At 36.4% G+C, this 144,179-nt stretch overlaps 2 protein-coding genes across 2 annotated transcripts; both read right to left on the reverse strand.

Annotated features, from left to right (window-relative positions):
• Positions 1-15,612: 15,612 nt before the first annotated feature.
• Positions 15,613-67,974, reverse strand: SCFD1 (sec1 family domain containing 1). Its single transcript, XM_050336779.1, has 25 exons — positions 67,924-67,974; positions 62,246-62,316; positions 61,316-61,404; positions 60,243-60,333; positions 59,308-59,430; positions 57,825-57,912; positions 56,190-56,279; positions 55,645-55,700; positions 54,584-54,669; positions 52,743-52,842; positions 49,397-49,536; positions 48,559-48,649; positions 48,130-48,203; positions 46,450-46,531; positions 38,812-38,908; positions 34,914-34,984; positions 33,948-34,027; positions 33,333-33,395; positions 32,254-32,329; positions 30,043-30,096; positions 25,380-25,432; positions 22,989-23,022; positions 21,965-22,030; positions 17,913-17,981; positions 15,613-16,975 (listed from the first exon to the last, which is right to left on the reverse strand). Exons 1-25 carry the CDS (start codon positions 67,952-67,954, stop codon positions 16,952-16,954), a joined length of 1,899 nt encoding a protein of 632 aa, XP_050192736.1. The 5' UTR covers positions 67,955-67,974; the 3' UTR covers positions 15,613-16,951.
• Positions 67,975-68,603: 629 nt separating this feature from the next.
• Positions 68,604-92,486, reverse strand: G2E3 (G2/M-phase specific E3 ubiquitin protein ligase). Its single transcript, XM_050336778.1, has 16 exons — positions 92,418-92,486; positions 89,768-89,823; positions 88,124-88,221; positions 86,065-86,166; positions 85,027-85,151; positions 83,364-83,529; positions 82,568-82,674; positions 81,435-81,551; positions 79,897-80,021; positions 79,659-79,791; positions 78,888-79,013; positions 77,151-77,461; positions 76,295-76,476; positions 75,966-76,138; positions 73,442-73,641; positions 68,604-72,880 (listed from the first exon to the last, which is right to left on the reverse strand). Exons 2-16 carry the CDS (start codon positions 89,802-89,804, stop codon positions 72,648-72,650), a joined length of 2,235 nt encoding a protein of 744 aa, XP_050192735.1. The 5' UTR covers positions 89,805-89,823; positions 92,418-92,486; the 3' UTR covers positions 68,604-72,647.
• Positions 92,487-144,179: the final 51,693 nt, after the last annotated feature.

A 144,179-nucleotide genomic window follows, 5' to 3' on the forward strand; every position in this document is an offset into this window, starting at 1 on the left:
ACCCATAAAACCCACATTTCTCCCTTCTCTGGGGATAATTGCTCCACCAACTGTAATGTACTTCTGGTGATATCCACCTGAATGAGAGTTCTGGTGGGAGCTAGTCAGGTATCGGCAGAGCTGGAATACCAGAGTTTGCTTGGATGGGTTGGAGATAAGGAGGACAGGGAGAGGCATGTAGGAGTAAGCAGAAAAATGACATCTGCATCATGTGGTAAATACATGATCCAGCTGAAACAAGTCAGCTTTACCTTGAACTTCCAGCTGCTTTTCAACTTGTATCATCAACTTTTGTCACCAAATTTCATGCTGTCAGCCAAAATACTAATGAGCCACACACTTCCATAGAGCTTCCTATTTGAAAGTGCTTATATTGAAACATTACAAAGACTGTATTTTAACAGGATTAATTTTTTGTGCAAGTCAATCAAAGGCATGTTTGTTTGATTTTTCATGAGATCAGTCTGGCATATACTATGACATTGTTAGTTATATGTTGCATTTCACTTCAATTACATCCTTCATCAAACTATTTAAATAACATATTTAATAGAGTTAATTGTTCTCTTTGAGTGAAAAAGATAAGAACATATTATGAATCTAAGACTAGTGGGACTGAGGGAGAGGAAAAAATGAAAATTACAGTTTTCAGAGGGCTAAATCCAAGCCAAAGTCCTTTCAGATCTTTGGCTCTGAGAGTTGTCTTCTGGAGAGGTCTCTGGAGTACTCTGTCACCAGATCTACTCTAGTTACTGTGGAGGTAGCCCTGAAGTCTGCTGGGTTTGGGTATGTGCTCTGAAGAATGTGCCAGTTTCTGAGGTAAGTGATTTGGATTAGCTTGTACCCTTCTCGGAAAGCCTGTTAGTGCTGATGGAAGCTCTCCGCAGTGCACAAGCAGTCCCACAGCTCCATTTTAACAGCAAAGCCTTGTTTGGCACTGGCTTCCCTGCCTCTTCTGTACCCTGTGACCAAACCAGCGAGGCATTAGGGATTTAGCCTCAGAGTTTACCAGGTTCTCCTTTGCATTTGCTGCATCCTGCAGTTGTTGCAGCTGGTTACTAGGGTGTGAATGGTGTGGGAACATCCCTCATAGCTGTTGACACCCTATAGAGCAAAGGACCCTATAGAGCAAAGTGATTGATGGCCAGGAGTGCAGGATCATTAGTCTCCCCTTAACCCTAGACAGTGAAGGCAGATATCCTTGCCCTGCATAAATCAGCTCAGCTCTGGCTTTTATTCCAGAAAGCTTGATTTACAGGGTCAAAGTCCTCACTGTCACCTCGTATCTGTCACTGTAGAAGAGGGAGACTAGAGAATCAGTGTAGAGTGTGGCAAAGGGTAAATCCTTTGTAGGGCCTGGAAGTGCACAGCTTTGATTGTTTTGCTGTTAAATCAGACAGAAGAAAAGCTACAAAAAAACTAGAGGAAAAAGAACAACGCTTTGCAGGGTGCATTGAAGAATATCAGCAATAGGCTTTATCTGGAAAGAGGAGCAGTGTGGAAACATGAGATTTTCCTGTGTACTTACAGACATACATACATACATGCATACATATATGTATACACACACCAATACAATCCTCTGACAACACTGGAAGTGTTGTCATGTAAATCCCCTTTTCCTCTAGTATCTTCCCCGATATGTTCATCAACCTCATAACTAGCTCATGAAAGAAATTTAGGATGAAAGAAAATAAATTTGTGTAAGTAAAATTATTTTTTCATATTCTGCCTTTAATATCTCTCATAATGGCAAGTAGCTTCACCAACTGTGGCTGCAGTGTTCAGTGTGTTATTAAAAATTTACTGTCACTGCTATACTCACTAAGCTTCAACAGAAAACAGAGCATTTTAGGATGTGGATAACTCCAAATCCATGATCAGCCAGAAAAAAATTGGACTTTTAAAACCAACCATGTTTCAGGAAGAATACAAATAGTCCTCTATCCTTATTTCACTGAACTGTTTATTTATTTATTTGATATTTGTCTCATTTCTCAGTGACTGATTTTTTTCAAATTCATTCAAGATTATTATTGTTATTAAATTACTAATAAACTTGATCCTATTCAAGCAAGTTGTGAAGAATACTTCCCACCTGACAGTCTCAATATTAACTCATCCACCAACAAGTTCTGAGCAAAATTCCTTCCTTTACTGTGATAAATATCTACTCAGTATTTCCAGCTGAAATTCAGGAATGCTACCTGGTTGGCCCAACATCTAGTAACAAGTTTTTTCCCCCAGACTTAGTTCTTTAAAGACTTTTGCTTTATTTTAAGCATGAGTTAAGTTTAACACCTCTTTGTCAGGTGTTATGGAGAGGATCTTTCCTGATGCCCATTAATGAAACAATTAAATTTGTTCCTTAGTGCCCAGATATTTTGTTCTCCATATGAGTTTCTTCTCAGATTTGTTCTGCCCACTGAATTTTACCTTTCCTTTTGTGTCACCTCTGAGTTATTTGTTCTCTACTTTGGACTTAATATTCCTTGCCACAAGGATAGGCCTCTGGAAGAGAAAGTGATCAATTTCCTTGCCTGAAATGTGAGGTTCTTTCTTTTCTCCCCTTTTCCCAGCCTGAATTTCCTGCAAAATCAAACTCTTGGCTAATGAGAGGGAGAGAATACCTGATTCTTGTAATATTTCTACTTGCGTACCTGTTAGGAAATGAATGTTCTCTCTCCTGTGGTTTGGGGTAGTAGGTAGGTATCAAAAATTTCTGTGGAAAGTGTATTATGCTTATAAATAAATTTGCTTTTGTTTTTCTTCCACATTCACTTTTTCTTAACATTTCACTTTTCAGAGACTGACCTTACTTCAATGTTTAAAAATGGTTTTCACTTTTCATATTCACTGACCAAAATAATTAATCCAGCACATTTGTAATCTTCCACTAACGTTCCATTTATTTTATTTTATTTCATCTTATTTTATGAAGACTGAGACAAACTAGAAAAGGCGTTTGGGAACTTTTACTTCTTCAGAAAATAAGATTAACTCACTGCTTGAACACTTTCTGAACTGTTTGGCTCATTGTACCTCCAAAATAGCTTGATATAGGATTTCCAGATGAGTACGTTGGCCTAATCTGTTAGCATTGGCAACTGTCAGTAGTGTTGAGTGGACTCTCTTTTCACTGATAATGGTTAAGCTGTTGTGACTAAAATTACTTTGTTGCTATAACAGTTTCCACATACATAAAAGGCTCTGATAGGCTCATAAATAAAGCCTGTGGTAGTACAGGAATCTGACACACAGTTCTGTGGCACTATTTAGAAAGTCTGGAAATTCTGTAGAAACGTCAAATAATTTTGTTCCTGTGTGTTATTTTTAATTATTAACTTTTAGTCTAGACTGTGAACCTTTTATCTTCTGATTTAGAATTTGTGAATATTACCCTTACTTTAAATTAAGGCCAGGATTGCTCGAGGTTCGGCAAGAAATGGTAGGGGTGGTGTCTGTAATTTCTTCATTATTGGTGGAAATAATTAAACTGACCATCAAAGGTTTTAATAGGTGCAGCAACTGATGCACTTCTGTAGTTTATGGCTGACTAAATGGCTGAACATAGTGGCTTTCCTGCATGTCATCTTGCTGCAGTGCATGCATGGTGCTTGCCAAAGAGGCTGCTGGAAGTGGAATTTCCTCAGGAGCATGGACACCACAAAGGCATATGCAGCTGGACAACGTCCCATTTATGTCAGGACTGCTTCACCCCTCAGACAGGAACTATAGAAAACTCTCTTTCTCCTGTGACTTTCATTGTGGTTGTAGCTTGTGGGATTTTAAATAGATTTAGCTCAGCTGATTTTTCTGAAATGTTTGGACTTTTTACAAGAAACATGATGCATTCAAAAGCTCCTGGCATTAACTTAGGACTTCAGATAAACTGAGTGTCTTCAGAGGTAATGCTACAGCTTCTGGACAGTTGTCTTTTCTTAAGGGCACTGCTTGAACATGACACAGCTTTGTGAGTTCAATCTCTGAATGAAAGTGCTCTTTTCCAAGTGTGTGCTGTGGATGGAAATAGTTCAACAATAAATATTGCTGGCCACAATCAATTTTTTTCATAAACACATATCTGCATTTTAAATTATAACATATGTATTTTAACATTTTACTGCTGCTGGTGCTGGAGAGAGATTTCAAGTTATGCTGATTTCGTCCTGTAAAAGCATTGATGGTGGAGCAGCATTAGGACAAGGTTTTTTGAGCAAGGGTTTTTCAGGCAGTGATGGGCAAGAACAGCTCTGGAAATAGTTCAGTCATATTTATGTGAAAGTTACCGGTCAGGCACAGAGGTTTGGTAGCAATACACTTATGGTGGGCTCTGAGAGCAAAAGAAAGTGCTTTGCCACCCACAAATCTGCTTAAGATGTGGGTATGACTTCAACACTGACTGCCTACAGCCTGAGCACTGCAGACAGGCTCTGTGGCACTCCTGGGCCTTTTGTCACATAGGAAGAACTAATGAGATTGGGGAAATTATTGAATTTCTTACTACTTAAACAGCAGTTCATTTATTCAAATTTCTAGAAGGGTAGGTTCATGCTGAGCAACTTTGCTTAATTTTTTCATTATGAATAGCGCCATTGCTTCAGTGAAGGCCCATTTCAATATGAGAGCTGTTTAAGGTCAAATGTGGTTTATAGCATCATTATTCACTTCATGTGCACGTTCTTTGGGAAGTGCATTCAGATACCTGATTGCTGAAAAAATATTTTTGCAAAGCAAAAGCTCTTTGTCTACGTGCTAGAAATACTAGTTTTGAATTCAAGTTAAATACATTATTTTACTAAGGCTGTAGAACGATGTATGAAAAACAGATAAGATTAGTACTTTTTGTGCACTTTGATTTAATAAAGGCCATTTTCCTTTTGGAGGTACCTTTCTTGGCCTCCCACTGCTATTCCTCAAACAAAATTCTTAAGCTACACATAGCTTACCAGCTTAAGCACACTTTAAAAAATGGTAATTTAAAATCCCTGTATAGCCAAAATAGCTCTGTTCCGGAACGACTCACAGCATGGTCTTTAAAACAGAACACCCAGCTACTAAACTGTTCTGTGTCACCTCAAAACATCTGCTGGAAAACAAGGCTATAATAGATACATTGTTCTCAGACGCTTTTTTCTTTTTTTGTTAAGTCCTGTTAAGTAGCCAGTATTTCATTTCAGTAGAATAGGGCCCTTTTCTCTTGCAGTAGGAAAAACTTTCCTCCTACAAGGATAATTCTGTATGTGTGCGTGCCTGTACTTTCTTTTACGTCTTTTCTTTTAGGGACTCCAGTTAAGAGCTATTCGAACTTAAATGGGGGCTGGTTTACCCCTCTCAGCTGTTCCTTTCCTATTGTGCATATGAGTCCATACTCCTTTCCCATTCCTTCAGATGTACCAATGCTCTTGCCCCACTGTCTACAAAAGGACAGTGTTCACACGGGTGGCTGTTGTGCATTTTCCCTTTGCTCTTTGTACCATCATGCTAAATGTCTGCTGTTCGCTAGGTTCTGTTCTGCATGCACAGCCCTCAAAAAAAGTGCCATGCATTTTTCCTGCCAACATAACCTCTTCTGTGGTCCATGGAGCAACACCACCATCCTGCAGAGATGACCAGATCAATTGGGTATTTACACTATGGCATTGGCTTCCATCCACAATTTGCCTGCCCTCTCTCATTAAAAGCAGCGTGTGAAACAAGATGAAGTATGACAATTGTATGAAGTATGCTCAAAGGAATATTTGTAGTTGCTTTTAGGTCTACAGGTCTAGAAATTTAGAAGATAAAACCAGAAACTAAAGGTAGCTTTGAGACTCAGAGAGCTCGTAACCCGAGAGGACCCTTTGGAGGTAGTATGCCGAGAAGGAATCTCCTGAGGCCTTCCTTTTTATTCATCCTTTGATCAAGAGTGTTTGCCTCTGAAATGGCAAAGTTTAAAGACTATCTACAAAAGCGTCCGCTATGAGCCAGCCCCTGAGAAATGACTGTATCTGTAGGCAAACTGGAAATAACATTTCCGCTGCCAGATGAACTTTCAGACAGTTACATTTTGATCACAGTGGGGAAAGGAAAAAGGAACACTGAGTTATGAAAAACACTTTTATTAAAATAATAAAAAAAATCTATTTCAAGTTAATTGCATTCCATTTTAAGTATGGCTCATAATACCCACCTAACAGTCAGGTTTTAAGTAAATAGCAAGCAAAATAACTTGTTGTAATCTGAATAGTAATAATTTTATTTTAATTCACGTCATCATATCAACTCTTTTCCCACTTCAAAACAACTGACTACTGACTTCTTAAATTTAGGCATGTGGATCTTTCAAACATCTAATGCAATAAAAGCACTTGCATAAGGAAGGCAACACATTATTCTAATTATAACTCTGATATGGACAATGTTAAGATTCCTAAAACCATGTTTTGTGTTTATTAATGAAATTTGTGTGTGCAAATATATATTGCAGGTCTGTCATTGTAGTACATAAAGTACTGATGTTTCTTATGAAGTCTGATGAACAAAAGAACAGACAAAACAGTGTAAGATACTGCAGGTAGATATTCCTTGACTGTTGGTCTTTCATTACTTTTAAAGAATTAGCTCCTCACAGAGTTGCATGTCATGTAGGTACTTGTTGGAGTACCAGTCTCTCCAAAAGACTTGGGAACCTGACTGTGTGCATTGCAAGGCAGTCCACTGGCAAAATTCATGTTTTCTTATGCTTCGTTTCAAAACAGCTGCAGTGGTATTTGGAGCAAAAGATGACTTTAGTTTATAGCCAGCTTTTGTCTAATATGTGGGCCTGGTTAAGATATTCCTTTCCAATCTAGGCTTTCCAATACAACAATAGCATCAGCCTAATGTTTTTAATCTTTTTTTGTATACCCACAAAGTTTTATATAGTGGAACTGTAGCTGTGGCACCAAACAATGTGCAAGATCTCAGAGCCACCTAGAGTCACTCCAACTGCATTTTCTTTTTAATTATAGCTTCAGCTGGGAAGAAATCTGCAAATACTCTATGTATAGGTGGCATTCATATTTTCCTTATATTTCATACTGTGCCTAAATAAATGTGAATTTATTCACTAGTTCCTTGGTAGCTGATTCTTCTAGTAAAGAATGCCAGTGTGTACCCACTCTTACTCCTGGCTTAGCAGGGTGTCATTTCTGGATAGTGCAGTCTTCCCCCTGATTCTGTTTGGTGATGGATGTTACCAACCATATGTGGTCACTTGGGGTTCATGGGTTAGTTCTCTGTTCTTCTGGCCATCCTCCTGTGGAGGAGAGAGAAGGGAGAGAGATGGTTCCTGTCCTTGGACAACCCCCCTGGGATGGAGCCCACTTTATTGCTGGGTCCCCTATTCATGACTACTGTGGGAAGAGCATGGGAGCCTGTGTAGTGTCTCTGTAGGTTTGCTGACTGATAGCATTACTTTCTCTCCTTGACTTTCATTTTGGGGGAGAATCTCCCTCTTGGATTTGTGCTGGAGTCTTTTTACGATCCCTCCCACTCCACACACTGCTGCCTGAGTGATCTCTACACCTTGATGCCTTGGGAAGGGCCATGTTCTTCTTTTCCTTTTTAGAAGACAGGCTGAAACCCCTTCAGTTACCAATCCTCATCACACAGAACAAAGTGCATTTAATATTTGACTCTTCCAGAGCTTTCTGTAAACCAAGTAACATGGTTCCAAGCCCTGCCAGATGCATGAACCCTTCCTCATGCTTTTGTCATCCCAATCCTTCTGATCTGGGTCTTCTGCTGAAAGAAGGAAGGTGGCTTATCTGAATGTGCCTCCCAGAGTCCCTCCTGGCCCCCCTTGACTACAGCTGACTTCTCCCCCCGGCAGCTGAGCTCTCTGTGCTGTCTGGCTTAGCCACAGCACCACAGTTCCCAACACAGCTTCTGGTGCCGTGGCTGTGCTGAAGTCTGAGCATCCATGGAGCCCATGTCACACATGCCCTGGCTGTCATAGGCTGCGATTCCAGCCATGCTGGGCCGGGGCTTCCAGCTCAGGCAGCTGTGAGGTTGCAGATCCAGCCAATATTGTTGTCCAATAAGCAAGGGAAATGACGACGGTAAGCAAGTGGCATCTGCAAATTGCAATCAGTCCTGCCATCCCTCTCCAGTTTTATATCCACTGTGAGGAGGGAAAAAACCCAAAACCATATTTATGGTAAACCTGATTGAGAATTTGAACTTGGACACAGTGGCAGCTCACTTACAGACTTCTTCAGGATGCAGCTGCAGAAGTGGAAATCTTCTTACATCTAAGAGCACTAGGCATCTTAAAAATTGGAATTTTTTGCATAGAAGGGGTAAATTTTGGGGAACTGGTAAAAACACGTGAACAAATGGAATCCCTTTAATGTAATAATTTTAAGCAAAAGGAAGGAGGAGACTAGAGTAAAATTGCTTTTCAGTGAATACCCTTTGAGGTCACTTTTCTATCGTCATTGTGGGAAACATAAATATATGTGTATGAACAGCATCAAAATGTGACATAACAACTAAATGATAGAGACATTTGCTCCTAATTTCTTACTGGGAAAATTCTGAAAGAATGCAATCCAGATATCATCCTTTCTGTATCTAAGCCAGAGCTGCATTTATTTTCTTAGCACTGTTTTCGTTCCCAAAATGAGTGTTTATTAGAAACAGGTAACAGAAATCAAGGTCATCTTGTGCCAAAGGATTCTTCTAAATGTGATGTGTTTTTGCTTCAGGAACTTTAGCTGTACAAATATTTCTGTGGGTTTGGGAAGGGAACTAGCTGTTTCCTTTGGGGTATCAATACGCACATTTTGGGACTAAATCCTTGTCTCTGCTGGGATACTGGGTCCTGGCTGGGATACAGGTGAGCTTGGCACTTGATGCCCAGATCCTGACCAGAGATTGCACACAGGGAGGCCGGGCGAGGAGAATAGCAGAACAAATTACTAATGACACCTAAATGAGGAAAAAGAATTTGGAAAACATCATGGATTTGCTGTTCATGATTTGACTGCCACAATTATAAAACATCAGTTTTCATCACGTTTTCACTGTTTGACTAAGCTGGATCCTATCCTAAAGTATAGGGACTGTGCTTTTGATCATTGATATTGCAGTGGATTGAGAGGGAGAGATAAGAAAAAGAACATGAATTCTAACTAATAAATGACAGATATTATCATTAAAAAACCTAATTAAAATTAATTAAAAATTAAGGGTGACCTCTTTTAGGTTCACTTGTTTTCATGTTGGGCCCTGAGCCTGCACAAATTCAACTTTTCCAGTGAGGAGTGAGTGTGGCGCCCACTCTCCCCCCTGAGAGTCCTGTGCTGGCAACAACAGTGCTGTTCCTTGTCCCATGCAAGGCAAGGGTAACAGACCGGATTCCTCCCCTGAGGAGAAACACAGTCTCCAGAAACATCAGAAAGCCTGTGATGTGGACAGTGAAGACTTTCCCAGTGAACAATTTCCCAGTAAGAGTTGCAGAACATCCTGCAGCATAATGTGGGGGTCTACAAAGCATGTTTGTCTTCTTTGACATTTACTCCTGGGTATTTCCAGTTGCTTATTTTTTTTCCTCCCTCTTCTCCTTCAGACTACCACCTATCCCTCATATGATAGAGGTGACTTCCAGCCTGACAGAGATATAAAACCCACACAAGGTAGATTTATATAGTTACCTTCCCTGTGGAGTAGTGTTTACCTTCACATTGTTTGTTCATGGTTTGACTGCCACGATTATGACATTAGTTTTCATCAGGTTTTCACTGACTGTTTGACTAAGCTGGATCCTATCCTAAAGTATAGGGACTGTCCTTTTGATCATTGATACTGCAGTGGATTGCGAGAGAGAGATAAGAAAAAGGCAGAACATGAATTCTAACTAATAAATGACAGATATTATAATTAAAAAACCTAATTAAAATTTAATTAAAAATTAAGGGTGACCTCTTTTAGGTTCACCTGTTTTCATGCTGGAGGCCCTGAGCCTGCACAAATTCAACTTTTCCAGTGAGGAGTGAGTGTGGCGCCCACTCTCCCCCCTGAGAGTCCTGTGCTGGCAACAACAGTGCTGTTCCTTGTCCCATGCAAGGCAAGGGTAACAGACCGGATTCCTCCCCTGAGGAGAAACGGAGTCTCCAGAAACATCAGAAAGCCTGTGATATGGACAGTGAAGACTTTCCCAGTGAACAATTTCCCAGTAAGAGTTGCAGAACATCCTGCAGCATAATGTGGGGGTCTACAAAGCATGTTTGTCTTCTTTGGCATTTACTCCTGGGTATTTCCAGTTGCTTATTTTTTTTCCTCCCTCTTCTCCTTCAGACTACCACCTATCCCTCATATGATAGAGGTGACTTCCAGCCTGACAGAGATATAAAACCCACACAAGGTAGATTTATATAGTTACCTTCCCTGTGGAGTAGTGTTTACCTTCACATTGTTTGTTCATGGTTTGACTGCCACAATTATAAAACATCAGTTTTCATCACGTTTTCACTGTTTGACTAAGCTGGATCCTATCCTAAAGTATAGGGATTGGGCTTTTGATCATTGATATTGCAGTGGATTGAGAGGGAGAGATAAGAAAAAGAACATGAATTCTAACTAATAAATGACAGATATTATCATTAAAAAACCTAATTAAAATTAATTAAAAATTAAGGGTGACCTCTTTTAGGTTCACTTGTTTTCATGTTGGGCCCTGAGCCTGCACAAATTCAACTTTTCCACTGAGGAGTGAGTGTGGCGCCCACTCTCCCCCCTGAGAGTCCTGTGCTGGCAACAACAGTGCTGTTCCTTGTCCCATGCAAGGCAAGGGTAACAGACCGGATTCCTCCCCTGAGGAGAAACACAGTCTCCAGAAACATCAGAAAGCCTGTGATGTGGACAGTGAAGACTTTCCCAGTGAACAATTTCCCAGTAAGAGTTGCAGAACATCCTGCAGCATAATGTGGGGGTCTACAAAGCATGTTTGTCTTCTTTGGCATTTACTCCTGGGTATTTCCAGTTGCTTATTTTTTTTCCTCCCTCTTCTCCTTCAGACTACCACCTATCCCTCATATGATAGAGGTGACTTCCAGCCTGACAGAGATATAAAACCCACACAAGGTAGATTTATATAGTTACCTTCCCTGTGGAGTAGTGTTTACCTTCACATTGTTTGTTCATGGTTTGACTGCCACGATTATGACATTAGTTTTCATCAGGTTTTCACTGACTGTTTGACTAAGCTGGATCCTATCCTAAAGTATAGGGACTGTCCTTTTGATCATTGATACTGCAGTGGATTGCGAGAGAGAGATAAGAAAAAGGCAGAACATGAATTCTAACTAATAAATGACAGATATTATAATTAAAAAACCTAATTAAAATTTAATTAAAAATTAAGGGTGACCTCTTTTAGGTTCACCTGTTTTCATGCTGGAGGCCCTGAGCCTGCACAAATTCAACTTTTCCAGTGAGGAGTGAATGTGGCATCAACTCTCCTCCCTGAGAGTCCTGCACTGGTAACAACACACAACCACAGAAGACAGATTTATATAGTTACCTGCTCTGTGGAATAGTGTTTACCTTCACATTATTTGCTTTCAAAGAGCATGGCCACAGTGAGGGAAGGCTGGCTAGCCAAAGCTTTTTTCACTGTAAAGAAAATAATACCCTCAGTACTGCAGTTGGACAGACCATGATATTTAGGAGTAGGTATCTTTCCCTGTGAGTTACCAATTCAAACTGTATCTGAATGAGACCCATGACTGATTGATTAGTTATCTATGGGAAATGGACTGATGTTCCAATTCAAGGGTGAATTCACATTCCAGCTGGAGCTTAGTTTAGTTGTCAACAATCCCCGGAAAATGGCATATAGAAACACATACAGAGAGGGTTTATTTCAGTGCTAGCAAAACTGGCAATACAATTGGCTTTGCTATTGTACAAGCTCTACATAAAAAAATTGTGTGGTTGGCTGTGAAACATTTTGTCTCATAATCCACCATCTTGGCTGGTATCTCTCCCTCATATGATTTTGTGACCTGATCTGATAGTCTTTGTTAGGGACACGTAACAGAGAACATCGCTGCTTAAAAGAATGAACAAATCAAGTAGGAAGACACCAATCATATGGCATTTATAAATGGAAGAAAATGTTGCCCTTACTCAATCTATTTCACACGATATATATTTGTGGTCTAGAAAAAGTGTACAAACAGTTATTTGCACTTGAAACACAAAAATTGTATGTGTTGATTTATGGTTTAAAAAGTCTTTTGAGAGGCATGTATCAGATTAAATGTAATGAACATTTCAGAACAGACCTCCCAATGCCATTTGGCAACTTATACAAGGCGTTGCAATTATTTTCTAGGTTTAGAGATGCAGTAAGAACCCAAAAAACTTTGCCATTGTAGCTGAATGTACAAATGGTCTTAGCTCATTTCAGGGAGTAAATTTAACAGCTCAATTAAGTCTAACACAAAAAAAAATATTGAGCTGACCTGTGTAATTTTAGTTTCCAAAATGAAGTAGGAATAATCCTATTATTTGTTAAAACTGTATAGTCACTATGATTTCTAAATCTCTGAATGTTTGTATGTAGAGAAGATATTACAAATTCATGTGGATGAGGGAGAAAATGGTGGGGGAATGGTTTTAGCTATAGGAAACACTATGGAGAACTGTATTCATATCAGGTTGTGGATTTAGGAATGTGGAAGGTTGCACATATCACATCTATGGAGAACTGTATTCATATGCTATTAGGATTAAAACCAAAACAAACCCCCCCAGCAAATACAGAAAGAAACCACACCACACCCCTCTCTACACACCTCTCTGGGACTTAATTTTTATCCATGTTAATTTTCACCCATTTATTTTCATGATACATGCATAATACAAGAAAGAATTCAGAGCACTAAATGATAGTTTTATTGCATGTCCATGCTGAGATGTTAAAGAACAATTTTCTGTAAAAGCATTATGCATATGATCTACCTTTCTTACTTTGCCAGAAATAGGACTGCACACACATGAGACTGGAGTAGGACTTGGTATGGATAGTTCTGAGACTTTTGGGCATGTGTTTGCTTTCACAGGATAAAGATCATTCCTCCATTACCAATTTGAGAAAGTCAACCTACGCAATCATGAGAAGCAGTCGGAATAAGTTAATATAACCTTTTAAAAATGTAAAATTTATTCCTGCTTGGTTTACAGAAGGGGAAAGACACTGGCAGGTAAAGAGAAAGCTACAAAGTTTATAATTTAAAATTCCTGTGGCATTTTAACTACCTAACTGTAGAAAAAAAAAATTATGATGTATCGGTAGATTAAATATTCAGATTTTTGTATGCTGTTGAAGGAGGGCATGTGTGCTTGCAGTGACATGTGACCACATTAAGAAGCAGAATATATCTGAATGTTGCTAAAAACAATTGAGACTGTTGCACAGAATAGGGTTACTAAACCACTTCCAAATAAAACAGAAGTGGGTTAAATCATCTACTGATTCACAGCAAGAAAATTATTAACATCTCTGATCTCTGAAGTTACATAGAAATCATCAACACTGTGGCTAACTTTTTTGTACCATCAGAACACTGGCCAGGCTTAACTTTCTCTGATCCAGAGCCATCTGTCAGCAATGAGTCACAACAAACGAACCATCCAAACAAAGAGAGTGAGTGGTCTCTCCACTGTCAGTAAACAAGGGATAACGAGGTTGTTCCAGCCCAACATCTTTTATTTCAGATCTGAAGAATGTAGCTGTGATAATTTTGAAGTAAATTCCTATGTACCTATTTATAAACCTTTTACATCTTAAACTTCTTAGGATTGCTCCAGCCAACACACTGGATTAACCACTAAGCAATTTTGGAGTGTATCATTTAAGCAAAAAGAGAAGTGCTGCACTTTCTTCAATCTAGTCCTGGAGCTCTCTGTGTGCAGCAGTGTTGGCTCAGTAACTGTGACTGACAGCAGTGTTCCTACTCTCTACTACTTTACATTCCATTCAGACTGATGTAAATGCCATCAATCTTAGCAGAATCTCCTTCTAACATAAGAATTATTTGTATCTCATTTCTATCAGAGAACGTTATACAAGTAAGGGCATTTAACACAGATGGTGGTCTCCAGAGGCTTCTTTAACTCATTCTGATTGTTTCATTTTTTTAATTGTTACTTTTTTTTAGAAGTGTTTAATTCTGAAAAACAGAGGCACTAAATTCATCAGTAAATCAAAAAATATCAATCCAAATATTCTAAAACCTTCAAATTAAAGCAAGAAACCAAATGAAGGGTTATAATTTCAAAATGTGGATTAATTTTGAAGTACCTGCAATGATTTTTAAGATCTTTCTATACTTCCTGAAATATAGATGTGCCAATTTCCTACAGCTGAAGACCAGACTTCTAATTTTCTTCCTGAGAACAGGTTTAGCACTTTGAAAGTCAGCCTCGTGCTGTTTTTACTTACCTACATGGGAAGGCAGATGCCAATGAAGAATTGCCTGTCCTGAGACGTGGAAGTTGGAACTGCTGTGCCGGAAGGTGGCGCTGGCGCTGGCCCTCTCAGACGCTTGTTAACAGAAAAGGAGCTAGAAAAGTTCCAAACCTCCCCGTCCTCTACGCAGCTGCTCAACGTATTTATTAGCAGCATGAATGCTGCTGCTATTATTTTATTTAAAAGACCCACTGAGCCACGGACAACCTCTCCTTTCAGCACAGGCCTTTGAGGATATGAAGGGCACGGTGACTGGCTATAAATTGAACAAACTTACCAAAGAAACAGCTTGCTTTTAACATTGTTTGCCTCTGGATTAACCATAGAGACTTCTTGTACAACCTTCCACATTCTCTACATCCACAAGAGGTACTCGGGGAAAAAGAGCCACATAACAAGCACCAGCACACCATAACTCAAACTGTGTCAGCAGGGAAGAGGCATGATGTAGGTAATACCCCTACAGAGACAGAGCTGTAAAGCCCTACCTTATTGGTAGCAAAGAGCTTTAGCACTACTACTACAACAAAACCAGAGTTTAGAGAGGAAGAAGAATGTTTGAAGTACAAAAATGGTATTTATTAATTTTTCCTTTAAAAACCCAAACCTCCAATTGTCCAGTGCAGACGTGAAGACCCAGCCATAAAGCTGGGCAAAAATGAAACATTTCTCCAGAGGCAGTGTAAAGACTGAAAACTGAGATTTTCTGAATGTAGCCACTGAGGTAATTTCTGGTATCTTTACACAGTTTACTGAAGGAATGAATTCTGTAAGCTGTGATTGAGGAGTGCTCCTGGTTTAAGTGAGCGGTGCCACGATCTGGACAAAAAGCAATTGGCAGGTTTTTGATAAAACGGTTCTCAGCTGCAAGGTTAAAACTCTGCATAGGAAGCACAGTTGAGAAGGGATTATTTCAAGAGCCCAGAATGAACTCCCACAGGAAGCAATAAACACCCTAAATGTAATTTTCTTTTCTAAACACACTTTGACCTTTTTTTTTACTAACAAATATAGTATATGCTTAGGGAATTAGAACAACAAGCTGCATTTGACAGTGAATCCTTGCTTACTGAAGTCTGGGAGAGTGCTCACATGCAACAACTACAATAAACAACATAATAAATATATTTATTGACCTGGCAAAGTTAGAAATTTATACTAGTAGCATGGAGTAGCTTACAATGCTCAGGTGAGATAATTAAATAACATTATTACTTTTTGATAACATGGTCCAGATTATGCATATTTTTCTTGTGATACTTTCAAGGAATAGATCAACTGCATTTCTTGTATAAATGTTATGAAAAACAATCTAGCTGGGGAAAAGGTATTGTGTTTAGTTAAAAATCAACGTTCAACATAGAAGAATGGTGTAAAAAACACTGCTGAAGAATTTACAGTAAACCAGTAATTCTTATGATTTCACAGTTTGTTGTTCCACAAGAAGTGCTTTCTTTGTGCTTTTTGTGTGTGTTAAGCCTCATTTTGAAGGCATATTATTACTTCACCTGTAGCAGTGCTGATTCCAGAAAGGCCATTTCTAGAGGCAGAGACTTACATCTATAAAAAAAATTTTGTTACCTTCTTTCAATTCCTCTATGCACTCTCCAGAGCTATCATTACTGGCAAAACATAATTATATAACGAGATTCTTTGAACTACTAAACTGCCTCTGCCTAATGGAATTGTTAAAAACTGTATTTTAAATATGTGCTTATAAAACAGTTAAGAACTGTTTTGTGAGTATGATTTGGTTTCTTCCCAAACATAACAGTCAAAGCAGTTACAATAAAAAGTGCAGAAAAAATTAAAGATTTAAGTTCTACAGTTTGAAACTGTGACTGTGTAGACAAGCAATTTTCTCTCAAGAGAAAAGCTAAATTACTGCACCAGAAACTTGTATTGAAGGTATCTTCAAGTACATCTTTTGACTACTAAGCAAAGACTGCACAAATCTAAGTATAATGACTTTGGATAAAATAAAAGGGTAAGAACTAGAAGTAGTTCTCTAGCACTAAGGCTGTTTGTTTGTGGCCCTAAAAGGTAGTTCTGTCCTTTTCAATTTTATCAAATAAAGATATTCTGGCTTTCAAGAAGAACATATCGAAGGACAGACTTGACCTTTTCTTGAAACTGTTGCCCATTTACTGTATCAGAAACTTATATATAAGAACTTGAAAATGCCATGCTTTTCAGCCATCTCTGTCATAAACCATAGTGAATACTGCATTTAAAATTTAATCATGTAAAAGTGACCCCCACCAAAAATATAGCAGGTTTTAAGGTTTATTTCTGAAATAATACACCATATTAATTACACATTTTTTTAAAAGTTATCATATTAGTGAAACAGGTTTAAGTTTTAATATAATGACAAAACTAAAGATATGAAGATATCTGAATATGGTAACAATTCTGTTGTCACATTGCCATCCAGGTGTTTCAGTCTTATTTCTGGCCAAGCTGGGACAGCTAAACATGAAGAGACAGAAAATCATTAGGTTGCTAACCTTAATCTTTCAGTCAAACTAATATCCAGTTCATATAGTAAATATTTCTGTCCTATAAGCTTTGTTTGTGTCTGACAACCAAAAGTATGCTGTTAATAGAATATTTAATGCATTCCCTCAAAGAAGAGGATCTGAGCTTCAAATCTTCAGATCTGAATAAATCTCAGAGGTAAAAATACAGTGTATAAATCTCACAGTCAAAACAACAAAAATGCTAATTAAGCTGAATGAGGAGTTAAAAGCTGGTAAGTACCATTTGTCTCCTTCAAGTGCAACAAAAAATAATTTAGTTTTTTTATATGTAGTTTTGAATAACAACTTATCTCATCTTAGGACATAAAACCATAGCTGGTGATAGATACTGAAGGGTTCCTATTTGCTGACTACCATGAATAATTTTTTTTTTTGGTATTATAATGGAATGAGGCATAGAGAAGTAATGGTGATGATGACGTTTAAAAACAATAAAATACAGATTTTAGTATAGGTATGGACAACTAGCTTAAGCTAGGCCAGCATTTATATATATACACACACATATTTATAAACCAGGGCAAATGTTAAACTGTTGCAAGAATAGCCTGGAAAGACATGTTATTTGTGAATGTATCAAGAAATAATACAATTTTTTTCACTAGGATTTATAAAAAGGCAATTATGAACTTGTTCACCTGCATTACCTGTGAATTCACATGCAAAATATAGCCTTCAAAAGCTAATTAAAAATAATGGCTTCAAACCCCCACTTCAAGCAAACAAAAATGGTTAACAAGGACATGTATTAATCCTTCACAAATTAGTTTTTTTTGGTACAAATCCATGGAGAGATGTAGAGTTATATAAGTCAATACACAGTTAAAGAAGGAATAAATATTACAGAGGTTATCAAAGTTATCTACCTGTTTTATAAACTGTGTAGCATTAAAAAGTTCACTGCAGCCATACAGGACATGTTTGCCTTGTTTACCCTAAAAAAGAAAAATACATAAGAAATAAAGTGTTTAACAGAGAGCAGAAGTGGCTTAAACTAATTATATACTCAAAGAACTCAGTAAAATCTTGATGATGTTGAAGTCTTACACTTCTGGGTGGAAAAAGGATAGTTGCTTCACTGCAAGTAAAAACCCTGTAAATAAACTGAAGTGCAAAATAAGGGACCAGAGGCAGAAAGTGGAAAAATGGGACATCTTATACATTTAAACTCACTAGAATGCAAAGCTCTCTGATGTATCTAAGAACAGCTTAGGGAAGCTAACAACCTTACATGAGCAAAGCCTTACTCCCTAAAATAACTGGGTGATTCTCTAAGAATAGTGCCAACATATTTACTCCTTCTTCTGGGTTAAAGCCTGAAAACTTCAACCTGTAATTTATTCCATATGACGATGATATTAAAAACAGCACTTTTTTTTGTTTTACAGGGATTCTGAAACAAAATGTTTTGTTGATTTCACTCAGATGCATAATAAACTTAGTTTGCAGTTCAGCAGTATTTGCTTGATATAGTAAGGCTACTATAAAGTGCTATGTTAGCATTTGGGAAGTGAAAATTAGTTTAAGTTATACATAGTTTCAGACTGAGTTTACTTCCAGTGTTGGGCAATAATCCCCTGGGTTTTCAAAGTTCTAGCACAGGCTTGAGAAATCTGTTTCACTGTTAAATTATTTTGCCTTTTTCCATATTAGTTAGGTAAAATTTACCTATTAAAGAGCAAAATAGGAATATAAGCCTTCACAAAATGATTCACATAAACTGCTAATTGTGTCATTTCAGCAGAAAGTACCAGAAGCAGATTTAAACAGTCCTTAGCTGGTGGGGATGCTATTGGGGAGATGGTAATCCTGGTTCAAGTTCTCATCCTTATTGAGTGTTTTGTAGTAATAAGCTATTCTTGTTGCTGAGCAAGATCTTGAGCTTTCATCTTCGGACGTTTCAGGCCATTCTTTCAAATCTTGATATCTGTGTTCTAAACTCTTCTAGTATTTTGAAAGATTCCCCTTTCCATACTGTGATTGAGCAGCATTTGCTTCTGCCTCGTACTAAAATTTTAAACTATACAAATAACTGTGAAATGAGACTGTTACCTTCCAGACAGCTCTAAGAAACATGAATGTACACTTCCAGTTCGTCACAGATGTTCCTCTAAAAGTGTAATTTTAAATATGTGTATGTAATTCATGTTCACTTCTTAGTTTATTCAAACAAAGAACTATATCTGCAAATAATGACTGGAGCCAAGTTGAAACTGCTTAGTATCTAAAAAAACCCCAAACCTCAGTACTCTTCAAAGTCCAGTACTTTTTAATGACTGAAAAACTATGATTGATTTAAATGTTCTTGTGATTGGAACAGATTAACAAGTAGTTTTCTAACCATCTACAAAAGGAAATCAAAGGATATGCTACATTCTTTTGTACAAAGCAGTATGCTAGGCTGCTCTTGGAGGCTCCCTATGGATTGCAATTCTGGTGACACAGTTTCAGCATGTTGAACTGATCTTGGCCAATATATCCATTTTAAGGCACAATCTGCCTTAATGACATTATAAATATTTGCTTTTTGATGTTGTGAGATAGTCCATTCTAGCAATGAACTGCAAATAATTGGATTTGAGTGTTCCTCTTAATTCTTCTACAAAAAACCCCTCAGAATGTCAAAGCTGAATGAACATTGCTTCCTGTTTTAGAAAGTTTTAAAATACTTTCTCTGTGCTTTCAGATGCAAACTGGCAAAACAGATAGTGCTTAGAAAAATAAAGCAGTGAATAAAATCTCTGTGGTATCTGCTTGCAAGAACATGTTGATTTTTCTCAAGCAAGAGATGTTGACTTTTCTCTTTTTTTTATTCTGGGGGAAGACTGATTGAATATGAGAATAATTAATAAGCTACATACATCTGTCTTAACTATAGATGCTGGAAGTGTGCCATATGGAAAAGCAAATTTTACTGAATAAGCCTGTAAGAGTCACCTATGAGAGGCACACAGTCTCTAGGTGGTGGGAGGTAGAATTAAGGTTTTCATTAACCTTGTCTTCTGAAGAGCAAACAGCTAAGAGGAATAAAGGTGAAGGAGTCTTTCCCCTTGGGAGGTCATTTCCCACTGCTCACGGTACACTGTCTGACTGGAGAAACATACAGCACCCTTCAGCTGTGACAACTGCTCACAGGTTCCAGGAGAAGAAAAAGTATGTTCAACTTTTGACTCTCCATAAGATCTAATTAACATTACCATTCATGTAGTTTTCAGTTCCTTCTGTACTCTCCCTCTGTTTATCAAATGACCTCCTGTTTGCCCTCTTATTTCTCAGAAACTTCAGCTTCCTGTCACTTCATATGAAGTGCCGAGTGCTTAACCTGTCACCTTACAAATGCCCTGTATATACAAACCTCAGTTCTGTCAGTGTGCTGCTACATTCAGAGAAGAGTATTAGCCTCTAGGGAATTCAGAGATTTATTTAGTAGGAAGTAACAAATATACACCACAAATACACATGTTGCTGGGCATCTTTTGAATTGGTATTGTACCTGAAGTGGCCTTGGGTAAACTAAGGAGCAAGCTAAATGTTTGACAATGCACTCTGCTACAGGCAGATGCCTCACTGAATTAGTTATCAAGGATGGTGGTAAGTGCTAAGCAGAATCTAAATGACTTATTTAATTTACATTCCTCTTCTATCCTTTCCCCTCTCCAGACCACCTTTGTTCCAAAATGGCTGCCTGTTAGAGGGAAAAAATCAGCACACATGTTCTGACTTTTCATTCTTCATGATCTACCTGGACATAAAGCCCTCATGTGCTTGTTTTTTGGAAGAAGTGTTTTTCAGTGATTAGTGCTTCATATTTATTTTGTGTGAAAAGCCTCAATCCAGTCTACCACAGGACAGGACAACTGTACCATGAACAAGGTTAGGATCAGGAAGAAGAATGGTATGCTGCTGCTCTTTAATAATTTTTTACTTTCTTTAAAATTTTACTAAGATTCCTTTTGTATTTTTTTTATTCTTGGAAGGTGCTGGAATACCATCTCTGCTGCCCAGGAACAGTAATGATTTAGTTACTTTTCTCCATCCCCTGATTTTGTGTTCTGCTAGACTAGCCATCTGAAACCAGAGAAACCAGATCCGTTACACAGTTGGTTATGTATTTTCTTCTTTGTGCGTATGTTTTCTTTCTGCATATCCTATGATTTCTACACAGAATTAAATGATGCAGTGTAACAAGAATGAGCTTCCATTAACTCAGCAGTGAAAACTTCTAAATGTGGGTAACTAATAAATGCTTAGATATTGATGCCAATTTGATATTTGCTTTGACAGATAGCACAGTATTTGAACTATGTTGGCTTTTGAAACCCTTTACACTCATGGAAGATTGTCATAAGATACTTGTTATCTGCAGGTTGTATTTTGAACTGACTCCACATTCCTAAGCTGCATACAAAAAAAGCACTGTGGTATCTCTTTTGCAATATTTATGAAAACGAAAGAATTCTGAGCAGTTCCTTACTTTCAAGGTTATGATACACTACAGCTGCTTTATTTAAGAAGAGCAAATGAAAACTAGTAACAGGACTCTAAAACAGTATGAACAGCCAAACTGATAGCATTTGATGTATCAGTACAGAAGACAGGTTAATTCACTTAGCTACATCTGCTACAGTTTTCAACCATGCTCATGCATATGAAGACAAAATAAAGAAGAATGCATATTATTTACTCAATTCTAAAGTGCAACATAAGCAAAATACCAGAAACAGGTCTTTCTTGGTCTGAATTAGTAATCCACAATTTCTACTGCTTTCTTACATAATTTTTTCCCAGACTCTGTATAGAATAAGGATGTTAAGGCTAATTTCATAGACTTGATCTTCCAAATACTAAATATTACAGAAAAGCTGCTATGACTGGTCTATCAGTAAGTTATACACTACAACCAAAGAAGTACACGTACCTTTATGTAGTCAATAAGATTTTGATACTCAATATAGTTTCCTCCTCCAACTATAAACACTATGGCCTAAAAGGCAACACACACATTATCAAAGTATGCATTGAAATTCTCATAATTTCAGTAGTAAAACAGCACATCTTTAAATCCAAAACAGAAATAACCACAATCTTCTATTAAGAAATACTTGATACACATGCTGTTTCAACACATTACTTTTTTTGTTCTTTCCCTCCCCACTTACTACTGGTAATAATCTATAATATTACAGGTAAAGGCCATCAGTATTTTCTAGGTTGTGCTTAAAAGAGAACAATTAATGACTAGAAAAAGGAGACTTAATAGTTGTATTATTGTTATTATTACTGATATTTTTGCTATGACCATCTGTTAGCCATACATATGATACCACATGGTATTTCTTTTGTCTTGGAGGATAATTAGAATATTCAGGAGAAATCTGAGACATTTGTATGTCTTTGACAAGGCAAAGATTTTGCTTATGAAACTTGGTAGTAAGATTCCTACTATTTGCAAATATTTATGTTGAAAAATACTGATAGTTACAGGCATTTGTATGAAATGACAACATTAATGATTTTGCCTTTTTCCTTTAATTGCAGAGACTGTTTGCGATAGTCATGTACATCAGTGTTCAACACTGCTGTTTAAGGCTGGACAGAGGATTAAATCTAGAGAGCATTCTCAAGATTTGATATAAAAATGGGGGTTTAAATTGCTCAGTACTCAATTAGGATATTAGTAAGTCCTTGTATTACCTTCAGAAGAATTTGCTAGATTTTTTTTTCTCCAGTATTAGTTCATGCTTACACAGTTCTTTGAAGATGAAAAACCTTCTTCACAATAACAGCTAATTATAATTAATACTAGATATAATTAGTTTTAAGTGCCTTTTTTTTTCAAACAAGACCTCTCATTTTCTTAATCATGATTAGCAAAAATGACTGGTGTTTCAGGATTTATTTTTAACACATGTACACTGAAAAATAATTCTTATGTGACTTACCTCCTGGAATGGATTTTTATTTCTTGGAACTGAGCTATAAAAAAACCACACAGAAACATACAGCTCAAATTTTATTAGACATGAATATAAATATGCAAAATAAGTAATGTACACATCATGTTTATGAAATACTATATAATATTAGACAAAAGTATAAAATAGAACAATAATTACCATTGTGCATTCATCCTCCAAGTATTTTATGTAAATTATTTGTTATAGAAAATCATTCATTCTACAGGACTGAATACACGAGTAAATACTTTTACTTCGTCATTTTTAAGGTTGCTGTTTGAATCATAAGCTTTATGACAACAGCAAGTCAGTTTGCAGTGGCTGCATACAGCTTCAAAATCTCAAAAACTACTATAGGCAGGAGGTATGTAGGATTAAAATTATCTAGGGAGGAAAAGGTAAATTACAAGTTGGGTGGTTCAGATTCTTCCTCTCCATTTGAATTCACAGGCAGGTAGCATGGACAGAGGGAGAAACCTTGCACCTTCAAGAGGAAGGGGAAAGTGAAGAAAAGGCTATGAAGGGTCAGTCTGCCCTCCTGCCCTTTGCTCACACACTACCACTACCTTCCTACCTGCAGCCCCAGGTAGTCAAATACATCCTATGTTCTAACACAGATTAAAAGCATTACATTTTCCCTTTCAACTTACCTCTTCTCTTATTCCAAGAAGTTTTTTCAGAGTGACCAGCAAAAATTGACTCAACACAGATTATTCCAGTGTACCAGAAAAACGGGTTTTAAAAGGGAATGGCTATGTCTAATATATTGCTTTGTCTGTCATGAATACATGCAGACTTCCCATAAGTAGAAGTGTTACCCCAATGTTGTCTTTTAAACATGATATAGCAAATCCACAAACATTTTGTGTCATCCTTTCAGAGGACAAGGCCTGTTTATATTTGACATAAGCTTTACACAGGATATAAAGATATCCTTTAAGACTGACTTGAAGTAATGCAGTTTCTACTCTATTTAAAACATAATAGATAACAATGCCAATATTTTTTAAAATAGGACTAGATTAGAAAATAAAATTAGTCACTTCTTAACACTGTCCCATTAATTATAATATTTGACATCAGTATTTTAAACAAGTAATATTTTGTCAAGCCAGCTAACCTATGTTTTTTATCATCTACATAAATATTTGAAGGGAGAATTAGATAAACCCCTATATGGCTGTATTAAGAGTTTTGCTGTCATGCTCAAATATGATTTAAGGAATATAACTTAAGTTTACATACAAAACTCAAAAAAACCCCAAACCAGAAATTAAAAGCTTTTCCCTGTGATGACTATTATAGCTCCACAGACTGGCACGTTTATGAACTGCTGTAAATGCTTATTTCTACGCTGTTTAAAGCAACATAAGAACTATACAGAGTGGGTAAAAAAGCATATTTACATGAGAAAAACTCTTTGGCTTTAGTGAAACAAATCTTTGCACTTTTGCACAGAATCCACCAGAAATGCTACAAAAGTATTACAAAACAATGGAAGTTAAAATTAAAACATAAAATACTAGCAATTTTCTTCTCCGATGCTTTCAAAATCTGCTCATCTTTGAAATTATATAATCTCCAATACTTTGCAGTAAAACTTGCGTATTATCTTAAATTTATTTCTTATTACTTTCCATGTTTCAAGAACAGATGCTTCATGCAAGCAACTAAAACCAAGCCTGGACCTATTTTATCCACAATTGTCCTGTAATAAACTCCTGCAACTAAATGAGCTAATGATTGTTTTCTCATAGGTTTGATGAAAATTATTTTTAGAAGGTATATTAAAGTATCTTATCTGTTTCTTGGATATTAGAGTAGGCGAGACCATTACACAGCTACTGGTCAAAGTTATAATGCAAAAGATAAAAACTGATAAACTTCTAGTGTAATTCCTCTTCCTCTCTTTTATTTTTGGTAAAATAAACTACATCCAAATCTCCCTTCATATGCACGTGAACACAAAACGTGCACTTATCAACACAAAAGCAAATGCAGTCAACTTTCAGTGTGGTTTTTTTTTTTTTTTTCAAACAGTGGAAAGCCACAAAGTTTCAGAGAACCAAGCAGCACAACTATGAAGAACTCTAACATTTATTATTACTAAATACAAGTACAAATTCCCATGACTGAACTGATGTACATGTTAGCAGCATGTTCAGTCACTGGAACAAAGATTTTTTTTTGCAGTGTTACAAGATTTATCTGGTTGATCCAAGTTCCCATTGTGAATTCCTTCAACACCAACTGTCTTGACTTAGAATCAATGACTAAAATTAATTACTTGTAGTCAGCAAGTAAATAAAACCAGGTTTCTTAAATTAGCCTTTTTACAGGGTACAAAGAAAGAAGCAAAACTCATAGTAAACTCACCTGTCACTGCCTCGTAGCATCTTGGGGTCAAAATACCGGTAGTCATCTGTCTCCTATTAAAAAGTATGTTTTTATCTCAAAAGATTGGCATTTTGGCTTGTATCTATTATGTTAAACATAGTTCAAACCAACATAATTTCCCATCACATAATTCAAAATTAATTGTGGTGTCCACTAATATTTACAAAGTTCGGATGTAACTGAACCAGCACAGAATAAATAGCAGTGAGAAGCTGTAAGGGTACTATTAAGCTTTTTATTTCTGGTTCATCTAAAATTGACTATCACACACTTTCCAAAAAATACACTGGTTGCATAATAAATCCCAACAGAAAGGCAGTATGCAGAAAGAAAAATTACTGTGTTACCAGCTTTAGAGGAACACCACACGGTTAGTTATAAATGCTAAAATTTTCCAGCTTACAGAGATCTTCTATTGTTTTAACATTATAAAACAAAACACTTCTGTGGCAATGAATGCTAAATACAAGACAGATTCTGCTACTGTTATGTAACTTATCCTTCTCATTTCATGATTTATGACTACTATTAAACCAAAATTAAGCTCTTGAAGAAGAAATGAGTTCCACAAGCATTTGAAAAGTCTGTCTAAACTATAAAAAAAAATTTTTTCTTCACACAAAACACTGAGGCACTTCCAGTATTTTTATTGGCAACAAGCAGGATTTTTGCCAATTATAACGGATGAAAAACAAAACTTCTTAGTAACTCCTTTTGACATCCCCTTGGCTTTCTGTTGTTTCTATACTACATTTTCATCCAGGTACTCTGTGGATAAACTGTATGCAGAACTACAGTTGAGTTCACCTGGGTGCATACATGCAAAGACCTCTGTTTTGATGATTCGGTACTACAGAAATAATATTTTTTGAGTATCAGACAGATTATCTGGGAAATTTATTAGAGCTCACAAAGCATAACTACCTCTAATAGTAAAAAATATTTAATATACACATGGTTACACACACACAAAATAAATCTATTTTATATTAGGAACTTTTATGTAGTTACATAATACTCCTTATCCTGAAGTTTGGCTTTTAAAAAAAATTAATTTAGGTCTAATTTCACACTGAACCTCTGTAAAATGCTTTTATATGCTCCACTGGGAATTTCAACTACATTTGTAGTCTTCCAGTATTCATGATTTTGGCAGATTTGTACATAAAGGTGATATAGTGACTTTAAAGTAATGAGAGAGCTGGGAATGGACAGAGATTGATAGACTAAAACTGAGAGATATGGGAGAAACGTTTACCAGGGATAAAGAACTGCACTTTCTCTGCTTGTTAGAATGAATTACAGATTAATGCCAGAACTAAAAATCAGAGTTAATACACATATTACAAACGTTTACTCCTGAATGTGTTACTCCTGTGTCTGTTCACTGCGGGCTTGTATAAGTAGACACATGAAAAGCGGTTAAGAAATCTAAATGTTATAAGTTATGTTGTTGTTGTTTAAATACCCCATTCCTGCTGCAATCAGTTCTGAGGGTGCAGGGAAAAGAAACTCTGCTCGATTTTACGTGCTTTAAGAAACAGCTAGCCTGCCAATAAAAACAACTGTATAGCTGTTCCTTACACACAACTGAATTTGTGACTTCCCGAAACAATTCAAGAAGAAAATGCATACTTTTGACAGTATAAACTTAATTTTCAAGATTTCAAATTAAAATGGAAAAAATCCCATGGAAGTGTCATTAACTTTCAGTATGTATTTGTTTTTCTGCAGAATCTAAGATGACTAATTTGGATTAAGGAAACTCTCTATTTTTAGAATTTTTCTTTGTAATGCATGAAAGGTAATCCTACATCCTAAATCTGAAAGATATCATATACACTGAAAGGGATGGTGTTAACCAAAATACAGTTTCATTAATATATATCACAAATAAGATGTATCTACCTCTTAAGTCAATACAATTGTACATACTGTATTCACAGAAGCTTAACTCCTTTGTAAAGCTTTACTTATGAAAGACTGGCCTAACTCAATAATCAAACCATTCTGTAAAAGGCACTTAAAAGAACCTCCATAATTCTATAGTAAATACGGGTCATTTTCATACCTATAGGTTAAAATTTGTGTATACTTGACAAAAAGATTTTTTTTTTGTTCTAGGAAGATTTAAGGTTTAAATCAATCTCTATTTAGGGACACCAAAACAAAGCAAGTATGTTAGCAGATTTATGAACAGAACATTCCTTTGTGACAACATAATCTTAAAAGCAATTCCTTAAAAACCTGCTTTGACCAATAAATATTATTATTTTAAAAAATCCCAAGTAATGGATTACTTTAAGGTCATCAAGGAATGCTTCTGAATAAGTATTTCAAGAAAAATTGTAACTATAGTTAATCTAGACAAATTAAAAAAATTACAAGATGATATTATTGCCCATAAGAACTGTTCCAGCTGTTACTGCTTCTGAAAAACTTGGAAAGCACAGGTATAGACTCATTTGTCCTTGCTGGTAAGCTTGTCCTTATGAGACAAAAGAAACAGCAGGGACAAGTAACATACAGTGATTTACAGACAACCTTACAGAGTTTTGCATAGGGTATCATTCTAAATAGGTTTAAGATTTCAACTGACAATAATATTTGTGAATGTTTATGGTACAAGTTGTACACTTTATCTATTTATTGTTGCAATTCATATCTAGAAATTAATTTAAATTATTTACGTTCATTGTAATAATTGTTTGACTTTTCAATAATATGCTCTAATCTTGCATTACACCTTTTATTCATAAACTAATCACCGTGGTTAATAAGATCTATAATGGAGATTTTTTTCTGTGTTGTAAAAATATTAAATCACGAGGGTTTTTTCCCCCCTCCCTTTGTATTTTGCCTGCACTGCAACAGTTTTCTATTCTGGGGAATAGAAGAGGACTCCAAACATCAGAAGATAAGCACAGAAGAAGCCACAATGGTGTACATCTACACATTGACCTTTTCCAGATACAATTTCACTTCTGTTGATGGTACAGCAAATCTAAATATATTCCACAATGACTCTCTGGCTTGCTTCTGTTAGCTGAAATTTACTCCAAAACTTGCTGTCAATTTTCCTGCAGGTTAGGAGAATCATTCTTTAGGGCTTGCCTGGTCTCCTATGACTTGAAAAGTAGGACTCCCTGTTTCAGGCCATGAATATCAGTCTCTGACATGCCAGTGGAACATGAAGCTGCTGATTGACAGACTGACTCAATGGCTGCTTTTTTAATTCAGAAGATCAATATTTTTTCCAAATCATCAAAGCGGTGCTGGCTGTGTGGCAATAACAGTTCAGAACCCCCACTCCATATGATTGCAAATTTTTCCAGATCAACTCCTAAACTTGTAGCCTAATAAAGCTAGTGTTTATTTTGAAAAAAAATTGTTTTATTTTTCACCTACTTGTAAGTTACCTGCAGTTTTAATTTCAGCTTTCTGTGGTAAGTGTTCTGGGTGACATCTACTGGTTGACTACCTAAAATTAGGCCTGTACATGTTTTCCAACTCTTGCAAATAGGAATAAGAATCCACAGACACTGAAAACAGTATCAGTTCCTTTGTTTGTTAAGAGATAGCAAATTATCAGCCAAGAATCATGACACGCATCATCAATGAAGTACAGTTTAAGAAAATAAAGGATTAACTGCATATTGATAACGTTCATATTTTACCATTATTTGTCTCCCTTTACATGTAGTTAATACCTGAAGGAGAAAGTGGACTAAGAATGTTTTAAATCTACTAACAAATGTGAGATACTATAATTATGCAATTATAATATAGAGATATAATACATATATAAATATAATGTCTGATTCTTATGTCATTAAAAGAGGAAGATTGATATAATGTGGGAAACATATTAAAGCTTTCTAAATGACTTTTAACAAATGATTTTTTCAGGACAAGTATGTGAACAGGTTGATCATACGTAAGATTTCTGCAGGAACTAAGTACATGGAAAGAAAAATGACTGCTTTGATTATATACTAGGCATAAACAGACACAGGGCTATTTTTAGTTGTAAATTCTAGCAAATGCCTTGATTATCTAGCTAATACATAAGTATTTCAGAAGTTTGTAACATGAATTTCAAACAGTCTGACTAAATTTTCACAGAAACGAGCCAAAAAGAGGACTTTTCTGACAACAACCATCTCTGTTTGCAAACAGAACAACTGAATCAGCAGTAAAATGTTTTCTGCTACACAGCAGAGCTTAAAGATGTGGGAAATGAAATTTTCTCTAATATACCTCTCTGTAACTACTTTACTTATGAAACTGTGCTCTTTTAAAAAAAATCACCTTGATGCAAAGAAAATTTCAACCCACAGCTTAACGCAGAAATTTAGGAGCAACAGAAGCTCAGTACAGCAGAAGAGTAATAGAAGCTCAGACTAGAAAAAACCTCAAAAATACTAGCTCCAATGAGACACAATGAATTGTCATTGTTTAGAAACTATTTTAATAAAAAAAGTCTTAGTAAATAGTTATGAAAAAGGTTCTATTCTTGAAACACAGCATGATTGGATTTAACTACATTATCATGAAAAATATTAGCCCCAGCATATTATATATCACTGCCTCAAGATTTCATTTGTTCCACCTCTCTCCGTGTGAACGCAGTTGTACTCACAGGGTTTGACTTCATCTCCATAAGACTGTCCAAAATGCGCGTGACTGGCAGATTCTGTCAAACATAATGTGAAGTTAATGGAATGCTGAAATGCTTACTAAGAACAATTTGCAGGCACACTATTATTTATGGAAGAGTTTACAGAGCATTTGAAATACCAATTTAAACATTTCTCCTCTTATATTTTGTAAAGGTTAAGCTTATTTATCATCACCTAAATTACTTTTCTGTATAGAAAATGCAAACATCTGAGGGGCATCTAACCAGGGCCTGAACATAAAGCGCAAAAACATGTGAAGATGGGAACAGAACTTTAGGCATAAGCAAAATATGCAGACGTGACCACACATGAATTCTTATTAAAAAAATTCTTTGCAGTTAAGGAAAGAATTTTAAAGCTGAAGATGATAATTAAGGGTGTGATTCTAAGCAAGAACTAATGTTGTCAAAGAAATGGGTAAAAAGAGCAACCCTGGCAACAAATGTTTGGATGAACTGTAAAGGAATAAACTGAGCCGAGATTCAGGATTACTGTTCTGTATTTAAGATGGGAAATTTTAGCTTAGACAGAAGATCTGAAGTATTAAATAGTCAAACTACTTCAGTTATAGTAAACTGAGGGTGAGTTTACGTAGCAACAGAATTGGAAATGTGTCTTGTTGACCGAATATATCAAGAGGACATTCCAAAGGACGATCTACATATTACCCTGAAATGCTTCATAAAAAACCAATGTAAATCCCTGAATGACTGAAGGAGAATAAAGTTAACTTTAATAGAAATAACACAAACTTACATTAGGCTTAAAAATATGAGAGGAACAGCATTTTGTTTTGCTACTCTAAAATACCTGGAGAAAGAATTAAAAGCCAGAAAAGGCATATCCTGAAAACATTGGTAAATTGACTTCTTGCTCACTCAGAACTCAAAACAATGCAAGTCATTTTGTCAAGAATAATACTAACTCTTTAAAGCCATACATTTAAAGAAGTGACAAAATGTTAAATAAAAGAAGAACAGGAAGTCTCCTTTAGAATATAATTATTTTTTATTATTACAAGTAACAGTTTATCTGAAGAGTTCTCTATAAAATATAACTTACAAGCAAGCTGCATATTTAAAAGTTTCCTCAGTCACGTTTTGTGCTATACTAGTGATTTGTAACTTGTGATGCAATTTATCGTATCTAGTCACAGTTAAATTCCTGCAGAATTAACTTCATTGAATAACCTACAAAAGCAAGATCCCATTTTTACGAGATAGCTGATAACTTTCATGCATAAATAATGTGTTTAAGAGGGTGAATAAACAAACAATGGCAATGATAAGATCAAGTAAGTCAAAAAGATAACCATTTAGTTAAGATTTCATATTATTTAGTTCTGATATGCTGTATTTCTAAAGTAAATTCTGATTCTTCAACTAAGAATTTGATGAATGATCTTTTTCTTAGAAATCTTAATGTCAAAATATTACAGAATTAAGATTATAAATTCTAAATATTGATTTACTGGCATCTGATGAAAGTATATATGGGGAAAAATAATGTGTCCTCTACAGGGAAGCAGGCTTCTGGGAATCACAATTCAAAACTTCAGCTACAAGTTATACAACCAGTTTCTTTGTTGTTGTTGTTGTCGTTTGTTTTCTTTTGGGGGGTGTACATTGAAATTCGCATGCAAGTTATGCTCAGAAATATTTTATAAAGCTAAGTGAATATTTGACAGTGGCCATGTCATTACAAACACACTTTGATTTTCAGGCACGTTACAAGATTATGGTTGCTGTACATTACTTATGTGGGAAAACTAGAAAGGCTTGAGCTGTAACTGAACAGAGAATTAACACTTTTCAGCCTTTCAATCACTCTGGAATAGATTCACTTAATGCATACTGTTCTAAGTAAAGACATATATTTTTTTGTTTATGAAGGTCTAATCTATTTTGAGTATTCCACAGCTGCCCTTAATGCTGAAATCAGTCTTAATTGCACATACTGGAATCTAATTCCTTATAAAGAGGTATTCAAAGAAAATGTGAACATTATTTGTTACTTATCTAAAACCAGGAAGTTACAAAGTGATAGATCTATCCATCAGCAGAGATTTATGTTTACTTTTTTACTGTACAATGGATTTTATTAATATGATAGAGATACCAAAATACATAATACTCATGTAACAGACTTTTAAATTGTTTTTTTAAACTTACTTGTTGCTTCAGTACCAAATTCTTCACTCCTTCCATTACAAACTGTGATCCTGTATTCATAACACGTGAAAACAGACTGAAGAAACCAAAATAAAGATGATGTGTAAGAGCTTTTTAAAATTTTTATTCTTAAGCTTTATACTGAAATCCAATTTCCATTAACATTGATGGGACTTAAGTATCAAGTAATTTAATTTTTCATAAAATATATTCTTCATACCACACGGCAAGCAAGTATATGGGAATACACCTATAATCAGACAGTTAGATCCTTGCCTATTGATAGGAGTCTTGACCTCTAGTCTTTAACCCACTGAACAGTTTATTTTACAATTTCAGCAAGCATTTGAGTGTTCCTTTCAAGTGGGTGCCCTAATCAGAGTTAAAAGAGTCTTAATCAGAGTTAACAGAGATGCTGAGCACCTCCAACAACTTTTTCCAAGTGAAACAGCACCGGAGTTCTCTCTAACCATAATGCGCCACAGATTCCTTATGACAGTGACAGTGCATTCCTGAAAGTGATGTTGGCAGGAGGATTCAAATCCTCTCAAACATAGAAAAACCCAAGTCCTATACCCTGTATGGGATATATGCATCCTTAGCACAAATAACTACACCTTTCAACAAGCAGACAGACACCCTGTCCATGACATTTTAATGAAAGAGCGGTGTGTTCTTGCATCCCTGACAGTCCAAGACCAAGGGAGAGCTGATTTTGAATATATAGGGTTGTTCTTATCTTCTACCATTGATTATGTAAGGGTTAAAATGATGGCTGTCACAGATCCAGTTCCTGGTGCTGAATTCTACTCCTATGAGAATGAATTTAATGTGTAACTGAAGATAGCACAGTATTAAGATACTTTGTGGATTTAGTCACAGATCCTTTTACTTTCCTCTGTGTGTTTCCTATGCACTGTTAAGGGAACATGAGTGCTTGTAATTGTCTGTAACTTAAAACTTTTACACATAGAGAGATACTTTGTTCTGAGCTGTGTATAGTACTAATCACACTTCCAGTACTACTAAAATAATGTAAAAGAACTCAAAGGCTTACAGAAGATTAATCAAAAGCGTACCCCAATGGTTTAGGTGTCGTGTTTCCGTAGCTGGTTGGAGCTGAAGCCATCTTAGTGAAAGCCCTGTGAAAGCAGTAAGAGAAATCAAATATCTATCTCATGGCACACAGGGCTGTAGAATATTCCCCTCTAGTCATCTGAAAGTGAAAAAACTTCTCCATCTCAAACTCTTTTGGGAAGTAACTATTTATTATATGCATTCCTCTTGTCTACAAATTAAATAAGAATTAGATTTGATACTTAAAAGACAAACACTTTATTTTGCTACCATGTAAAACTAGAGTAACTGATAGGCAGCATCACCCTTTGGTATGAACAAAAAAACCTTCTGGAGTCTGAATTAGCACAACTTTTCATTTAATTCAGTAAGTTGTTTCTGTCCTGGATCATTAAGGGCACTACTATGTGTTATTGTTCAGTAGTGTTCTGGCATTACTGGAGTTTAGTCTTAAAATACGATTTGCCTGTATTACCATAACAGTAAAAAATTATACCAGAATGAATGTTTAAGGACAATTTATGATGTATGAGAAGTAACACAATTCTTGAATATAATGCTGGGTTCTGTAAAATGACCCAGTTAGCTTCATATAGGAGAAAAAGGAAAATACTTACTTCCACTGTTTTATGTAGCTCAAAGGAGCGAGATTACAACCTGCATCCATCAATGCTTTTTTATACTGCTCCAAATCAATCTGCAATTATGAAGTTGAGAATTACATGAGGTTGAAGCTACTCTTACATCCATATCTAAATATTAAGCAAGCAGTGCTAAGTTATAGCATTAACCAAAGCTAAAAACTAATTATGAATCTTAATTCTGTTAAGTACCAAGTATGAAAATATAACTTAAAATAAAATTTGCCAAGAGCAGCTCTCATTGAACTTAAGAGTATTTGTGGAATTAAATCCTGTGCACTTTCAGATATGGGAACAGTCTTTATATCAGTATTTTTTAAAAAAACCTGACAGAATGTTGGTTTCTGTAGAATGTCACAATGGCAGATAATAAATGAAGAGGAGTTAATATACATTTATAAGAACACTTTCTATTTGCCTAACCAAACATTCTCCCATCACATAGTATTTCTACAGTGCAAGAAGATTTTTCCTTGAAATTAATAATCCTAAATTCAAAAGAAATATTAAGAAATTGTTTCCTGAATTATTCAGATACTGGCACAAGATGTATTTCTCCTTTATTCATCTGCTAGTCAACTGACTCAATTATTCTTTAATATACAAAGATAGAGTGAAAAGAGACATATTGCTTTATCTACTTCTACTGAGCAGTGGAGCAGAATAATAGCATGCTAGGATGAGTCTTGTAGTAACTCTAATCTAAGTATTTCAGAAAAATATTCCTGCTTACTAGCCATTCATATCCTTTGAAATGGTGGCTAAAGCTTTGTGAGCAGATTTCCTTGTAACACTACAAAAGTTAATTAAAATTTTAATATTTCCTGGGCATTTCATACTTCTCTTTAAAAAGAAGCAGAAATATCTACTTACTGCTGAAACAACATAGAAAAATCCAGTGTGGTAGAATATGGTGTTGGAAGCTGTAAAGAACGTACATACCTCTGAAGGTGCCTGAGCTGAGCTTATGTAATAGATGAGAAATAACCGCATTTTATCTTCTGGGGTTCCCGCTGCAGTAAAAAAAATTTATAAAAAACTACAATTATAACTATGCTGCTACATTAATTGCTCTTCAGTAACCATATATATGTACATGCAGACCTTTAGTTACGACAATAATTGTTATATCTATAACCAGGGGCTTGTTCAATGTATAGAACTGTTAGAACGACATATAGCAACGTTATTACAGGCGTTATTATTATTGGGTTAGATGTACTCATTCTTTCTGAAAGTTTTACACTTTTCCCTTTTGCTTGCAGTGAATACTATTCTTCAAATAACTTAATAAATAAGTTATGTAGTGGAATTATTACTTGTTTCATGTGGAGATTGCAAGCATTAGCTAGGAGTAGGTCCATGAAAAAGTAGACTAAAGAAAATCATAAAAGTAAAAGCCACAGCACATTTTTTACCTCTACAACTTGTTTACACAGCTCTATGGTTGACTGTACCGAAATACTTGAGATTTGCAAAAGCACTTTCATGAACTTTTGGTCAGGAAAAAAATGCCTGAACTTCCAACTTCCCTTCAGAAAGGATTTCACCTCCTGAATCATGTCACACCATCTGTCGGAGAAAAACACTTCCCATTCATAGGAAGCATTATTAATATGACAATCAAAATTTGCCTCTCCAGATCAAAATGATGATGTGGCCATGACTTCAACTATAACCTACTCCAGCAGATTTTGAACACCATCTTTTATTTTGGTGATAATCACCAATAGAAGAGAATCACTGTTAATAAAGACTATAGTTTCAAATGAAGATTTCAGAAGTACAACTTCTCAAAACAAACATTTCAAACTAAAATTCATTTAAAAAGTCTGATATCTTTAGTACAATATAAGAATGCACTTATGTTTGGTTAAGAAAACAGACTTTTTTTCTGTTTTGTTTTTGTTATTTTTTCTTTTCCTTTTTCTGTTTTGTTTGTTTGTTTTGGGTGTTTTTCTCCTGTTATGGAATGTGGATCATGTCAGCAGGAGATCATCTAATCTAATCTGCAACTTTTGTTTATAAGGGAGCATATATTTAGTTTGGCAGAAGTTAAGAGTAAGTGCCGTCAGAATGAACATTTATGACTTGGTACAATCTTCTCTGGAAAGTAGATTTTACTAACCTTTACCAAATACCAGTAAGTCAAAAGATCATGAACTGAAGAAATTTTGTTTCCTAAACCAAAAGGCAGCTTTCAAGGAAGACATCCACATTCACTTAAACATTCTAAATATACAGTGGAACTGAATTTGGTTTTTGTAACTGACTTGGAACCTTGGATTCCAGCATGCCTCTTTTGTGGCTTGTTTCAGTACTTTGCTCACCACTAAGTTTCAGTTTCAACTGGATTAGGCTGGCATGCAATAGTGTTTCCTCTCCAGGCCTGTCTACTGTGCCTACAATGCTCCTAGAAAGTTTGTGGCCACAGGAGTGCAAGTGGTCTCACTCACATACGAGTCTAAGTGATATTTTATCTTACTAAATAATAATTAAAAAAAAAGTGACTGCATTGTGTATACTTTACTAAACCGCAGGAAAACCACCCTTGCTTAGAAGAAGTACTTTACTCTTGATATACTACTGATGTAATCATAGTAAACTTTACGCTTAAGCTTTAAGTCTTAAGCTGTAAGACTCAGGTCAGCTGCCTGTAAAATATTCACTACTTTTTTTCTAGGCTGTGGTCTGTGACAGCACAGAGAGCCAAATGGCTAAACAGTCTGAAGAAAACTTAACTTAGCAAATGCAGAACAGACTGATTGTATTTTCCACTCAAAAACCAGCAGGCAGCCTTTAGCGCTAGTGATCAATTACTAGCAAAGAAAATCCAGTAGCTCCCACTTTATCACTCCAGGATACAGTAATACTCACTGAACTGGGAGGCAACTAATAGCCCAGAGTGGCAGATTAGTCCACGAATGTTAAGTGAGCACATCTCAGTACTTTTGTAAAGAGCTCTGCAGATATCATAGTCCACAAGACAAGTATCTCCACAAATAATGCAAACAAACAGTTCACTGCTAGAAGCACCAGAAGACTTGATGTATTATTCCTTCAAAATGTTTTGAGGTAGTATTTCTCAGTGAATCACACAACAGAAGCCTGGACAGTTTTACAATAAGCATGCCTGAGAATAATCACTGTGATTTCACTTAAATCCCTTTGTTACATAAACTTATCTTAAAACTAGGCAACGGATATAAAATGCTAACATACTACCATGAAAACCTGAATACTTAGCTTATGAACTAGAACTCTAGCTCGTAAATGTTATCTTTCTCTTGTGTAAAACCCAGGAACCTTGCTAATGGGAATGTTGATATGATACATCAGGCTTGGAAAACAATTTGCTTTATACTGCAATCTAAAAAGGCATAGAAAATGTGGATTCATGTAAAAAATAATTGATCCAGTAGGACATAAAAGCAAGCATAAAAATTTCTGTTTCCATATCTAAGTTTATGCAAACATAAAAGCTGAATCAAAATAGTACATGAAAAGTTAATTCTTAACGTTGAAAAGGACTAGTTTGTATTGTTGCTTAATAAAAGTACAGATTATACATTTTCTTATTAGCTTCATATTAAAAACTAATGTATGTACTGAATTACAGATTGATGTTTGACATTAGATTTTCTGAAAATTTTTTCATTTCTAGACTTGATCCAATACAAGTTCTGTAAATTTTTAGCTCAAGACTTCTACCTATCTTCTACTGCCTTTGATTATATAGCACAGACACTACTTTTTACTTTGTAGAAAGTCAGCAGGACGTATATATAACTCTTTCTATAATAATGCATCATTATACAAACTCCAAGCAGACATAAAGTCCAGTAGGCAGCTAAAAGGCTACACACATAAGCATGCAATAACAAAGCATTTTCTAAAGAGTATACTGGGAAAAGTGCAGGAACCTTGGGTCTCCAAGTACTTGAGGTCTGCCAATATACTTTGCCAATATGCTGACAGGTCAGTGATTCTAATTTAAGTTTTACAGTCTTGGTCTGCAGATTATTTTGTTCCATCCAATTAATATTCGATTATAATGAAATCCATCAGAAAGTTGTGACATACCTCAGGTTTTAAGAGACTGAAATAAGAGTTGATGCTACGATACTATGAAAAGCTGAGAACTCATTTGGATCTCAACCTTTCACAGACAGACCTTAATGACTCCTGCTAATCGAGAATCTGAGTAACCTCAGTGTACAATGCTCTGTTGTGTATGAACCACATCTGAAACAGAAGCTGGGATGCATTGCTCTTAGACAATGAAAACAGATATGCCACAGCTGGGTCAATGCATGCAAAATTTCAGGTGAGTCTCAGTGAACTGGTCAATTTACATCTAGCATCCCTTCTCTTCACCTTCTCCCTCTCTCTTTTTCCTCACACAAGCAAAAGCTACCTATATTCCAGCCCCTTGATCTAACCAAATTCTATGAAATGCCATTTTTTGTCCTGTTTGTGAGGTATATATACAAAACATGCAGTGGGATTTTAAGGGATCAGTACTCTTCAGACAACAGAATTTCCATGCTACACTAATAAATACTGGAAAAGCACAAAAATTAAAATATTTTGACCTTCGGAAACAAGGAGCTGGGAAAGGATTTTACTGGAGCTGCAACTGTTACTAATATTTTGGATTGTACTCAACTGAAATCCTAAACTCTCTAGACTGCTGCTGAAGATCAATCAAAAGCTGGTTTCTTTACAAGTCTTGCACAGGTTGCACATAAGCTCCCTACCAACCCTGAAGTCCAAGCAGGTACAGATTTATTGTGTATCTTAACAAATTTTATACAAAGTTCAGATTTAAAGTACTCACCATCTGGGTCAGAAATCATGTCCAGAAGAGATTTATCCAGGGTAGATTTGCTCATTATTTTCTCCTCATATTCAAAATACACATCCAGCTTTCGACTCTGTTTAGGAGTAAGTGTTAGGGTTAACATCTCAATGCTGTGAAAGAATATTTATTTCCTCTTTTAAAGGGTATGTACCAAGATTGTTTTAAAAATTTTATTTTAAAATAAATTATCAGTAAAAGTATAATCCTTGCATTGTGATATGCTTCTATTAGCTCTCAGGATGTTGATGTACATGTAATTTTATTATACTAAAAGTGAAAATGCAAGTTAAGAAAGGGATATCCAATGTGAATATTGAACCAGAAGAGAAGATTTGTTTTCAACTATGGTTTTGCCATAGCTGAAAACTACATGCCATCATACACAGAGCTATGTTGTAAAAGGAAAAAAATAATGGCCAAGTGACTAGTATGTCAGATTTATGCTGAACTTCCCATCTCTCAGTCAAGAAGATAATTATTCAATGCAGATAAGTGGGGAAAATTCCTTTATATATTAAGGCATTATCCCAGAGAAAGCTGGCAATTGCCAACTTGGGCTGGTAATGGAATACTATGTCAGATCAAAGACTTACAATAACTCCTTCACACCAAAGATAGGTAAGTTTATTATTAGGTTATCTTGCCAACACTGGAAAACAAGTCTCTCATTGCACAATCACATATAGGTGTTGTGAAAATCCTCTTTTAGGGAGGGTGGCACAGGGACTGCATAAAACTATGGAGGCAAAAGTTTTGTGGAATACATCACATGGCCATGCAACGAATGACTGCATAGCAGCACATCTGCACAAACAAACAAGCTTTGCACTTCTTGATCATGGATTTACAATCTAAAAGGAGAAAAATGCAATCCAACACTTATTTTAAAAATTACAATGCAAATCATTATGTGTGTCTGAATATTAACACGTAGCATCAAAACAAATGTTACAACTACTCAGCTTACAAAACCTTAATATCTGGTAACTAACTAAATCCTGGTGTTTGGACATATTCAGCTATGTACTGGCTCAAAAAGGAAACTGTCAGAATAGATCTCCATCTTAATGCCTTGGAAGTGTTTCAGTTCCACAGCATACCCATTGGGAGACTGAAATGATATTGCCAGAGTGAGGCAAGAGTCACCCCTGCTTTTCTTGGGTTAAGTGATTCAGGGAATTTTGCCTGATAATGCCGAAGCATGCAAAACTGCTATGGGACCTTCTACCCAGTGCAGCAGTTGTTGTTAACAACAGCAATATAAAAACTTCAGAAGTCTGTTTTTCACATGTTGCTGAATTTAATTAGAATTATTCCTGAGATCACAAATAGCAAACTGGAATTTCTAAAAAGTTATTTCCCCACCCTTCAAAAAAAAGGTACTTCTCTAACCTAAGGATATTAAGATATTTCACCTTCTGAGTACTCTAAGGAGCTGGAGTGGATAAATAAAAGAATATTTTTGCATTGAATGCATTTGGCAATCAGCCTATGATGCAGGTGATACAACATTTCCGTTTCTCAGTCACCATTTACTGAAGCCCTTAACAAGAACAATTACTCGCAAAACAGCAACTTAGTTTAAACCTTTTGTGGAAACTTGTAATTACAGCTTATAAAGTAAATTACCTTGAAGAGTGCTCAAAAAATGACCCTTTGCTACTTTTAGGGGCAGAAGACAGTCTTCTTTTGATTGTCATAGAGACTGTAACTACATAGAAGGTGCATGAACTGAAAAAAAAAAGAGAGCTAGAGCTTCTTTTAAGGTACATGTTGAGCTTATGTTAAAAGAGCAGTTTGCCAAAGTTACTGTGATTATCAGTTGTTACGTTACACTAGTTTAAAGTCTGAATAGAACTGAACTACCAGCCTTTTTCCAAGTCCTAAATTCAGATGCAATTTGGTATCTGGCACATCAGCCGTGTTCTGAGACTTCAATTCTACAGCATCTTGGACAGAATCTGCATTATTGTTTCCCATAATCTCTCTAGAGACATAAAACAATTGCAAAGAAACTACTACAATTTTTCTAGTCTTTCCATTACATTCACTTACTTTTTGTGTTTTAACTACATTTGTATCTCCTTATGTGAAGCTAAATTTAATGTTTTTAAGTTTAAAATGTTTTTCCCAGACAAAAGGTATCCAATAAACAAAGGATTGTCTTGAAATGTGGAAACTTAATCTTGCTAAGATAAATATATTATTGTTGAATTTGGCCATGCCCATATTATCTTAGCTGGTCGTCTGCTTCAGATAAGTTTATTTAGATGGCATGTAAAAATGTACAACATAAAAAGATTCACTACTTCTCTGTATTTGTTTACAGATCAACATTTAAATAAAATTAGGTAATTCAAACATGGATTACTTTGAATTGTAAGAACAGATTCACAATTGTTAACTTACTTGGAGCACAAACTAGGTAAAATTCTTCTCAGTCATGTGCAACTTTATGACTGTTTGACTAAGACTGCCGAACAAAACAGATTAACAGCAGCAAAGAAAATTCAATGGTTGCATATATGTGCAATATATAGTATACTTTGATTCTAAATTGAAACACTCACTCTCTTAAAAAATTTTTCACAATTAGTTTTGAAATGTGAACTTTGCATTCTTTGGGGAAAAAACCCAAACAAACTGAAAATCCTAAAACTTCAGGTCCACATTTTTTTTCTATCCACAATAGGGACATCAGAGATAAGCAGCATTTTTGAGGCTCTTTTTGATGCGATGGAACAGAGATGGATCATTACGATATGTCTAATCAGTTGCTTCTTCACTAGATAACTAATGAAAGTTACTAGCAAAGATGCTAATTAGGGTAGTATTTTTTTTATACTGGTTTGCCAGGAATTAGATGGACACCTAATCAAATTTTATATGGATTACTGAATAGCCTTAAACACTACTAGTTACCTTTTGATAGATATCCCAGACATGCCACATCAACGAGACAGTTACTTCTCGAAGAGCCAACTTGTCTAGGAAGTACTGGTAAGAAGCAGATGTCCCATTTAATTTAAGTAAATGCAATTTTGCTCACTCAATGGCAAACTCACAGACGTGCCAAGAGGAAAAGCTGGGGAATAGGAGCTAAACAACCCTGCAAATTCAATAAAAAAACACAGCAAAGGAGAGGTTTTTATGGGTGCTAAACTGGCAAGCAAGGTGAAGAAAATCAATGATAATAAAAAATAATAAAATAAAGATGCATTTACATTTACAGTTATTCCTTTTCTGTCTCCTGCTCTTGATCTCTTACCATGACATCTTGTTCCATACCAGTCTCATTCAAGAGACCTTTCTGGCTGCCAATTCAGGGACACGATCTGTATTGCAGTTAAAGTGCCAGACTTTAGCTTGCTTTTTTTAAAATGTATTTGTGAAAGCTTTCAACTTCTCATCTTTAGAAACAGGCTGTTCATAAACCAAAACGTATTTTAGGGAAAATTACTGAAGCACATGGGAAAGTTTACTCGAGTGCTGTACTCCAAAACGAACAAAAAATTCCCTCTTTTTTAAGCAAAGAAGTAGAAGCAGGACCCATTGAAATATCTTAGGGAGTCATTTTTGTAAGGACTTGTTGGAAGCTCTCCTATCCTCTTTACAGTACAAAAGTTCTTAATTTTAGGGACAAAGAGAGAGAACATGCAGAAGAAGAGAGAAGAAATTAAGAAACTACTTGAGGAATTTCTCAAAGATGCTGACAGAAAACAACCAGAAATAACTGCCCCAGAACAAGTGAGGCTGGTCAGGTAATTATAGTGTGCTCCTATTAAGAGGAAGAGAAACTCTGGAAGAAGGCTCGAAGCGGTAATCATAGCCAGTTCTCCTTCACTGAACTGCACAGAATGATCATGGAAAGGTCATCGTAACTGAACGCAGAAAAAGCTGTTTTTACTGGAAAATTACTGAATTATCAGTTCTGAATGAGAGAAAACTATCATGGACCACTGTAACATATATTTCATGAACGCGTATCGTTTCTCTTCACTGAACAATGAACAATGTTCACGTTACTGAACAACGTTAGTGAATGAATGCAGCCCACAGAGGACCATGGGAGTGAGAACATACTGGGTCTGGCTGGGATGGTGTTCATTTCCCCACAGCAGCCCTCACAGGGCTGTGCTTTGCATTGGTAGCTAGAAGGGTGTTGATAACACATCGGTGTTTGGGCTTCTGCTGAGTGGTGCTGGCAAAAGCATCAGCACTATCTCTCAATATTCCTTCCCCCATTGACAGCAAGATCTTGGGAGGGGACACAAGTAGGCACAGCTGATCCAAACTAACCGAAGGGATATTCCATACCATATGATGTCAGCTCAGATACAAAAGCTAAGAAAAGGAGGGTGAAGGGGGGCATTCATTGTTTACAATGTTTGTCTGCTGAGCAACTGCTACGTGTGCTGAAGCACTGCTTCTGGGGAAGTGGCCAGACATCACTGCTGACAGCAAGTAGAGAATAAACCTTGTTACTTTCCTCTTTGCTTGTGTGCGTGCAAACTTTCACTTTTACTTTATTACAATGCCTTACCTCAGCCCACAGGTCATTTTCCACCCTGTCCAGCTGGGAAGGGAAGAAATAAGAGCAGCTTGGTGGGCACCTGGCATCCAGCCAAGGTCAACCCACTACACATGGTATAAGACAAAAATATAACCTTATTCAAAATACAGCAGTTCAAGTAGTGGGATTCCTTTATAAAATAAGAATTTGAAAATCCAAAAGGCTATTGTCAATCCCAATAAAGGAGTCAATTTCCTGCATAATTTTTTTCATGTATCTCTGCTTTTGTTTGATCTCAAGGTCTGATACTTTGAGTGACTCCATTAGCAGATGAAAAAAAATATGTAGGAATTAAAATAAAAAATAATTCAAACAAATGTAAGTAATTTATAACAGATAATAATTCATGTAAAAATCTGCCACATAAATTCACATATTTCTAGCTAGAGGTTACCTAATCTATCCCCTCTCCAACTAATCATTTGAGGAAAATGTTTGTGTACACCTTTTTGTATGTCATGATTAAACATACTTCAGTAATCTGAGTATTCAAATTACAATGGCATGCAAAGATAAGCACTACTTGAAACTCTAAAGCAGCTAGGTATTCATAATTCTAGCCCTAAATCTGTTATCTGTTGGGACTGTCCTTCAGTCACCAGCTTCAGCAGAGAAAAAACCCATCAACACAAAACAAGGATGCATTTGTTCTAAGCACTGACAACAAATATTTGATGGTTCACTTAGTGAAAAAGTGATGTATACTTTCCATTATTTCACTAAACATTTAAGCCAGAAAACTGCCAGGGCCCCTAAGTATGTGATTAATTTCTGGTTTCCTCTTTTTGTGTCTTAGAAAATGATCCAACAGAATGTAGAAAGCAGCTGTAAACTGAACATTAAAATATGACAAGAAAGACTAAATTCACTTAGTATATCTAAAATAGGTCTCATAGTACTCTTTGCATTGATCCTCATATATGCAGTGAAGAAAAATGCTCAAATCATTAATATAGCAAAAACCCACAATGGACAATGCCTATAGTCTATTTTAAAGTATGAATGCACTCCCAGATTATTTTAGAAGAGAAACCATAGTAACCTGAAGAAGAGTATGGTGCCTCACTAGCTCCTCATGACTTCAGCACTTGCAAAGAAAATTCTCTCTTATCCTGATCTGGTTTAATTATTTAACTGTACATAAAACCTATTAACCATAACTTCAAGGTGCCATGGGAATTTCTTTTAAAAGTACTGGCTGAGACAATGTCCTTTTTGACAGTATTTTTGAGGAATCCATTAGGTAGCATAACACCCTGCATATTAAAATGCCACAGCTCAAGACAGAAAGGTACTTCTTCTAACACCAGAGGGTGAAAAAAGAGGAGAAAATGGTCATGAGAAAGCAGTTGGAATACACTTGACATTCATTCAGTGAAAAGGCTTTAGTGTAGGCAAATGTCAACAGGAAAAAAACATATGCTTCTACATTAATTTAAGACAGTTTCCTAAGTATCTGGAGATGAACTGATACTTTCTAAATCAAAAGATGATAGAGATGTACATATTAATGTATTGAAGAAACTGCATGGTCATTTGTTTCATAATCTTCTTTGACATGTATACAAAAACAAGGTAAGGAGCCTGAGCACCTGCAGTTCCAGAATTAAGAATCATGGAGAAACAGATGACCAATCCTACAGAACTCTCTAATAGCAGGCTCTCTGTCAGAGCAGCGAGCCAAAGGGCTAGTTGAGTGCTGTAGTGCTCTGTAGAAGGACCCAAAGTTAATTCCCTCCACCGCTAGTTAACCAAAAGTGTGCTGCTATCACCTAATAGAGGATGAACAAGTGCATCTGATTTCAAGTCTGTTGTCAACAGGACACTGGTGATCAAAACTGATGTTACTGCCATCCTACATCTTGCTCTGAAATGTGGTTTCCTTCCAACAAATAATATATAAAACCCTGCTGGTGTAGGCCTGCCATTACCACATCAGTATCTTCTTAGAAAAGTGAATTTACATCAAGATGTCAAAATACTGACATTGTTGACTTCTACTTTCTCAAGGGTATTAATGTACTGCTTTAAAATTGTCAGATATGAAAATTGACAAGCCTAATACTACAAAAGCCCCTACAGTAATAAGCTAAATATAGAGACACACTAATATCTCTTCCCCAACTTTAAAAATATGTAAAATTAATCTATTCTTTAAGTTTCAGAATGAATCCTTTGTTTATATATTGTACTTAAAAAATTCAGTAGTAATAACTGAAGACTTTACAAATGTTAAAGCTAGCTTAAAAACACATTGCCTTCCAAGAATTTTAAACAGCTTGGGGTAAAATTTTCTAACCATTGATTTTCAGTGAAACTTGGTGCATGAACCACTTGCCAAAACAGAATTTCAGTTCAGTGTTTCTGAAAGCCACACCTATAATTTCTGTTCTCATACTGTGAAAACAGATCCATTTTCCAAGTTATCCTGGCAGTAACCATGTTCTTCCCTTGATACTAAACACTCTGTGAGGTCTCTGACACAAGAGCAGCATACTTAAACAGGAAAGAGAACAAGCATCCTTCTGAAGTGCTTATATTATGCACAAGACATCTAATACAGACCCTGCTGGAAAGACCACTTCAGTAACTTGTGTCATTATTGCCACACCTCTGGGTATCATTTTCGTTGGTGAGCAGTCAACAATGCCCTTCTGATAAACACATAAAGAGCAGAAAATTGCTTAGACTGAAGTCATGACTTGCCATGACACATCTCTAAATAAACAAAACACTTCCATCATAAACTTATTTTAGAAAGATTTCAACCCACAATAGCAGTTGTGGCCACCATTAAAAAAAGACTGAGAGGATACTATTAAATTCTGATAAGAAAAGAATGGGTATGTCTTCGCTTTCCACGCAGAGGCATTCAAAATTCATTCTCTGTCACCCTTCAACAACTAAGTAATGTTACACAGGGATTTCCGAAAAGGTAGCACAATTGAGAAGACTCACTTTCTTATCTTCACCAGCTCAAATATATTCCTCCAGTTAAGGAGCAGTACTAACAGAAAACTGAAATTGGAGAGCAATCATACCTTTATGTGCTCCAAAACAGCTGTTGCAACATTTGTATGAAGATCAATGAGCCTCTTCTTTTCCAGAAGTTCTGGAAGAGAGCTGAAGAGATTAAATACAAACTAACCTGCTCATTTGCACTATTAGTTGAATTGTGTATTGTATACAGTAGGTACAAAAAAATAATATAGAATCATAGAACTTTCTGGGTTGGAAGGAACCTCTAAAGACTATTAAAATCTAAAATTATATAATAGGATTTGGACTAAGAAATTACAAAGTAATTTGTAATCATTACATATGTAATGATTCTCATAACCATAACAGAATAACATAAAGACATTAGTCACACATAATGTAGTAAACCAGGTTTTTGACCTCGACTAGCAAAAAATATACATAAAGGGTACTCCAATATTTCCATTAAAAGCTTGTGACCAACAACAGATATGTGCCCTGCTAACCTAAAAAAATAATCACCTACATTTAGCTCATTTCTGGTACATATAAAGTGTCAGTATCTGCCAAATAATAATACCTGTAAAAAAATCAAATAATTATAAAATTATATTAAATAATAACATCTGTCAAGTAAATAAAGAACCTCTAGATGTCCCAAAATTTGTCACAGGTGCTTCTGCATAGAACATAATTCTCTATGCAGGATTTGTGATTAAAATATTTTCTTTTGTGAAACGGGAAACAGAATGGTTAAATTTACTTTGCAGAAAAATTATTACTTAAGGTGTTATGATCTACAGGATTTTCACTGCTGGTACTTGGCAATCATGTTTATAAAAGGCTGCTTGGGATCTATACATTTTCACATCCCAAAGCACTCAGGACACCCAGTGTCTTACTCAGTTTATAGAGAGCATGTAAATACCTGCTTGCTTTTTGTAAACTGTCTGATCCATCACTCATCCTTTGTAATTCCAATCAAATTCTAATTAGGCATAGCATACAAAACAATTTTTGAAACTCACTAAGAGACAACTAACTCATGCAGGCACACTGGATTTCACAGTACACTGGGCATATCACCCCATCTATCCTCACAATAATTATTGTTTCTTCTCCCTTCTGATTGGGTCTTAGTGAAAGTCAGCAAACTAAACATCTTCCTTCTCCAAGGCATCAGTGGAATGAAAAACAAATTTACAACGAGAAACAAGTCTAAATCTCAGAGTTTCACTGTCATCCATGGTGGCTAGGTCTCCAAAAGTCTCTCCAAAAGGAGAGTAAACTTCTCATGCAGAGTTGGTAATAACTACAATCTTGTGAACAGTAACTACATGAATCAAAATGTAATTAATTACACACTGTGCAAAGTAAGCAGACACTTCAAGAAGTGGATTTAACTAACAATTTTCTTAATGAAGGAATGCAGAGGTCTTTTTTTTGGTGGAAGAGTGCAAGCAAATCTGTGATGCACTTAGATTACTCAGCTTTGCTGAGGAAACACTCCCAAGGTCATGTGTAGATGGCTCATACATATTGTGGAAGTTACACGTGCAAGCACTGGTTTACGATATTGCATTTAACTTTATCAGGAATTATAAAACATTTCAACTACACTATTGAGCTGAATAGCCTACATTTAAAGCTATTTATTTCAAAGAATGTTAAAAGTTCAATGACAGAAAAAATCAGAAATAGTTCCCAGTTAATTAAACAATAATGCATTATTGATCACTTACCTGACAGCTGAAGTTAGCTTAGCTGTATTATCTGAAAGCATACTTATTGCTCCTTCATCCTCCCCTTCTATACCCTGGGTTTTGAATAAGGGTTTGGAAAGAGGAATAAAACCAGTCATAGTAAGTACAAATGCATACACATGCATTATATACAGTCAATATATTTAGAATCTATTTTCTCTCAATGGGATTAATGTCTGAATAGTGTTTTTCAGTTAGTATGGAAATTATATAACTACAACAGCATTAAACACAAGAAACTGAGCCTTCTCATGAAATATGCTACTTCTAGTCCGACTTTTAAGATTGTATTATGTCTAAAATTCAGTATGCACTGACAACTTTTGTGTGTGGGATGACAGGGTGTGCCAAGCATCTATACAAGTCCTATAGAGCTTTACATAAAGCACATATAGGTGATAAACTTACCATGATACTTTTAAGTCTTTTGACTTCATCTTCTTGGGCTCTGTAAGATTCCAGTTCCTGCTGAACAGACTCGGCTACTTCTGGAAAAGGACTAATGCAATACTCTGCATTAGGCTCAGTTAAATAACAAATTGAAACACTAGAACCATTAGAACCTTTTTGGAAATAACAATACACAAATCACGCACCAGTATCAAATAAGTGAAAATGACACCTCACTCTAGGTTTACTTAAACTTTATTCACCGCTTTTGATAATTTTATGTAATTTTGGTAAGAACATTTTCAAGCTCTGTAATAAAAAGCTAATATACGATTAATAGAGGCAACAAATATTGACAATGATGTGGTTGGTTGACCCTGGTTCGAGCAGGTTGGGTCAAGCCCCTCCTCTCAGCAGGACTGGGTGGGCAGAAAATAAGATGGAAAAAACCCCAAACTCATGGGTCAAGATACAGGCAGTTGAAAAAATTCAAAGCTTGTGTGTGAAAGCAAAGGAAAACAAGATTTTGTTCTCTACTTTCCACTAGCAGTGATGTCTGGCCACTTCCCAGGATGTTGGAGCGACAGCCTTGATGCAGTGCCAGCGCTGCTCAGAAGTAGCCAAAACACTGGTGTGTTACCAACACCTTTCTAGCTACCGATGCAAAGCTCAGCACTGTAAAGACTGCTGTGGGGAAATGAACTGCATCTCAGCCAGACCCAATACACCTTAAAAAACGCCTCCAAACTTATAAAATATTTTCAAATAAGCTGAAAAACAGAACTATCATAATATCAAGAAGACTTAGAATTTGTTTTGACTAAATTAGTATAAACTGTGTACCTGCACAGCTTACCTGCCCTTATGCTTTTGCCAGAATTTATCAGATGCAGTTAAATCATAGGACTTCTTATTTTTTTTCTTAGGTCTAGCACCTGCTGGAGAACTTTCCATTCCTGTTGATTCTTCCAAGTTAACTCTATTCAAATGGAAATCCTAAAATAAAGAAGAATATTATGTAAGTATTTGACAATTTTTAATTATTTATTTAGTCTTTTATACTCAACCAATATCTTCTAAAATATTTCCCCCAAAAAAAATTAACACAGCTATTTAGTAGAACTTCATAAGAGAGCAGAAAACAGTTTACTAGCTAATTAGATAATAACAACAGCAATATAAGAACTCCAAAATTATTCACAGTTACTTAAAAATACACCAAACAAGCAACAAATATTAAGCAAAGACATTTGATTGTCTCATATGTGAGCAGTCTTCTGACACTGAACTTCAAACAGTTTTCTGCACAGAAAACACGTTATTTAGCAAAAATTGTGCTCTAATAACCATCCAAAACTAAAGCATAAAAGTGCCCGTGTTGCAGACAAAAAGTGTTTCTAAGGCTGAAGTTCACCTACACATTGATAACAAATGTATCAAAGCTTTCAAGAAGTTCAGGACAACAGCAACAGGATTATTCACTGTGAAGACTCTTTAGCTACACATTCACAGTCTTTCCCAATTTTTTTTAAACACTAGTGAAATAGTGAATGCATGATAAAGCAAAAGTTTGCAACAAAGCTGGTGTTTCTCCATGTAGCTTTTCTTCTTCCACAGATGCATGAACATAAAAATTTCAAAAGTGTCATTTGCTTGGCAAAAAATAATAAAGAGAATCAAATCTTAAGCTATACAGAATCTGTCATGAACCTTTTAGAACAGATATTTTTTCCAGAAATAAACCCCACTTTATTATGTTCATTAAAGTTTACAGAAACAGATCACTGTAAGTGAAACTGTCAAATAAAATTTTAAAATTTTTCTAGTTATCCCTTGGCAAGGACTTAAAATTAAATACTACAAACGATCCATGTCAGAATAGAAATAAAACTAGCTAGAAGTAAAACTCTAGTAGAAGTAGCTCAAATAAAACACATGCAGTCAATGAGCACAAACCTCATCTTACAAGATGTGTTTAATGTTTCAGCAAAGAAGAGCATTTTTCAAGTACATATATTCAATAAAAACTTGAAGGGAAAAAAATTTACTTGATTGCAAATTTTGCTGTAATTTTTAATGAAGATCTATGTTTTGGCTCAATTTAACTCACCAGTGACCTGAGTTTTCAAGTTAGTTTTGGCATTTACAAGGAGTTTTCCAAAATAATTCTTATTGATTAGCATTCCTCTGTTTAACCCCCCATTTTGTCCTTATAAGGCTTTCTATTCATCCCTCCCATTTTTCTGTATCCACTCTTGAAAGGTTTTTTTAGTTAGAACAGGAATATCTTCTCATAAGTCTGTTTATGTGTAGAAACACCAGGTTTAAAAACTAAATAGATGCAGCACTCTTTGTGCTGTCCCTAACTTTGTGCCTGGGTTAAAATACGTTTCAACATTGCACAGAATTCCTGGTCTATTTTAACTGAGACCTTAAGTGAAAAACAATTTGTTTGAAAGTATAGCTTACATAATCAGCATTTTGGTAACATTTTCACAGTTAAAATTCATGGCCTCTTAAAAGGTTACTGCAGTTATTTCTTGAAATATTATGCTCAGTGCATGAAGAGCCTGGCAAGCCTGCCTTTAAGCTGAACAATTTGACTGGTTTTGAAATTAAACTTTTGCCCTTGCCATGGAATCACAGACAACTTGGTTACAATTTCACTAAACAAATTCATAATCCTATCCACTCAGTTAAAAATAAGATGCAACATTTAACAAGTTGTTCCAGAGAAACTACTGAAGCCTGATGCAGTACAGACAAATATCCAACAATCCTCAAATCATTCTTCTGCTGTGATGATTGATACCCCAGCATATTTGTAGTACTAGTCCTCAGTTTCCAGTACATGATCACTCTGCACCTTGAGGCACTGAAGTCCTATCCCAACACATGCTTGAGGCCACCCAACACTACCTTCTCTACATGGCAGATGAGCTGGAGTCAAACAGATGGAGCTTCACATACTTTTACTATTGAGTAAGTGAGTGTTTGCTGATAAAGTGATTAACAGGTGACAAAGTGAAGTTAGCACAGACCTTGTGGAATTGTGTTTACACCTGTAAAAATTGTTATTCGGGTTTCCATACCCTACTCCTTACTACTTTTAAAAGAAACCTGTAGAAATTCAGAACTTCTACCTACAAGTCTCTAGCCAGTTACTGGAGAAAACTCAGTGCAAACTATTCTTTTCACATATGCCTTTCCTAAAAAAGCTAGGCCAAAAATTCTCTATCTTTAAAAAGCACCCTTTCAGTTAAGAGGAAGGCACTTGTCAGAAGGAATTAATCATATAAAATAGAATTTACAAGTGTCCTAAAACATCCCATTAGTGCTGAAATATTTTCTTTGTAGCAATGCAAGTTTCTGGACAGGACTCTGTTTATAACCACACAGTTCTGTGGGATGATTGGGGTACCAAATACCTTTCACATGACAAGTTCACAATCAACTCTGTATACAAACACGTATGTGCATGTGCATATTTCATGTATTCCTCTAACAGTCTCAAAAATAAACCCCAAATACTTCTCAAAGCCAGATATTGAAATGATTTTCATGAGTAACTCTCATTATGAAAAAGCCTCCAGATACTAATTACATTTATTATTTCTTATTTACTCCATACCTATACAAAAATGCATAAATCTTATGTAAGCAGTATTAGCTTTCATTCAAGTACATTTCTACTATTGGTATTACAAAATAAACTTGAGGAAATAAAGGTAGTTTAAGGCTATATGAATTTCAAAAAAATGATTTAAAAAATCTGTTTGAGATTCCTCCAGTAGGATTATATACCACTTGGTATCTCTGTATTGAACACCTACACCACCTTGTGGACAAAACCAGGAAAATGTGTTTTTAGAAATCGAACCTAAAACCAAAATTTGTTTAAAAACACATTAAAAGTATTTATTTTTTCGAAATTGTATTACACTTGAAGGAGTTTGGATATTACATCACATAAAGATCATGAACTACTACAGAAAAAGCCAGGATTGATGAATTAACTATCTTTTGAAGATATCAAGATTTCAACTTTTTAAATATTTTAGAAATTATTGCTAAGTAAACCTTTTAGAGAAAATCTTCCAAATAAAACAGACAATTCAGATTTTGGATTAAGAGAGAAAGTGGTATTAACAACAAACTGAATGAAAAAATAGTTTTGGTAACAAAATCAGATTTATCCTTACCAGAACATCATGCACTAAAGCTTGGTATGTCCAAGTATGATGTAGAGGAGTTGCTAAATCTATGTTTCTGTCAACAAGGACTAATAGGGGCCTTTGGAAGCTGAAAAGATGACACTGTGTTAGTACTTCTTTAAACATGATTAAAACACCCAAGTAACATCCTGAGTGATATCAGCCACCTTCTACATCATATTTCACATTAAAAGCAGAACTGCCTACTGCTGAGCTCCTCTAGCCTTCCCCAAAGTCACTGGGGCTGATCACTGCCAGAAATTCCAGGAATCAAATCTGAGTAATGATAAAAAGATTATTTTATTTTGTACTATTTTATATTACCAATATATAAATATTGAACAGAAGTCAAAACACTGAACAGCAACTAGCTTTTTAGGTATTAACTAATACATCTTTGTGTGGATACAGATTTGAGTTCCAAACAACTGCCTGAGTGGGTAATATTCGACCTTAAACTCCATTATGAACCTCAAATATCAAATCTCCCTTCCAAGAGTGTTTAATTTCATTTTTCTCTTTGCTTGGATACAAAGTCTGTGAAAAAAAAATTTATGAACTTCTGAGATGCACTGTGGTAATTCTATTAATACTCAATTTTATGATAAAAGAATGCATTACTGCCTAAAGGTCTTGGGTTATGGCTACATGAAAAATCTATAGCAAAGACAGGAAGACTGTGAACTGACAGAAAATTATTACCACCATTTCCCTTAAGCACATTATCCCAACAGTAAACATGCCAGCTGAAGTGTATTTGCACATAGTAAAAGCATGCTCTGGATTTCCTTGCAGTAAGTATTTTCACTTCAATATATAATCCCAAGAACCTTAGTCACCTTAATGATTCTGAAAAGCAAACTAAAGGTCTGAAGCCATTTAACTGGTTAAAGTTTCCAATGTTTCCCTTTCCTTGCATTTTAATTTTGAGGGTAATGATGCTATACTATTAGAAAAACAACTAATGCCACTGAAGGAAAAGCAGTTCCCACGAAATTGAGGGAACTGGTATTTCACAACTATTCTCCCTCCTTTCAGTCTCATTCCATTTTGCCACTTTTGATTTTTTTGGTGCTGTTTATCCAAAATCTGCTCTTAATTTGATATAAAAGACTGTTTTATATCCAGTTAGGAGATTTTAACAGTTTTCTTCAGCTACAGTCTTACCAATACATGTCTCACCTTTTCATGTACAGAATAAATTCCCATAATATACTTTCCTAAGGCAGCCTGTGGAATATTCAACTACCTGGGGACAACAGTACGGAGGGATGCTACTGAGAACACATTATCAGATGTACGCAAGCATCCACAAAGGATTCAAATGGCCATGACTTAACAGACCTTAACCATCTAATTAGTGGTAGTCCTGAAGCGGTTCTCCTCTGGTATATATAGGGATCAGCTGAGAAACACTTGCTTTTGACATAACTACAACTGGTAACAGTGTGCACAAATAAGAAAATGGATCTTCCTTTCTTTTAATGGACTAAAGGTTGCTAACAGGTATGTTCAGACATTCAATTGCATATCATAGTCCTGTAAACAGTGTATTTGCATGAGCTTGGTTTAGAGGGTGAACAAAATTAACTGGTTCATTATACTATTTTCGACTTACTGCCCTAGGACTGTTACACTTAGCTACAAAGTTTTAAAATGGGTTATGCTAACAGACTGGAAAACTCCCTTAAGAGTATATAAGTTGTTTTAATATTGAAACAAATTCTTGTAAATACAGTTTTCAGTACAGTGGTGACTTATCCTAATGAGATATTTCAGATAACAGAAATATGAAAAATAAAAATACATAGTTATTACTAACACAATACCTGAACTGCCCGGCTCCAAGTGCGTCACCTGTAAAAAGACTGTTTCTGGCATCTCTTAGATTCTCTCTGAGCTTCTTATCCAGTTTCTGAGGAGGGGAAAAAACAAAACCACTTTTAACAAAACAGTGGTTTCCTAACCTCTTCATATGATCAACATTAAAAGATTTATTGTGCTGTTTTTGTAGTTTATAAAAGATTTAGCTGCAGGAAGACTAGGTCCACTGCACAAGGGAAAGAAAGAAATCTTAATTCTATTTTCTCCCTCCAGCATTTATATCTATACCCAGGACTACACTGAAGATATTTCCTTTATGTCCACTAATCTCCTCCCAGACAACCAGCAAAACTACCTTTCCCTAAACATGCAAACAGAAAATGACAGTAGGAGGCACCAAGAGGCAGAAGTAGCAAATTGGGCTGTCAGACACTGCCACAGAAGTGTTTCATAAAAATGACATTATCCTCAATACAAATGCATGCGCACTGAATGCTTAGGTTTAATCAGTATTATGGCTTCAGTGACAAAGAAGATGTGAAGAAGATGGAAGAAATGAAGCACAGTGACCCCTAATGAAGATAGTGCTGTATATATTGCTCATTGTGATTTAGTTTGGTCATTTCATACCTATTTGATGATCAAGTTCAATGTCAGCTTAGTTCGATTTAGTAAAAATGTCTTTTACTTATGGGATTTTCCAGTAAGATAGATAAAAATTTCTTACTAAGACACACAGAAAAACACAAGGCCAGACAGCTACTTTTTAAACTGTGTAGATGTATCTTATTCATAATGTCAGAAAATTGTGATAAATTCTAGATTAGGTTTAATTATTTACATTTAAGTTTCTAATCATCTCATTCCATAGCATCCCAATTTCTACAGAAGAGTTCCATGGAATTGAAATCAGAAAGGAAAACGGATATACCTCCCTTCCAGTTTTATTTCCTTCATAAGGAAAAGGATACAATAACACCAGATCTCTGTCTAATATTGAGAAAACTAAACACGGTGTTAGGAAAGTTTTAAAACAATGATAGGTGTTTAGAAAAACAGTTCTTACCACTGCCACCATTTCAGCTGCAGTTCCTCTTGAGCATCTGATTATAGGAATAGCGCCTAATAAAAGATATATTGACTTCTACATGCATTATAATTTTCAGATTATAAATCAGTATACTTTTCATAAAATTAATGTACCTTCCTCTTCCTTGAGTATTTCAGTTAGATTTTTGCAGGGTTTGTGTGAGTTTTTTTCTTCTATTTCTTTGAGTCTGGTTTCTTTTGAGAGCTACAAATTCAAATTCAAAGCACTACTATCTTCATTGCAAACTAGGATTTTGAAAAAACAGTAATTCCAGATCTTTGCATCTCAGTATTCTTCTCCCACTGATACTGAAGACTAAGACTCAACTCCCATGAAGTCCAGCCTTTACTGGACTTTGCAGTGATATAAAGCAATAATCTGAGCAAGGCCATTATGCCACCCAGTGAACTATTGAGATTTTTGTCACAGATTTAATTCTGCCTTTAATTTTCTATATTAAATCACTAAACTTCTAGTTGTCTCACTGAACATGGAAAACATGCTAGAATTTGGAAACTTACCAAGTGTAACAAAAAAACAGAAGAGACTATCAACAATAGTGTCCATTATCGTTTCCATTTCTGTGTCTGTTATATCTGGTCGGTTAATGGCTAAAATAGCATGGAGAAGAGTTAAGAATACGGTTAAGCAAGGTTATGCTGCTTTCATACTGAGAAAACAATCCTTTTCTTACCGAAGAGCTTTTAATAGTCAACAGCTTTTGTTGCAGAAGAGATTGAATCATGAAATGTCCCTCTTAGCACATATACTAGTTTTTGCTCCCTTTTTTTTGAGAAAAAAATTGGGAGAAAATTATTGCTTACTGTCTGAGGTCAAACACTACATCCCTGTTTGCTTTATTTTACCTTTAAAGTTTCTCACATAATTGCCTGTATTTTCCTCTTTCTTAAAAAATGAATTTCAAAGCTCTAAACATTAATAAGCTTTCCATCCTACATTTATGCATGGCCAGCCATAACCATTCTCTAACTTTAAAAGTGCTTTCTTCCCCCCAGCTTTTCTCCTCTAAGAACTTAAAGGAGATGGATTATATTGGCAATTTCTATCAGCAACTATACTTAGCAAGGCGAAGTTTTGACTTTGGCTGTTAGGATGACAGCAGCAATAGAAGTTTCAAGTTTCTGAAATATCAGCACCAAGAAAGGTAGACTGTTCCCAGCATCTGTATTTTTCTGTGATGACAAAGCTTTGAAATTAATGAGGCCTATCATTCTGTAGTTACCTCCAATCAATGGTCTCCCAGCTTACAGAGGGGAAATAACCTTACTTTTACTTTGCCAGTTCTTTTCCAGTTCTAAAAAATACTCATTTATGATGGTCCAGTAATCTTGCATACTGTCAGTGCCTTATATGCATTTCATGAGCACATTTGTTTCTTGTACCATAGCAGTCAATGCAGATATTCAATATTACTGCTTGTTAAGTCAACCTTTGAGAAACTCCATTAATAACCTTTCAGTAAAATGTTCTATCATGTTTTCTATATGTTCCTCTCTCTCCACTGTAGCAAGCTTAGGAGGAATGCATTTATTACAGAGAGGTAAACTTAGGTCTCCTACATTTTGTTGTTGTTTTACAAAATTCAACTTAATGGTAAAGAAGCATTTGAACAGCGTAAAATAGGATGACTCAAACATTGACTTTATTCTTATATTACCCATTTACTCTCCTTCTACACAGTCATAGAAAAACAGAACCACAGAGAGCCTGAGGGTTTATCTACTTAGTCCTCTTGCCCAAATATGAGTTAAACCCATGCAATTTCTGTCTCTAAACTAATTCAGAAAGATTCCCAGTCATGAAAATACTGTAACATTCATAGGTAATCTATGCTAATATTTCACTACCTTTAATGTTAGAAAGTGCTCCTAATATAAGACCAGAAATTTTCTTATTGCATTTTAAGCTCATTGCTTCCTGTCTATTACTAAACAGAGAGAATTTTTTGTGTCTTTTCTGTCTACGAAAGCCTTTCACATAATTGCTTCTTTCATGACTTTACACATCTAACAGATTATCCTGAATTCTGAGCAGATCAAAGCAAAATAAAATCACTGCTGGTTATTAGCTACAACTTCTAAAGTAAATTTCAAATTCAGACATTCTGGTTAAATTTTTACATAAATTTTACTTACCACGATATGAAACAAGTTCTTTGTTTTGGTTACACAATACAAACATGTCATCTTCTAAAGTAATAAAATTAAGATACTGATCAAACACCTAGAAATTAAGGAATAGTGGTCAGAATAGTCCAGAGCGAAGCATAAAAAACCCCATATATGATTTACTGCTACCTAATTTTGAACATTTTACAATAATGCCTATTAAAAGAAAGAAATGCAAGATATAATTTATTAATTAAAAAGTCTGTGAAAAGATTGAGTGATTAAATAAAAAATGGCTAGTCTTCGCGAGCGAAGATCCGGGGAAGGTCTTTCCACCTTCCAGCCTGTGCATTGGATTTTTTAGGTGAGACACAGTGTGCGCGGAACTGAGCCCACCCTTTAATCCTAAGGTTCATCTGCCGGGGCCAAGCGAGCTTGGACGGTGGCAGCAAGGTCCTTAGGACGTAGATGGATTACCTTTACAGGGTTAACGAGCTCCATCTGCCCGGGAGTGTCCCTGACTGGGAATCAAACCCAGGTCTTGGCGGTGACAGCGCCGCGCCCTTACCACTAGACCACCAGGGGCTCCGAGTGATTAATACAAAATATTAGAGCACTGAAAATTGGCAGAACAGTTCAACTGTTTCTGTGGACAAATTTTTAGTAGCCAAACATCACTAAAAAAAAAACACATATGGAGGACATTTCAATATTATAGGTTCATTTTTTGTGAACATGAAGGACTTCAACATAAGCAGCACTAAGGTCTCAGGCAGGACAAAGGAAAGAGGGTAATATCTGAACAATAAGACATTACAGCTCATGAATTCTAACTTTTCTGTAACATAGCCATACATTCAGGAAAAAAATTAAATCTCTCCATGGAATAAACTATTCATGGGATTTCACAACAGAAAAACAGATTTAAGACAGTTAGTTTACACTGCTACACCAGCTTACTCCTGCTGAGGATCTAAGGCTTAAACAACACAAGTAGAGTTCATTTCATTTCACAACAGGTTCTTTGTCTCATGCCAGTAGTACTAACTGGAGTGAGAAAAAGTGAATTTATTTAATTATATATGAAAATAATTAGTTAATTTACAGGTTTTGGTACATCCAACAAAAGAGTAAATACTTGACACCTGCCTTTAAATCATAAAGGTATGGGAGTGTACTCACAAGAAGAGTACGTTTGTACGAAATTTTATTTAAAATGACAACTGCACTCATACTGCTCTTTCTATGTATTTAGGAGCTAAAACCCCACCTCAACATATATGCACCGAAGGCACTCAATTAGCTGATGAGATCAGGAACACCCTGAAACCTCTTATCATTTAGCACAAAAGTCTTGCAGCACTTGGACTTTTGACTAAGCCAAAGTATGGTACTAAGCTGCATTAATGAGATGACTGTAAATTCCCTTTTTTAACCCAGTATGCCTGACAACAAGAATTCAATAACACTTGTAATGGTGTTAACATTAGGGACTGGGAGACTTTCTTACCTTAGCCACTTGAGATACTGCATTAGCACCTATAGCAGCATTTGCAATATCTTCCAGTTTACTTCTTGAAATGGCAGAAATAAAGTTTAAATAATAAGATTCATAAAGCTGGTTTCGAAGATCCTAAAAGAAAGGAAAAACACAACCCTTTTCCTGAAAAAGTACTAATATATTTCTGACTAATTAAAAAAAAAATCATAATTTTACTACGCAGTGTTACAATTATCCACAGTCAAGCTAAATTTTCAGAAGTGCTTGGCTGTCTGTTCATACAGCTCTGTACAGTGTTTTGATTACATATCCAGATATAAGCAACCTAACATAGAACTGCAAAAAAACAGGAAATGAAATTTAATCTCAAAGACAGCAATCGCTATTCCACACCTTACCGCAGACCAAAAATACCCTTTGCTCTTTTCTTTCCTTTGGCAAAGGCATCAACCTTCCATCTCCTCCCAGAGAATGGAAAAAACGGAGATTAGCCTAATCTAAGCCTCCCGCTCAAAGCAGCATCAAACAGTGCAGGTGGCTCAGGATTGTGTCCAGTCAGGTTTAGAACATCTACAGGGATGGAGATTCCACAAACTCTCCAGGTAGTCTGTTTCAGTGTTTCTCTACCCTCATTAAAATAGCTTTTTCTTATGTTTAAATGGAATGTTTGTACCCACTGCCTCTTGTCTTTTCACTTCCTAAAGCCTCTCTCTGAAACACACAAGACATATTTACCCTTCTATTTTCTGGGAAATGGAAGTTTTGTGTGTAAACATTTTGTGTAATATTTTCATGACCAATACGTGCTTATGTGTCAAAAATGTCAGCAAAGGTGTTTAGACATACACAAGAATTATATATAGAACGGTCACACCACAGTGAGTGCAGAATTACTTCACACACTGTTGTGTCCACTCATCTGAAACATTAAGCATGCAAGTTACCTGGCACATTCTGTCAATATTTTCTTCTGTTGGCATTACAAAGTAAACAGCTGGAACATCTGGAATAGCGTCCCGATCTGAATGCAAAAGCCTGACAGGAACAAAAATATATCCTTAATGTGCTGCTTCTCTGATATGTGTAAAATTAAAAAAGTTAAAGAAATTATGTACAAGTAAATGTAATTTTCCACAATGTTGTCCTATATTTAGCTATATTTTTAGCAAGAATGAGACATGAAAAGAAAAGCAAAAAATCACAGTTGTATAATTTTTGGCTAATATATTAATAAATGTCTCCAAAGTTTATTCAAAACTTGAGAAAAGGCTTTAGAAATCTTCAAAAATAGATTATCCATTCAGAGGAAGCTAAAATACTGCATCCACAAAGTTCACATGCAAACTGTTGACATGATAAAAAATCCCTGCATATCTCATTCTATTAAACTTGCCTTTCCTGCTTAAAGGCAAGGTTCTTAGATGATTTTCTCACATTTCTGCTAATGTGTTAAAATGTTAAACTGTGTTTCTATTTCTAGCCTTCACTTAGCAAAAGTTTATCAAATTTTGAAAAAATAAATGTATCTTCAAAGTTTCTTCATGATTATTACCACAGTTAAGGAATGACAACGAATTAAGTAAATGTAATCTGGGGAAAAAGAAATGAGAAATGTCTTAAAATAATACTTAAAGATTCCATATGTTTGACAGCAAACAATTAAATTCTATGTGTAAAAAGACAAGCAGAAAACACACACAGTCCCATGAAACAGTTTGTGCCAATATAATTTTAACATATATGATTACAGAGGGATTTGTAAAGACATATTCCAAAAGAATACCTCTTGGGTAATTTTTGAACAGGGGCCTCCTGTACTTAGGAAGAAATCCTACTGAACAGTGTTTGGAACCCTCTCTCCGCTCCCTGATTAATGCCATTGGATTTAAGGAACAAGTCAGGATATAAACTTTAGTTGTTATTTATTCTGATTTTTCACTGTTTTGTTCATGACTTGCAGGAATATTAAATAAAGTTCTCTTTAGAAAAAAAATACAAATTTTGAAAAAATACTTACAGATGCAAAGTGATCCCCATATCTCTCAGCTCTTTCACTGACAGCAAAGGTGAGATTATATCTTGGCCAAATCTGTCATAAATGAGAACCTGAAACAGATACACATCATCTTAAAAAGTGCTGTAAAAAGTGGATACTGAAGAATATAGGATACAGTGGATGCAGGAATTCAGATGTAGGAAACTACTACCCTAATCTGAAAAGTGCTTAAACATCTACCAGTTTAAAATAAATCATTAATTTGTCACGGACTTCCTTTTGTGCTTATGAATTAATAAAATATAAAAAAGAACAAGAAGAAACTCAGACATAAATGGGGGAAGAAGAACCATCACATCTATCTTCTGCAAACTGTCTTGACAAACAAGTGTGCTGTCAGAAATTTGTTATTATATGTGCAGAGTTTTTCTGACTGCATTTGAGAGATGGAGGAGACAGGAGGAGACCCAGAGAGGAATCAGTGAAAAAAGACAACAGATGAAGAGACAGAATTTATGCTTTGTAGTAGTAACAACAACTTCTCATGAACTACAAGTTACATTTTAAAGGTAATAAAGGTAGCTTGAGTTCAGCTTGTTCAAGGTTATCAGTAGTTCTTCCCTTTGTATGGGTTTCTTTCTGACTTTGAGTTTACTTATAAGGTATCATGCAAGCTTTTGCCAATGGAATGAATGAGACCTAAGTATATTTGAAAAACATTCTCCTCAGTTACTCATTAAAATATTGCATAAAGAATCAGTTAGTCATTCGGTCATCAAGCAACCAATATCTGAATTTGTCTCAGTAGTTTTGATAATCAATTCTGTATATTTATAATACAGGAAAAAATTAATAACATAGGGAAGATGAACTCGAGTTAGTTAAAATTTGCAAATCGGAACTCTTCTGAACACTATAAAATTCTCATATTCCTGTTCAAATAGTTCTTACCTTCCATACTGGTTCTCCTGTGCTGTTTTTAACAGGAGGAACATTGAAGTTCAGCATGCGTTTCAAAGCCACTGGAAAATAAAGGCGAATAACTCTTTACTCTCTTTACACTTCAACAACAGTGATTAAACACATTAGCAGTGTTTTATTATATATTTTATTTGAGAGGAAAACCATCATAAAATATAAAGGCAACAAATAAAATTTTCATTACTTTTATATAGCTTTGACTGACAAGTGGCTTATGTCAGATAAAATTTATGGGGTCCAGAAGACACTGCAAAAGGAAAAGAAGCAAGTCACAGAACATTAACTCTCCTTAGTTATACATGCTATATGACACAGTTTGCCTTAAAAATAAGTCCAGTATCTTCCTTAAAGTGCATTCTGGGCAGTAGGAATTGGTTTGCTTTATTCCCTGATCTCTTTTCCTACTCCACTGGAACAACACTATAATAATGTAATAATGGCCAATCTTTGTGAGCGAAGATCTGGGGAAGGTCTTTACCCCTTCCAGCCTGCGCATTGGATTTTTTTTTTTTTTAGGTGAGACACAGTGTGCGTGGAACTGAGCCCACCCTTTAATCCTAAGGTTCATCTGCCGGGGCCAAGCGAGCTTGGACGGTGGCAGCGAGGTCCTCAGGACGTAGATGGATTGCCTTTAAGGGCTAACGAGCTCCACCTGCCCGGGAGTGTCCCTGACCGGGAATCGAACCCGGGCCTCAGCGGTGACAGCGCCGCGCCCTTACCACTAGACCACCAGGGGCTCCCGGAACAACACTGGAACAACACTATACACACAAACAAAAAATACCTTTATAACTGACTAAAACTGATACACATTTTAAAACATTTTGAGAAGTCATATGAGGAAATTGCTGCTTTAAGGGGAACAAAAATACCCTTAATTTGCATCAAGAAAACTCTTAGAAAAATGAATGAACTTACATTTAACTTGCCATTCAACACAGAAACCAAAGCAGATTCCTTCACCTACCTCTAATTTATAAATCTATTAAGTAATGAGTCCTTCCTCAGTTACCTTATTAAACAACACACTATGTGCTGCTCTCACATCTTTGACTAACAGCAAAGGACTATTTGCATCATTATAAATTAGCAGCTATTCTCTTCAAATTCATAACCAAAATCATCACAGGGTTTCGCAAAGAGGAAAATCAGAGCAACATATATCACTTTGCTCATAAATAGAAAGCAGTAGAAAACTTCTGACTCTGGCTGAATGAAGCCTGTGAGCATACTCAGTGCAGTTCCCTGGGATTTACAGTATCACAGGACAGCTCAGGATGGAGAGGTCCTTGCGAAACCTCGAATCCAACCTGCTGCTCAAGCAGGGTCTAGGCCAGGCTGCTCAGGTCTTTATCCCGTCAAGTCTCCAGGGGTGGATATCCTACAACCACACTGTGCAACCTATGGCACTGACTGTCCTTATGGGGAAAAGTTTTTCCTTATGCCCAGTTTAAACATCTCATTTATGTTATGTAATTTATGCCAGTTGTCCCTCACCCTACTGCCATACACCAGTACAAAGGAGTCTGGCTCCTTCTCCTCAGTGCTGCCCATAGGTATTAGGAAGCTACTGTTTGGTCCCCTTGAAGCCACCTTTTCTCCAGGCAGAACAAGTCCTACTGGTACATTCTTCCCTCAGTGCTCAAGCCCCTGATAACTCTGGTAGTCCCCACTGACTCCCTCCAACTGCTAGACAGCTTTCCTGCACTGTAGCCACAGTGGATGCAGTACTACACAGGGTCTCCTGGGGTTGGGTAGGGGAGATAACCACATCGCTCCATCTGCTGGTTGTGCTCCTGTGATGTTGCTATGCAGGGCCTCACTGTGGGCTCATGTTCAGCTTGTTGTCCACTGAGAATCCCTGCAGGCCTTTTCAGCAGTGCTGCTCTCCAGCAATCAGTCTGGCAATTCCAAACTGTTCTCTGGTCTGGCAAAACACTGTTGCCTGTATGTTGCAAGGGGTTCTTCCTTTCTAGGTGCAGGAATTTACATTTGTCATCGTTACATTTCGTAAGATCTCTGCTGGCCTATTCCTCTTGCCCACATAGGTGCCTCTGAGTGGCAGTTCTGCCCTCAAATAGAACAGATTCCCCCAGTTTGCCGTCACCTGTACAGTTAATCAGAGTATACTGTGACACTTCCTCCAGGTGACCAATAAGAGATTTTAAATAGGAGAGATCACAGAATACACTCATGTGGTGCTCCAGTTGTTACTAGCCTCTAGGTACATTATGTCTGATTAATCACAACCCTCTGAGCCTGATCATGCAGATGTTTTGCTTTATGTATCTAGCTGCTCATTCATTCAGTCCGTAACATCCTGACCTAGATACAAGGACAGATCAAAAGCCTTGCTGAAGTGAAGGTAAATGACATGCTCTATTGTCCTATTGCCTACAAGTCCAGTCATTTTCTCATTGGAGGCAATTAAGCTGGTCAGGCATGGATTACCATACACAGATCCATGCTTGCCTTTTCCTTCATGTGATGAGAAGTATTTTCTAATGGGATTCACTCCGTGATTGACTCCAAAGTGACATAAAGGCCTGTAAGACTGTTGGTGAAGACTGGGGCAAAGGCAGCATTGTGTTCCTCAGCCTTATCTGTGCCTATCACCACTAAATGACCAGGTCCATTTAGCAATGAGCCAACCTTTTTTGCTTATTCACATTTTTGCTACTAACGTTGTAGCAGAAGCACTTCTCATTTCTCTAGATATAGGCTGCACCATTCAACTTCACTTGAACTTTGGCTTTCCTAACACCATCTATTCATGCCCAGGTAATGTTTCCGAAGTCCTCTTTCACAGCCTGTCCCTGCTTCCTCCTCGGTACTGTCCTTTCAAATCACATTACTAGCAGTGAAATGTGACTGTGGGAAGATCCAAGCTAGCAGTGAGTCCTAAGTCTCCCTGGAAACCAGCCGTCCACTTTCTTAACACTTTTTTCTTTTCTTCTTTTTAAAATACCATGGAGCAGCCCTGAGAGTTGATTACAGGCTGCTCCTGGACTCTTTGGTCCCTCACCACTGGTGACATCTTCAGCCATTATGAGCAATATTTTTAAAGCTCTATGGTTATGTATTTTGGTACTACGGGAGCTGAAACAGCTGCTTTGCAGAGTTTATCAGCTTAAAGTAAAACTCAGCATGAGTTCTATGTGAAGGAAGACAGTAATCAGACTGTCACAGTTATGTGCTGTGACAATCAAGACAAACAGTCTCTGAGCTTCTTTTTTTGTACTCATATTGTCAGTTCATTTACACTTCTGCTGAATGTTCCCTGGGGCAAGGATCACGTTTTTACCGTGCTTGCACAATGATATGCTTTGACTGGTTATGAACCAGGATAAAGGTCACAATAGATAGTGTACATATATGGTAATACAAACACTAAATCATAATAAATCTTTCCCTTTTTCCATATATTTTCAGTTCCTCAATCTATCTCCAAGCAAAAGACCCAAGAGAAGACAACATAGGTCCAGTGGTAAAATGACTGAAGTAATCAAGTAACAATTATCAGCAAATGGACAGGGGGACTCAGTGCACCCTCAGCACGTTTGCCAATGACATCAAGCTGCACGATGAGGCCACAGAATCACAGAATTATTTAGGGCTGAAAAGACGTCTGAGACCATCAACTCCAACCACTGACTGACTGCCTCCTTGTCAACTAGACCACGGCACAATTGCCATGCCCAGTTGTTTCTTGAATACCTCCAGGGATGGTGACTTCACCATCTCCCTGGGCAGCCATTCCAATGTTTTAACAACCCATTCCATGAAGAAATTCCTCCTCAGTAAGCTGGAGCAAAGAGATGTCATATAGAGGGACCCTGACAGGCTTGAGAGGTGGGAACTGTGCAAACCTCATGAAGTTCAATAAGGCCAAGTGCAAGGTCTCGCAGCTAGGATGGGGCAATCCCAAGCACAAATACAGGTTGGGCAGAGAACAGATTTAGAGCACTCCTGAGCAGAAGGACTCGGGGGGGTTGATGGATGCCAGCTTGATATGAGCTGGCAATGTGCACTTGCAGCCCAGAAAACCAACTGTACCCTGGGCTGCATCAAAAGCAGCATGGCCAGCAGGGTAAGAGAGGGGATTCTGTCCCTCTACTCTGCTCTGGTGAGACCTCACCTGGAACACTGCATCCAGCTCTGGATGTGGACCTGTTGAATCAAGTCCAGAAAAGAGTCACCAAAATGATCTGGAGGCTGGAATACCTTTCCTATGAACACAGGCAGAGGGAGTTGGGTTTGTTCAGCCTAGAAAAGAGAAGGCTCTGGGGAGACCTTATAGCAGCCTTCCAATACCTAAAGTAGGTTAGAACAATGCTGGAGAGGGACTTTTCACGAGGGCTTGTAGTGATAGGACAAGGGGGAATGGCCTAAAACTGAAAGAGAGTAGGTTTAGATTAGATATAAGGTAAGAATTCTTTCCTATGAGGGTTGTGAGATGCTGAAACTGGTTGTTCAGAGAAGCCGTGGATGCCTCATCCTTGGAAGTGTTCAAGGCCAGGTTGGATGGGGCTTTGAGCAGAAGGTGTCACTGCCCAGAGCAGAGAGGGGGTTGGAACTACATGATCTTTAACCCAACCCACTCCATGAACGTGGTGAAGCACAAAAGAAAAGAATAAAGCTGTACAGAATACGAGTGCAAAGAAAATGGGCTTTATTAGAACGGTAGCAAAGAGAAGAAAAGCAAAGGATTGGAAAGGAACATCAAGTAGCACTATCAATGGCAGATGGACACAGGAATGAGATTGCAGAAAGGACTCCTGGTACAAAAAGATGGAACATACTAGTCAATACTCAATGTCCACACAGAGACTCTGACTTTTTTTGGCAGATAATTTTAAACATTTCATGCTACATAAATGCATCCAGAACCGTCTATACCACCAAAGATACTATAGATGTCAAGGAGAAAGTGACAGGATTACAGCTCAAACAACTGACAACAACTTCGGCAAGCAAGAGAAGTAGAGGACTGTGGAGTCGGCATCCTCTATGCTTTAGGAGTACATTCAAGGCTCTACAGAGACAAAAGAGTCAATTAAGGACTCAGCAATGTGTAAGAAGGGACCGAATAACAAACGCTTTACTCACAGAAAACCTGCATTAGTTGTTAATCTCGTATTCTCAATTTCTTGAGGGTCAGTACACAGTATTGTCGTAACAGGAGCATCACAATAGCAGATTTATTTAACGCTATTTCCCGCTGATCCTTCTCACGAGCAGGAGGAAGCCAAACCGGGGGGTGTGCACCCACGGCCGCGGGAGAAGGCACCGTTCCCGTCCCGGGCCCGCGCCAGCTCCTCCCCGGGGGCGCCTTCCACACCCCGCGGCACCTACGGCTGGGGCCTGGGGGCCGAAAGCCGCGGCCCGAGGCCTCCGAGCAGAGGCGGTGGAGCGGCGTCCCAGGTGCCGCCGAGGGAGAGGGCGGTGGAGGGGCCGCCACCCCCTTGCCGGGAGACCCAAGCCGGCCGAGAGGGTGCGAACCCCCGGCGGAGGCGAGGCGGCGCCCATGCCCCGCCCCGCGAGGATACGGTCAGGCTCCCCGGCGGCAGCGTGCGGCTGGCCCGGCTCCCTCCCTGCCCCGAGCCCCGGGAAGGCGCCGCACGGCAGGGACCGCGGCCGGCGCTCACCTGTCTGCTTCTCCCGGATCCCGGCCGCCATCTTCCCGGCCGCGCCGCCCCGCCCCGCCCGCCGCCTGCGCAGCCGCCGCGACACGTGGCGGCCCCTGCGAGCGGGGCGGGCCCGGCCCGGCCGCGCCCCCGGCCCCGCCAGGTGCGCGGGGAGCGGCCCTGAGGGAACCGCTGCTCACGGTCCGGCAGGGGGGCTGTGCTGGAGCCCAGCTAGAGCGGCATTCACACCTTTCCTCTCCCCGCCACCCCCACCAGCAAAAACCCGCTGGAGTAGTTAAGTGTTTGCTCTCGCACCGAAGTTTCACGGAGGTAACTGGAACAGCATGAGCTGCACTCAGATTGAGTACATGAAAGGACTGAAGTTTCAAAACCAGGCAGCTAGCTATAAATAAAGTCATTAAGGAAAACTAGTTTCGAGTTTGCTTGCCTCTGCCCCAGGTAGCACATCTCCAGAGGCAGCTTTCCTTGGGTTCTCCATGCTGTTAACACCATCCTACAGTGGGAAGACCTCACTCGCCCTAACGCAGTTTTGGGATACTAAGATATCTGGATAAACATGTTATATATTTATATAAATCTACAGGTACACAAATGAAACTACAGAACATAGTGATAATTTAATGGAGTTTAATCCTGTGTTTAAAAAATAAAAAAAAAAAAAACTGAAGACAGTTCCATATATAACCCTTTATTGCACTTTGAACATATACATAACATTTCCCACAATTACTGATTATTTCAACACTGATGCTACATCTCTCCCATATAATGTTGCTTGAAGATGCAACAGTTCAGGCACTGATCCTGCAGTTCAAGTTAGAGCTAAAATATTTATAAAATTACATTTTCTTGCATAACATTCTAATTACTGTAAGTTTAAAAAGAACATTGTTTATGCAATATAAAAATCAGACAGTTGAATTGTTGGTTTGGGTTTTTTTTACATACATTAATATTTTAAAAATTAACTTTCTGTGTGCATACGATTTGACACTTAAAAAGTTTAAGCAATTTAATTTTTCTTTTGCCCAACTAGGAACTCCCTTAAGTAAAAATCAGTAAAGTTTGAGCTGTAAAATGCTTTACCATATAATACAGAATCAAGATAAACTTTAATATTTTGTAGGCTCCAAAGTTGCATTTGCTTCTATTTAAAACAGATTTTTTTAATATACTATTTTCAAAATGTATATGTAAAATGTGAGTGTGAATTAATGACTAATACTCTCAAAACCCTCAGGTCTTCACAGGCTGAACATCTTAATGAAAAATGTCAAAGCTGCAGTATACAAGGATTAAGTTTAAACACAGTTCTCCTTCTGACTGTATTTCACTCTTAAGCCAGTTAGTTAAAAATGCTAACAGCTTTTTCTGGTAAGCATCCTTTGAATAGGCGAAAGTCAGTCAGAAATTTCTTACTCCTTTGCTTTTCAAACATAGAGCTAAAATATTTGAGGGTGTTTTTAATTGTACGTGCATTGTTAAGGAGGCTCTACTAAACCAAATATATTATTGTTTAGTACAAAATTATCACTGTAGAAAATAAATAGCTTATTTGATATGCTTATTCCAAATGGATGCTTAGGGTTTGATGCAGAAACTGTGCGGTGAAGTTCTGTGGCCAAACACAAAGAGCACTGCAATAGTTCTTTTGTGATGCTGACAAATTTTACAAAAGATGAAATTCTGTAAGAATGTATTTACTACATAACTGATGTATATGCAATTATTCTCTGTGTTACAGAAATACTGAAAGAAAGCAAGTTCCCTAATTTCCAGGTGTGCCTCAGGTTATGTTTATGTAAAATGAAAACTACTTGATATTGCACTTTAGAGACCTGTTGTAATAAATTTAAGATTGGTCTATATAAACAAATGCTGAAAATGCAAAGAGGAGAGGAATACAACTGGAATATACTGGAATGTCTAGATAGAGCTGATCAACAGAAAAAGAAAGAAAACTTGTCCTGAATGCATAGATATCAGTTTTAGAAAATGGGAACCAATTCTATGTTAGAGAAACCCTTTCAAGCAATATTAGATATTACACAATTTTACAAATTCAGTGTGTGGATACAGCATTGTATAGCAGAAGGTTTTAAAGTTAACATTTCCTACAACTGAAAGGTTAGTTCTACCTTTATATAAAACCCTTTCAACTGCTGAATTCAAAAGAAATAAGCAATAAAAGGTGTGAACTCTATTTTTGTAATCTCAGGTATGTTTTTGAAGCTCTGTATTCACATTATCTTTGTATTTCTTTCTCCACTGGAGGTTTTAAAATGTTGTTTATTTAATTCTAAGTTCTGAACAGTTTCCCTTGCCACTACAGATGCCAGAAGTCCAGGAATTGTCCATTAAAATTATTCACACTCTGCTACTTCTGTAAGTTCTGTACTTATCACACAGAAAAATCACATAATATTACAGAAGACATTTATTTTTAACTAGGCAAGAAAAAGGAATACTGCGCTGGGTACAATACTCGTTTTTTAAGTATAATATTTGCAGGAGACTCATTGCTGTATTTTAAAAATACAAACATACAATATGTATCCTTATTAAGCAAACAAATTTGCACCAAACCATTCTCATTATAATGGCAATAGACCATTCTGAAAACCAAGAATACAAATAAGTTATTGGAAGAATGAGACTTAAAAATTGTGCAGAGATGAGAAACATGGATTATTATTGGAGGAAAAAACCAGAAGACAGTGAGAAAATACTTAGTCTATAAACAAGTCAAATTACATTCTCCAAGAGCTCATATATTTATTTTAAAGTAGATTTTAATATGCTTTTGACTAAGAACCAAAAACACTGCTAGTCCTGTGTTAATTTCTAATGACAGGACTTTGATGCGATTAGATTGTTTTAGCCACTTGAAAGTGAGAAATGTCTGATCTAAGGCTTGCAATAATTTCCTTTGACTTTGAAATAAAAATTGAAAAATTAAGTGGCAACAAGTGGCATACATGCTTTTGTTATCCAGTGATGAAAATAGGTCTTTTTATATAAAGATTAGCACTTCTCCCGGGATCAAGAAAGAGAAGCTGCAGCAGTTTAAAAATGATTTCAAAACACCTGCATATTGTTAAAAGAACTGTGTAATTTAAATAACCCCTCTGCTTCTTCGTATTTAACCATTTCTAGTGTAGTCTCAAATTAAGAGTCTTGACTGGCACTTTTGCAGTTCTTGAGCTGCAGTAAACTGCTATGTAATTGGCATTTAGTAATAAAATTCATTAATTAGAGGAATACTTGCAATGAACCCTAAACCAGAACCTGAAATCAGATTAGTATGGATTATTATTTTTCCAGAAGCATCTATCCATTTATAATTTCTATGGATCTACTTTCTTGCCAAGGTATTCAGAAGTAGAGCAATCCTGCTTGTATTTTCAATTAAAACCAAGCTATGATTAATAAAAAGGGTACAATTACTTTTCAGTATTTTGAATAATGTGCATACACATAGATATATATAGATATATACCTATCTATATTACATCTATAGCACAACCTATGTTATAGTACAGGTGGTCAAACTGACAGGGGAAAATAGTAATTTCAAAACAGAGACCTGCATACATTTAAAAAAGTGTACTTAAACACCCTTTCAGTTTCATGGTTTTAGCATTAGTAACATAAAGTGTTGCTGTGTAGGAATTTCACTACTCTTCTTTTATGGCTTAATGGTATTTATACAAATACTGCAGCACTAAAGTATCTTTTATACATTTGCTCAGAACGTACCTACAATTGAAGAGGAAGAGTTTAGAATAAAAGTTAGAAAAGTGTCAGGCCCAGACAAGCTTGATGGTAGACTGCCTTTACTTTAGAAAAGTTTTAGTGCATATTTGTATGAAAGTACTGACTTCAATGGAAGACAAATTTACATATTCTAATGAGCAACAAACTGTTCAATACTTTCATACCAAACAACACGAAGTCTAACTCATATTTCACATTGAAAGACCAATTATTGTTGCATATTCAACACTTCTAGTTTTTACTATTTTGGTCTATGTGTAATTAAAAACTAGTGTATGACAGCAGAATGCAGTAATGTGCAAATGTCAAAGATTTTGTTCAATTTTTGTTTTGAAACACAAGTTCAGTGTAATTTTGTTCTTGTGATATATTATTTTGCCTAGGCTTTCTCCAGACTTTAAATTTTAATGCATTAACCACAATGACCTTTTAAAACTCCAAGTATTTTAACTTTCCTATGTCTCTCTGAACCATCAGAATGTAAATGAATCAACATAAAAAAACAAGTACTGAAAATATATACATGGAACTGAAGAACTGCATAACAGTTTTACTTGAAACAAAGCTCTACAGAAATTATCTTAAAGATGTACCTGACTTGCCTTTGATAAATAATAAGTTACTGAAGTATGTGATACAATCCACAGACTTACCTGTTACAGAGTTTGGTACTTATACTTGTCTACAGCAAAAGTAGATATTTAAACTACTTCTGCAAGAGACTGTTGACTCAAGTAAACTTCAAAAGGAGAATTATTCAAGAAATAAAGTGTATTTTCATTTGAAAATTGTTTTCCATCTAACAATATTACTACTTTCAGCATATCTTTGGAAGAAAAGTGTGAAAAGGCTGAGAGCACATTGTCCAAAAATACAGTAGCAAATTGAAAGTAGATGTTCCTGCAGGAAACTGAAGTTTCCAACATCCAGTTTAGTAGCAAAAATACTTATTCACTTTCAACTCTTAGTGTGTTTCTGATGGTGAGCTCCATTTTATTTTTAAACTGCTGGTATGTTTTTGTTATAGGGAGCTCTAAGCTATTAAGGAGTCTGTTTCCAATGGGGTATCTTATACGCAAAAATTTAATAGTAGGTTCAGGATCAAAACCAATGGATGGTATAGACGGGGAGCCTGTTACGAACAGCAGGATATCCTCAAATGTCACTACAGACTCACCACCTGAAAAAAAAAGGATTAGGTTTTATCACTGATGGTCTATTACACATAAACCATTATCCTGCACGTTAAGTTTTAGAGCAAAAAAAAGCCCACAAAAAATCAGATCAATATGCTGAATAAATATGCAGTTCTATGGCTCAATAAGAAAATGTTTAACAAGCAAAACTCACTTGGGTTAGTTCTGAAAAATCTTAAGTGAATAGAAAAAAACTCATCTGTAAGAAAAAGATAGAAAACAGTGGGCTTTAAGACTTTAGACAAACTATTTAATAAAGGATTTTTCTGTATCACTGAAGTTGTGTTTTGTTTTCTTTTTAAATTCACATGAGTTCTAGTTCCTATCTTTCATGTATTTACCCCTCTGAAGTTTGATTATAACTGGATAACAGTTTTAGAAATTCCAATTAATAAGAAAGAGAGTGAAGAACAACAATTAGGAACTGACAGTGACTGCAAACCCTTGAATTTATTTATCCCAATGAACTTCATAAATCAAACCTAGTATACATACCAGCAACTAAATACCCTGAACAGAGAAGGGAAGAAAAAAAAATTACTTACTTTCCACATCTTGCAAATAGCCCATCCAAAAATCAGCACCTTTAACTTCCTTTACATGTGATGACGGATGGATTGTAAAGAGATCACAAATAGTTTCTGCTGAAAGTCTTTCAGGTTTGTGGCACAATACGCTAGAGAACGCATCTGGGTGCATTTGCATTTTCTCCAGAACACCAAGAGTTTTCAAACCTTGCCTAAAACTAGAAGGGAGGGGAAAAAAAAAAAGAAAAAAAGAAAAAAGAGTGACCATGCATCAGAACTCTCCGTTTTATAAAGCTGGAAGATTGGATACAAATAAATCTTCCCCATCTGCAGTCTCCAAGTCTTGTCGATAAGGTGTAGCGAATAGTCCCATTTTAACAATCTAGATGTTTCTATGGAGCTTTTTGGGCAGATGAAAGAAATACCAGTGATATGCAGAAATTAATTTTATTTCCTAGTACTCAACTGTATGTGCAAGGTTTACTTTAAACTTTTACATAAAACACAACAAATCTCTTTCTTACATTTTTTCAGAAAACAGTTAAAAATGCTTGTCTCTAGGTAAAATGAGATGTCTTAAAAGGTAGCCTTTGCTTGGCTTCTGCAGTCTGCATGTGCTTACATGCTGTTATTTCTCCCTGTGGCAAATGCAAATAACAGTATCCTGGGCTGTACCAGGAATTGTGCTGCCAGCAGATCAAAGGAAATGATCCTTTAACTCTGTCCAGCACTGGTATGGCTGCACTTGAAATGCTGTGTCCAGTGCTGGTCTCCCCAGTGCAAGAGAGAAATGGACACACTGGAGGAGAGCCCAGCAGAAAGTGACTCGGATGATTAAGGGACTGGAGCACAACCCAGTAAGGAAAGGCAGAGAGAGCTGGGATGCTTCAGCCTGGAGAAAGTAAAGTTCAGGTAGAATCCCACTGCCTACAACTATCTGAAGGGAGTGTGCAGGAGTGTGAAGGAAGTCAGAGACAAGGGGTTCTAAGTGGTGGTGCCCAGTGACAGGACCAGTGGCACTGAGCACAAACTGAAACACAGAAGGTTCCATCCAAACATCAGGACCCACTTTTTTACTGTCCAGGTGACTGAGTGCTGGCACAGGTTACCCAAAGAGGCTGTAAAGCCTCCGTCCACAGAGGTATTAAAAAGCTGTCTGGACATGGTCCTGGGCAACTGATTCTAGATGGCCTGGCTTAAGCAGGGGTGGTGGACAAGAGAAGTTCCAGAAGTCCTTTCCAACCTACACACCAATCTGACTCTGTAATTTAATTAAATGCATTTAAACACACCCACCTCTCCAAAACCAAAATCAAACCAAAGCAAAGAACCCAAACGGCTCTGTAGGTTGAAAAAAATTTCACTTGTTACTGTGCATTGGACAAGAACATTTCAAGCAACTGGCTTTCCAGTTTAGCTGTCATAATCACAATCAAAATTTTACTTTAAGGAGTTTACTCATAATTTCTTATATATTGATAGGCTGAATCAATAAAATTCAGAATAAACATGTTGGAAAGTGTACAGTTGGGTGTAGAACATTTAACAGCTAAAATGACCAACTCTTTAGTTACTCTCAGTCCTTGATAGTGACAAGCAAATTCTGTTCTACTCACTTATGCACTTCTAAGCCCATCTCCAAAAATGCACAAAACCACATTACTCCATAAACAAACAGGCTAATTATTATCTTTTACTTTCTAACTGACAAGTTTTAAAATATGATATATATTGTTCAAATATGCCAGAGGGCCATGACTGAAAGACTAATTGCTCTGAACTTTATTTAAAAAAAAAATCCTCACATTCAAAATTAGTTTTCATAGCTCTTGGAGATTCAGTTTTTTCAAATTTGTCAAAGATAACACTATAAATGTTTTGAGTATAAATTCAGCTATACTTGTTAGAATAATTAGCATCTAATGCATTTTTACTGAGCAGATGAAGAATTGGAAGTAAGGTCAGAGATCAGTCAAATAGTCAACAGCTGCAGCTTTTCCAGCTAATGAGGTCATCGCTACCTCGCGGAAACATCAATGCAATGTTAATGTTCTAAGCAGGTCACCTTGTTGACCTTATTGCTCTCCTAATAGAAAACACAAACTCCTTGATTAGAACTTTGGAAAACTCATTAAAATTTGAAACATATGTTTAACGTTTTTAAAATTTAAAGATTCTGGATTCAAGCAATGCTGAATTAAAAATTAATACAAGCTTAAGAAATTTTGTAGTCTTCGTGATGCTTTAAAAACTTAAAAGTGAAAAAAAAGTTTAAAAACTGTGAATCTGCCCTCTTTACAAGGTTGAAAAATGAATGTGACCAAAAAGTGGAACAGAGCAAATACGCAGAGAAATAATTTCAGTCCTTCAGTTTAACTAAGCAGTTAACAGTTGCTAATTAATCCACTGAAAATTACAGTACATTCCATTGGTTTAAATGGAGAATAAGTAAGAACACGTGGAAGTTAGTTTTAGCAACGTATTATTTAGTATTTCAGTGAGGAAAAAACCCAAGTAGTATGAAAACTCAAACAAAACAAACCTTTCTAAGGGTGAAATAATTCTCTTGATTACATGATGGATCAATATGTCATTCACCAGCATATTCTTATCACACAAAGCTGTTATAGGTCTTAAACATCCAGCAGCAGCAAGGAATTCATAGCAGTCATGTATTGTAGACTGCAGGCTGGACAGACTATTTGCATATTTTATCTGTATAAAAAGACAAAAGTTAGAAATTTGTTTACTACATGCATGTATATATGTGAAAAAAAAGCTTTTTAATTTCAATTAAAGTTCTATTCAGTAAGTCTTTATCTCCAAATATACTCTCAAATAAGAAACATAACAAAACTTATTGCTTATTACCATTTTTATTTTTTGTGCTACATCAACATCAGCAACATCTTCCAAAGCTGGCTTCACATTCTCTGGACCATAGACAAGGCAATCGAACAGCGTTTTGGAAAAGAAACCAGGGGATGGACCACCGTGAACCAGAGAAACTGCAATCATTTTACCAGCTTCAAAATAAAGGTTTTCTTTTACAGCTGCAAATAAAAAATATATTTGCTATTTATGCATAGAAATGATTTGTGATCCTCACTTTTTAAAAGAAAGTGTCATAATGCAATTTCTTATTATTTTAGGAGAGGCAACAAATGAAGTTTGCCATCTCCTGATGGCTGAAAGAATAAGATCACATTTTTACATAGGTATACCATATTTTTTTACTTCAACTCTTCAGCCACTATTTTAACTTTGGGAGATGTTAACTTCCTCTTCCACTTTGTACCACATGCACATTTAATTCTGAAACATAAGAACTCAAAGAAGGTAACCTGGGGTCTTTTGGGAGCATGCTATAAGAGATAATGTCCTAGAAATTTGAGGAAAGGAAAATAAGTAGCAGAGAAAGTGAGTCAGGAAGTAAGGAATTCACTTGACGAGAATAAATACATGAATTAAAAAGTTCCAAGTCTCATTATTTGCTGTATTTCTTCCTTCATTGTCATAAACATTACCAACTACACCAATTTTTTTTGCTATTATAAATCCACACCTCAGCCCCCTTCAGAATGGAATAAAAAAAGCATAAAAAAGCCCAAACAATTTCTATTCATCGAGATGATACTCAAGAACTGACACTAATACTGGCTGAAGACTAAAACATGTTTAAAGGTACACAGTTCTCAATGTATTTTTGAACAAAGCATTTAATTACCTTGAAAATCAAGAGACAAATTCTTCGCAGAAGAGCCCTCAAACAATGATGAATTCTGAAGGTGAAGCATTAATAATTGGAAGAAATGGTGTTTTGATGCAGCAGAAGTATCTGTCTTTGGTCTGTTATTGCAGTTAGTGAAATTTATTTCAATGGTGTTTGTAGGACTGAAGTTGCGCTGTCTAAATCCTTTTAAAGCACTATTCCAGATATCATCTGCATTGATGTTAAGCCTTGTTGTTTTTGTATTAACTTGTACCTTTAACTCCTTCAGTATGTTACAAACTTCCTTTCTTTGCTCTCTTAAATGCCTATGAGAAATTACACGCATTTTCAGATGAAATATCTGATTCATAATTAGCAACAGTTATACAGGAAACATTCTTACAATCTACTAAGAACAACACACCTTTAAACACCGTGGCACATTCAGGTATTGCCTAAATTATATCAGTAAAATATTCAGTGTAGATTTTTCAAATTTTAACTCTGTAGTGGTAAATTGTAAAGTACCTCTAAGGACTAGAAAAAAGGAGGTAGAAATAATTACCCTGGCATAAAAAAAGTAGTGATTTCCATCATTCAGTGACACAAACACCACGCCAAACAATTCTCACACTGTCAGTCTGCATTTGAGCAATGTAAAACAACTGAGAAATTGAAGTTTACCAATTTAAGAGATGTTTTGCAACTAAATTAGAATAATCTTTGTTGCTATAATCAAAAAGACATTTGAATGGGAAGAAATGTTGCAGTTCTCATGTAAAAAAATAAGACCTCTTCTTTGTTTTTTAATTTCCAACCAAATCTGTTTCACATACCCTACTACTAGAAGTAACTAATTGCTCCATCAGAATTTTTAGCATATAAGGTAGAATTCATCAATTAACTACTCATAGCCAGATAAAGAATTTTACATCCTTAAAATCAGTATTTTATATTAAAACATGTTGTTTTAGCACTGGTTTTAGTACAATCATGAACTATTCCTATGGTAAAAGTGCAAAACCCTTCAACATTCAAAACACGTCTAATTAGAAGAAAGCAACTAGGATTCTTTTTGTTCCATATTTTCTAAAGAATAACTAGTTGTGCTTTGGTAAAGACAAATATACATTTCTGAGTTTTTATCCCCTCACTAACGAACCTAAAACTTCTCAATAGGTATCATTCTTTTCTCCTCACACCCCTCTAGCATTTACAAACAGCAGAAACCTTTATCGAGCTATGACTCCAGGTTTTCAGTGTACTCATTCCATTTTTCCAGTGACTACATGCATACATATATATCTATATGTATCTCAAACAGCTGATACAATCTGGGCCAGAAGATTCCTAAAACACCTGGATTACAATTTTATGGAACAGGTCCTAAGGGAGCCAACTCAGAGTGGACCTTGTGAGCGAAGTGGAGATTGGTGGCTGTCTTAGCCACAGCAACCATGAGACGACTGAGTTTAAAATCTGTTGACAGGAGGAGAAGTGTCAGCAAAACCTCTACTCTGGACATGAGAGCAGACTTCAGGCTGCCCAGGGAATTAGTAAGTCAAGTCCCCTGGGAAAATGTTTTTTTTGCAGGTGCTGGGGTCTGTGAGAGATATGTATGTATATACACACACAAGTACATATAGCTACAATACACTCATCCTTCCACCCCCTTAGATATTCTGTAGGAATTATGATATAGAGCCATATGATAGGTTACTCTTCAACATAAGAAAAATTAAAAGAAAATACTTTTGCCTCAGGGACCAGTTTCTGTTTAACATCAGTGGAGATAAGGACATCGTCACTCTGTTGGATGATGGAAGTTCTAGGTGTGAGCAAGGTGACAAGTTGTTCTGGTACATTCTCTTTGGTGATCTATAAGTCAAAACAGTAATTCAAGAAGAGATACAATTGAAGAATGCATAACCACTTCTTATTTGAAGACAGCAGCATAGTTTCCCCCTACCATGAAGTCCACCAGTGCCTGAACTACAATTTTAAAAATAACAATTTAGTATTTTATTATATGGTGGTTTAAGGATCTGCTTTTAGTTGGATCCCATAGATGACATGGAAGTTCTGACTGATACATTAAGTAAAAACTAAAATTATTAATTTCTACAGACTTGACAAGTTTTTATTTCAGGAGACAGGAAAATATTCTTATAAAACATCTATAAGTTAGATTTCTAGAAGATTATTAAAATGGAAAACCCCCAATAAACAAACTTAAGGTTTTGCATTTGTATATTCTAGGTTACCTTTAAATTGTTATGGTTCCTTTAGAAAGGATCTATTTTTATCAAACAAAAAGTGGTTTTCATGCCACCAAATCCATGTAACTATAGCTAATTAACAGAGTTCATGGCTTACTTAGGAAACTTCAATCACTAAAAACTCCAGTTTTAAACAATTAGCAATTTAGCGTAAGAAGTTTCTCCTACCGAATAAACCATCACCTCCTCATGTTTAAATATTATATAATAACCAGTTTCTGATCAAAACCAAAACATTACACACTGGAGTAGAAAACTGCGTTGAGATCCAGATGACTGCCGAGGGGTCTTTGGAGATGGCTCTTCCATCAAACAAGTTGTCCCATCTGTCTTTTCAGAGGTAGCCAAAGAACGCTTTTTCTTTCTGCTGTACTTCCCTGTATGATTAAATTATATTAACTAGTATATTTGCTAGCTGTAAAGTACATTTATGTAACTTAAAGTTATCATTTAAGAAGTCACTATCACATCCACAACTTTACCTGATTTTGCAAAGATACTTCTGCATTCTATGCACTCCCAGTTTTGCTCCCATGACTTCAGAGATGAACAGGCCAAATGAGTCCCACGAGAACCACAACACTGACAACGCTTTATTTCCCATTTACTAAAATTAAAAACTTACGTATTTAGTATTAGACAGAAGTTAAAATGAAGACTATTCAATAGTAAGTGCAATCCAGACACTAATCTAACAAAGCATAATTTTATCAGCATGGTAGAAATTATTATAATCAACAGGAACTTTCTTCATACAAGATGTACTCACAAGAAGAAAAAAAGCAGCTCATGTTTCAGCACCTTGTATTGAATGAGGCTATGAATTAGTGTGCTCCCCTGCCTTGAAGTCAACAGTTTACAGGCAATATTTTCTCCCCATGTTGCTAGTCAGGAAAATACTCTGTATCTTAAGGGTATTCACCAGTCAACTTTTCCAAATGCTATTTTTTTTTTACAGGAGAGCTCTCTCTCGAAGCACTCAAACTACTGATGTGTTGTTGAACAGACATTTTAGCAGGGCCTGTTGTGATAGGACAAAGTTCCCTTCCAACCCAAACCATTTTATGATGCTATGATTATTCTTACGTTCTGAAGAAGACTCTTCATTAATGACAGTGTTTAAATATCTGTTAGGTTTTTGTCTAGACTTCTTTGATTTTGCTTAAACATACACTGGAACAATGTTAACTGATTAGTTCAAATACTGGAAGCCTCAGGTATAACCTTTAAAGGCAAAGTAAATCCTGAGGTGCACACGTACCATGAATGAACCATGTAATGCTTGGTCAAAACTGTATAAAGCAAAGCTAGTGTCTACAGTACTACAGAAACAAGTCTTCAAAGTAGAGGTTCTGACAGCTTTGAGCATACTCACAGTAATGAAAGATAAAAATTTCAGAAGCACACAAACAAAACAAAAATTCATGCAGAAAATGAACTTATTAAAAAAAATTAAGCAAGTGGTAGAGTAGAATAAAGCCTTTCATATGACCTCTTATTACACTATCAGCAGTATTCTATCTGCCATGTGCATGCAGCGGGACAGCTTGCATCTATGATTGATTTTACTAGCTTTTACACAGCTAGTTAATTTTCATGTAAGTCTAGTACTTTAACAATAATTACTTGTAAAGGCTCTAAGTATTTTAGCACTTCTTAAATTTTTGAATTAAACTCAATGAAAGACACACAACATTCATTTATGTACAAGATAATCTATGTGTTATGTTGATGCAAATTCTACTTCAGCTCTGTATCAAATGAGAACAAGGACACAATAACTGATAAGCCATTAAAACTGGTTTTCTTGCCTTTTGTAACCTGATTAGAGAAATTTAGTATTGAAATATGGAGTAAAACACTTTATTCAGACAGTGTGTTGGCTTGACATTAAAACCTGATGCTGAAAAGTATCAAAGCATTTAAATAAATAAATTATAATGACAATAAAAGGCAACAACCAAACCACACCAAAGAACTATTCCATTGTAGGTTATACTTTCCTGCTACAGCATCATACCTATCAGGTTCATTATAGTCTCTTCCTTTCTTGCAGAGACATCTTCTAATATCACAATGTTGATAACATTGCAGTAAGTCTTGATATGCGTTCTCTTCAAGTTCCCAAGACGCATCCCTATAAACAAGGTCGAAGATCAGATATTAGAACTCTATTTCCAATTGTTTAAATGGATTACATCTTTTTCCAAATATAGAGTATGTAATAAAGACATGAATGTATGTCAACCATGCAATGTTCTAGCAACAGTTAAGACAACTGAGAGAGGGAAGAAAAAAGTCTAGTAACTAAAATAATACTATAAAATACACTCAGACTTCTTGTGTACAGTTACTTTGATCTGAATTATTTATTATTTTTCACATGACTCAGTGTGTGTTTGCTCTGTTTCACATTATTCCACTTTCTCTCTCACAAGAAACAGGTATTTGTTTAGGCAACCTACTCAAGTTACCACTGAAAATGGACTCGTGAAAGGTAAACTCAGTATTTTCCAGGCCAGTATGGCAAAGTCCCTCAAATATTTTGACTCTTCCTCTCAAAAATCTTGAGCTTCTGTCTCAAGAGGGAATAATACTTCTAACAAAGAAACATCATCCTGATCACTTTCTGTCATATTTTGAGCCTCATCAAGTGGTGGAAACTTATGAAAAACAACTCAGAATTTTGGAAGTAATTATTATGCTAAACATATCCTTAGCAATACCTTGGCAGAAGATAGAAGCTGTATGGCTGAGTAATCAGTCAATTACAATTCTGTCTGGATAGAAATTCAGATAATTAGAAAACCTGGGCACAGAAAGTACACTTCTGAGCAACCTCTATGTTAAGGCAAAATTATTGTATTTACGAAGTGCTTTTATCTTTTAATTGGATTCCTAGCTGAATCATGGCATTAAAAATGACTTTTCAGAGCTTTCTGAGTTTTACGTTTGAGATAATTTGACCTTTGTCAATTTTTATGCATAACTAAAAGGAAACAGGCTGCTCCTTACCAAAGTGAACAATTCTACCACTGAAGGTAGAACTAAAGTTTCACATAATAATAGATGCAGTTCTATAGAAAAAATTAAAATGTTTTTAACACTCTATCAAATTTTTTGTAGAGGAGTGATTATTACAAAATTACTTACCTTTCTGGAATGTATATGCCCATTCTCAACATCTCTTTTTGAAATTTGTCCTTATTATTGCATACTGTGCACCTAAAGAAAAATATCCCAGCACTCAAAGCTTGATACTGTTTAAAAAAAAAAAACAACAAAAAAAACACAACAAAAAATCCAAATCAATTATGAATTCCTACCATCCTTAAGAGGTCAATAGAGAATGTCTTAATATTGATGAACATTACATTCAAGGATGCAATCCTCACATGGATGTTAACACTGACATCAATCATGATGTCACTTGACATTGATGCAAATGGTGAGCATTTTCTCTTCCTTTAAGGAGAGAGATCGCATGCTAGATCAAGGTTCATAAACAAAAGCACAATCCTTCTCAAGTCAACCTCTCCAGATCCAGAATAAATTTACAGAAAGAACATTGTAAATTTTTCTAGCTTTGGACTTAGGCAAAGATAAGTGATGATGGACAAATTTTTAGCATTCAGATTCTGCACATAATGATTTGCAAGAAAGTAACTACCTAGTAAACATAAGTGAAAGCATGAAGTGTGTATCACACCTGCAGAAACATGTGGGGGTGAGGAGAGGAAACATTAATAGCATTAAAAACACCAAAATCCTTTTTTGTCTCTGTAACACAATTTTAGCATTGTCCTTCAAATGTCGTATATTTCCATACCAACTAACTCCTTAAACACTAAGCAATTTCACACAATTTTAAGCAGCTATTCCATTGTTTTTAAAAACAGAACAAATATGATCTCTGCAGATGCAAAAAGCAAGGGAGAACCTGTGTTACCTGCAAGCATTCTCGATGAAACCAAGCATTTTTACAGCAGGGACTCTTCAATATAGTGTACGCTGGAAGATGTTCAACCAAATCCAGGCATATTGTGCACTGTGACGCTCCTCTAGATTCTTTATCAATAAAAGTTTGGACTGGTTTATGTTCCCAACAGTAAGATCTAAAAATAATAATTTATGGTTCCCTTATCAGTATAACACAGAGGTAAATTTCCTATTAGCAGCTAGTATGGATGGTGCTACGTTTTGGATCTGTGAACAAAAGTATTGATAGTACAGGGTTGTTTTAATTATTGCTAAGCAGTGCTTGCATGGAGTCCAGACCTTTTATGTTTTTCACACCAGCCCAGGAGTAAGCAGGCTGGGGGTGCACAAGGAACTGGGAGGAGACACAGCCAGAGCATATCACCCCAACTGACCAAAGGTCAAGCTCAGCAATAAAACTGAGGGAAAGAAGAAGCAAGGGGAGACATTAATTGCTACACATGATGAAGCCCTGCATTCCTGGGGATAGCTGAATACCTGTCGGCTGATAGGAAGTGGTGAATAAATTCCTTGTCCTGTTTTCCTTGCCTGCACAGCTTTTGCTTTACTTAAACTGTCTTTATCTTCATTTAAGAGTTTTCTTGCTTTTACCCTTCCAATTCTCTCCCTAATCTGCTGGGGGTAGTGAGCAAGCAGTTGTGCTTCCTCTTCTGCCTATCTGGGTTAAACCACAACACATGTAAACAAATGATGTATCTAACACAGTCAACAGAATGACAGCAAGGAAGAATCATGGTGCCAGCTGATGTTCTGTAAATTCTCTCAAAAATTCTGGTCTAAATAATGCATTTTCTGTCCTCTGAACTTCAGGTTCTTCCTGTGTTTCAATGTTACCATGACATTAAAGAAGAAACTCTGAGTTTGCATACTGATTCAGCAGAGTCTAGGTAGTGTGATAAATTTTATAATTCAGTAAATTTTTAAAGACATAAGACATCCAAGAAGTGCAGCTTTAAAAGAAACCTTTCTGAAACTGCATAATCTTCACATGTGTATGTAATGTGAGTAATTTTTTAAGTGCCTGCCGGAGTTCAATCCATCCACCCCGCTAACTCAGCTCACAGTAGGCAGGATAATGCACTCGAGTATTTTGACTACAGTCAAGATGCTAGACAGATAATAGCAAAGAAAAATAAAACATTTTTTAGACATTTGATGTTAAATTCATTTCTCCTGAAGTCCATCTCCAATAAGCTTCAAAACACAACAGAATGGCACACTGTGCTTTGACTGCTGGGAGATATAGGTACCCAAACCTCTGACATTTCAACAAAGGCACAGGAGAGATAGGCAAACAAAAAAACCCAAAATCAGTCATTATGCAGTTTATTTCAGAGTTTAGAATTTAATGCTCAATTTTATAAACAATTTAACTACTCATAGGAGCAGTAAATGATGTATTTAAAAGTGTTGAGAACTTAGTTTATAGGTATTAGGTATGCAATATAACTGTTGGCCTCCCTGTCTTCCACAAATACCATATTTTTTCTTAGATAACCCTATGTCATTTACAATTAACAGCCTATCCAATTGCAAGTCAAGAACAAACCAAGCCATTCCCTGTATAAATATAATGAATTGAAAATGGAAAACAAGAAAACCCCAAAACTCACCTGAAGTCTTCCATGAACTGGAAAATACATTCCCTTTTTATCCCACAAGGAAAATGGTAACTTCGTTTGCATTTGGGAGCTACACATCCAATAGAAGCACCCTTTTTCTTACAGATATTACATTTCTAAAAATAATTTTAGAAATAAAAGAATATTAACATTTGAAGTCCAAGTAAAATTACAGGAATTAATCCAATAAAAAAAATTATAAATAGTGTGTAAGAAAGAATATTGGCTAATAGATTGTAACTATGACAAGACTCATGTGGCTTAGCTCTGTTTCAAAGAGTAAATATAGTTATTTCACAGACTTTATGTATTGGTTTAGATGCATATTGTCTTGTGACATGTGAGTTAAAATACAAGTTATTTTACTCATACCTATAGTTTAGTTGCATCTATAAAATTATACACTGCAAGCTTGAGCCTTAGCACAATGTCTGGAGGTATTATGAAAGTGTAATTCACTAATATTCATTTATCTGCAACATACCCAGGGAATAAAAATATTTGCAAACTTTAGAGGCCCAGAGAAGCTGACTGTGGTTGCAGGATGGATTGTGGTAGCGCATTCCCACCCGCCCAGGTCACACTATAATCTGAGAAATGCTCTTTAGGCCTTGGCAAACTGCACCTCGACTAAGCCTTTAACCAAAACCCACTGCTGTGTGCTTATATAGGTACATCAGGGACTAACACACAAATTTCCATGCCAAGTATGTAATTTACTAACAAAACTTTCTAGTTGTTTGTGGACCCTTTGACTTCTGTTGTTCCTTTTGCCCAACAAGCATTTATGAATATTAGGTGCTTTCTGCCCCTTAAGGGTGGGTCATCACAACTTCTGCAGGTTTTATTTTCCCTCATGGCTTCCAAAAACCCAACAGACACGCTACTTAAATGTAAAATTCAGATTCTTGAATGGGCTCAGCACACTGTCCATTGGAAAAACAAAAGAAAATAAACTCTGCAGGCAACACTAAATGCACTTAAAAGTTACTTTTCCCCTTTTGATGATACCAAAGACATCATTCTTACCAGTTTTGCAGCTCTATTTACTTCTTTTCTAATATCTGTGATTAAGAATCCATCTACACCTTCATCTTCTTCCCCTCTCTGCCAAATGCCACTTGACATCAACTATGAAAACAAATTAAGTATTTTAAAACATTTACCTACCTAAAGATTTAAAATTACATACACTGTGCTTGTCAAGTAAGAGAGAAGTTTAGTCTAACAAAGCTTGTATGCAAATATTTAAATGACTAAAAAACAGATCCAAAACATTTACATATTTTTGTCTGATATGACAGTAGGGAATAGTAATAACCAGTAACATGAAAATATTTCATAACATCAAAGTATTGTGTAATACTGTAGATCCCAAGACAGTGTATTTTGCCTCCCTTTTTGAAGTATACAGACTATTCAGATAATTGTCAAACAATTACTTTCAGCATATAAATCTTCAGAGGAAGTAAAATTAAATTAGCTGAGTTAATATGAATGACAATTGTGCTGTGGAGATAATGAAGCACAGTAGGAAGTAACTGTACTGAAGTGCCACCTAAGAGGAAAAGTAATTCGCTTTAGAGGAGATTTAAATAAACACAGAATCAAGTAACTAGGCAAATCAAAAGAGCCTTAAGATAATTTAAAGTAAGTTAGATAGATACATTACAATCTTCAAATAACTAAACAGTTTCACAACTTGATGTCTTCTATATTCTTTACAATCTCATAATTTCAACATAGCACCATTTTAAGAACATTTGTATCAATATTTTAGTCAAATAAATGTAAAATTATGTACCAAAACCAATTAAATATATTTTCCAACTGTGATACATTTGGCAAAGAAAAATGAAACTGCACCACTCATGGGCCTCTTTCTAGAAGTCTTTTCTCATACAACATGCACTATATTTAACTAAAATGAAAGGGTTTTGTTTGCTTGCTTTTAAAAGTAGAGACACGATAAAAGATACTGTGATGAGCTTCCTGCAGTTAAAATATCTTATAAATTGTAAGGTTCAGTATTGTAAGCATGCCCTTTCCTAGCTGTTCTGCTCCATCAGGATAGGACTTCTTCCTACTGTTTCATATGGCCTTATGTGAGATAAAATTATCGCAAACAGACCTATATTTCCTTCCAGCTGCTTCAAATTTATTTAAGAAAGTAAAATTCTATCTTTGTTTAACTTCAGAAAATCTCCACTCTCCTTAGTCTTTAAAGGACTCGATATTCAACCTATTAAGCCATCTGCAATCAACACTCTTGAAAAAATTTGTTGAGAAAACATACCACCCCCCAAATTATTGCCAATACTCCTGAGACTTTTTAAACTTGGGAAAAAAAATTCAAACCGTATTTATTAAAAAAAACAAAACAACTTGTTGTGTGGGTTTGCTTTTTTTTAGGTAGTATTATTTTAAAGAACTGTAAAAATTTAGAATTTGAGACATAGTTGAAGTATACCTTTAAGAATATGAATCTTGACAAATGTCAAGGGTGATAACTATTCAACTGCAGTTTATATCCATGGTTTTGTTTAAATTACAAACTTTTAGTAAATTAGTGATATTGTAGCAATATGATCAGTAGGGTACGTATTACTAATCTGAGAAGTAGGACAATTAAGTGTTACAATGTCCTGTGTAACCTCAGAGGATAGCTCACAGCCAACGAAGAACTAAACGAGAAAAAAGAAAACCTTTCTCTACTTTTTTCCACAAGAGGTGAAATTTTCATATTCTAAATTTTGAAACTACATTTTTTTTATGGAAGGAAATATGTAGGTGCAAACATCACTTCACTGCTATATGCTATGATAGATTAGGAGAATTAAATTCATTTAAATGGACCATGAATAGAATTTAGCTTTGAATAAAGGCTTGTTGACATTTACTTACTTCATCTGCATCACCTGACAAGTACAAGCCTTCAAGCAAATGAGTTAAAGCTCACAGTTCAAGCTTTAAAACAACAAAACTGTTAAAAGAACTGGACGGATTATTACTATTAAATACTTGTTGCACTTACATTTGTTTTTCCCAGATAAACCAGAAAACTCCAAGATCAACACCACACACTTACCAAACAGTAATAATGCACAGTAAGATTGTATTCCACAAAGGTTCTTTTTTCTCCATACTTTTCAGGGCAGTCATCTGTCCGTCCACAGAGAACACAGACTAAAACATAGAATCATGTTTATTATCACAGTGAATGTACTGGAATACTACTGATCAGCTATAGAGCAGTAGCTTTCATCTCTTTTAATCACATGCACCTTCAAGTAGATTCCTGGATAAAGGACAGCAGATACCCCTTTTCTTAATGTTGAATTTTATAGTAAATGCAGAAGAGAGTAGTATTTGTTCCTTCTCTAGTTACTAAAAAGAAAATACTTCACCAGCCTGCCGATTCAGGAGAGGCCTATGAGCCAAGCTGAATTCACAAGCAGTCTGTGCTCCCAACTGAAATGTTCTTTCCCAAACACCTAAAGATATCAAATGGCCAACAATGTCTAGGTGCACATGAAGTATATCATCTAATTGTTTTTAGTATTGTACATAAAGTCATCACCATACTGGAATCCATGAATCAACTTAAATATTTCTTTCTCTACTTGTGTGATAAAGGTGAAAAACATGTGAATGGTACATCGACAGTGCCAAGTCATATGCTACCACTGCTTTTAAAACATTGAAGGCTTTGAGACAACACTGGATTTAACTAAAGGATTTCTTAACTTGAGGATTTCTTACTTACTGAAGTTCCTAGCCCACTAATATACCTCCACAGACATTTAACAGCTTCCATTTAATTCCCAGTAGATATGTAAAAGACAGATTAACAATATTCTAATAGCAAGAACAGTCATAATAGTGACAATAATAGGGGTACTGCTTCAGCCCAAGGAAGCCCTGAATGGTACACCTCAAACACTGCTCTGTGTGATTTGGCAGCTGAATTCAAAAGGTTAAAATAGTGAAAAATACTGTTTTAAAATATTCAAATTATAGCAAACAAATCCAACGAAGTTTGTAAGTTGTTTCTTTTTCATTTCCTGAGACAAGTGGTTCCAATGCAATTCCAAAGAATTGTTAGGGTTGGAAGGGACCACTGGACACACCTAGTCCAACTTCCCTGCCAAGGCAGGGTCACCTAGAGCAGGTTACACAGGAATGCACTCAGGTGAGTTTGGAATGTCTTCAGAGGAGGAGACTCCACAACCTCCGTGGGCAGCCCATTCCAATGCTCTGCCACTGTCAGTGTAAAGCTCTTCCTCATGTTGAGATGGAATCCTTTGTGTTTTAGTTTATGGCCATTGCTCTTGTCTTGTTTTGTCTCTGGACACCACTGAAAAGAGTCCGGCACCATCATTTTGACACCTGCCTTTGAGATATTTATATGCATTAATGAGATCCCTTCTCAGTCTTCTTTTCTCCAGGCTAAAGAGGCCCAGCTCCCACAGTCTCCACTCATAACAGAGATGCTCCAGACCCCTAACCATCTTTGTGGTCCTCTGCTGAACCCTCTCCAGTAGGGTTCAGCGGAGGTAGGACAAGGACAAGTAGGTCCTTGTCTTTCTCTTACTGAGTAGGCCAGAACTGGACACAGTAACTTAATTACTGAAACCCACCTGTTCTTTGAGCCCAAATAAAACCAGTTACAATTGGTATTATATATGCAGATTAAATATTTCTGAAACTATTTAATAAAAACTTTACTTACATGTACTTTGACTGTCAAAATTATTTGGTTTACTCATCCTGAGTTCTTCTGGCTGTCTGTCATTAAAAAGAAACAAGATGTTAAATACATCCAGTGCCTTAATGACCATTGTATACCTCTTGTACATTTTATTTAAAATTGTAAAGAAGAGTATAATCTCAGTAAACTAAAAGCAGGAACTATAATAAAATAATATTAGAATTCAACTGTTATTTTGAAAGATAAGGGTTCAGAAAGCAGGATGCAAATGGCCTCAGAACATTTTTTCTGGACAACGAACCATACAGCAACTTTTAACTATTTTCCCAAACTAACACACAATGTATTTTATTTTCAAAAGAGAAAATAAAGTCCAATGTAACAGCTAATTATGTACAAATGTAATTGTACAGAAGAGTTCTTATTTATTTTAAGCATCAAAAATAATGGTCCAAGACAACCTAGGTAGTAACTGTGACTTCTGCTTAAGTAAAGATTGTACTAACATGAAGAATTTGGAATCCAAAAATAACTGTGTAGGGTAATGATGTAACTATGAAGATAGTCTCTAGTGTTTGGAGAAGATGAAGGATCCTGGCCTAGTCAAAGAAATCCTGATCCACAAAAAAGAAAAAATCCAAAATTGGGACATGCATACAGGGGAATTTACATCACTTAGAAGTACGCATTTAACATTTTGAAGTGGTGAATAATTTATTCAAAAACACCGACCCTACTCACAGTTCTTTCAAGCATCATATGAGCTGCCTTTTACTATGTGCCATGCCATGCATCCAAGACTGCTTTGGGAAAAAAAAAAACCAACAAGCAAAATCCCTTGTTTCTTCACTGCAGCACTAAGATGATAATTCTTCCTCAAAAACCTTCTAGGAACATATGTGTAGATCTTTGACTTGCCTTCCCTTAGGAAGCTGAAGAAAGCATTACCTAAGTTTTGCAAGCCAGGAATCATGGGTGATTGCCTGCAGATCCACGCTTGACCTCACAGAGGTGGACAACTCCCTCCTCACATGCTGAAGTGGGCAGGGAAGAAGCAGGTAACAAATCCAAGGTCCAAACCAGAAGCTTGACAGACTCCGACCTATAAGTGGCCTGGTACTTAGTTTTGATGATTGCCAGATATCAGCTTCAGGAAGAAACCTCAGGCTAATCCAAACTACTGCAAATAAAGTACTGCAGCCATTTACAAGAGTTTTAGGATAGTTCTGTTGAGAAAGATAAATAAAAGGGAGGCAGAAGTCTCAGGCATAAGGAAACTGCTCTATGCCACTTCACTTTTAGAGGACTGGAGTAGTTGTACACAAAAGACCTTTGCCAAAAAACGGTCTGAAATGAGAACAAACCAAAAAGCATCACAACGAACTTAGTAGAAGAGGTTCTTAAAAGCACCCACTCCACCGACAGTAAGAGGAAATAATCGATTACAGTTTTCACAGAAACACACTTTCCTCTAAATTACAAAGGAAAAAATATATTTAATCCGGCACAAGGGGAGCAAAAGACAAGCACAAAACTCATACACGTTCCCCAGAATGGTCACTGTCAGTCATCAAAGTCCTAGGGTAATACAACAAAAACCCCTATCTGTACATGACAACACAAGACCAGATTTTGTAGTAAAAAGCCTTTTCAGGTGGAAAAAGCACACATGTGGCTGGAAACAAGAAACCACCTTCCTAACTTTCCTTGGCTTCAGCAAAACAGAAAAAAAAATCGCTATACCACTCCCACCAGCAATTCCTTCTACTTTTCTCGAATTCTTTAGGGAAGTGAACCCGAAGTTCGAAGTTAAAAGTTACGCGAGAAAAACCACTGAAGCCCCATGCACTGAAGGCACTATGGGGTTTTTCACAGAAACAATGCAATTTCGCACGAGTCTGTTTGCGAGACAAGAACGAACACATTAGGGCCCATACGTTTATATAAAACCAGTGTAAATAAAATGTATCTACTTTGCCTAAACAGGCTAGAAAAGTCCTCGGAGTGTGTATTTAGGTTTTGCTGAATTCTGAAACTTTTAACTGCTCTCGGACCTAAGGTGTTTCGAGACTTTTAACTACCGGATGGGCAAAGGAAAAAAAACAAAAACAACCCCACGAGGCATCGTATCAGGCACACGTGGTACCCCCAGCACACGAACAAAGGAACTCTCCCGGAGCCCATCCCTGCATCCTGTGTGTCCCGAATGTACACACGGCTGGAGCTCCAGCCAGCTCATCCCGCCGATATTCCCCAGCGCCGCGTTCCGGGAGAGACCCGTCCCTCCGCATCCCCCAACAGATGGCGGCGGGACAGCTCCCGCCACGTCCCGAGGATCCCGGCCGGCCGGGATCCGGGTAGCCCGTGCTGCCCGCACCTGGGGGAGCTCAGCCGCCACCCCCACCCGCGGCCGCACGGACGGCTCTCCCGCCGCTCGCCCCCCGCCAGTTTTAAATGCCAGTAGCGCTGCGGGAAGAGGAAGATGCTCACTTTGGTTAGTCATCAACCCACCTCCTGCCTCCAGCCGAGCGGCGGGAGCCAGGCAGCACGGACTCCCCCGAGCGCGGGCCGAGAGGCCGCCGCACGCCCAAGGAAGGGCTTGGCTTGGCTTCCCTTCCCGTCGCCGCCGGCGCCGCCCCCGCCCGCTCCTGCCCCCCGGGGCGCCACTCACCGCGCACCGCCTCGCGCCGCCCGCGCGCCCCAACCGATTCAAACGGCCGATTCAAACCCCAACATCCGCCGCCCGCCGGAAGCGGCCCCGGCGCAGGCCCCGCCCCCGGCTGATCATGGTGCTGATGTTTTGCCACCGGAGTGCTGCTGGTAGTGCGCTGCGTGACAAGGGAGCTCATTCCAGCGGCTTTGGGATGCGGGCCGCTGCTGCTCCCTTGTCCATTACAGCTGGGCTGCTGCATTCCCGAGGTCTATCTTGGGAATGCCAAGCGGGGTGCAGTTCCACACCCACACACTGGACAGTGTCGGTAGCAGAGCTCCCACCTCGCCGCCCACCTCCCTACCCACGCGGGTCTCTCCCATACCTGGCACAGACCTTTATTCCCCCTGGTAACTTGGCTGTTGAACCCGGGATCTCTGCAGCAGCTCCAGACCCACGCTCGTCCCAGTATCCAGGTCCTAGACCGCGAAACTCTTCACTACTTTACCCTGGTCTGAGGTTCGCTAGCGGCACACGCAGGCAGAACACGGAGCGTACCTGGGAACGTGGGTGGGACTTGGCTAGGAAAGTGTGCTGACCAGCTGCTTGTTTTCATATAACTAGTCCCATTGTTCCACTGCCTTTTTTCTGTGCATGTTCACACACAATGTACCTTTCTAACACGCAGTTAGAAAGTTCCAGTTTAATCTCCTTCAGGCTGAGTGATCCTTTTAATGGCCCATCAGTGGCTCGAGATTCCGATTGTCATTGTCTCTGTTGTTTCCTGCTTTTGTGTATCTGGGGCTTAGCTACTTCTGTGTGTTGCCCAAGTCTTAAACAGCTGTTAATCAGATACCCTTACAGTATGTACTACTGAGAAAAAAAAAAAAAAGGAAAAGGATGTCTATGGATGCGGAACAGGACAAAGGGTAGAGATAGACTCTATGTAATTATTTGATTGCTAAAAAAAAAAAAAAGAATTAAAAGAAATTACATTGTTTTTCCTAAATGTACCTCAGTCTGGTAGGTGTGCCATTTTATCCAATAATCGACAACCTACCTGCTATATGAAAAATCCAGAATAGCTTCCATTCTCCTACATGGATACAAATGTACATTTTCAAGAAATGTAGAGTATCATTCTTTTCTGTATTCTCTCTAGCTTGCTGACTATTCTGATATATAAAAGGAATTGTCACACTACCAGTGGGAATGGCAAGCCTTAATGTTGTCATTTGAGAGTTTGACCCCCAATCTGAAGTCATGGTCTACTGAATAAATAATGTTACTGTTATTATACTACCTCCATCTTTTTTAATATATACCATTATTTTCTTTGCTGTATGCTGTTAGGTTCCAAATACAGAGTATTTAATTTTGGTTCAGCTGATAAGTTCTGTTGGATTTATAAAAATTATTATTCTCAGTCAGGAAAAAACAGAACATTTTGGTTTTTTTCAGTCTTTATCAGTCATTCAGGTCTTCCTATGCATTAGGGAGGAAAAGCTCTAAAGGAAGAATTAATGTTTGAATGTGTCTATGTGTTTTCCTGGGTTTTATGGATTTTTTTGTTTGTTTGTTTGTTTAATGAGACAGTCTCAAATATTTTTCTATATTTATGTGAAACTCTGACTAGCAGTACATCATCTTCTAAACATCTGAAGTACGATAGGCTGTCTAAAACTCCAAATCACATATGGAGATGCTCAGTCATGGCCTGGCTTATAAAGTTTTTAGGACCTAACCATTATGTCAGCATGTTATACTCAATTTGCATGGTTATATATTAATAAAATTTAAAGTATAACTAATAAGGTCCTTATTCTTAATCGTTTTTAGAAAAAGATGGCCAGGCTACTTTAAAAATTTTATATATTTTTTTAAATCACGAACTGTCTTGTTCTTTTGTTCTCACATAACCCTTTGAAAAGTACTAGCTCACTATTTACCACAAAACAGAAGTGTTTCTTTTCTTAGTTCTCCCCTATTATATTTTCTGGCTGTTGTTTGAATGTTTTGATATGAAGTCACTTCTGAATATTCTCCGTGTCTTTTAAACTGAAATATACCACCTCTTGGCAGCAGGAGCTGTCTCACAAAACAGCAATTTCAGGTCTCCTGGTACTTCCTGGGTTGCTCTGATAATAAGCAGGTATGTGAGCAGCAGTGGTTAGGGGTGATATTTCTCCTGCTGCGAGACAGTGAGGCTTCCCCTTACAGAGCTCATGTGCTGCCTGCATTGGTGTGTTCATTCCAGGTTGGGAGCTTAATGTGCCTGTGCAAATGCGACAACACTGTTCCACTCCTCAGCTTTTCAGGTGGGACAGAAGCTAAATTGCTTACAATTTTTCCTTCCCAAGCTAAAGTTCTAAATGGTGCTTCTCTTTTGATGTATCTGGACACGGATCCATGGCCAATGCTCTGCCCAGGGCAGTTGCGGTGCATAGATGAACCTGGGGAGAGCAACCGGGATATGGATATCGAAAGTGATTACACACTGTATCAGTTACCCTTCCTGGAAGCTGACAAAACACTTAAAATTCTCTTTCTACACATGATGACCAGTTGTAGTTTATGTATCTCTGTTTCTTTACTTGATAGTTTATTGAGATTTTTAGGTTCATTAAAAAAACTTTAATAGTTTTTTCTTTTTCATCCTTTAAAGAGTCACAAAACTTCCACTTCTCCCAATCCAACTGAACTAGCCCGTAGATGTAAATGTGTTGTTTTACTTGAATAGTTCATGTTTTGGTTTATGTTTGAAAGTTATATTTAAATGTCAGCTAATACTTACCTTGTAGAAAGCATTTTGTAGAGTCACCGACTGCAGATTGTGGGTGATGTTGATGATACTTCACGAAGTATTTGATTAAGATGCAAATAGCCAGCCACAACATCTTTTCCGATAGTAACATACACCCTGTATTTTAAAAGACAGGAGAACACTCTTAGGTCTTAAAGAGAGGTGGTCTTACATAGCTTCCTCAGCTCTCTGAATTAGTTACTGTAAAGAGAAATACTTCTGGTTCAGAGGCTTACAGAATATTCCAAAAGAAAAGTGTATCTTTTTTTGCACAGTAAGTAGCTTTAGGGAAAATGGTTAGTTGGGAAACTGTTTTCATATTCTACTACCACTTAGTTCTTTGCATGCTGATGTCTTGCAGTATTTCTTGAACCTTTTAAATAGTTTAATATTTCTTGAGATGTTTGAGCATACAGATATTTAACATAATTTCGGAGATAGGTAGCTTTACTTATGAAATTCCTAATCCACCTCAGAATCTTACCTATAAAGGTTAAGTAGAATATAAAACATTTTCTTTGAGCATTTAAATAAATACTTATTTTAAAGGTGGGGAGGGCTTGTTCTTTTAAGGGCTGGTGTTTTCTGTTTAGTTTATTGTGGAAATCTTATATGTTTTATAAATAAGCATAAGTAAGCAAACCTAGCTGAAATCTGCTGAAGCAACATATTTCAATGGGATAGACTTTAGTCAGCCTATTCATCCATTTATAGCTAAACAGTGAAGAGTGAAACACGTTACCTTGAGCTGTCCAAGAAGACTCAGATGAGGGAGCAGTCAGTGGACACAGAAATCAATCAAAATTCAAATTAATCAAATTAATCAAAAGTGCATTAGGTTATGATTTTTAAAATTTCTTTTAATTTGAAGAAGGCTTTTGTCTGTTCCCTCGCTAGCATGTTACTTCTGCCAAAAACTCATGGAGAGCTCTACTGGAGAGGTGATTAATACTACCTCTTCTATCTTAATAGACTAGGACTTATTATTCCTTTGCTGATCTTCAGTGAGAAGACCTAGACTTTGGAAAGCAAGGAAGCATTGGGAAACACATCCCTGAGTTGTCACTGAGGGCTAACCGTCATTCCGAGTTGACTCTAAATTCCTTTTATCTAATGTCCAGTCAATCATATTTTCTTTTCCTTTCATACCGATGCTCTGAACATCATTCAGCACTAAGATGGTTATGTTCACCATAGTTTTTACAGAAACGCACAGACAAATCTTCATACATCACAAAAGTGAGTTATGGGGTTTTTAAAATACATGTATTTTTAAGACCTTTGTGTTTAACTGTGACAATCAAGATGCTAATTTTGCCTTCATAGGCAATGGTGGATCATCCTTCAGGGCACCTTGCAAACACTTTGTTTTCATTAAACCCAGGCAAGACAGAAACACCTGTCTAGAGTACAGTAATAGTCCTGCGCAGCACAAATCCCAGCTTCAAGGTCCAGAATGCCCAAGGCAGCTTTGTCAATTCATAAAACTTCATGTCTTTTAAAAAGATTTAGGTGCTAATATACAAATTTCACCACAAAACATTAGTTCTGGAGTCTGACAAAAACAGAATAAAAAGGTGATGGCCTCACTGATGTCTTTGCTGATTTATTTCACTTAAGAATGTATTGGGTTTGCATGATTTGGTTTTCAAAGGAGTTGGGGGGGGCTACAGGGGTGGCTTGTGTTAGAAGCTGCCAGAAACTGCCCCCAGGTCCAACAGAGCCAATGCCAGTCAGCTCCAAGGCAGAGACAATCAGCAGTGGTAGTAACGCCTCTGTGATAACATATTTAAGAAGGAAAAAAAGTTGTTCTGCAGATATAGTTGTGTCCAGAGAAGAGAGGAGTGAGAATATGTGAGAGGAACAACTCTGCAGGCACCAAGGTCAGTGGAGAGCTACAGACAGGAGGTGGTCTAGGCAACAGAGCAGACCACGGTGAAGCAGGATGTGCCCTGCAGCCCATGGAGGTTAACGGGGGTGCAGAGACTCACCTGCAGCCCCTGGAGAAGAGTCACGCCAGAGCAGATGTATGCCTGAAAGAGGGCTGTGACCCCGTGGGAAGTCCACATGTCAGCAGGCTCCTGGCAGGGACCTGTGAAGAGAGTGTGTCAATTTTAGGAGCTCTGTAAATACAGACACAGAGTCTAGTTTAGAAAGGAGACATTGTTTATTCTTTGCAGAGTGCAAGGTGGAGGTTTCCACAAATCAAGCACACCAACTATCAAAACTTTTTCCTTTTTATACGTTTTAACAACCAAAGGCATAAATGTTCCTTGGCTACAAGTTACATAGTTCTCTTTTAATTAGCATTCTCTCTTCCATTGGTTAATGAGTCTCTTTCTTTTCATGCTAATTAGTCTGCATGCTCAGTCTTTCTCTTCAGTCTGAGTTTCTTGAGTCAGTGGTTGCTATCTCCCCCTGCTGGAATTATGTTTTACCCAGTTGGAGCTGATTTCAGCAGAATTGCTGAGTTGGATTTATTAGTTTCTTCCTTATCTTGGGAGTTCTGACAAATGTCCTTGTGGCTCATAAATTCTGCATTCTTTATGTCTACTATTAGTGGTATACCCTTCTCCCCAACCTTTGTTAACCTCCCTGTAGGTCTGAGATCATTGAAGCATGTCAAGTCCCAAACCTTAACAAGGCCAGGAAGTAATTTGTCTTTCTAACACCTGGACATCACTTAGAGCTTGCTTGTTACCTACTACCTGATTCACGGATTAAATATCCTTTCTTGTTGACTAGGCTTGAAAGTATACAAAGAGCAAACATCAAAGAACATCCTTTCTTAAGAAAATTTTTACATATTCCACATTTTGCAATAATAGGGCAGGACCCGGTTTCATAAACCCCTTCTCAGTCATTGTAACTCTCTGGGCAAATTGTTATATATTTCTAACTCTGAAGATGTTAGCCTCAAGAGGAGCCCATGCTAGAGCAGCTTTCCTGTTAGGACTCGTGACCCTGTGGGGAATCCACTCTGGGGCAGCCTGTTTGTGAGAAGCCATACCCTGTGGGAAGAACTCACATCAGAGAAGTTTAGGGAAGACTGTCTCCTGTGTGAGGGACCCCACACTGGAGCAGGGGAAGGACTCCTTTGCCACTGAGCAGCAACAGAAACAACCTGTGATGAACTGACTGTAACTCCCATTTCCTGTCTTCCTGAGCCACTGAGCAGGGAGGGGTGGGGGAGGAGGGAAGGGAGAGAATGTAGAACCCTGAAGAAGGAGGGAAGGGTGGGGGAAAGGTGTTTTAAGATTTGTTTTACTTCCCATTATCCTCCTCTGATTTTGATTGGGAATAAATTCAATTAATGTCCCCAAATTGAGTCTGTTTTGCCTGTGAAGGTGGTCGATGAGTGATCTCTCACACTCTTTATCTCAACTCGTGAACTTTTTATTATATTTTCTTTCTTCCCCTGTCCAGGGAGGGGAGCAATAGAGTGACTTTGGTGGGTAAAAGTAAAAAGCAGGAAGGATCAGGGGGTTGCGACATCTACATTTTGTTTGCCTCAGTAAAGAGTCTGTGGGGGAAGGACCTGTGCACTGCTCTTATGAAGTTTGTGAATAGATGTACGGGAAATATCAGATGAGCAAACAGCAGCCAAGGAAGCATTATTGACTAGTGACAAATGAGCCTGAGTCTTGATTTGTGTATTTATTACCAATGTCTTATTTTGCATTTACAGAGAAAGGAAATTTGATCTTAAACCTCTCTATTATTTCTTCTCAAGTGCTGAGATGAGGTTCAGTTCTTAGCTCTGAAATGGCTAGACAACTGTTGCGGTCGAGGCAGGATAGCGACAGGGTTTCAGGATACCAGCTTGCTTTATTGCAACAGTGTATCTACCTTTATACAGTTGTGGGTGACACATGTATACACACCCTTGGTTTACCACTAACATAACAACTTATGATTGGACACACAGCCACATGTCTTAACACAATAGGTTAACATTCCTAACAGGAAACCTACTGTGTGTCACTGTCCTACTGTCCGTGGTTAACCCTCTGCCAGGTGTAAGAAGTTCCATCTTCGGTATCTCAGTTTACAGAGAGCCCAGAACCAGCTGGGCTCCCCCACAGACAACCTGAAATCTTGATTGTTTTAATGATTATGATATATTCTGCACCTGAATTTAGCTGTGGTATACTTACATAAGGATTCTGTGTTTAATTTACTATCCTCTATTCTATTGAGGAAGACCTTCTTTGGAGAACAGGAATAGTTTAGGTTGAGATGTTGTCTCATAAGTGTTATCTCATTGCAGAAATTTAGAGCTAAAACTCACTATCACAACCCATGATTATCCAGACTTCTCACATCCTGCAAATTGCCAAAGATCTGAAAATTGGCTAGACAAAAGATTAAAAATAGCAGAAGATTACTTAATACCTTGAATACATTCTTTTATTGATCATTATCAAGGGAGAATAGCCTCTATTATTTTTAAAAATACAAATAGTTACAAATGAAGAATTTTATTATAAAAAAGATAGTTTTTTAACTAGAAGCATGGGAAATTATTCCTATTAAGAGGTCTATTCAGACAATTTTCATTTCTCTAGGGTATGACTGTAATAGAAGAAGAAGGTTCTACTATACAGCTATAAGACCACAGTATTAGAACAATGCACTGGGGACCATCTCTGTGGCATAATTTAAAAGGCAAATACCAGTACCTGACACTGATATTTTTAATACATTAATAAGCTGGGTTTTTTGCAACTCTGTATGCTGCATGATTTACCATGAAAAATATAGTTACTGTATTTATTTCAAGTTCTGCATTTGTTGTGTTGATCAACATCTCATTTATAAACAGTCAGAAGTGAGCTCATCATCATATCAAAAAACTTATACCAAATTATTAATTAGATGCTATAGAGAACGTAATATATCCTAACTGATAGAACCCTTGCTAGGCTGCAGTTAGTTCATATGAAGATCTGAAGTCACCCTGTATCTCCATTACTTGAAAATTTTTAAAAAAGAACTTTTCCTCTATTTTTTTTTTTTTTGATAATCTGAGAGATAACTATTCTATGAAATTCCTGCATTTTTTAACTGCTTAGCTACAGAGTCACTCTCAGGTGTGTAGAGAATTATTTAAAGATGCTTTGCTCATTCACAGGCGTTGACAAGAACAGCGTGTAGAATATGACTACTTTGTCTTGGAAGCAATGTACTGAACACTGAACATAATGGCTTGGGAGAAGGAATGATAGTAGCTAAAAAATTTCTTCAGTTCAGTGAATTTTCATTACTAGTCTTGTCAAAGGAAATTAGATTAGAGTGGGAGAAGGTTCAGGTGTAGAAATTCTGTAAATCAACTGTGGTTGATTAAAACAGCAGAGGGTAAGTGGCCTTCTTTAATGACACGCAGTGTTTATGCTGCCTTTAGCAGATCACTCTGTTTGCCAAGTTTACTAATTCAAAATAATCTTTGGGTAATTTCACCAGTTAATGTTTTCATAATTCAAATTTTAGCTCTGAAAGCCCAGTTCACTATAGTGCTCATCCTTTGCTCAGTGTCATAGGTGTTATGGCTGTACAGACTATGACTGATAATCAGATCAAACTTGACTTGAACCCCAATCCTTGCGCTTATGGAATGGTGTTGACTTCTATCAGTAACTGATATTTTTCTCATAGTTGTGGAGTAGTTCAAAATTTATTGACAGCTTTCCAAATTATTAGTTGGGAAGAGTTATGTATTTGACTTTGCATATAATAGAACAGTATTTGTGACATATTTGTTGCCCTGTCGTGGAAACCCTGGAGATGAATACTGGGCCTCCTTCCTGAGGTCCACCATATTGCTTGAATATAACAAGTATTATTGTAAAAATAGAAATAAATAAATCTTTTTTGATGCCCAAATCTTCAAAACTTAAAATCACATTTCTCTGTAGTTCCTTTGATTCTGATCACTATAGACTTAATTTTCATTTCAATGACCCTGAATAAACATGTGGAAGCCTCGTGCATGCTGCTTTCCACTTCTCTCAGACTTCTCAAGCATACTTACATTTTAGTTGTTATATAAACAAGAATATCCAAAATTACTTCATCTGGATTAAATGCTTTTGAAAAATTACAGTTATTGCCCTGGGGACTTGACCTGTTGTTTTGTTTTATGGAATAAGGTAGATCATTGGGGAGTGGCAGTGTAAATTTCTTCATGCCACGCTGTCACTTTGATTCAATTGTACATTGTGGGGTCTGACTAAGCAGAACATATTCTGACATCTGAATCTTTATATTGTCTCAGAGGGCTGCAAATATGGTTACTTGTAATGACTGAGGTGGTGGCTGCAGTGATATGGTTCCCCCCTCTAAGTTATAAAAAGGAAAAATACCATTTAATTTAATTTAATTTAATCATATCCGTCAGCATTAGTCTGATCTGAGTGATCTGAGGCAAAGATGTGCACTGAGAAAGATTGTCTCCCTCATCCTTGTTCTCTGGGGGTCAATCCTGTTGGGGAAGCTGAGGTTCCTGTCCACATTCTGGCACTGGTCAAAATTGTCTTATTTCTCTCTCAGCTTCCCAAAGTAAGTGTATAAAAAACGGTATTGAATTTCTTTGCAGAATATCTTGAGCACTGGTTTTGGAAGAGGTGTGGGCATTACTACTCACTGATTTTCTGGATTGTTGTTATCTGTTGTTGTTTCTTGGCTTGTAACAAATTAAAACCAAAGTTTGGAATTTCTCTACTGAAGCGGAGTTGCAAGTGAAAATTACAGAAAATTACCACTAGATGGAGTCAATGATTTTCTGAATTATTCTTCACAGCTCGATATAATAGAGTTGCAAAATGATTATGATCACTGAGTTAAATGGAATATGGTAATTTAGGTAGCTCATCTGTATCTTGTTATAATTGCATTATATGTTCTTTGAGCTTTAACATTCTATGATTTTTCACCTCATCTAAAAAGATTTTTTACTATTTGATGCTGAATAGCAATATTTGAATAGAATTCTTTATCAGACTTACAACATCCTATATCAGTGCTTACTTTCCCTATTCATGTCTCCAAGTTGTTCTTATGATTCTCTTCAACACTGTCATTTCAAAGGGTCTAATGTTTTCATCCTTTTCATTAATTAGAAATTCATAAATGGGGTGAATTTCTAGACTTACTGTTTTTAGTTCATGTTTAAATAAAAATACTGTTATGCACTCTTCTGAAAAGCAACCTGGATGTCATCAACAATCATGAAATCCCAATTGTTTGGAGTAAATTGTGCTAAATTTACAAGCACAAAGATTCTTCGGTCGGGATCTGCAAAGTTCACCTTGGACCACAATTATTGTAAGAATTTTTTCATGTTGCAAGTCTAGCTTCTGTAAAATAAAACTCGTTTTCACTAAAGACATGCTAGCTTTCTTCCAATGGGCCACTTCTAAATATGTCTCTTCCAAAGTTTTACAGAATATACAACCATTCTCAACTTCATTTTCTGAGGATTTTACCTTGCAGACGGACCCAATGGGGTTGTCTTTTGTATGAAATGAAAAAAGGAGATAAGATTTCCCTTCAATAACATTTCTTTTCTTTGACTATAAGTATGAGATAGATTTTTAGTAATTTGTTGAAGAAACCATTTCTGGCAAAACAAGTATGTGGCAGTACTTAAAAGGAACTCTCACCATTTAGTGAATATGATCACTAGGTCATAACTCTTTTACCAGTGCTGAATCTCTTCTAATACAGCTTTTACCCTACTTTGTTTCTTCTTACAATAGCAACAAAAAAACCTAATAAAAATAAAAATCTCATCTTACATGTTACATCTTACATGTTTCTGTTACTACGCACATTAGTTAATGGCTTCAGTATATTGCTTTTACCCAGCTTCCTAGAATGTTAATTTATACTAATAAAGGAAATAGAAATGATACTGAAAATAGAAGATAAAATTTTTTTATATGTATACTACCTAGTAAAAAACCATATGAACAGAAAAGTATGTATTATTTAAATACTATAGAAAAAACAAGGGGAAAAGTATAATTTGAAAATCCATTGTTGGCTGTAAATAATCAAAATTATGACTATTTAAAGAAAGCAGGTGATTTGCATTGTATTTTTGATTACCCTCATCATAAAGTGCTATTGAAAAGAAATTAAGAGTTTTAGGTGACTCCCTTGCTTGCTTTTCATCTTCTTGTGTTTAGTGAAAAAGATAAAATTGATGAGGAAGAAAAGAAAAACAGACTTTTTTCATCCAAAAGCCTGTGCTTTGTTAAATATCTAAAATGTGAGCTCTATTATTCCTTTACAGTATTACTGTAGAACACAAATAGTCATATTCAAACCTATCTATAGGTAGCTTTTTCTATTCAGGTGCTGAAAGGCAGACTGAGAATTTATCTAAATTCTGCTAATTATTTTTCATAGAATCACAGAATATCCTGAGTTGTAAGGGATCACAAGGGTCATCTAGTCCAACTCCTGGCACTGCATAGGACATCCCAAGGATCACACCATGTGCCTGAGCATGTTGTCCAAATGCTTCTTGAACTCTAGCAGGCTTAGTGCTGTGACCACTTCCCTGGGGAGCCTGTTCCAGCAATCAGCCATCCTCTGGGTGAAGAACCTCCTCCTGTTATCCAGCCTGAAGCTTTGCTGACATGGCTTCATCCCGTTCCCTCAAATCCTGTCACTGGTCATCACAGAGGAAAGATCAGTGTCTGTCTCTCCTCTTCCTGTCACGAGGAAGTTGTAGACTGCATTCTCTTCTCCAGGCTGAACAAGCCAAGTGACCTCAGCCATTCCTTGCATGGCTTCCCGTCTAGACCCTGCACTATCTTCATAGCCCTCCTTTGGACATTCTGTAATAGCTTTATATCCTTCTTATATTGCAGTGCCCAAAACTGCACACAGTACTCAAGGTGAGAAGAATAGAGTAGGATAATTACCTCAGTCAGGATGCTGTGCCTGGTGAACCCCAGGACACAGTTGTCCCCTTTGGCTGCCAGGGCACACTGCTGACTCATATTATATTCATTTTTGGTTAACTATTGTCCAAAGAACAATTATTTTGCAGACTAAATTCAGGTTCCTTCATTAAAACTACTGCTGCAGGGCCACACGTTTAAAACACACAGTACAGTTGCTCTCATACATGAGACAGCTAAAACTTTAATAGTTTGTGGTATTTTTTCAAATCTAAAGAAATAAATGGCTTTATACAGCAATTGCATTGATTAAAAATCACACACTAACAAATGAAATGGAACACACTACATATGCGTAATTTTGTAAAGTTTACAAAGATTATTTTTAAAACATACGTAGGCTCAGAGTCAGCTATATTGTGCATCTGATGATATAGTCATCTCTTGGAATAGTTTGTTTGATTATCCAATCAATTTCAGAATTATACTGCATGGATTTGACATGTTTGTTTTATGCATTCATAGCTGTTATCAAGAACTTTAATGGCTTACTAACCCCCACCTGCGAATAAAGCTTTTTCTTTTGTTAAACTGGAAGGATGCGGCAGAATAGAAGCAAAAAGGGTTTTTACACCTCCTCTTGTCAGTCTGAATGATTCACTAGTCATGGTAGGCTCTGTGCTCTATATCAATACAATTAAATAATCAGTACCTGTAAGTTAAATCACTTCTCACACCCACTAGTGAAAATATGACAGTAAAGCTATTCCCATTATAGTTTTTTCTTTTTTCATTGAAAGTACCTGCATATAGTTTAGAGACTTAAGCTACAAGACGTAAGAAGTTATGTAAAACTTCTTTTCTGTAGGTAATAAACTAAACAGAAGAAAATATGCATTTCTGTAGAAGTGTGGTACATAATTTTTATAAGGACAAGACACTGAGAGATGGTAAAGTATCTTTTGTTTATTAATTGTAGGCCTTGTAAATGTCATTAGGATCCTAGACAAGCAGTATTTTTGACTTGAGAATTATCTGTGACGCAGTAGTTATAAAATGAACAGATAAAACATTCTTTTTTTTAAAGTGAAGTATTGGTTTAGAACTTAAACTCCTTCAGTAGGAACAAGGTTCTTATTTTTACTCTGAGTTACATGTCTAAATACTCTAATAGCCTGCATTGGGTCTTGGCAACATAAAAGTTCTGCTAATTTCGTGTAAAACCTGTGGTCCCTATATTAGTTTTCTATTAGAAACACAGGTTCACAGAGCTTTTTATCTAAAATGAAGTTGTTATGAATGTGGTTGCTATAATGTAAAAAATATCATTATGATTAATAAGAGTTAGTGTCTCCGGACTTGTGACTTTCTTAATCTACTCTCAGCTATATTCAAGCACCATGACAAGTCCAGCTCACTGTCTTTTTAATTTAATTTTAACAGTGCCTTAAAGAAACAGTGAAAAAACAATAAGATTAATCTCTTTAGGTTTATGTTCTACAATGATTCGTGCTCTAGTGGTTGCTTTAGCTCCCCAGCATTGGGCTGTCTACATTTTAGGAATGCAGATAAAAGACAACTTCTGTATTTTGTTGTTCTAGAGTAATGACTACCTAAAAAATGTAGTTGAGCCCTTTTGGCACCATCAGCACTGGCTAACAAAACAAAGCATTTCAGGGAAGCTCTAGGTATGAAATTTAGATGCTCAGTCTCGATAGTACAATCAAAATTAGGATTTTGACACTGCAAGTGGCATTCAGCATGCATGAAATATATATTATACATTGTCTTTTGGTGACTTATGCTGTCATTTTAATGTAGGGAGGGTAATGAAAACTTTGAAGTGATGCAGCTGACCATCAGTGAGGAAAGGCTAGAAGAGGAAGAATTTCGAGGGTGGTTTTGATTTTTTTTGTAGGAAGGTTTCATTTTGCTTTGTAAAGTCTTGTATATACCCCTGACACCCTGGAACCTTTTTAGTATGAGAAAATACTTAAGTCTTCCTTAGGAAAAGAATTAAATTTTGGGCTTTTAGACTTTCTGTCCTTTTGCCAAGTTTATACTGAGCATAAATGTCTACTTAAAGGACAGATGAGTTTCTGGCTCATACAGCAGTTTCTCAAGCAGGGAAAGGATTATATGAAGAAGTTACAGAGCAAAGCAAGAAATTTTGAGGAATATATCTTGACAGACTCACTTTGTTGGCTTGCAGTGAAATGGACTGCAGACTTCACGTACTGAAGTCCGAAAATAAACATAATAATTTGGCAGTTATCTATGAAACTTGAGGAATACAATCTTTGATAGTATCATGAAATACCATTTTAGAATGCAAAATATGTCTTCACTATTGATGGAGTCATAGGAATGGGAGTGGCCACACTGGAGGTTTTTGGGACAGACGGCGTTGTTAGTATTAATATGTCATGGGAGATGTACTTGGCCTGAAGGAAGCTTTTTTTCTCTTTTGGGTGGACACCTAAAGCAAAAGCAGAAGTTTGTACTGATACTTAAACTGGAATTTTTATTAAGAATTTACAGCTAATCTTAAAGAATAGACAGAGTTAAGGTACCTGCTAGATTACTGCTTGAGATAGTGTCAGAGTAGCCAGATAGTGCTGCACTGGTTAGTCCAAGACTGTAAAGAGCCCCTCCTGCCTTTCCCCCTCACATTTTCTGAAGTACAGTTCTATTATGTGTCTTCTAGCAAAGTATAGGAGCCAACTAGCCTGCATCCATAATGCTTTCTGAGACTCTTTTAGAGACCAAACCGCTGAAGGTCTTCAACATGCCCTGAGTCCTATGACATACCATGGAAATATGGATATGCTGAAGTGACTTCTGTTCCTCTATAAATATGGTGTTGTTGCGTAGTGGAGTTCAGTGCAGGGATGGTAGAAAGGACCAGAGAAGAGGAATATGCAGAGAATTTTTGTTCATGTCTATCACTAAAGGTATCTGGTCATATTTCAGAGTTCTCTAAGCTGAGTTTATAACCTGTGCTTCCAGACTGTCAGGGAAATTCCCAGGTGTTTTATGTCAGCTGCTATGCACTGACCATACAAATTGGGCTAAAATGGCTTGTGATGAGCAGGCTCATGCCAAAATGAGGCATGGCCTGGGATGCCACAGAGAAGGCTGATTCCCACAGCTGAAAGCTGCTTCTGACTTTTTTTTTCCCTTTTCCTTTGCTTTTCCCAAAATTGATGCTGATGCTAGGCTACCTGTTGACATACCCTAGGAGAAATCAGGAAAAAGAGATCTGCCTGGTTTGTCAGCTATTGCAGAGCAGCTTAACAGGTACAAAAAGTATTTGAAATATTTGCAATTAACCATGACTAATAAAGTCTATGTATTTTGGGAGGGGTGTTAAGATATGAGAGATTGTTAAAATAGATTATGTGGAAATGCTGGCAAGAATGTGCCAGAGTGGAGGCTCCAGAGGGTCGGGGCAGGGGTCACACTGCCTCTCGAAGGTGGAGGCTATAGGAGGTGTGGGTTGCAGCTACTGTGAGCTATTCAGGCCATGTATAGAAGTTTGGCAGGCTTGCATCCAGGCCTGAGCATACAATGTTCTTTCATTTGTGACAGTACTATGCTCTGCACCGATGCCGTGCATCTCCCCAGCACGTATGTTACAGCTGGGGCAGCATGGGTGGCCCAGGAAATCAACACAACACAGGCAAGATAATGGACTGTAAATGGTGAATTTTGTGAATGCTGAGCAAATGGCAGTGGGTATCTGTCTCCTTTACATGGGTAGACGTCTGTAATGTCCCATTTCCCAGAGTGTCTTAAATTGAACTGTGGTCTTGGGACAGTTTTTTAAACATTTATCGTGATTTTTCCAGCCTTAACTTAAGCGACATTTACATCAATACGTGACTCATGTCAATAATTAGAACCTTACTCACACAGCTTAGTGAGCACTCTGCTTATAATATTTAAGTCAGCTATTTACTTTCTGAGGGAGAAAAAGTACTGTGAATAGTTCTGCTGTGCAATTTATGATTCTGGTGTGTAGATATTTGAAGTAATTCTTCCAATTTATTTATTTTTCCTTATGATTGCCAAGCTCGAGGAATGTTCTTATATGTTTGAGCCGTAACTTGTATGTATTTCTTTGTCTTCTTATTCAACTGAACTGTTTATTCAACAGTTAATATAAGCAGAAGGATACAAATGAAGTTTTTGTCTGGAGTGCTGACTGATCAGTTTTCCAAGAGAAAGACATCGATAGTATTATATATGGTTTTAAGATGCCCAGCACTGGTGATATTTATGAACACATGGTAGGTGTGTATAAATGAGTACGTTTGTGGTATTTTATTGAAGAATCTGAGGTGGGTTGTCATGGAGATAAAAAGCTTCAGAATACTATTCATTGGTATTAGTTGTGTTTGCTGGCCATAACGGTATTCATTTTGCTACTCTGAAACTTTTGTTGTAAAACCAGCTACACTTCTACTGTTCTGCAAAGGCTATTCGAGCAGGATAAGTAAATAAACACTTGATGAGCACACTAAACTTGAAGAAAATAAACTGTATTCTATTTTTGATCAACATCACAGTTTTAGTTTTGAAGCCATTAAGAGACTTGTCTTTTAACTGTGTAGTGTTTCAGGCTATTTATAAGGTAGCAGAAAATTCTCAACTTCTCCAAATCTCCCTACCAAGCACCAAGGAAAAAAAAAAAGGTTCTGGTCACTGGTAAAGTATTTTCTTTAGATGGAAATGTTCTAGACATGAAAAGCATCAAATATGTTTTGCTGGTATTTGCTTTTACAGTAGTATATACATTTTCAGATTTCTTTGTATGAAAAGCCAGGAAATTTCTGGTGCTCTTTCCTTAAGTAATGGGAAAAAACCACTTATAGACCATTAACCTGTGAAAAGCATTGGTTTCTGCATGAGGTTACTGATGTGTTGCTGTTAGTATGGTTGTTTTTTTAACCAATAAATCAATGAAAATGCTGCAACAAATGCTGCATACATACACAACATCACACACACTGAATGAGTAATACAGTTTTCATAACAGACTTGAAGTGATGACTATTAACTAGAATTATATATATTTATATTTAAACTGACACTACAGAATTCTTTTGAGTCTTGACAGATCTGTGGAATGTTTAAATGGAGTAATTGTAGTTACCAGACCTCCTGGGATTAACCTGCTGGAAAGAAAGTGACATTTTGCAAAGAGAAAAATGAATTTATAATGTGGAAAAAAAAAGCTAAAAAAGAGGTTATGGTGTGCCTGTTTATAACCATTCAGGAGAAAAATATGTTTATATCAAGTCACTAATACACTGTAGCAATATACTTCACTTACACTTAATTATAGAGAGGCTTTACATATAACTTATTGGATCATATGTTTCCTGAAATAGAATAAGCCATACTGAAAGGAAACTGAACAATTATTTTATTTTTGGTGAATTATTGTTTAGGAGTTGATTCTCTACTATTTGTAACTTCACCAGGAATAACTTTACTAAAATCAACATACTCTATACTAATAAAGGAAAAAGCCATCCAAAAGAGAACAATAGCAACCTCTCCTTCTGTGGCACAAACTACTTTAGATAAATCACACCCTTTCACTTATAAGAGAGAACCATTCTGTCAGACATTCTCAGATTTTCAATTAGAGTAGTTTTTTCAATGGCAAACACTGCCTGCTGAGCTCTCCTGAACTGAATAGAACCACAGAATCACAACATAATTTAGGTTGGAAGAGAACTTTTGAGGTCATCTGGCCCCACTCAAAGCAGGACAAACTTAATTAGGTTACTCAGTACCTTGCCTGATTGAGTTTTAAGTGATGGCAATGCCACAACTTCTCTGGGAAACCTGTTCCACTGTTTGACTGTGATAAAAATATTGTTCCTACTATCTAGTTGGAATTTCCCATGTTACAATTTGTGCTCACCAACTCTTATCCTATAACTGTGTCCCCTAGAAGGACTTTGGCTCTGTTCTTCCATACCCTTCTAGTAAGTAGTTGAAGACAGCAAGAAGGTCACTAAGATCTCCCTTTGTTTATTCTTCTCTGGATTGAACAAACTGCTGCTTTCAGCCCTTTCTTGTACACTGTGTGGTCTGGTGGCTGGCTGGTACAGACAGCCAATGTCCATGGAGATTTGTTTGCTGATTGCTAAGAGGAGAACTAGAAAAAAAATCACAATTAAGTGGAGAGAGTTTGTTTTAGAGGAAGGAAGCAACTAAGTTTGTGTTCCTTTAGGAACTTGTGGAGATCTAATGTCAAGTGTATGTCCAGTGCAACAAATAATGCCATCCATGGGCTGGCAAGGAAAAGTAAGCCACAAGAACCTATGAAAATACAATTTAAGAGAAACATGGCATTCACTGGGTATTGAAGTAACTTAACTGATGATCTACTGATGCCCTCTGATATTCTCTCCAGCACAAAAAAAAGTGAGGCATGGAGAGTGACAACTATGTCTTCCTACATTATAGAATTTTAATTTCATCACAATTTTTACATTATGTTTAATAAATACAATATTTTTCTTGAAAATTAACATATTTATCATATTTTTCTCACATCCCTCAATCAGTCAGAACACCATGAGTAATTTTCTTCTAAATGCTCCAGACTAGTAAATCAATAATGCATCACCAAGATTAGTCGAAACACACATGACCCACCTTCTCTGTTACATGCTATTTAGCAGTGAAAATCTGAAGTTCTTACCATTGCTTTTCCTGTATTTTTTCTGTTATTAGTTAATTTCAACTGCTATTACTAGGGGGAAAAAAAAAAAAAAAAGCTGTCCCTAGTCTCTTTTCAGCAGCAAAAATGTCTTCTTTTTTGTTTTTTTTCCCCCACAGCAGAATCATTCAGCTTTTACTGAAAGCTACACTGAAAGCTATAGCCCAGAAATAGTACCTGCTGCTATGCTCTTTAGTCTCTCTCTCCCCTTGACCAGACAGCAAAAGAAGATTTCAAAAAAATACATCTCCACTATAAATTGCTCTAATGAACCATGCAACTTGTTAAATAAATATAAGCATTTCTTTGCAAAACAAGTATTACTTGAAGGTAATTACATGCAATGCCAATTACAAAATGACTACCCCATCCCTGAGAAGTAACCATCGTAAATGAAGAGTAAATTAAAGAAAAAAACCCCATAAACATGCAAAGTCCCCTTTAAAACATTTTACTCTGTTCTTACAATATCTTATGTCTTCATCAGAGTAGTGTCAGCATCATGTAGTTGTGCATTAAGTGAAGTGTATAATGAATGGTTCATTCCTTTTTTTAACTTCTCCTCAGGGGGAGAGTTAAATGTGCACTCTTACATCCTGTTTTGGTGGAGTTTTATTTTTTAATTTTTTAGAAGATTTATGCAGAAAGTGCCTGAATTGCAGAAAGTTGTCAGAATGAAGGACTCAGGGGACAGGGAATTATAGAGCAGAACATTATTATGTATCCTAGTAACTATTCTTTTTAATCCTGTCTTGATCTCTACAACCACAAAGGTGCAGAAGGAGGAACAAAGGCCTATTTCCCTTATTTCTTGAGTCTGCATGGGATTCTGCAAAGCAAGGCAAGCATTGAAAGGTTGAACTGCTGGGAGATCTGCTGGACGGTAGGATCTTCTCGGTGTGTGGAGGAAGGTAGGAAGTGTCATTCCACCCACAAGCTGTCCTAGGGGTTTTCTTTTCAGGAGCTACACACAGCAAAGACAAACCTTTGTGGAAGGGGGTCTGCAACATAGGTCTTTGCTATCCAAGGGCCATGTACTGCATACCAAACAAGAGGTGACAGGTGTGTTTCTGAGTTCCTCTTGTTTGAGGCCACTTAGCACAGATACTAATCCTTCCTCTGAAATGAGAAGCTGGGCAGGTATGGGAGTCAAAGGTTGAAGGCTGCATAGAGTTCTGCAAAATTTCTGCATGCCCAGCACCTATATAACAGAACAGTTTTAATAAGATTTGTGTCTTTTTCTGTTTTTGTTTGTTTTGTTTTGTTTTTTTTTTTTTTGATTGTCACTGTGAAAGAAAGGGAACACTAGCAAAACTAAGTACAATCTTTAGATAAAACTTAGTAGATGTCTCCTTTTACCCACTTTATTCTTTCTTGTTTTGCTGAATATTGGGTGAATAAAAATAAAAGTGAGAGAGGGAAATATTTCCCTAATATGAAAGAGAGAATTACAAAATGAGCATTCAACTTGAAGAGAATGTCAGGGAACAACAGTACCTTATACTGCACTCTGAAAAATTGAAAAAAGTACAAAGGTTCATAACATATTGTAAAGAAAATTCTTTAGAACTTGCTCTGTTATCTTGGAGGTAACAGACACACCATATGCTGTGTCTGGCAGTTGCTATGGCAACTACTTTTAAAATTTAAGCATGGGGAAACTATTGCCTAAAATCTCCATGACTTGGGGCCAAATCTTGTTTGATGCTGAGCACTAAGGGAGAGTAAAAAAAGATACAAAAGAAATATTAAAATATATTTTTTGTTCACTTCTGAAATTTTATATTGAAATATTTCTTATTTGTGTCAAGAGATTGCAAGCCCTGGACTCCTGAGGGCAATGAAAAAGAGATGAATGGGATGATTGCAATATATTAAATTTAATACCATGCAAACTGTTTACAGTGAAAAATAGGAAAAACCCATTTGTTCATTGAGGCATTTTATATAAAAATTGTGATATTTGCCTGAAAGTAATTTCTCTGTCACTGTTTTATGTGTTTGAGAATTCTTGCTTAGAAGTCAAAGAGTAATAAAATTTTGAAGCAAACACATGGGAAGATAATAGGTCTTAATAATTTGCCAGTACTTATTAGAAGTTAGCATATGCAGATTTGTTTCCTTGGAAAAGTAGTTTCAACTTTTGAATAATGTTTTCCCTATCCCACCAGCAGCCTGCATAATGCACTTCTAAGGCAAAATAGGCTTAAAATATCAAATAAGGATGCTTCTAAGGAAAAAGCAGCACAAATAAAATTAAGAGGATTTTGTTGTTCTTCACCTAAAAAGGTCTATTAGACCATGGCACAATTAAAGCTGTTATAAACAAATACAGCACCTGTGATCAAATTATCATCATAAATTCTACCTTGCCCACATGCATTCTACAGGGCCTCCTACTCTGCAAAGTGGGGACATAATTTAGCCAGAAAACAATAGTAGAGTGCTGTAGCTCTTAACAAAACTACCATACAAATTGCATGTGTGGCCTGGAGTCATTCAGTAATGGTCTGGACCAAAGTCAATGAAATTGGTGATATTTTCCCTATAGATGCCCCGGGCTTTGTCTGAGGTGCTGTCCATGCTGCAGACCTTATATTGATACTTATTGGATTAATCAGTACCAAAAAAATCTCATGTTTTGAGCACACATCATGTAATGCTGTCTTTCCAAAAGTAAATTCTAAAAATTGTATTAAAAATTCTTAGGTTATATGAGATCTTTGCAAGAAAATGTGGGTCTCAAGTGTGTTTATCTCACGCTGTAATTCTCACTGGGGTGAGAACTTTCTGTAAGTTCCCCCTCCAAAATAATGCATCCTGTGAGCTATTATCCTGTGATTCTGGTGGCTCTTATAACCTGCTACAAAATTGCCAGTGCTATTATTCACCAGAGAAAGAGTTAGAACTTAAAACCTATTTTAGGCACTAGTCTACTCAGGGATCTTGAAATTAATTATTTACATTGTAAAGAAAAATATATGTTTTAAATGCACCCTGCTCAACTACAGGAATCATTATTCTATCTTTCTTGCTTTGTCTAATGCTCATTAATCATAATTTAACTTCTATTAATTCTATTAATATTAACATCTATTAATTTAACTTCTTAAAAAAATTTTTGGATGGACAGCAGCAATAGAAAAGGTTAAACTGTCTTGCAAATAATGTGATATTGACAGGATTATGAAAATTAAAAATACATTCCTTACATGAGAAATTATTAATATGTAGGGAATCTGAAAGTGTAGCAGAGATTGGAAGAAAGTGAGGAAAATGCTATCTTCTTTGGCTGCCAATCCTGTTTAAGTTTTAGGCAAGGAAATGTGAAAGGATCAAGACTGTACTGAAGGAGACTTGATTTAATTTGGCAGAACCAGCCCTTAAAATCACAGGTTGTTTCTGGACCTCCTGTTAAAAACAGTTTTAGCGCATTTTTGCCACTACTTCCTCTCTGGGGACATGGTGACCAGCTCCTTCTGCTCTTTTCCCTGTCCACTCAGATTTGGACCTGAAAGTCGCTGCCATGTCTGTGAGAGCTGAGTGTTTGTTCCTGTCCCTGTCCTCTGGCTCTATCTCTGTACTATCTGTCCTTCTAGAAATGTCCAATAGTTACTCGGCAAACCATTTCTTAGGGGGATACCCGTGGTTTTGCCAGAGATCTGACAATTCTGGATGTCACGTTAAGATATTTGCTTGCAAAAACTAACTTGCTGCTGAGTAGACATTAAGGCACTGATGTTCACAGTATAGCTGATAGCTGGTGGAAATGAAATAATCTGTATTGACACATTTGGAAGTTTCACATCTTTTTCCACTTAACATGCTAACGTGATAATTACTAGACTGATGATTTTTCCTGTGACATGTCTCCTTTTGTCAATATTTAGACCTGTGTATAGAAAACTTATCTATCACACCTGGCTAATTTTCACTTAATTTAAAAATAAATGAATCATGTTTAGTTTTCAGGGTTAGCAGAACAAAATGAGATTTTTCTAAACATTTTTCTTGAAACATCCTCTGAAGGATAGGAAAAGATAATGACAAAAAGTATACAAAATCTGGCAAAAAGGAAGCTAGATTACATGAAACAGTAAATTATTTTAATGTTTAAATAAAACTAATTGAACATCGAAGTTGAGACTTCATTTTGCTTACCACTTACTGCAAATGAAACCCAAACATAATGCCAAATAAAACCAGCAACAAATGCCCAGTAAAATAACTCAGTAGCACAGTCCAGGAGACAGGCAAATTTGTAGCCAAAGTAATTCCATGTTCCCCTAGACATTTTTTCATAGGGTTTAAATATTGACTCTCAGGGCTTTATTATCCAAACAATTAATTCATCTAGCCTTCTATCATAGCATTTCTTTTCTGTGTGTGCAATGATTTTCACTATTAGTGATTAGGTAACAATTTGTCAGTGAAGGAACATAGTCTATAGTATTTTTAGTATCCTGACATAACTGTAAACTGTATTAGCTTTAGTTTTCTTTAGCTTTGGTGCTTTTTGGGGGAGTGATCCTCAGTTATGAGTGTGACCAGACTGCAAGAATAGCTATCATGACTGTGGAATGAATCACTTCACCATTACTTGAAAAGGTCGAAGTCACAACATTTCGTCTACATGCAATCATCATTCTTGCTGTAGTTCTGTTTTCACACCAATGTCTTGCAACTGTGTTCTACCTATTGGGGTGGAAGGTTTATTCCCTTACCTTTGAATACAGCACTTCTGTCAAGAGGAATTGTGTTCACCTACTTAGAGCTCTTACTCCATAACACTTCTTGAATAGTTTTGCTTTTTGTGGTAAACACTGGTTGAGAATTCAGTCATGGTCAGCTTTCATTTAGTCTGAATGGTTATGAATCTTACATGTAATACAGGTGTTTCACATGGTTTTCAGTATTATACCTTTCATATATTATAATTTTGGATATCATCAAGTTAATTAAGGTGTTTTTCTTCCCCACCTCTTTCTTAGATAACGAGGACCCACCTTTGGTTTTTGCATTCAAAGAGTTTTGTTTCACAATTTGAAGGATGGCTAGTATTCCAGAAAAAAGCCACTGTGAATTTGCAACATGCATCTACACATAAAAGAGGCATAATTCATACATTTTTCCATGAGATCATCATAATTCCTAATTCTTCTTTAATGTGAAAAATATGTAATCTGAAAAAAATTTCTGTACATTTTTATGAAACCCAAGAAAGAATAGTTTTCTGCAGAACCGTGGTCATCACAGCAGCTTTGTCTTCCAATTACATGCTTATTAATAAACTCCTGCTGTTCTTTGCATTATGTGGTACAACTTGTGCCGAAACATGGAAGCTGACTGCTTTTACTGCATGTCACATGGTGCTTCCTTGCTGAAAATCTCTGAAATTGTTTCCATGTGTCTTAGAAAAAAATCTGATATTTGCCATTTGACTATATTCGTATTCTGTTTTAATGCCCATTTAGTAATTTTTATATAGCAGACATTGTTTCAAATATTATATCTTAATAGATGGTTTTACTTTATCTTTCAAAGAGCTGTGGTAGCTTACAAAATAACTTGCCTTTGATCAGTTATCAGGGATTCTGTATGCAGCTTTTACTGGTTTTTAGGCTTCATATAACTTCACCATTATCGTGTAGGCCTTTAAAATCACAAAATGTGAGTAAGTGGAAAGGAAATGTGCTTTTGCAATCAATAGTCTTGTTAGAAATATTCTGAATTATTCTGTCTTGCAAGCCTTGCAAAGGACTCTCTCATTCTGCAGAAAGATTATGTCGTAGCTTTCCATAGACGCAGCTGAGTATCTGATTTCCTGAGTGGTAGTGCTTTTTTTTTTCCCTACAAAAATCTGGAAACATTGCCTCCATTTCTTTCAGTTCTCAAGTTCCTATCCAGACTAAGAGATTTAGATGTCTTATTTTTTTCCAGAATAAAAATAAAATTCCCCCATTCCATATAAGTGTCAGAACATTTTCAGAATGTCAGTTACTTGAAAAGGTCAGGATTATAATAGAATTGTACCCTTCCTATGACAGTACCCATACACTTCTGGAATAATAAAACTATAGTGCAGCTCATGGATCCAATATCTTCCAAATTTGATCACAATCTTGTGACATGTGGTGCATTTCTGCATGTTTCAGCTGCTAAAATTATTTGTATAGAGGGGGAATCTGAGGATTTGTTTTAATAAAAACATAAATTCGTAATTTCATGCTCCTAAAAAAAATGTATTATCTAGATTTGCACAAGAGTTCTCAAAATGAAAAGTAAATAAAATTCTAAAATATGTTATTAAATGTATAATTTTAAATCTTTATAATTTTGGTCCCAAAGCAAAGGACAGGGCATATTTTATGATGCTTGAATGCTTGTGGCTGATAATGTTATGAAAAAGGGCACAATTTTGCCAAATGTATGCCATTTTTGGAACTACCAAATGTCTGTATAGATTTGTTTATCTGTAGGTATATTTGCACAGAAGGGGAACATTAGGACACTGGTAGGGAAATGCATAAAAACAGAGAGACTGGCTTTGCCTTAAGACTAGACAGTGTTAAAATCACCCTCCACAGCTTTGGGAAACAGGAGTCTTGGTTTTGCATTTAAATCTGTTTGGCAATATGCACTATGTCTCCCAGCCACTTGGCTATTTGTAGAATTTGCTGTATTCAGGGGGTTTGAAATACTTTAAAACAAATTGAGCTGAATGGGCATTTTAAACCATTTCCTGATTGGTTGTCTCCTAGCCCCTAATGTGCCTTTCTAGGTCTTAGTTATTTCCTTTTCATAAAAAAATAATTGCTCTTAAAAATGTCTGCTTGGATTTCTTTTGTAAAAAGAGCCGAACTGAGGAGCTCTAGGCAGATTAACTGGACTGTGTCGTTTAGTAGGCTCTCTGAGCTTTGAAGAATGCTTCAAAAGTATGGAATAAAGCTCTTTTTCATCCTATTTTTACATGGGCTAACAACTTCCCAGTCTTCTAATTTGCTGTCCTGTTGCATTAGAGTTCATTATCTTTGTGTTTCAGTTTAGTAATTCTGTCTGAGTTCCTATCCTTTCTCTCTTCTGAGTCCCTGCTGAAAATGGCAATACAAGTAACACAGCAGAAGCTTGTATACAGACAGAAGATATAATGAGAATAGTACTTCTCGTGGGAATTAAATGCTGCATCAGAGGGTTTAATTTGTAAATATCTGCAATGGAAAAGCATGTTTAAAAGTGCGTTCAGATTCACTGTTTGGAGTCTCTTCTCTTTTGTACCATGCCTGCACTGTTAACATTACAAAACAAGGTATGCAGTTTGGGCTTGATTGAGGGTTAGATATGTAAATTTGGAGGAAACAAAGTCAGAAGATGGTTTTAAAGTAAAGACAAAAATGACTTTAAACGTACAACAGAAACACAAAGCAATTTGCAAATATTGGTTGATAATGGCTTTATAAACAAGAAATTAAAAGAACAAAGACTGCAAGTGACTTATCCAATGTTGTTTGGCCGGATAGTGGCAGAATACAGGTCTTCAAATGATAGTTCTCATGTGCAGACTTCTCAAGGAGTTCATCACATTGGCTGTGAACACACATATTGTGTTCTGAGTGGAAAACCTGACCTGTCTTGTAGCAGTCCAGAAGCCTTTTATGACATAATAAAAGGTGGGGAGAATGGATATGGATCGTTTACACATGGAACTATATATAGTGAAAAGGCTTTATCTGTTTTCATAACTATATGGAGTTACAGTTACTAACTGAGAGAAAGAAAAGAGAAAGAAAAGGAAAAAATGACACTGGCTCTTGTATGAGAATTATTCCCTTTGGCCTTGGAAAGGTCTTCCATCAATTCCTTTGCTTTTTTTCAAGATGAAAATTGGGAACAGCTTAAAATATCAATGAAGATATTTTTTTCTTTTAATAAGAAAGAATGCAAAACTTTCAGAAAGGTAATCTTGACGTTCAAAGAGATCTTGTCAGTTCTGTTGATGTCAGTATCAAAAGAAGTTGATAATTATCTGAGGAAAACACATTTCTCTTAGTTGCTTTCTTTCTCATATAAAATTGCTCAAGTTAATCACAGCAGCAGATCTACAGGGGTATGTACTGTGTATCTTCACTTTTGCAGCACATTGTCTAAATGCTACCAAAATTCATACAGGCAATTATAACATTATACCTTCTCTGGCATGACTAAACTTATATAGGCTGCTAAGAGAAAACCTCAGTAGTTATCTTAAACACGTTTTTCTTGTACAGTATAATTATACTAAAGGAGTGGGTTGCTCTTTTGGTATCTATAGGTCACATGTTTGGCCATGTTGCATATAATTTAAAAGGGACTACTGCAGGTGTTGAAGGCGAACAGGTAACTCATGGAGAACTGTGAGTGCATTTCACTTCTGTCTGATTAGTGTTTATTTGAGACAACTAAACCTCTGCATTATCATGGAGTTCTTCAGCCGGAACCGCTTCTGTGGAGCATTTGTCCTGATTTTGATCTGTACACCACTTCTCAAAGAGTGTTAACTTGTGAAGCCACTGGAGGACTTCTTGATGAGAATTTAATTTCTAACTGAACTGCCATCAAGATCAGTTCTGAAAATCATCTAGATGATAAAAGAAATCAAAAGGCCTTACTGCAAATGAAGCAGTGATCATTTTTTCTTTTCTACAAGGAATAAAAGAAATTCTAATACAGTACTGCTCTTTGGGTTCTCTTTAAAATTTCCTTCAGAATGCAATAGGATAATCCTGTCTACAACTTTCTTTGCTTGGGATCATGCAGATAATGACATCTTCAATTCTGCTCAACAGGATTTATCAGCAGAATAGTGCACAGCAACATTTTTTCATTTATTTATTATGTTCCATTTTACAGGGTTTTTTTAAGGTCTTATAGCTTAAAAAGCCATGTGTTTTGCCCATTATGTTTCCTTCAAAGCTGCATCCACTAAAAGTAAAAGGAGCTTGGAAATGCTAGAAATTCAAAATTTCTTACATACTAATTTGCTCTCCTTTGGATTTTTCATAAAGACAAATCAGGCAGCACATTTCTGTGCCTTAGTTTCCTCAGCTGGAAAAGGAGGGGGAAAAAAAGAAGCTGTGCTAACTCCCACATATATTGGGAGGATACATGCATTTGATAGGTTTGAATGGAAAGCTTTACATGAGAATATTTGCAATAACCAATGCTTTACTTTGTCTGGCCTTTCATGAAAAGAAGCACAGGCTTAATTCTGGAAGCTAATTCTTGGAGCTATGCTGTTGTATAAATCTAACCTTGATATATTATATAAATCTAACCAGTCCTATGTTCTAAAAAACATCACACTTTTTTTCTCTCTTCCTCCTCTGCCCTCCCGCTCCCCCCCCGCCCCAGTAGTACTGCACCATAATTACAATTGCCATAAAGGCAGGAGCAAAGCAATTAAATTCCCCATAGGTGTCGCATGTAATTGTTCCTAGCAAATCAGGAGATTAAACATGGCAACAATGCACAGCACAAGATAGCCTAAACTCAGTTTTCCTGCAGAACTGCAAATAGTAGCAAATCAAAAGACTGTTCTCCTTAATTACCACTGTATGAGGCATCAGGCTAAAAGTAGGCTCACTCTGTAATGTTTTCTATACAATTACAGTATGTACATACAATGCAAGCCCTTATGCACCACCTAACAGACAATACTATACACACAATTATTGGTAACTTTTATTTTACAGGGAGAAATCGCTGGTGAGTCTAGGACATTGGCCTCTCAGCTTCCACAGCAAGCAATGTGTTGACTAAACTAAGGGAACAGTTTTACTTCCTGAAGCTAGTAGAGACTATTTATACTTAAACACATTTCTTCACAACTTACAGCATGTTGTATTAGGTGAGAGCTTGCGAGCTGGATGGGCTGCAATCACTGTGAGGTTTGCAAGCTGGGGCTTGTGGAGTACTTTGCCAAGTTTATACATTTTCTCTCTTTCTGTATTCTGAAATCAGCTACCCTGCTGATCAGAAGTCCGTTTGGGACTTGAACTCAAGTCAGCAAGAGTCAAAGAGCTGAAACAATAAAAACAGTGTGGGGTTTTAGGGAAGAAATTGTCATTCTTGTACATTGATGTAACATGTAGCAGTCTGATCAACATTTTTGTTGTTGTTCTGAGGCAAAATAAGTATTGGTACAAGCTAAAATATGTGTCATTATCCTCCCTGCCACTTTTGCCAGGATTTTATAGTTTCACGTCATTATTTCTTTAATCAGCTTTTCGAGTGCTGTAAGGCAGCAAGCTATCCCAGTAATGAGTTTCTTCCTATTGTATGTTAACTGCTCGTTGAGATTTCCATTCAGTTGGAGAAACCATTTTGCTCTCTGACATGTTTTTACTGATTATCAGGGTTACTGGATACACTGTGCACTGAATTTTAATTGGCACCAAGCTATATATTTTTAGTGAGAAAAATGGAAAGTGCTTTTCATTAAATCCTTGGGAATTCAAGTGCTGTCTTTGAGGATAAACTGATTCATAAGATTTACCGATTCACACATCAGAATCAGATTATATAAAGCAACCTTCACCTGAGGCATACACAAAGGAAACAAAATTGTGAAAATCCTTATTATTCGTGTTGTTATAGCAAGTATTATTTTACTTACTTATACAAGGTCACCAGCTGACAAATGGATTTTAACTTCCAGCATATTCACCTTATTTTATCTAGGAATTTAAATAATTGTACTAAAAAATATCTGAAAACAGTTGCATTTTATAAAGGTTTCTTCTAGCATTATTAGTACACCAAGTAACAGTTATCTTTTTTTTTTTTTCACATTAATAAAATGCAACATTAGAGTTACAAAAAAGAGTATCAAGGATGGAAAGTGAACTAAGCCTAGGTAAGCAGATTTGTACTGTTTTTCAATATGAATAACCAGAGAGATGCATAGTTTTAAATTATATAACGAGTGAATCCGAAAGAAATACACAAGTAGGAGTGCATCAAACATTTGTTCAATATGGCATGGCAGACAATCTCATCCACCAAGGAAGCCCAGGTTCTATCTTTCCAGCCTCTAGTTCTTAAATTCATTACTTCATCTTCTGGAAAAGACAGAAAATATTGTATATTCCCTGAAATTATCACAATCCAGCCAGCTGGGGGGCAAAAAATGAACTTTCTAAAGCAGCTTGTAATTCCACATATTTGCCACCAGTTAATTAAAAGGTAATGTCTGTAATTTGTATTTCCTTCAGTAAAAGGAAGGTAAAAGGATAGAAAGATTCATTAAGAAATACTGTAGCTTAGGTAACATCATGTTTTTGTGGAAATAAGATACACCTTTTGAGACCATTTTATTAGTGCAGATTATATAAAACAAAAAATTCATTACATACGTTAGGAAAGAAATTGCATCTATATTTATTCCCTTGAAAATGTTTTAAACACTATAGAATGAACCAGCCTAAAAATGAAATGCAATGTAGATCGTTTTCTGATTTGCATGAGGTGATAAGCCACTGTTAAGCTACAGAGCATGGAAAGAAAGGGAATGAAAAATATGCTAATGAACATGTTGCAAAGAAACTCTGTCAATGAGTTTCTCAATACCTGTGTCTATTTTCCTTCAAACACGGTCTGATTTGTCGTTGTTTTCACAGTTATTAGTAGTTTAATTTTATTAGTTCACTGTAGAAAAACCTGATTTACATCTTGTGCAATTAAGTGATGAGTCAGACTCAATCACATACTAATCTTAATTTCTTGAAGGCTACATTGAAGGTGACCTCAAGATGTTTTTGACATTGAACTTACAAAAAGTGTTCTGAAAAACAAAATTTTGTATTGCACCTTAAGAAAAGTATATCCCCAAAGACAGAACTTTGTTGCCTCTTTCAAAATTGACGCAGATGATTAAATGCTGATTCCAGTGAAATTATAATCATTGAACTTCTGGTTTTACACTATTGTAAATTTTAGAAATGTAGCCGGTAGCCATCTGGTGAAAAAGGTAATCTTGCACATACAGAAAGAATATTTTGGGATGGGAAATAGTCTAACTTGTGTGCTGAATAGCTATGTGGGAATTTGCTGCAGTAATTACCCTCCTATCATTAGTGACAAGTAATTGCTATAGCAACCCCACTGCCACCTGTCTCACACACTCTCTCTCTTTCAAACACACACACACACACAGACACACACAGACACACACTCGCTCACACGCTCTCTCACTACATATTCATAGTTTTGAAACAAAAGCAGAGAAGCTAGTAAGTTAATGTCATTTATTGAATCACTGTTTTTTCTAATCATCAAAATATAACCTCTTCCTCCCCTGCCAACTCCTCATAAATATTTATTAAAAGTAAAACATTTGTGTGGTAGAAAATAGTGCTGTTCAACCAAAGTATCTCTATTCATTCAGCACTAATTCTCTGAGGGAGGGGGAAGAGAATTCTCACAGCTCGATTCCTTTTTTTTTTTATTTTATTGCATACACTGGGCCTGAGACCGATTTTGCAGATATATAAGTGAATTCTAACAAAGGCAACCATCCAATATATGTGGAACTGGTTTGATATTCACAACTAGGGCAGCTGAGATTTGTTCTCTTTCATTTAGAAACATCCAAACCCACCATGTCACTCTCTGTCAGCACCAGGTATTGCTTTATTGCAGGCAAACCCTTCCAATGTGTATACAATATTTTTTTCTTGTTGGCAGTGGGTGGAGACTGAAGAACAGGCTGGCTATCATGGATTCACTATGGCTTCATCTAACCCCTGTTCTAGTTTTCTATTTTGCTACCCCTTTTGACAGTATCAGCGGAACCTGACTTTGAAATCCTAAAATAAACTACAAGAATTACAGTTTCTTTCTATTTGAAAGTACCAGAAGCTCACTGTTCCCTATGATTAGACAGTGAAAGAAGGGAATGGTTGCTGAGCCTTTTCTTCTGCATCTTACAAAATGCCAGCCTTACACCCACATTTACAAGAATTCTTCATAATGTGATGCTACATCAGCTGCTACATCAGCATAGGACAGAAATCTGGCTAACAGTTTTGTCACCACTAGATGTCATCAAAATACCAATAAACGGGGTTTAGATGTGCAAATTAAAAAGCACTAGGTCTCTCTAACCCTATCACTCAGCATGTTTTAATGTGAAGATGAAATAAAACAGCATTTGAAATATGAAAGAACAGTTAGGAAATGCAGGAACAGCATGCCTCGACATCAGGCATTTGTGTCCCACATGCTTATTCCAACACTTTTGATCAAAGGAGACCATTCACATTTAATTCTTAATATATGCATTTTTTCCTAAATAAGACACAGATTTTCTCACACTGCTCTCTCCATCTAAAAATAACTCTGGGCTACAGTTCCTCATGTTGCTGAGGAAGAGAAGTGAGGTGTCTAATGAAGTACAAAGGTATTCAATTTTTTCAGATAAGCAATGGAATGAATAGAATATTATTTCAGTTAAAAGCTTGCATGCAAAAAAGTAAATCCATGTAATATTTTTATGGAAGTGAACCCTACTATTTTCACTGTTTTGTGGAATATAAAAATGAATTAAAAATTTTCAGATCAACCGGATAGTAGTTGTAATTTTAAAATTACTTTACAGACTTTTATTAAGAACACTAAAAGCTACGTGCCTCCTTAATTCCACTGAACAACTCCCTGCATCTGCTAGCAATCTCAATGTTTTATTTATTTCATTTAAAAACTAGCAGGAAGAAACCTGCTTCTGATCAGCTCACCATACAGTGTGGAATGGTTGGCCAGTTGTGAAGCATGGGCAGACTTCAGCTTTCAAGAAGGAAATCCATGTACTGTCCCTTATACAATTTGTCTCATTTATTTCTGATTAAATTATTCATTCTTTTTCTGATGTTCTATCTCAAGACAATATGGTCTGTCAAAATACAGGGTTTGCAAGCAGAAAGTAGTCCTCATTTCCCAGACATGTGTAGTCCCCCTGTGCTAAATCTTTAAGCAGTATACATTAGTCTGAGGGATTTGTTGGTAAATTATGTCCTGCATTTTTTCACCCATATGACTTGAATTGTTCTACATATTTGAAGATTAAAGGGGTATATATATTTTTAATGGGAAACTTCTACCTGATAACAACTGAAAATAATTAAAAGACAAATAACAAAAAGAAAACTCTGCAAATGTATAAAACATGAAATGCTGTTTCAAAAACCTTACGGTAAGAGCTATTTAATAGTTTATGATGAAGAGGAGGCAGGGTTTTTTAATTTCCATCAGAAATAAATTGGTGCTATAAATGAGTTGCAGTAGTTGCAATGCTTTCTTGAAAAGTGCCAGGGGGGCATTCAGCCAGTGCCCAATACCATGACATAGCTCTGCTCCACTGTACGTTGAGTGTTTAATGTTTTACAGAAATACTGATCTTATGAATTCATGTACCTGTTTTGAGTCCTTAAGAAAAAAAACAATTCCAGAGATTTCCCTGAAGCTTACTCTTAGAAATGAACAGTTCACTGCATTATTTCTGTGCTCAATTCAGCAAACAAATAAATTACTCTTAGCAACAAAGAGCCATTTGTACAATTTATCTTCTTATCATCAGTGCACTACTAAAGACAAAAACCTGTGGTTAAGTAACTGCTCAAGACTCCTCTGTTTAACAGCACCTGAGCTCCTTCTTTTCTCTCTTCCTGATCCCACCCATTTAGTGACTCCTCCCAGAGGAGGAGGCAGAGCTTTCTGTGGGCAGTTCTGGGAGATTGCTTGATTGATGCTTACAAGAAAACCCACAACAGTGCCTTCATATTTGCTGATGGAAGTAGTATGCACAGCTCTTAAGTCCATGGGTAACAAGGCTGGTTATTTCTCTAACATAATGAAACAACAGAAGAAAATATCCAGTTCACACCTGACTGTGAGTTCTGCAGACCTAAGGATCATTCTATTAAAGTCAAAGCCCATTAGCAGTGTGTAAACATCTTAGACACTGAATGTTCATGTTGAATATATTTTTACATGTTTTCAGTTCTCATTCAAGGCAGAAATGTCAACACTTTTGCCAGACAGTAAAGGGCAGACATTAAAGGGTGCTACAATCTTGAGGCTGCCATCTGTTATCCTTGAGTGCCAGTCCTGATGGAAAGGAGAGGTGATACTTAAGAAGGATGACAACGGAGAGGCAGCAGGAGGGATTGAAGGGGAGGAGGCATTGTCAGGAATTTCTGTTGCTCTTTCACATTGAATTTTCACTAAAATCTTGCACATAAATGACTTTTTTTTGTTGTTTGGGTTTTTTTTTTTGTTTGTTTTTTGTTCTGAAGCTGAAAACTGCTGTGCTCTCAAAATCTGCTTAGTATCTTATGAAATCTCAGTGCCGTATGCATGTGATTCAAATACAAGTAAAGGATTGATGGCATTTATAACATCTTCTACAGAAGGCATATTGATGGGGATTCATGAGTCACAAACAAATTGCACATGTGAAAGCAAACTCTATTGGAACACATTGCACTTCTATCCAGAGGCTGTTTTTGGCAGCTAAATACTACGGCTTACTCAGTATGGGGGAAAACCACATTTTGAATGGTAGTGGAATATATTCTCTGACACAATGGATTAAGAATGTCCTTTTCCTCTGTTGCCGAAAGAGGGAGAAACATGTCATCCTAGTAGTATGGCAGACATTTGAGGGTCCAAGAGAATGTAGATTGTGGTGTTTTCTTCCCACTGGACTTATGTTCAAATGGAATTTCCAAGTATTCCTAGGTAAGTAGGGATGAGGAAGTCAGAATCTATTTTATATTTTCTATCAAAGATCAATGGTTTTATTTTCCTTTCTGACCAACCGCTTCTATCCTCAAAATATGAAATCTTCATACAGAGACTTCTGGTGACATTCTAGATTTCTAGCTGTCATGACAGATATTTTGAATCCTTTTGCCTGAAAATCAGTAATTATTTGTCAGATAGAATATAGTAAGTATTCAATCAGCTAATGAAGTTGGATGATTACCAAAAGACTAAACACGTTCTAGAAAGCTGGTGTGTGTTTTGAACCTCTGTTGTACCTCATGATATGATAGACCGAAATTCCAAATGGACTGTACTTCTGTAGGCTGAGACACTTAATATTTTTGCACTGGTGTAGCTGAAAGCAAATATAACAAACATGAAAAGCATCAGACTAAGATGTTACTCAGATCAAAATTATGAGACTGTCTGGTGCTGCAAAATCAACCATTAAAGATCGAGGTTTCCATTTGGAAGCATCATTCAGAAAGTGAGTTAAAATATCACCCAAGATAGGTCATGTGGAAAATTATGCCAAACTAACTGGTAAGTCAGTAGCAATCTGCAGATTCTTCCCATCTCCTTGCAGACTGATTGTATTTTTAAAGTGAAAAACTGGGGTGTTGTGTTCAGGGGTTCTCAGGGAAACATTCTGGCACAGGGAAAAAGGGAAGTTGGCCAGAAAAAAAAAAAAATTAAATAAAAAAAAAAAAAAAAAGGGAAAAAAGGGGGCAGTCTTCATCTTACTTTCAATACTAAAATAGAAAACTGTGACACTTTGTAGTAAGGACAGGGTGGGATAAATTTTTATCAGTGTCACCTCTTTCCTGTCTTCACTCTCAATTTCATTCATTCACATCTAGCTCAAGCCTTGTCCTCTTATGTCAACATGTACACCACCAATTCTATACGTGATTTATTTTACATTTTCTTCTGCTCTGAGTTTTGACAACATAATTGAACCATTTTGAGCTTATACTTAAGATCTCCAAAAGAAATTAAACTCTGTCTTCAGAAATGTTATCCCATTTTTTGTTATCCCATTTCCTCTTCCTCCTGTTTGATCATTTTGCACTCAGGACCAACACTTCAACACTGAAACATCCATCACTTGACACTTTGAGGCTCAGAGTATTATTCTTCTCTCTTTCCTTTCCTACATTCCCTTTCAAGATCAAAGCTTTTCCTTTGATTGAAAACTCACTTTCCTTTATAATAAAGCTCACATCTCACCATAGCCCTACAACTCACATGTACATCCTCTGCCCTGCACCGGCAGCACTGCTTACTGGCTGAAGAGTCTGAGCATATAGCTACAAAAGCAATGATGAATTTTGCATGGAGGGAGATTGCCTGTGTTAGCTACAAACAGACTTTTCTATCTCTTCAGTCTCCCCAAGAGAATAGTCTATGGAACTATTACAATATATTTAATAATATTTAATCAGAATCAATAATCATCAGCTTTATAGGAAGAAGAACATATGCTTTATTACAGAATTTCAGTATGTTCTTTTGCAAAAAATAGTAAGAAGTAGCAAAACAATTCAGAAAAACCTAACTCAACAATAATGGAACAGGAATGCCAAACAGTTAGCCAAGCAATAACTTGGAAAATATGTTAGAGTTTAAAAAGAAAGTAGCTGGCAACCCATCACAGTAAAAATATTACTGTCAGTTTAGAAGTGGTCATACATTGTAAGTTCTCAAAGCTCAATTTTCAGGAAGACCAGATTATATTCAACAAAATCGACGAAAACATTTTTTCTCCGACTATGAACACCAGCTCTTCTTCAATGGCAGAACAACCATGTGAAACATGGAAACTTTACGACATAGAAAACTTTAATGCTTGGGAATTTGATGGAGATAAAATCCATTAAATTTAAGCATGTGTTACACCTTTACAGCCTTAGCTCCTGAGTAGAAAATGCAGACTATACAGTTTAAATCTGTGCAGTGAATGAAAATCCACAAATACAAAATTGAATTCAGTCAAAATCATTGTGACTTTAATTCTATGAGCTTTTGGTCTGCTGCTTCTGGTTATAAGACTTGAAAGGTACTGTGTTTAATTTGCATTTGATTTAATAAATTAGTTGTCCAGGAAGTAGGTTAGAGGTTGATGAAAACCGATGAATACTCGTCCCCGTTATGTTATAATGGTATAACCATTTAATAGTGAAGACTTTAAGCAACTTAAGAAAGAAAAAAAAGGTAGAAAAAAATATAAGCTAACGTCAATACAGGTGTGTTAGTATAGTAAGGTTGTGGAGTCGTTGTCTCTGGAGATAATCTTAACGCCTGACTGGACGTGGTCCTGAGCAAACCTGCTTTAGTTGACCCTACCTGAGTAAGGGATGGGATTAATCACCTTCCAGCCTCAACCCTTCTGTGATTCTGTGATCCTCCCAGGCTAATATATTTCATTGGCTAGAAACAGCCAAGATTTCCTACTAAAACTCTGTTGCTGCAAAATAGGATATAAAGGATATATGCTGTTTATAAATATGATCTTGTTACCACCAGGAAATAAACTGTCAGTTACTTTAATTAATTAAAAAAATAAAAACACATCTCAGATGAAAGCTAGCTTGGAATTAGCCCAGAGGTCAGAAACTGAAATCTTCGATGTATGCTTGATTATCTCAGTCTTCAACATATGTCCTTGCATGATGCTGTCTGTAAGTTTCTGAAAATGGTGAAGACGCTCCACATTTCCAGTGGGTGTAGGAACAGTGAAAACAAGCAAGAAAGTGAACTTCCTGGATAATGCAATAGAAATAGCATCTCTACGCTCATCTGAAATTTCATTTAACCAGCTAAGTCAATCTAACATTACAGTGCTAAATTCATTCAGAGGCTCAATTGGCTTACTGAAAATAAAAATAATATTGCAAGCATTAATGTAATTTCATAATTTGACCCTAGGCAGAGATAATTTGGTGTATTATTGGTCAAGTCTGAGCATTTAATTCTGCCTTTATAAGCTACATCAAAATAACAAAAAATTTTTGTATTAAAACCATAAGATGATTAAAACCTCAAGAACTTGTAAAATAATTCTGCCAGTATTGAGGAATCTGTGCAAGAAAATAAATATTTGAAAGAGATTAAAATGATCACATTTTCACTAATATTTTGCTAATTGAACAAGTTTGGACCTGAATTTTCAGAGCGTTTTAAATAACAAGCATAGATCCAACTAATTTCAGCCACAGCTGCGATCACTTGGCACTTTTATGAATCTGCCAAGGATGACTCAAATAGGTACCTAGAAAATGTGGCCATTTTTAGCAGCCATTAGTAGCCATATGAAACTTTTGGTGTGTCTCAATTACCATCACATTAGAACTTGTGGCAGATGCAGTTCTCACTGTCACAATTGAAATCCATTATCCTTCACCTGCCATTTCCAGACATACCCTGGTCCTACAGACTTTCCTAGTTATATGATGCATTAATCAGTTTTCTTTTGCTCTTTATTGCCCCTCACAGTTTATCCTTTATATGCTTCTATGCTTCCAGAACAGAGTATATTCTATTCAATTAGCCCAAATGTGAAAAAATTCTTTCAAGAACAGAGCTACAAACTAAGAGCTACAAACTAAAACGTAGATGTGAGGGCTGAATTAACATTGATGAATCAACCTTAGTTCTTGGGTTTCCTAAGTTTTGAACTTAATTAACATTCATGCACTGCAATACATACAACTTCTGATTTTATTTTTTCCCCCAGAAAGTCATTAGCAAAAATTAGCTGCAAAGTAATGATGCATATATAGCTCTTGTATGGAATTAACAGAACAGAACTTTAGTAATATATCTGGAAAAATAGGTGGTAAGTAATAGACTATTTTCTTTGAGCTGATGTTACAGCCCTTTTTCCAGCATGCTTCACAGGTATTTTTGTCACAACAGAAGAATTCTGGAGCAATTAAGTAGGAAATAGTATAGTTACATTGGCAGATTGATGCCCTGTAGCTAATGAGGCTGTGGCCTTAGCAGGTGTATTAGAATGGATGCAGTTTGGAGCTGACATGCCTAAACCATTTTTGGACTCTTTAAATTGGAATACATTGGACTGTATGGGCATGTTGGCTGCTGGGTAGAGTTGAAGGATGCCTAGTGCACAGTGCCATGCACTATTGAGTTAGTTAAACATGGCTATTGTTCAGGAAATTATATTGCTCAATTCTAAAAGCTTCTTACTAAGATCTAGTATGTGATATTCCTTAGTATAAGATGAATTGTAATATCCTAAAGTTCATAACTTGGCTTTATTTGGCTGGACAAAATGGAGGTTTTCCTTCAAAGCATGCATGGGCTAAGAATTCCTTATGGAAAGATTTTACAGTATTAGCAAATTTTCATCCATGCAGTATTTGGCATCCAACAACTGACTTGAGAATTTCAGTCCAGAGTTTGAAAATTTAGCAAATTTAAATGCAAGTAAAATTTGGATATAAAAATGGTAAAGTATTAAGTCTAGACATTTACTAAAATTAGTATCTTTTATGTGTAGTAGCATGTGTAAAATGATAATATAAAATTACTACCTTTTTGTTAGCCTACTCCTTATCTGCTTTCAAACAAATTAAAAAGCATTTTGATTTTGATTTGGCTTCTATGATCCTAGATTCTTTTCTCACCTATGTCTTGAAACATATATAAGTCAGTTTTCATAAGGCGTCTTCAGAAGAGAAATGAATGTTTGCTTCTGTTTCCTGTGGTGGCATATATGTGACTAAATATTGTTAAGGGTGTATAAATTTGTATAAGTAACTTCAATGAGGAGTTAATGGGAAGGTAATGTAGATACATCTCAGTTTCAGATAGAACATATTCTCCCTCAGAAAAAACACTCTTCTATATTAGTGACCTCATTACTATGAATTTCTCAAATGATGAGTAGATGAAAGACTGGGGAAAAAGTTTGATATGGTTTTATTTCATGATATTACTAATATTTTGTAATATATGGCAGTGATGAATAACCTTTCATGTATGTTTACAAAGTAATAGCATAATTGTTCATGCTTGTATGATAATTAAATGTGTTGATGTTTACAATTAGATATAATAACATAAAGATGGTCTGAACATTTGCCAATGTATCTTCTATCTGAATCTTTTAAAAAATAATATACAGTAGCAACTAATTAGGTGACTAATCTTTATGACAATTTACAAGTGGCCTGCATGATACACACAAGCAGCCACACATACACACATTTACCTTCTCACCTACTTTCACAGAATGAGGTGGATAAAATTGGTACATTTTTAGTATAAGTGCCTTACTTCACTCTAAGGCACATTATACTTGCAGAACACCTGACTGGGTTTAAATTGAAATACAATATATGTAATTGTGAATTATTTTATAATAAAGTTTACGTTATCTGACATTATGAAAAGAAAATTTTCTTAGTGCTCTGATTTGTATGTATATTTTAGACTAGTAGCATGATTCAATCAGCTCCTGTAGAGGAATGACAAAAGGGGTCATTTAGATTCTGAAATAGAATTTGCATAAGAATAGATGGTTTTTGTATTTTGATAAAGGTGATTCTTCTTCCCTAAAACTGAAAACTTTGGATGACTTTTTTCTTGCAGTGACAGTATAAAGGACAAAAAGCTATAAGTATTGTCACTTCTGAGAAATGCACAACACAATCTTTAACCATTGCAATTAATCACAATTTCCTTACAGAAAAATATAAATCATGGGCTAATTAAATACCCATAAATGAATACTAATATATTTCTGTTTTCAAATGTTCTTTGGGAAAGCTTGCTTAAGTCTCAAGTTTTCAAGGATTGAGGATTAATGTGGCCCCTGTACATTTCTGAAGAAACAAACAGTTTATTAAAACTGACCTGTAGAAAACTTAAACACAGCAGGAACTTAATAACCTTTGTCCATTGCAGCTTTACAAACCTAGAAAAGGGTACAGTCCATAAGTTCTGCTTAACACATCTGATATGTTACAGTTGTAAAACTGTAACCATGAGCAGCTAATCTAATTTAAAAAAATAATCAGAAGTGATTATTAAGCTTCAAGGGAGCTGTGAACAAGGGTTAGTGATTGAAGAATATGTGGGACTTCCATTCAAACAGTCAAATTATGTGATCAGCCCCTATTTAGGAGCCTTTTCAATATATTTTATACCCTGGGGAATCTAGATCCAACCAAGAGCCATGGCCTGTGGTTGTTCTGCCTACATTTGCAACAGCTTGAGGTATGCCATCTCACATGGCTTGGGGAAATTGCTGCCAGCATAAGCCAAATAATTCCCTCCCTCTGGTCCTCAAGAATAGCTGGAAAGTGTAATCTCTCATTATCAAACCTTCTGCTTTATTCTGTCCTGCTGTAGCTCAGTGTCACTGGCCTTGTTCGCAGTCATCTCATCTTTGTCACAGATACATTTTTTTTAATGTGACAGAACTGCATTTAGTAATCATGAGTTTGACAGATATGTATCTGTAAAATAAAAAATGATAGAGGGTAAATTTGGAAAGTTTTCATCAGTTTAATGCAAAAATGTCTACATTTTTGCCCACGTAGGTTCACACATTTTAGTTGAACAGATAAAGCCTTGATTATAGTGTAACCTTATATATTTTTTTATTTAAATAACAATGAAGAGTGTTTATTCTCTCCATTCCAATGATTCCTTCAAATTTACTGATTACAATAGCTTCGTATTTAATCTGTAAAATCAAACCTTGATTTTTAGATTTGTCAGGACCATTACTTTATTGCTTTCTTATATGTTGGTAACTCTCTCCAGTGTAAGCAGATTTCACTAAGGATAAAGGAGTGCTCACTTGCCACTGTCAAAAACCAGCCCAAAGGTACAATCTTACCATTCATACGCTCAATCTGTGACATGCTTTTCCAGCCAAGAACATTCAGATATAATTACTTTGCCTTATTCAAATTACTTCACCTGACTCTAATCAGCAACAGGGATGCCCTGTCTCACAACATCTGAGCAATCTGAAAACATGAGGCTTTATGGCTATCAGTACTGAATGATAATATCGCTGTTGCTCAAATTGGCAAGACAAGCATACAAACAACTGAAAGGCACATGATCTTCTGGTGATTGAAAAAGCTCTCGTCCCCTTCTGGTCTCTGGGAATATATTATATGAGTGTAATCAGTAGAAACAGGATCATACTTTCTGAGTAGTAGGGGAAATGGCAGAGGACATGCTTCAACATCTCCAAATAGACTCTTTAGAAAGGGCAGAACCAAAGTGCTGTCACGGGAAAATCTGAGGAAAACATTTTATTTGACATTTTATAGAAAATCAGAGACAGAATCAAGACTGACGTGAACATTTTTGAAATGCTGTTCTATATATCCAAACCCTAACAATTCTACATAAGACAATTCACACGTTTCTTTTTTTCTAGTAACTTCTGCCTAAAAAGAGGTTATTATCTATTAAAGTGTAATATAAGTATAATGCATAATAATGAGAAAAACAGGAAGGAAAAAAAGTATACCTGAATTTATATAGTCCAAAGTATGTACTAAGAGGTGCCTCAAAGGACCTCTATAAGGAATTGGTCTCAAACAAAACCAGTACTTTTCTCTTTGAAGTGCAATACAACATTTTCATTTTTTTTTAAAGGAGATATATAGAGAAGAAACAGCATAAGCTTTACAAAGAAAATGTTATCACATCCCTTGAACATGGTGTTCTTTCCCAATCAGAATTTGGAACCTGATTTTATTTATCCCATTACAGCTAACTTCCAACTCTAATTCCTTTGAACAAGCTCCTTTATAATAATTGGGGAAAAGCTTCTCTCTTGCTCTGACTGATTTCAAATGTACCCTAGGTTATTTTCCTTAACAAAAAGCAACAGTGTAGCTAGAAAAAGTTTAAGCTGAATGGCGAGAAAAGAGTGACTGGACCAGGCTGTCTCCCACACTCAATCATTGCACATTAGCTCACTTCTGCTATGTATATCTGTTCTTTCTACAGCTCAACGTCTACCTTGCGTTACACACTACAGTTTTTGGAATAAAATTCGATTTAGTGGATGATGATTTTATAACCTCCAAGTTAATTTACTGGACTTACTCCACTCTTCATACTGCAGGAAGAGATTAAAGCATGGGAATAGTTGTATGATTGTCACATGTAACACTGAGAATTCTTCAGAATACCAGCTATATTCTTTCTTGAGAGTTCAGTGATCCATAACTATCAGAATTCCATGTTTCCACTTTTCTTATTTTTTTAAATTGTGCACATTACACAGATATCATAGGAACCCGGACCCATGCAGACAATATAATTTTGAACTTAAAAATAATTCTCTTTTCATCTCTTTGTTTTAGTTTTTATTGGGAGCTATATTTAAGAAGGAACTGGGGTCATTACTAAAAAAATGTCTTTTTTTGGGTGTTGTTTTAATTTTATTATCTAAGTGATTATTATAAGCACCTCGTCAGCTGTTAAGAACTCTTGAGCGTTTCCTTTTGGAGAAGTGTAGAAGGTAAATAATGTCTAGAAGAAAATAAAAAGGAAATTGTTTTTCAGTGTTTCAAGTGAAATTGTTTTTCAAGTGATTAGAGTGGCATAAGATAGGCCTTAGCTACAGAGGCCTGAGTGATAAAGCTGAGACACAAAATAAAAGAAAACAGGCATAGAAAACTCATCAAGCAGGAATTCTGATAGGAGGGTCAGCCGCCTTTGTTAGAGCCAGTGGTGGAAGCAGATAAGAAAGAGAGACTGGTACAAAATGCTGAGAGGGATTTTTTGGAGGTTGAAAATAGGAGGAAGTTACCTGACTCTTAAATTCATTGTAATTAAGGGTCGGTTTTTGCGTGAGAAAGACAGGTGGGAGCACAAGGAGATTCTTCAGCCCCTGGTAACAAACAGTGTTACAAAGCATGTCGGTTACCCATTTAAAGCCAAGAAGTGGAGATTTTTTTTTCAAAATCACCTACTTGGGGTAAGGAACGTGGGCTTAGGTGTTCAAACAACATTTCTCTTACTGAGATTGTTAATTTCTTATAAGAAAATTTGAGTAGATGGCAATTTTTCTTTATTTTACATTGAACCAGTCATGTTACAGGTACTCGGTAAGTTACAGTTATTGATTTCAATGACTATTAGAATGTAACTTTTATCCTCTTATCTAGTTTTATTACTATTTTTAAAATAAAGCAATACATACCTATTCCAGTTGGGTTCTGGTGTCATAAATTACAACTTGTTTTTTATGCAACCAGTCAGTAATGACGCTGTCTCAGGTAAATGATGAATAGCTATTTTGACCTGACTCTTAAAAATGCTGTTTTCATATTTCATAGTGAGCTGAACAGAGGAACTCTACAGGAATTGGTCTGAAACAGGCATTTTCTACAAACTCATTCTATACTGAGGGGAAAGTAATATCCCTACAACTATACCATTACCACATCATTTCATTAAAGGCACATTTAAAAAGATCATACCTGTGTTCCATCTTTCACTTTTGCTCTCAGATATGATATGTGAGCTAAATTTACATAAAATTACACATATATGTTCCTCAGTCTCTGCTAAACTCTGTATTTTTCCTAGGCAAGTGACTTTTTAAACCCTTATTCTTACTGTTTCATAGCAGTGATTCTTTCAAATACTATTTCTCTCTCACACATACTTGAATAACATAAAGCTGCACCCACTATCACATGACCTAAATATTCACTTACAGTGAAATATTTTCAAAGCAGTGACCTTCCATGGCAGGCTACAAAATTGATAGTAAAAGCTATTCTATTGATGCTTCTCCTTTCCTTTGTTCCTTTCTCCTAAGGAAAGTAGATTGGAAATACAGCAATTATTCTGCCTGGATATTGAAAGGGATTTCTGAGCAACCTTGCACAATTGAGCTGGCACATGTAAAAACGGTTTCTGACTCACTGAGCTGGCATATACTGCTAAATCAGCGTTGGCAGGACTCCAGGCAGCCTGTCACCAGCACTGGATATTGCAGTAAGTACCAGTTCTGAGTATTGTATCCAAATTGGTTTTATTGAATTGTTTCATTCAGTGCTGCAAGGTCTGGCTTAAGAAACTAAAGGCTTGGACAAAAAATAAAGAGACCACAGTGAAACTAAGCGTATGCCAGCTGAGCTGCAGTAACTGAGTATGCTATTAATAAAAAGACTTTGCTTAAATTCCTTTCAATGCCCATATTTTCTTACTTAGACTTTTAAATATTTTACAAAGGTATCAATTAGTTTTTAACTTATCTTTATGAAACAGTTCAGAAAATAAGAACACAAACCAAAACATACAAAGATTGATTATAAAGTGCAATTCCCAAGATTTTCTCAGCAATCTTTTCTTTTCTAGAGTGGATCCCTTAGAAACTCTTCTCCTTTATAGGTAACTAGGTAAAGCTTGATGTAGTCAATTAGTCAATTTCTCATTTCTCTGCCATATTTTCTTTCACTTTCTGCAGACTAGGGACTTCCGTGGAGACAGCAATCACAGTTCAGCCATTCATACACATTTACTAAATCTGTGATAATTCAGTTGAATCTAGGCTGAATGTTTGGTATATAAAAGGTGGCACCCACTTTGGACAAGAATTGTCCCACTTGAACTTAGCACATACCAAGGACCTTCCAACATACTCGAAGGAAAAAAATAGCTAGGTGTCCAGAAAGGTTCACGTATTAAATGTTGTTGACTTTAGAGAGAAAGAGAAGATGCTAGAGGTAAAAATATTGGGAAATAACACATTAGAATAATAGAGTCTGAGATCATGCATCCTGGAGGCCAGAAAGCTTGTAAAGCTCTAAAAGGTCTGTAAGATCTTCATTGCTCTTCCTGTCTGTGTAAACTGGTCTAAAAGTAATCTCTGTCACCTTTCTAGGCTTTAAAACTGCCTTTATTTGCATAATAGGCATACTCATAGGCTTTTGGAAAATATTAAAGGACCACAGGAAATTATCTGATCTACCCGTGTCTTGCAAAACAGAATGAACTACATCTGAACAAATCTTGTTGTATTACAAGCCTTCAGGAATGGATTTAGAGATAGTCTGAAACACTCTAAACAATTTTTTTGGTTGACATCTGAAAACTGTTTAATTGTATATGCCTACATTACAAGCTCTCCACCTAGAGCATGGTCAGTGTCAGCTTCTAATATTATGATGGGAAATGCAAGAGTGCTTGATTGTCCCTATCTGCACATTCTGCACATACTTTGGAATGGAATAAATGTTTTGTCACAGAAGAATGAAATACACCTTGTTTGAGATACGGATGAAATACATATATTCACTGACAAAATAAAAAGACAACACAGGTATTAAGAAAATAGGTACAGAAATTAAAAGATCACTACAGTTCTACATAGAAATTTCTAAAAGTTTTTCTCACCCTATTTGTATTAAGCTGTCAAGCTGAAACGTGATTTCTGGCTGATTTACAGCCCTGCATCTTCAAGTTGTATTAATGGGAAGGGATCTGTCAGTGGGGTGTCATACTTATTTTTATAGCAGATTATCTATGAGAGTTATTCATACAGCTCCCCCTCCCTCCCACCCTTTCTGGTTTTCTTAATACTAACTCAGTGGTGAAAAGTTTCCTTTCATCACTCCATTACCTCCCCTTTTCAGCCAAGGCCTTCTGGGCATGTTGGATGCCATTATAACATGCTGAAATACTCAGTGTTGCTCAGAGGTGAATCGCTACCAAAACAAAAAGGAAAATGCTCTTTCCTATCTCCTAAAAGCTTAGTCACTGTTACCTTAATTCTTATGAAGATAAATTACACTTTACATTTCATGTAAATGTGTACATTGACAATCAAACTTCTGCAAATGGGATTAATGCTTACTTTTGATTGTGTCCCTTTTTTGGTTCTTGAGACAGGATAATAACCTCTGACTGTGGGGTGATATTGAGCTTGGGATGAACTAAGCCATCAAACCTGCCTTTAAGATTCTTGTAGCTACTGGTGATTCTGCAGTCTGCTGAATATATTTACAGACATAAGTTATTATACTTTCTATTTATGTGGTAGTTTTCAAGGTCTAATCTAACTTTCCTGCAATTTCAGACTATTTTTCTCATCATATCTAACACAGGCCAGGTTAATAACAGATTCCCTTCCTTGATGGCTTTTTTCAGCCTTTTTTAGCTACTTTCTTCCACCCTATAGTCATATATCATGTTTTCCAGATCTCTGTCCATTTTACTTCCTCCTTTCTGGACTCTGGATTTACACAGTTTTCTTTAACTGTAATTTGCCAAGACTGGATGGAGTTCTCTGGCTGATCTCAAGCACACAGAAAAGATAAGTCAACACAACTTGAAGAAAAGGTATAAGACTTAATGTTGCAGATCACATTCTGCAGATCATGTTCTCCCTCATCTGGTACTGCCCATGCCCTGTCTGTATAGCTGATCATTGCTGCTAATATGTAATACTTTGACATTTGTTCCCTTTGAGCAGTAGCCCCTTTTCAGCATCACCTTTTCAGCTTACGAAAAGCCTTTTGAATGGAATTGAGGTTCCCATTACTACTTGCAACTTGTCTTAAGTTGTGTCATCTTCAAATGTGATGCCTGTTTTCTATTCTATTATGCTAATCAACAACAAGAATACAGAAGTAAACATAAGACAGATTCTTGTGGAATCTGTACTGATGTATCGTTCTAGTTAGATAATGTGGAAGGATTTTCAGTTCACTCAGTATCATTGTACAATAATTTGCTTTTGAGGATGTTATAGTGGATAGTCCAAAAAGCCTTATGAGGTCAATATAAATTAACTCACTATATTTACATACAAACAAGTTTACACAATTTTTCAGCAATAACGTAGATATATTCAAACAACATATTTTAACACATAAAATTACAGAATGTAAATGAATGCAACTATTTCTGATGAGCATTATTTTACTCAATAAATACAGTTAAATTCATATGTATTTGTTGATACTAGAAAGGCTTCTCTGAAAAAAAGAGAGTATATGAAAATCTGCACTGAACTCAACTTCAGTGCCTTAACAGTCCATAGATAACCAAAGGAGTAGGTCTCAAGTTTTCTGAAAGAAAAATGCCAAGTTTTTCAGACTGCTCCCCTGTAGTCAGCTGATTTTCTCTGTGACATCTCTATTTTTTTACACTTCTACCTTATGAGGATGTGCATGCTGAAATCCGTTGAATCAGTTGCTCTTCTAGAACTGACTAACTCAAAGGAATTTAGTTAGCAGGGTAGCAGCCTTTCAATCCCTGCTGTAAGGAACCAGCTTTGGTTATGACTTAAACAAAAACGGTTTCTATACTTATCTGTGTAATGCATAGTATGATTCATTCTAAGAGCTTTGCTAACAAATTCTATGGTTAGATATTCATCAAAATGGAAGTATTTGAATTGCTTTGAACAGAGAGCTAGAGGATGTCTTCCTATGTCCATGAAAGAACACTGAGGGCGGTCACATATAGCACACTAAATACCTTTGCAAACCACTCTATCCTAGATTATTCAGTGATTTTGCTTTGGAAATCTTTGTAATTCCTATTGTCTATACAGCTGAAAAAACCACCAACCTGCAGGTATACTTTTCCAAAAGCAGAACAAAGAAAAGAAATAACATAGCTTTCACAAGGGACTTGGTATTATCTAAAACCCTATAATACAAATCTCACTCTGTTTCTTCAGTTAGTTGAGTGATTTTGTTAGGTGTACCTGCAATCCAATCAATTTTAAAACAGCTTTAAAAATAGATTTCGTTCACTGACATCCTACTCATAGATTAACAGCAAAGTTAATAAACATAAAAGAGAATGTGATGAATTACAAATAATCTGATAGTACCATGCGATTTACCCCAAGACTGAAATTTATCAGTGATACTTGGGGTAACTGCTTCTTTGGAACCCACCACTACAGCTGAGGAATAATATAAATTATATATATTAAAAAATCTTGCTTTATCTAGCAGCAGAGAGAAGTCTCTGCCAAGGAGATCTTGTGAAACACCATAATAACTGGTTAACACTCATCTGTAAGTTTACATAAATAAAATACCATAATAATTTCAGACATACAGAATATGCTGTAGTTGAGATCAGCTATGGTAGCCTTGTTAATACTTTGATCTTAAGTGTGCTTGAGAACAAAGAATGTTTTGTTAGAGATAGTTCTCAAAATATGAGATCCAGCTCTGAATGGTGACAGCAATCATTCACCGTGCTATACTAAGAATACTGTTTCTGATGACAACAAATTGCATTTCTCTTCTTTGAAACATGGTGAATATGGAAGGGTTGAGCCTGAGGGAGGCCTAATATGAAGTACCCTAGGAGAAACACTGAAGTATTTTGCAGTGCATTTCCACTTCCAATAACAAAATATTAGTATTACTCTGTGTGTTACAATGAACACAGAAAAAGGAACATCTAAACAGGAAAAAAAATACCCAGCAGGAAAACTCAGTAAATTTCTTGCTTTCATGTTTCCAAAGGCAAAGAAATCAGAAACAGAAGGGATCCAACATACTGGTGCAAAAATCAAGCTTCTGCTCGGCCTTTCTTCAGAAGAATATTAAGAGTTTTATTTAATACAGTCTCAAATATATTATGAACTAGAAATTCTTTACACTTTCAGTCCAGTTCCTCACTCTATAAATTGGAAGATACTCCAGGGGCAGTCACAACTCCACAGTAAGTGTACCTGAAATTATCTAACAAGAGGAAAACAACTTTTGTTAACTTTCCATACAATGGCTCGATCATCAGCATGACATTTTCCATGACTTTCAAATCCCAAATCTATTAGGCATTAATAGTATTTCATAGCAATGTGTTCCCTAGGTTGAATATCTATGGCATATATTCTCTTCTTCAGTTTGTTCTACACTTTCCTTCTTTCCTCTAATGAAACTGCTGATCTTTCACATTACTCAAATTTGCCAAGCCATTTACATTTCTTCAGTAATGTGTTTTGAAAACCTTTTCTATTATTGATGTAATCTTTTTTGAGGTAAGATTGTCAGGACTGAAATCAATTTAACGGGAAAGCATACTACTAATTTATATGCCTTCAGATTATTTATTTCTTACTCTTTATTTACAACAAACTGTTTATTTTCATAGTTGAATTACATGCAAGGAATCCCCACCTCCACAAACGTAGTTCCTTTTTAATGGAGGTAGTAGAGATATTATTTGATACTGGGTCTCTAAATGCTTCTTGTTCACAGGTCATCTCATTTTAACATCCTGTGCCAAATACTAGTTTCATTCATGCTAGCAAACATCTAACAACATTTGAATGTAATATTTGTGCTTTCTATTGATTTAATGTGACGATATCCAAATAATTCCCTGTGCAAGTTATTGAATGTCTGTGGAAATCTAGAAGGCTCTAGATTTTACTTTATCTCACCAACAGTAGATGTCAACTTATTAATAGTGAATTGACACCCTTTAGCTCACCCTGTTAAATGTTATCTACATTCAGAGGTAGTCTATGTCTTCTCTTAAATGATACACAATTTATTTTTTCTAAAATAATTCTGTGTATTTCATGAAAAATTACAAAAATTGTAAGAAACCACATGAACATGATCAATAGATTTGGTAGAATTGTGATAGAATGATAGATGTGATAGAATGACTATGCCTTACAATGTCAAGGCATAGTTTGGACATCTCTGTCCTAAGTCTCCACTCGGTGTGGAAGGTCTATAAGCTGACAGCTGAAATTCCACTGGAATCAACACACATTCTGTTTGCCACTCAGTTACAGTGCATAAGGATCAAGGAGACTTTTTCTTTGCAAGCAAATTACCTGGTACTATAGTGTTCTCTCCTGCTTCCTTAGTCTAAATTTGTGCTGAGTGTACCTCCATATACTCAGGAAAATATACGAAAAAAATCTCTTTCTATTTGTGATAATAAGTAACAGTTTTAGAAATCATTTACTACAATTGATGCTGTTCTAATCACAAGTATTATGAGATACGAGGGGAGTCCTTATACCTGCTACAAGGTACGTTGCTGTTACTACACAAACCCATACTGAAGGTCCAGCAACTTGTGTCTGTGCTGTTGTGAAGATAATGTGTTTTGAAGATGCTTTGTCTGCTGAATCCTTTCTAATACAGACTACTCGTAGAATGTGTTTTGCTCCTCCGCACACCCACAAATGAGCACAGAGAAACGGTGCCTTCTGGGGAAGGTTTGTTCCAGGCCCCTCACAGAAGAGCCTCAGCCCGTCAAAGACCCGTATCCAGTTGACCAGAGGAGCACAGGGGCACAAAATCAGGTGAGAAATGCAAATTAGCAACTGAAAGAAAAGGACATCCTATAAAACCTATTTCAGGACAGACTGAGCCTCACTGTCGAGGATTGAAACCCATCAAGGGTTTCAATTCTGGAGCACCTCTTGTTCTGATGGGGGTTGCTGCCTAAAGGTATGGGACACATTATCAGATGCAGGAAAAGAACATTTCAGGACTGCACAGGATTTACTATAGGATGTTTAGGGGAGGAACTAACGGCAGGAAAAGGGGGGAAATTGTGTGATTTGAGGAAGTGTGGATAAAAAGGGCCTCTCCTGTAAATAGTTTGTTGGTGGGTATGCTTGTGTGGCCATGCCTTGTGCCTCATAAGTGCAATCTGTCCTATCTTCTTAAATTCCTCCCGTGGTCTTTCTGGGGTGAGGGACTCTCTATTCTATGAGCATGTGTATGTGGGGCTGGGAGTGCACCAACAGGAATCCAACCATGGGTTGGAGCGTCCTTGTGACTAGTTAGCACATGGGTGAAGTAGCCAGGGAACTGTGTGTGTGTGTGTGTCTGTGTGTCTGCTTGTCTAAGGGTGAGATCACAGGAGGAGCTGACTGTTGGAGAAACCAGGGGAGTCCCAACCTGATCTAGAGAAAAACCGGAAAGACCGTGGATTCTGTTGGTCTGTAGAGCTGAGAGTTGATGTTTGTGTATCTCACAGGGGGTTTGGCTGCTGGGGGCTTCACTGCTCTGAGGCATTTTGATCCAGCAGCACTTTCCCTTGCAGAACAAACAAATGTTTTGGTGTGAACAGTGACATCACTCATGGAGACTCTTCTGATGTATTCCACTGTGCCCTCTTCTGACTTTCCCCCGGTCACAGACATTTCACCTAATAGGTCACTTTGTCTTTCCACTACAGAAAGCTGATGAACTGAAATGTTCTGCATTAGCATAATTCCAAGTCCCAGGCTAATGTAGAAAAAAATATTACAGGATATGTACACAAGCATGCTTCTGTCTCACAAATGGAAACTAGATGCAATTCTGCTGAAAATAAGCATATAATAAATAACAGTCATATGTTATCAATTATATCCTACATAGAATCTATAGTTGGCTCATAATTCAGAGAATGATTTTTTATCCATAACTTTTTCTGCAAAGTTACAGTAGACTGAAGATCCAGTGAACTGTCAGTAGAATGGCTGTTGCTTTGACAGGTACTGAAGACCTTCATGTGTGAGGGTAATG

The sequence above is a fragment of the Myiozetetes cayanensis genome, unplaced genomic scaffold, assembly GCF_022539395.1.
Source record: "Myiozetetes cayanensis isolate MyiCay16 unplaced genomic scaffold, myiCay2020 scf6-25, whole genome shotgun sequence".
In the NCBI taxonomy this organism is placed as follows: Eukaryota; Metazoa; Chordata; class Aves; order Passeriformes; family Tyrannidae; genus Myiozetetes; species Myiozetetes cayanensis.

Coding starts and splice junctions, on each gene's coding strand:
- SCFD1 (XM_050336779.1), bottom strand. CDS start 67,954: ATGGCGGCCGGGATCCGGGAGAAGCAGACAG. Junction 49,537..52,742: donor CTTTAGTGCATGATGTTCTG/GTAAGGATAAAT, acceptor TCTTTATTTTAG/GATTTCCATTTGAATAGAGT. Junction 34,028..34,913: donor CAGCTCAGGCACCTTCAGAG/GTATGTACGTTC, acceptor TCATAATTGCAG/ATTGATTTGGAGCAGTATAA.
- G2E3 (XM_050336778.1), bottom strand. CDS start 89,804: ATGAGTAAACCAAATAATTTTGACAGTCAAAGTACAT. Junction 81,552..82,567: donor GGCATATACATTCCAGAAAG/GTAAGTAATTTT, acceptor CCTTGTTTATAG/GGATGCGTCTTGGGAACTTG. Junction 80,022..81,434: donor GACTATAATGAACCTGATAG/GTATGATGCTGT, acceptor TTTTAATTTTAG/TAAATGGGAAATAAAGCGTT.